Source organism: Haliotis rubra, unplaced genomic scaffold, assembly GCF_003918875.1.
Source record: "Haliotis rubra isolate DU_JTF1 unplaced genomic scaffold, ASM391887v1 Scf63, whole genome shotgun sequence".
Classification (NCBI taxonomy): domain Eukaryota; kingdom Metazoa; phylum Mollusca; class Gastropoda; order Lepetellida; family Haliotidae; genus Haliotis; species Haliotis rubra.
Window position 1 is genome coordinate 1,058,693 of NW_025767335.1, and position 132,537 is coordinate 1,191,229.

At 40.0% G+C, this 132,537-nt stretch overlaps 7 protein-coding genes across 8 annotated transcripts; 1 reads left to right on the plus strand and 6 right to left on the minus strand.

Annotated features, from left to right (window-relative positions):
- Window positions 1-3,688: 3,688 nt before the first annotated feature.
- On the minus strand, window positions 3,689-17,492 carry LOC124256471 (gamma-1-syntrophin-like). Of its 2 annotated transcripts, none has more exons than XM_046690460.1 (13): window positions 17,370-17,492; window positions 16,123-16,269; window positions 14,891-15,049; window positions 13,250-13,376; window positions 12,431-12,465; window positions 11,397-11,515; window positions 10,698-10,827; window positions 10,078-10,116; window positions 9,119-9,235; window positions 8,246-8,317; window positions 7,400-7,552; window positions 5,333-5,536; window positions 3,689-4,429 (listed from the first exon to the last, which is right to left on the minus strand). In XM_046690460.1, exons 1-13 carry the CDS (start codon window positions 17,376-17,378, stop codon window positions 4,328-4,330), a joined length of 1,413 nt encoding a protein of 470 aa, XP_046546416.1. In that variant the 5' UTR covers window positions 17,379-17,492; the 3' UTR covers window positions 3,689-4,327. The 2 variants fall into 2 exon arrangements, with proteins under 2 accessions (XP_046546416.1, XP_046546415.1); XM_046690459.1 differs by having other exon boundaries at window positions 13,241-13,376.
- Window positions 17,493-20,233: 2,741 nt separating this feature from the next.
- LOC124256470 (EF-hand domain-containing protein 1-like) lies at window positions 20,234-32,579 on the plus strand. Its single transcript, XM_046690458.1, has 11 exons — window positions 20,234-20,395; window positions 22,088-22,309; window positions 22,887-23,037; window positions 24,433-24,569; window positions 25,167-25,394; window positions 27,297-27,638; window positions 28,309-28,449; window positions 29,015-29,309; window positions 29,950-30,040; window positions 30,666-30,858; window positions 31,831-32,579. The coding sequence occupies exons 1-11, from the start codon at window positions 20,345-20,347 to the stop codon at window positions 31,906-31,908; spliced, it is 1,929 nt and encodes a 642-aa protein (XP_046546414.1). The 5' UTR covers window positions 20,234-20,344; the 3' UTR covers window positions 31,909-32,579.
- A 3,938-nt stretch (window positions 32,580-36,517) lies between these two features.
- On the minus strand, window positions 36,518-50,304 carry LOC124256564 (monocarboxylate transporter 2-like). The gene is made up of 4 exons (XM_046690550.1): window positions 49,956-50,304; window positions 47,042-47,235; window positions 46,061-46,204; window positions 36,518-36,964 (listed from the first exon to the last, which is right to left on the minus strand). The coding sequence occupies exons 1-4, from the start codon at window positions 50,114-50,116 to the stop codon at window positions 36,795-36,797; spliced, it is 669 nt and encodes a 222-aa protein (XP_046546506.1). The 5' UTR covers window positions 50,117-50,304; the 3' UTR covers window positions 36,518-36,794.
- An 8,055-nt stretch (window positions 50,305-58,359) lies between these two features.
- LOC124256486 (monocarboxylate transporter 6-like) lies at window positions 58,360-67,950 on the minus strand. The gene is made up of 5 exons (XM_046690474.1): window positions 67,838-67,950; window positions 65,101-65,294; window positions 62,363-62,506; window positions 61,221-61,982; window positions 58,360-58,529 (listed from the first exon to the last, which is right to left on the minus strand). Exons 1-5 carry the CDS (start codon window positions 67,948-67,950, stop codon window positions 58,360-58,362), a joined length of 1,383 nt encoding a protein of 460 aa, XP_046546430.1.
- Window positions 67,951-104,740: 36,790 nt separating this feature from the next.
- Window positions 104,741-106,205, minus strand: LOC124256487. The gene is made up of 2 exons (XM_046690475.1): window positions 105,647-106,205; window positions 104,741-105,162 (listed from the first exon to the last, which is right to left on the minus strand). The coding sequence occupies exons 1-2, from the start codon at window positions 106,203-106,205 to the stop codon at window positions 104,993-104,995; spliced, it is 729 nt and encodes a 242-aa protein (XP_046546431.1). The 3' UTR covers window positions 104,741-104,992.
- A 2,077-nt stretch (window positions 106,206-108,282) lies between these two features.
- LOC124256494 lies at window positions 108,283-109,195 on the minus strand. The gene is made up of 2 exons (XM_046690482.1): window positions 108,966-109,195; window positions 108,283-108,561 (listed from the first exon to the last, which is right to left on the minus strand). Exons 1-2 carry the CDS (start codon window positions 109,193-109,195, stop codon window positions 108,327-108,329), a joined length of 465 nt encoding a protein of 154 aa, XP_046546438.1. The 3' UTR covers window positions 108,283-108,326.
- Window positions 109,196-115,606: 6,411 nt separating this feature from the next.
- Window positions 115,607-116,693, minus strand: LOC124256481. Its single transcript, XM_046690468.1, has 2 exons — window positions 116,487-116,693; window positions 115,607-115,998 (listed from the first exon to the last, which is right to left on the minus strand). Exons 1-2 carry the CDS (start codon window positions 116,647-116,649, stop codon window positions 115,829-115,831), a joined length of 333 nt encoding a protein of 110 aa, XP_046546424.1. The 5' UTR covers window positions 116,650-116,693; the 3' UTR covers window positions 115,607-115,828.
- Between the last annotated feature and the right edge of the window lie 15,844 nt (window positions 116,694-132,537).

The following is a 132,537-nucleotide window of genomic DNA, read 5'->3' on the forward strand; positions in this document are numbered from 1 at the left end:
GTTTCCGACACAACATCAGTGTTATGACTGCTACTACATCTTGTTTGGATGTATCTCAGCAGCCTTGTAGTAATATCATGGCTGATGACATCAAGAACACAGAGGACTTTGTACCTGCATGTATTTAGAACCTGCCTATTTGGCTGTGTAAGTGAAGACTTAACCAACTCACTACCCCAAGCCTAATCTTACAGAAGACACACATAAAAGCAATTTTGGGATCAATGAAGTGTTTCAATGTACTGGGGCATTTGAGTTTATGTAATCTGAGATAACAAGGTCCAGCTGTAGATGATAAAAACACAAAACAGGAACAGTATAATATAACCAAATATTTGGGTACATCTGTCATAAAATAATAAATACTTGTGTGTGAAGGTGGAAATACAAGTGAATCAAGTACTATTTTCATCAACATACATGCCTTTATGTGAAAAATTCTGAAATACTTATGAAAATAGAGGTTAAAAGTCACATGAAAAAATAAATGAGAAACATTCCATCAAATAAAATACAGAAACAAAATATCAAATTGTTACATTTCAGTATATGAAGACCTGAAGCAGTCTCCTGCAGTGGACATACATGCTGGCTGTACAAATACTGGACATCACTAAAGGGTTCAAGTGCCAAAACACTCTTCCTCTCAAAATATTCATGCCTTCAAATTGATGTGAATAGTTTGTGAAAAATGTTGCACCAGTTTAAGAAATATACAGCTATAATGTTAAGCACAAATGGAGAGCCATTGTTTTCTAAATTAGGGCAAAAAGCTTTAAAAGTGAGTTGAATTTACATCTGTATTGGATATTATCAATGTGATCATTTTAAATTAGTTGGCTATATGTCTAAAGCCATACACTACCTCTCACTACAGGTACATAATATATTAGGGACTTTTTATAAGTACACAAGTAACTACAAGCATATTGACAAGTCTTTGGTATAATATCAAATCAGTGATTGCACCATTGTTCTCATCACAGCTTACTGGGTCGCTACTTCGATTAGATACTTCATAACTACAGTCCAAGGTGTACAAACCAACAACAAAATATGAAAACACAACAAAAAAACCAAAACAAAATACAGCAACATTTTGCAAAATTGTTAGTTTAAAAACAGGCAGGTAGGAAAACACTGGTCTCTTCACAGCCAACTAATTCCTTGTCCTGAACTAAAAAATTCTTCATGTTGAAAACAACCCTTCCCCTCACATGTACATCGTTACTTCATCCTTTTCTTCAATACTAAGGTAATACCCCATCACGCCGAACTCTGTATCTTAGTCAGGGAACTCCTCACAGAGATTTTCAATATCAACTTGGCCCTTCATTGTCACATACTCTGGTTCATGCAACACACTGACAAATAACATCAGCTCAAACCATGAATGACTAGAACCATTATAGAAACTGATAAACAAATATACTGTTATTGCACTGCGACTCACCCAGTACATATAAAATTTCCCAGAAATTACATTCCTGGACATTTAAGTACATATAACAGAGAACAGCTCTTCACAGAGATTCATCTTTCATGAGAAAGCAACTGCCTAGTTTAGTGAACATTTCAATTGTTTCATTTCGTCCATGAGACCACTAAATAACACATACCTTAAATTACACAAAAAATACAGAAAATCTGTAACAAAAATTTCCTACAATTATGTTTAATGATAAAAACAAGTTTGTAATCACACTTCAATGATGGTGTGACCTACGAGTTCATATTTAGCAGTACCAATTAGGAATTTGAAAGTTCACCTGTTTTGGAGAAGAAGTTTAAAGTTACAGACGACAACTAGGTGGAAGATGGGCAATGATTAATGTCATAAACTCTGGGATTTTTTGAGCTGATGAGCTACAAATTAACCCCCAATCAATTCTTCCCAACATAACCCATCCACAGGATTTATTTTATTGCTCAGAGTCTATTTTCATTATTTTATAAGACAGGCCTTCTGGTGCAAAGCTATCTTGCTGGTTCAACATACAGGCAAATTGGTCAGATCAAGGAGAGGTTTTGAAGGGTGACGATGATGAAAATGTCAAAATAATTCAGACCTTGCAGTGCAAGCTAAAGGTATTGTTTGGAGGAAATAAATAGAAATATGTAGTTTGACTGACTGAGTTATTTTTAGCAGCTTGCATGTATGAAATGTCCATGTGCCCACGAAACTTCCGCTGAGGAGCCAACACTAACCATTAGTACAAGTTTGAAGGTAACATAAGCAGTAACACCATGGCACAATGTCTCCAGATCTAACTAATGAAGTACATGTACATCCAAACAGATCGTAAGGAAGCAAGCAGAAACTCATACCCTGGAAGTTCATTCTACTCCAAGTGTCAATCATTAACTGAAGACTAAAACTTCAAATAGCATCATATCAAGATTGTCATGACTGCAAAACATTGCTAACAATAAGTACGCACACATAAAAAAATATTCCCTTCATTTAAACCTGATACTTTTGTCTTAAACAACTAAACACTATATGGAAATGCATGGAAATTAATTCTTGGGGAAATTGCAAGTTTCTTATATAATCTCTGAATATTTACAATGTTGTATAAATTCTGAAAGAAAACTGGCAGTTTGTACTAGACTAATTATATATCTAACTACTTCAACACTAATGAGCACAACCATTGCCATGGGGAATATCACATTGTCAATAAAAATACACACTAATTGCAGCATTATGCTTTACGGTCATCAAAATTAATTTTCAAATGACTAGGTAACCTAGCTATTCTCTTCTTTCAAACGAACAATTTGCTCAACCATGTTGCCATAGTTAAGCCCCAGCTCCATCCCACCACATGCCACCTTTGCAACCCTCCCGTATTCATCAGAGTATTGAGAACAAGGAATGAGGTATCACTGTGAGGAGCTTGAGTTTAGGCAAGGAAAGACAACTGTTCTGAAACAATCAAGAAATTCATAAACAAATAATATTAAAAAACCTGACTTTTTTCCCTCTAAAAAGAATTTTTGAATAATTTTCAGTAGCTTTTATTTTTTAACTTTTTCACCGACTTAGATAGCCATGTTTTGCATGAGAATCTAGATAATTTCTGTCACAAACTTTGAGTCATTATCTGCAGTTTGCGCCAAAACCAGTCCAGTGAGTATGAGGCATATTCTAAACTGAAGCCTTATTACAGAGCTATACAGATCAAGTGGAGCTGTCTTGACCACTATTTCCACTTGACTAACCTTACTGACAAGATCAGACATCTTGAAAACATTGCAATATATATTTTTAAGTTGATCATAACTGAAACTGGTATCGTGGTATTTGTAAGTTAGTACACTGTGGTAATGTTAACTGAAATTCCGCACACATTTATGCAAAAGTAGTTGTTAGAAACTGACAAGAACAACAATAGCAACACAGACTCTTCAAATGAAGGCTATGTTCAAAACGAACTTCAATCTCTGGTAAACTGGGAAATGTTGGGCTGGGGCTGTTGCATATACATAGGTGGCACACTTTGTTTCTGGCCTAGTAGTGAGTGAGTGAGTTAAGTTTTACGCCACACTCAGCAATATTCCAGCTATATGGCGGCGGTCTGTAAATAATTGAGTCTGGACCAGACAATCCAGTGATCAACAGCATGAGCATCGGTCTGCACAGTTGGGAACCGATGACATGTGTCAACCAAGTCAGCGAGCCTGACCACCCGATCCCGTTAGTCACCTCTTACGACAAGCATAGTCGCCTTTTGTGGCAAGCATGGGTTGCTGAAGACCTATTCTACCCAGGATCTTCACGGGTCTCAGGTTTAGTAACTACAGGGAAATCTACTCTCAAACATCTGTAGAGTGATTCAGATTACTGAATGATTGTGACAATCCATCTTAAAACAGGCACAGAGCCAGATTAAATAACACCGCTACAAGTGTTGAAAGCATTGAACAGTGAAATTTGTGTCCTTATTCGCTGTTAAATGACTTACCATACATTATAAGTGTGGTCTGTAAAACAAGTCAGACAAACCAGTGGTCGATATAATGAACACCGTTCATGTCATCGAGACACACTGTCATGTTATCAACAGTAACTCAGTCAGACCACTTGCTTCAATATTGTCACTGCTATGGACAAACAACAGATGGGCTCCTTAACTACAGGCATCTTTCTGAATACCGTACCAAAATATATGCTATGAGATTCTTCCAATCCATTCAAATACTGTAACTAAAGTCAACAACGCTGAAGCGAAGTAGCTGTGCTGAAACATCACTAAGCTGCAACATTACAAAACTTGTTTATATGACCACATATTAGATGATAAATGGTTGCTGGGCGGGTCTAGTAGTTGCTAAGGAAGTTGGGATCAACAGATGACAGCTTCGCAGACAGGAATGCATGGACACAGAACATCAGTGTATGCAGACTTGTGCACTCGATCTCCTGCAAGGAAGAAAGATACAAAATGGTCATTAAGGAGATGAACAGCTGGTTCGTCAACCATTGGCTACCCACCACAACATTAATGATAGATTTATTTGTACTTTATTCAAATATTACAATCACTGAAATAAACTTCAGTATACCTGACAACTTCTTTGACTGGCATTATTTAGAAACTGGAGAGCAATATACAGGCAAACTTTATGGATGAACAACTTCTTTATTCAAGTGATGCAACGTTTCGATACAGATTCTTGTATCTTTGTCAAGCAAGTATACCTATACATAGTATACCTGACGTTCAAAGTCAAAACCCTGAATAAACAACTGTGAGTTGCACTAAGACAAAGGAGTGACTGTTAATGCTGAGCTATTCCAGCTGAATCAGAGTAAATTATCTGCAGGGATCAGAACGAAGTTTTGAGAAAACTCTGAAAACTAGCCGGGGGTTTAGCATCTATCGGATTTAGACCATTCACAAAAATTACCCTTGGCCTTATGAAATTCCCGGAATTCTGCGGATCCGCAGAAAATTCTCATCCCTGTATCTGGACCAGACAAACAAGTGGTTGACAGCATGAACCACTATCAACACCATCTGGTAACACTGACTGGAATTAATCAACTGATGACCCAATCCAATTTAGTCACCTGTGAGCACAAGCAATAGAATGCTGGAGACATTCTAGTCTGGGTCCCTTGAGTGAGTGCATATTTCACTGTAGATCTCAGATGTATCCACTGTGGTGAAACCAAGTGAGTATCGGTATAGTGGTGACAAACCTAGAAACACTGCGGTTCCTGCTGTGGCCAAGGGACATAACTCTGCATCTGTCTTGAGTTGAGAAATAATATTTTGTACATACTCTGCTTTGAAACATCAGACAAAGAAGGAGTGCTTACCCTAGATTCTACACTCCTACTCATGTCATTCTGGAAGAGCAGTTTGAGTTTGGTCTTGCCGTCATCTGACGAGCCCTTCAGCTGGGAGAAGCGGTAGGTCCAGACGTACGTCTTGGTCTCATGGTCCACCAATGAGAAGCCATGTTCCAGATCCAGAGTGAGGCCGGACAAACGACCTCGCCATGAGCAGCCAAATGTTATATTCTGAAAACAATTCCACAAAGATCAAATTCACTGCAATATAAAGTATCTGTACTGCAATAGAATGGGCCAGCACCAACAGTAGAGCAGCATCACTGTCACAGACATTATCATTATGCGTAGATCCAGAAATTTGAAAGAAAGAAAAAAGTTGTTTAAAACTTGGATGTTAAGCCCGTAAAGATATCATCATGTTTCTTATTGCAATGCCATCAGCTTGTCACATAACTTCATAATTGATACTGTCAAACAAAACATATTTAAGTGAAAATATAAATCTCTGCAACTTACTAACACATAATGATAACATGTGGAATAACAAGTATTCTGAGACCACAGTATTCTATGAGGCCATTCAGCTGGTTGAATCCTGTACACGTGTTACAGACATGTCATTCATGCAGCTCAGAGCAACTAGCACCCAGGAAGATCAAGGTATATAAAGGAAGTCATTGAGAGATAGCCTAAGGCTGGAAGATCTTAATTAATTTATCATCCCAAACTGTGTTCCACAGGAGATATCGCTTGTGTGAGATCAAACGATATCTCCTAGGAGATATCGTTTTGACAGTAGATTTTGTACAATGCCCTGACAATGCTATGACGTCATGTACTTGATGACGTCACAATGCTATGACATCGCTGCACTGCAAGTCTAATGGCAGTACCATGTTCAGAGATGTACATTTTTCATTGAAAATTAATGAAGAGTGATTTTGGATGATAAATAGAATCTCACCCTCGTGTCTTCTGATATCAAATATATCAACACTTGTTGATAAAAGTAAAAATATCCTCGTAAAACCTCGGATATTTGTAACTTTATAAACTCGTGTTGATATAATTGATATCAGAAGACACGAGGGTGAGATTCTCTATATCTACCCTAAACAGGAACACCTAAATACAAACACAGCCAGATATAAAAAGGATGTCATCAAGTGATACCAACATTTTGGAAATAACAGCTGGAAGGTAAAACAATCAACTAAAATTCTTCCTTCATACATGTAACAATCACTACTGTGCAAGCCGTGTTAGAGAGATGGAAACATAAGGCCCCCAAAAATATATGTCCGTTTCCTATTACATGCTTTTTAAAAATAGGGTAGGTGGGTTGTTTTATCTTTTTTTTTTCACTTTTTTTATATATTATTTAGTGGCACCAGGTGGGCACCTGATGTCTTCAAGAGCACCATATCATGTAATGACAATGTCTTATGATGAAACATTGAATGGGGCGGTGGGGTAGCCTAGTGGTAAAAGCGTTGGCTCGTCACGCCGAAGACCCGGGTTCGATTCCCCACATGGGCACAATGTGTTAAGCCCATTTCTGGTGTCCCCCGCCGTGATATTGCTGGAATATTGCTAAAAGCGGTGTAAAACTAAACTCAGTCAGTGAAACATTGAAAGATTTCTACATCAAATCATTACTCATGTTATTTATTTGCAGATTTGGTCAGTGAGGACCCATTATGAAAATTCAATTCAATCCACTTTAGCCCTACGCACACTGAAAAACATGACAATATCATACTCGATTTGGATTTTAATGATGAGTTGAATTGCACTCCAGTCATGATACTGAAATAGATTTAGGGTCGGGGGGGATTAGGATAGGGTCGGCCGGGTTACGAAACGGGACATTGGGGGTGGGGTGGGGTGTGGGGTGGGGGCTTAGAAACTGACATCTTGGTTGTTTCTTCCTAAATACCTCACACAATTCCTTTTGGGTTAACAGCGAAAACGTAATAATGATAACGTAAGCCTCCTTTTGGAGCTGTGCAACATCTCATGGCTACCTTTCATTGGAAAATATCTAGGACAGGTATCTTGGTAATTTATGTCAATTAGCTTCCAACTGACCTTGATCCTATGGACGGCGAGACTGTTGGTCTTGTACCATGCTCTCTCAATATGTAACAGGTCTGATCGCGACTCAACACTCAACACGACAGACTCGCCACTTCCTGTCTGAACAGAACAGCAGTGCTGGCGGTCGTCTGGAAGCTCCTCATCCTGGTGACAAATATGTGAGATACGTCCCTAATATCTTATTACCTTGTAGATCACATAACTGATATATTTCTGATGAGACTACAATATTACAGGAAAAGATATTTGTATTATGAAACTGCATGAAACACTGACCTCAAGGATCTCAAGATAGTCAATTCACAGTTGCTCATAAAGCAGTTTTAAAGATTCAAATCACTGTTTACAAAATTTCAATGGGTCAATACAAAGTCTTCTGAAAATCTCCGACATGAATAGCAGTTGTTAGTCAAATATATAACTTATAAGATAATTTCTTGGGAAGACAGTTTCAGACTTTTCTGAAAATTACTTGATTCCAAAAGGCCAGGGATCATGAAATGATTTCGTAACTATCTAGAAGCTGAGTTTGTGAATACAAACTGGGACCTTAATATATAAAGAATATTTTGTATATGACAATGAATGCATATGCCTTGGTGCACAAACTAGGATTTACCCTTTCACATGATGAATGTCATTAAGTGATCAATGATTCATAAACACATTATTGTCTGCTTCAAACATAATAATGTCAAATCCTTAGATATTCTGACATTTGAATTGAGTGAATGAGTGATTGTATATTCAATAAAGCTGCATCAGAAAGTTTTCAGTTTTCGAGGAAACACAATTTATGAACATTTAGTCTTAGCTTGACACACTTCTTCAGCTCACCTTCAACATCTTGAACATACATTCATACACCTTGTACTTCATATCACAGCGAGTCCAGTCACGAGCATGCATCTGAAACAACATCAACCAACAATGGCCTTCATCCTCTAAATGACGACTTACACCTGTATGTGATTATGGTTGCATGATTTAGCACAACATATGGCCACAGATGGTAAATAGCAATTGCAGTTATCTAAACTGGGCATGTACAATGCTACAATCATGTGAAACCTTACTGCGATACCTGACCGTCTTTACACAGTTCCTACAAATAGCATGGTGTGAGGGGTCACATTCTGCACTTTCCTACTGGCAATCTTACATCTACTGGTTTATTTTCTTTCTTTCTTTTATTATAGGATATTTATATAGCGCACATATCCATGCAACCATTGCTTGCTCAAGGCACTGGTATTTGTTTCCCTCGATCACTGGATGTCAATCTCAACGTCACATTGTGTTATCAATCACAACTCCCTGGGGAGTATACAACTCTTGCTGCCACTAGGCGCACCGAGTTTATTGTGGCTCTCTCATCCTCACGAGGTACCCAATTCACAGCTGGTAGGTTAGAGCTAAAGAGTAAGGACAGCTATAGCTCTAGCATCACTTTGAGGAACACTGTTCAAAGTGAGGAGCACCTTAGCACTAACGTGATCGTAACATCCCATAACATATGCTTCAATCGTTGTAGCATTAGAGTTGCCTTGGACAGCAGCATCCAAGACCCATAATTTAAAATATGGGGACAAAAGCAAGGGATGCCAGAGATGTGTTCAGTCCCTGGTCCTCGCGGTTGTTTTGACAAAGAAAGGAACACTGTAACACACACGCATATAGTGTTGCTTGTAACTTATGTAAGATACTCACAGGTGGAACATCAAAGAGAAAGACCTCGGGTCCCTTGAGAGCCATGAACTTGGCCTTCCATGGCTGGTTGTGGACAGCGGCTGACATCCGCTGCTGGCTCCAGCACATGTGTGCTATCTGTAACACAGCAGGAACAGCATCATGGTACTGGGGAGCATACTGCATAATATCACTTTCACAAAGTATAGCTTTCACAAAGGGAGTGAGTTGAACGCATCATCATTTTGGATAGTATATACATTGTATGTCAAATTGTTTCAGGATGAAGTGATACTTTTAAAACACAAAGGCTACTTGAAGCTGATTTATTCATGCTGGACTGTCTAATACAAGGACCACTTATCACGAGGGCATTTTAGAGACCTGGGTGATACAGGTATTCAGTGCAACAATTGGAATCAGACACCTGTCTATGAGCAGAAGTCATAGCGAGTGTATTAGTCACATGCTTGAGATCCTTGTGCTAGTGCTTAGCGCTATGGTGATCATAACCAGCATACTTCAACAGACTCACCACTGTTGTAGTGCAATTACTGAGGTGAGGTGAGGTGAGATGAGGTGAAATGGGTTTAACGTCAAGAATATTTGAGAATATTTCGGCTCATATGGCGTGCATGCACCGTGTGTATGTGTAGGTAGCGGCTGCTCGTACTAGCCCAGACTTAAGCTGGTTTAATAGTGCTAGCTCACTGAGATACCATGCCGCAGTGAAGCATGAATACCCCACTCAGACACAGTATACTGACTCCGAGCCGACCAGTCCTTGTTGTACCCATTAATGCCGAACGCCAGACAGGGACCAACAAGTACCATATTTTAACGTCTTTTGGTATGACGCGGTCGGGGATCAAACCAGCGACCTTCCGCTCTCTGGGCGGACGCTCTAACCACTACACCACGGATGCGGTCGTAGTGCAATTATTACTTTGTGAAACAGGACCCATAGCTTCTGTACTTACATGGTCCTCGGCTAGCAACATCTTGTTGGTCATCTGAACCTACAAACAGAAAACAGGAGCATCTCAGTGCCCTGAAAACTTCACACAAAACACATCACACATAACCTTTACTTGTCAAATAACCTACTGATGACAGAGAGTGACATGACAAAATTTGTAAACTTATGAGAGATAATGTGACTTGGTCAGATCATGAAGTGAGAATAACATGTTATTCATCAATAGTCTCACAAAAATAGAGAAGTTGTTATCCGTAAAGTTTGTCAATATTGCACTTCTCAACTTCTAAAATGCCACTCAAAGAAGTGAGCGAATGAGTTTAATATTACACTGCACTCAGCAATATTCCAGCTATATGGCGGCGGTCTGTAAATAATCGAGTCTGGACCAGATAATCCAGTTATCAACAACATGAGCATCAATCTACACAACTGGGATATGATGACATGTGTCAACCAAGTCAGCGAGCCTGACCACCCAATCCTGTCAGTCGCCTCTTATGACAAGCATGGATTACTGAAGATCAATTCTAACCCAGATCTTCACGGGTTACTCAAAGAAGTCAACATAGTGTTCCTCACCAACTTTCTCTGTGTAACCTGTGAGTGGATGTTACCTACCATCTGTGTGAGGAGATTGTCGATGATGGATGTGATGGACTGGATCCATTCAGCCAACATGCGGTTGTCCTCACAGTGCAACACACCTGAGCTGGAGCCGTCACAGCCAAACACTTCAAAACTGTTCATTCTGCCCAAAATTAAACATCATCAATAAACAGCAACGGATCCCAATCCCCACATTACTGAGCAAATTCAAAGAGGTATACATGTTTATGACAGAGCAAAATATCCCTTAGATGTTCTCAGAAGCAATGACATACTTGTGAAGTAATACTATCAACATCTGCCCAAGTTTACATGGATACATAGGTTTTCAGTTTCGACAGCAAAAACAGTCACTTGGTACGAACAGTCCAAGGACAGTTTCAACCAATATAAACATTTCTCTCAACCAGTACACACTGAAATAGTGAGTGACTGAGTTGAGTTTTACACCGCTTTTACTAATATTCCAGCAATATCACGGTGGGGGACACCAGAAATGGGCTTCACACATTGTGCCCATGTGGGGAATCAAACCGAGTCTTCAGCGAGACGAGCGAACACTTTAACCACTAGGTTACCCCACCGCCCTCACACTGTAATAACAACAGCATGATGACAGTGATACTTTCTAGGTTGTCATAAAACATCACAGCCACATTGCTTTCACAAGCTGAATTCTGACCCTGAAGTTTTTGGGTATGGCGAGTATACCTGAGTTTGTCTGTGCCTGGCAGGAACCTGGTCAGTCTGCCGTAAAGTAGCGGTATTGAGGTGACCGTCGTCCACTGTCGCTCCAGCCTCGGCAGTCCAGGAATCAGCGGACCAGACAGCTGATGTGCAAAATGATAAATGCTCGTCAAATCAACAGATACATATATCCTCAACCTAGTAACATTCTGCTTGGTCAAAACTGCTTGCATATAGAAAGTATTCACCCATGTTTCTACAAATGATGGCTACAAATGAAAAAAACAAACGCTTAGATGATGGTGATGAATTTCATCAGAATCTTTAAGTTCACAGTGTTTCAAAGACTGTTCTTAATCTGGTAATGCATTGTTTACAATTTGTAATGTTTGGGTCAAATCGAAATTTCAAAGTTATACTATTTCTCTGCAGTTATGTAACTTCAGCTAATAACAGTCTAATAACAACTGAGTCGGTTCAGAACCACGAGTGCTAGCCCGCCGATCCTGAACGCCTGTGCCCGTTCGAGTGCCCGTTCGAGCGCCCGTCGCCAAGCGCACGAACCATTCTCACAGCTGCCTTGCCACTGAACTAAAATGGCAACCATGTTTAATGTCATTCAACACCACTCGCCCCTTTCCATAACCTCCAACAAGAAGACAAGAAGCTATTCGGCTTGTCCCGGAATAACACGAATGGTCGCATGAGTAATGAAACTAAGAGCTCAGCGTCCATTCAGGGCTGATCACGAAGCTCACGGGAGGCAATAGCGTGGGTGCTGCGGGTTCTGAACACACCTCTGTTCTACAGAAAATGTGCTTACAGACAAGTTTAGCTTATGTTTTCAAAAACCTTGGAAAAGGAGACTGATAAAGTCATACAATTCATCACAGTCTGAAAACATATCCAAAATACCCCTCAGGCTAATACAGATCTGTGATGTCATTTACTTCCTTTCATACATTTTAAAAGATTAACTTTATTCCTTATGGGATATGTAACACATGACTTCAATCATTTCAAAAAACATTTAAGGAAATTCCAGAATTTCAACTTACTGGAGGATCATCCTTTTGGGAGCGCACTTGGTTACCTAGGAGATAAATGAAACAGTAAGTATACAGCACAAAATATCCACAGTTCTTAAACTCTGTTAAGTTACTGAGTGTGGTGGGGTAACCTTGTGGTCTAAGCTTTCTTCCATCATGTCGAAGGACTGGGTTTGATTCCCCATATGGGTACAATGTGTGAAGCCCATTTCTGGTTTCCCCTGCAGCATAAAACTAAACTCACTCTCTTACTGTTACTGAAGATGTGAAAAACTACCGCCAAACTCTAAACCAGCATGGAAGATCTATGAGGAATGAAAAATCCAACGTGTAAACATGCTAGATTAGTATGGTATATTAAATAGATTATCTTCTGGGATACTTTTGAAAATGTTACTAAAACAACCTTTACCTAAAAATAGAAAAGACTGACTGACTTTTAGTTTGACGCCAATATTCCAAATATAGACAAAATGGGCTTAACATATGTGCCCGTGTGTAATCGAACCGGGTCTTCGGCTTTTTCCACTAGGCTACCCCACCGATGAAAAGAAATATGTCAGTATTTTTCAGATGAGTGACCACAGCTGGTGACCTGTAATAACAAGGCAAGGACCTTAAGAAATAGGTTTTACACATTGTAAGTAGGGGACAGAACCTGGTTCTAACTTGAGACAGATGAAAGACAAAAAAATCCCAGATGATGTAGCTAGGGTACCAATTTTATATTGGCTGCCTTGTTTAAGTCCATTAATTCAGGCAGGTAAATTACTAATCAGTAAATGATTTACGAGAAGGGTTAGTAGACACGCAACTTACAGGAATTACCTTTGTTGAGAAAGTGTGACGCAGGGCGGAAGTGTTTCACTGCGAGCTTCACGATGTTTCCTTCCGTGTCCTTCATCGCCTTTACAACCTGGTCATGGGTGAAGTCCTCCACATTATTGCCGTTAACCTGGAACAACAACAAAATAATGTAATGCTGCCATCAAAATAATAGGGCGAGAGAGATGGGCATATTGGTATTTATGGCAGCACAGTTCAGGAATAAGACAAATCTTCCTTCGAAACTTGACATGGGAAATAGTGTTCCATTGAATTATTACTCTTCTACTGAAACTAGGCAAGGAAAGATTTCTCATCCACTGAAACTAGGCAAGGAAAGACAACTCTTCCAATGAAACTAGACAAGGATAGACTACTCTTCCACTGAAACCAGGCAAGGATAGATTACTCTTCCACTGACACTAGGCAAGGAGAAACTACTCTTCCACCAAAACTAGGCAAGGAAAGATTACTCTTCCACTGACACTAGGCAAGGAAAGATTACTCTTCCACTGACACTAGGCAAGGAGAAACTACTCTTCCACCAAAACTAGGCAAGGAAAGATTACTCTTCCACTGACACTAGGCAAGGAGAGACTACTCTTCCACCAAAACTAGGCAAGGAAAGATTACTCTTCCACTGACACTAGGCAAGGAGAGACTACTCTTCCACCAAAACTAGGCAAGGAAAGATTACTCTTCCACTGACACTAGACAAGGAGAGACTACTCTTCCACCAAAACTAGGCAAGGAAAGAGATTACTCTTTCCAAAATCTGAAACTAGACAAGGATAGACTACTCTTCCACTGAAACTAGGCAAGGAAAGATTACTCTTCCATTGAAACTAGACAAGGAGAGACTACTCTTCCAACAAAACTAGGCAAGGAAAGATTACTCTTCCATTGAAACTAGACAAGGAGAGACTACTCTTCCACCAAAACTAGGCAAGGAAAGATTACTCTTCCACTGACACTAGGCAAGGAAAGATTACTCTTCCACTGACACTAGGCAAGGAAAGACTCTTCCACCAAAACTAGGCAAGGAAATTAACGCTTCCAATGAAACTAGACAAGGATAGACTACTCTTCCACTGAAACTAGGCAAGGAAAGATTACTCTTCCATTGAAACTAGACAAGGAGAGACTACTCTTCCACCAAAACTAGGCAAGGAAAGATTACTCTTCCACTGACACTAGGCAAGGAGAGACTACTCTTCCACCAAAACTAGGCAAGGAAAGACAATGCTTCCAACGAAACTAGACAAGGATAGACTACTCTTCCACTGAAACCAGGCAAGGAAAGATTACTCTTCCACTGACACTAGGCAAGGAAAGATTACTCTTCCACTGACACTAGGCAAGGAGAGACTACTCTTCCACCAAAACTAGGCAAGGAAAGATTACTCTTCCATTGAAACTAGACAAGGAAAGACTACTCTTCCACCGAAACAAGGCAAAGAAAGAGCGTAGTCTGTTGTTTAACGTGACACAGCTATATGACAGCATGAGCATTGATCTAAGTATTTGAGATACGGCCTGTATGTAGGAGTACATTTACCTGCACATAAGGGTATGTTTACCTGAATGTAGGCTATGTTCATCGTAACTGCATAGACAGTTACCTGTATCTAAATACATATTTACCTGCAGGATAGCATCTCCCACTATGAGCTCCCCAGACCTGTCTGCCGCCTGGCCGATGATGATCCTAGAGATGAGGACTGGGAGATTGTGCTCTGCCCCTCCCTTCACGCACAGACCCAAACCACTGGCTCCCTCACGGTTGATTGACACCTCACGGATCTGTAACAGCATATGTTTAGTTGCAGAGATAGATTTAGCCACTTGTCTATTTGTCCGCAACCAAAATTAACTGTGGAATTGTATGGATATGACCCATGCAGCTAACTATATAACGCCTGGCAAGCTAAAAGTAAGTACCATTTTCTGCATTTGTTATGTCTTTACACTAGGAGTAGGAAGTGGATCCAACCAGTACTTTCTGCCCCTATTTTTCTTGACCTTTGTAGCTCTGGGCCTGCATTTGTTAAACATTTCAGTTTTGCATTATACACTAGGAGTAAGGAAAATGAGTAATTGTGATATTGCTGAAATATTGCTAAAAGCGGCATAAAACTAAACTCACTCAGAGGCCCAGATAAGCTGCGTATCCGGGTAAAATACGCATAGAAACTTTCCAATTACGCATTGAAAAATAATTGTTGCGTACCAATTACGCATTTAAACTGTTAGATACGCAAAGAGTTTAAAACAAATGCGTATGGAATATACTTATAAAAATCGCTTGCGTAATGAAAAAGACATCGATTGCTATCAAGTTGTACTGTGAGTATAGGACAAGTGTTGTACTGTCAGTATAGGATGACTGTTTTTTTATAAAATCATTTCCCTTATATTTAAGTTGGTTTTGATTAGGTATGACATAAGGCAGGACATACCTGCTTAGTAAACTTACTCAATGACACTTACTTAGGTGTGCAAAATGACTGAAATACGTACATATTTGAAAGCAGTGGGTAACGGTAAATGAAATACCCACTCAACATTCATAATACCCACTCCAAAAATATACAGTGGGTACAGTACCCACATTAGCTAAATCTTATCTGGAGCTCTGTCACTCACTCTTGTTGCAGCAAAATAGAGGTATTGAGAACTGGTTCAGAATAACAGCCCTAAAATGCTACTGACCATCATTGTAAGTTTGCTTTTCTTCGGTACAATTGAGTAAGCTCAGGCTCATGGACTAGCATGAATCTGGAAGGCTGATGAATATTAAAATTTCTGCGTGAGCTAAAGAGTGATTAAATATGTGTGAACTTTATTGTTATTTCTTATCAACAGACTGCACTAACCATATTGAGGAACACCTCATCTTCCTCCTCCAGTGGTGCCATCACCCATTCCTCTTTCTGTATGACCAGAGTTTCTGTCATCAACTGTAATCTGATTGGTTGAGCCTTGCCTCGCCCATCATGTAATGTTACAATTCCACACTTAACCTATAAAGGAAGCAGTTTGAAGTTGAAGTGCATAACATCATAATCCATAATCATAGTTGAAACACAACAAAATTCACTAAAGTAATGACCTATATAATGCTAAGAAATGTGATCAATATTCAAGACCACCCACCAGTATTTAAAAATGTTCATGTATTTATTTGGCACCTGATTTAACAACATCTGATGAATTCTAGGATTTTCAAGATATTTTGTCAAATTCTAAGGACTTGTGGTAGCAGATTTATATCTAATGCTTTTGTCTGGCTATGAGGCTTTGAACACTAGCATAGTTTTATCACAAGGCATCAACTAGATGGTTGATGAAATCCTAAAGTGGTGCACGCTTTAATTATGTACAATGTGACCACTCTCAGCATCACTGCGCATATTCAATGACAGACATAATAGAAGAGCTTATGCACAACATCATGACCCCAGTGACCCTGTTTCTAGGATGATGGTACAGATGATTGTTTTGCTCCACAAAATAGGGTACTGTGACATGTTTGTAACTGAATTCTCCAGAAATCTGACATAACATTTGGTGAATATTCTTAACATTGATAAGTTAAAATTAAAGAAAAAATGGTAATATTCATGCTGCACTGGTGTAACATGGACGCTAGTTCAGCCAGCTATACATATGTATACCTTGGTAGGAACACGACGTTTAGCTGGCTGAACTACATGGACGCCAGAAGGCACAATGTTAAATGATGTATACATATGTCCCATGGCTGTGTCAAGTGAAGGACATACCAAATTACATGGCATATTACATGACAAACCACAGCCACTTTTGAATGTGTTTGTTTTAAATATCACTCCTATCAAGACTGTGAATAGTGTGAAAGGTGAATAGACAACTGCAGATCTCTCCCTGATTCCATCATACATTACATCTCCATACATTTGGCAGTAGGTTTTTGACAGCCGGACAACACAGCAATATCCTGAAAGTCATAGACTGTTAGAGGAAATGCACTATTTATGAACTGTCAAACTCGACTCGTGGCCGATAGATCTGTCACGCAGACGGTAATGTGCAGGAATATATGTCTATATTTCGGTGCTTAGGCTTAAAATAACTGCAGTACCTCTGTCATTTTTTCTGTATTCAGTCTACCATAATTATGCGGCCCCAACGACTCAAATTACGCTCTACAAGTGTCATTTTCAAGCACAGCATTCCATCACATTACTTTCCGAAGAGACAAATTTGTCGAAGACTACTTTCCTAACAAATAACATTATGGATCACACAGCACAAGCAGCCTCTGACAACAGGAAAAACATTCCTAGTACAAATGTTAACACACAATTTGTTACATTAATCAGATATTTTGGCGTTATCTAAATGTAGGATGAGGAATATAGGTCATAGCTCGTCCCGACATTATCTGATGCTGTCGTTTGAGGCAATTTAGAGAGTACATTATAACCAGGGTATTATAAAGGCAGGAAATCCGTTCTGGCAAAAACATGGCATTATATCCAGGGTGGTATTATAACCAGGGTACACTGTAATTGTTAAATTATCAATGATCCTTCCTATAACAGGTAGACACTACATTGTGCCATGGGTAAATAAAGTACATCTGCTGTCTCATAATATCAGACATAAATGTGGTGGAAAACGGACACCCAGTATGTCGAGGTATATACCCAATGTGTTGATAAAGATACGAACATCAGTCTCAACATGCAAGATCACGCGTCACTAGGTATCGGGTGTGTCTATGTTGTGTTTTAAACCCCAATAATCAGTGAAACCACATATTTTAACTGTAACAGTCTTCACTAACACCAGTTATGAGGAAGGTTGGCTGACAGTGGCGTTTGATTTGTTTCCTTGGATTTCTTGGACGAAGGCTGATAGTCATTGTCACATGGCAGTCGTGAAAAATATATACTACCCGTCAAAGGTTTAGACTCACTTATACACTCACTATATCTTATGTATATCTATATGGCTACATCGAAGAAGAATTTCTCCACTAACTTGGGGGAACCAAGTGCAAACCTCATGCAGATGAATTTCACGAGGATCACGAGGATCAAGCATCAAATTGCTGACAAGCAGGTGCAAATATCGTGCATGTGAACAGCTGCTTGTTGGTTTAAAGTTTAAGAATTCGCCAATTTTCACCGACTTTCACCATTTACTGAACTCATGACAATAATCTTTTCAACGCTACGAATTTGTTTTACAATACGTCAGTTCGTGTGTAAACAGTACCTTTAAACAGTATGGAATATTTTGCAAAATCTAGTTTAGAACAGTAAGTAGCCACTTGTAGCCACTTACTTCAGTCAACTGTTCTAAACTTTTGATGGGTAGTATAGGGACATTGATGAATGACATAATTGCAAAGCTCATTAAGACATATTGTCAATAAATGCACAACAGAATAGAAATTGGGCTTAACGATTAACACTTTAATCTGAGGATTACCGCGTGGTAATTAATGTTATTTGAATGATTCTATACATACATGGCTACAGCATATAGTTTAGACTTTTAAATATGTTGCCTCAAGCAATGTTTGTTATAAATTCTGAGTCGCCAGTTTGTCAGTTTTCTCGACATGAAATTCATGTAAACCTTCACACACGAATACGTCTTCCATCGTCAAACCCGCATCCTTTAATTTTTAATGTTTGAATGCCTCCATTAATTCTATACCCTAGTATTTATGTACTAAGTTTTCGTACCCCATTGCGGGCAAACAGCGAACGTTTTCCTGTCATGTTTTTGATAACCACAATTTTAGTAATTTTGGGGGTTAAATTCATTATTGTGCATTTTACTTAAAGTCTGAGAAATATAAAGCTCTTGCTGGTTTGAGTGGCATTTTAGAAGTTGTGGGGTACAATATTGAACAAACGTTATGGATAACAACTTCTTTATCTCGTGAGTGCGACGTTTCGATACAGATTCTTGTACCGTTGTCAAGAACCCTTGACAACTGTACAAGAATCTGTATCGAAACGTCGCACTCACGAAATAAAGAAGTTGTTATCCATAGCGTTTGTTCAATATTGTAATAGTTGTCTATTCTCTTCTCCCTCTATACATACAGCGCACACATAATAACAAGGGTTACAAAATATTTCCCCAAATGAGGAGTGGTATATTTTTTATACGTTTGATAGCAGTATCTTAATTAATCCAAATCTCTTCTCACGCCTACTTGACCAATTCCAGTTAAATAATACAGTACGGCTAATTGGGTTGTGCTAACTATTAGACATTCAACGTTTTTGAACGTCATTGAAAGTTTTTGAAAGGCATTTAGAAGTTGGACGAACATGAGAACATTACACGTTTTATGGATAACAATTTTTAAAATTCATTTTACAGCTACAGAGCTACTTCTTGCTCCTTCATTCATTGAGACCATTTAGATTAATTCAGAGGTTTTTGTTTTGGCATGACATGTGAAATACAATTTTTCAGTACTCACATTAATGTGCTGGAAGTTATATTTATTCCATTGATCGAATTCAGGCAATTCTAATGTAAAACGAAATTTAATATCAACTTTAATGTTACAATTTTTTCATAAATGTTTTGTTTTAGAAATATTTGTGAATCAAGTGATAACTGACAACTGACTTCATTGTATCATTGAGTGTGTGATTCAGTTATTAAATGATGAAGAATGATCATCTTCCTCTAAAAACCTAGAAATAACCACGCATATGAACATTGATGTCATATGAAATTGATCTCCGTCGCAGAATTCTGGTTTTGTTTTCAGTACTTATTTACAGTAGAGGCCTGAGAGGATATATTATTTGATATAACATTTATAATGGCTGTTAATTAACCTGGATTCAGGCTTTTCACATGAGGGGGTTGTTAGGTGAAGAAAGGGTTGTAATCAAATAGTATTTCTGCTCTCCAGCGCGTAAGTCAGGAAAATCGTCATGCCAAATCACGTGAGATTGTAAACGAGACTCGGTACCTTAGCAACACCGGGCAACAAGGACGCAGGCCTAGAATATCAACAACCAAACACGCTCAGAACTTAGTGTGTGCCTCTGCCAGTTCGAAGGCAGTAATTTGATGATGGAAGGCTTACCATTTCTTCCCGGAAACTCCTTTAATGACCCAACTGTAAGTAACACTTTTAGTGCACCTTTACAACCACGATTGTTTAATTTATTCTGGCGGCCTCTCGTCTGGGCCTTGTTGCTATTGATAAGAAATGATAAACTTGGTCAGAATTACCCTGACACATGTTGTTCTGAATTTCACAGGTAGAATGAACTATTACTATTTGGATATCGGATTTTGAAATCGACAGCAGTTTCTTGTTTCTGTCTTGTATTTGGTTCGCTCCATTTTACCAGGCCAGTGGTATCTCCAGTTCGAGGTTAGGCGTGTAGGCCAACGTTATGCCTGCTTTAGCGTTTCCACCATTTTTCCATCTATTATTCATACACTGTCTGCACCTGTTCTACACCTCGGGACAATAAAGACCACACCTATACACCAATGTATATATTTATTTAGTCCATTATAGACATAGAGACTAACAGATTTCGCCCATTAGTCAATATAATGCCAACACACAGCAAAAGACATTATCCAAAATGGCAAATTTCTCCTGGCCTGTACGATACCATAACTTTTGGTCAGTTTGGCATGAAGTATAGGCCTAGTGCCAATTATTTCCTAGTCAATTATCATGCATGTTTCCAAGATATTTATACAGGTAATGATGAGTTTCCATGACTCTTTTGTTTCCTATTCATGTCATAATTTGCTGTTAAATAGCAAGGAGTCATACATACAAAATTTCCTTCTTGCACAAGGGTGAGTAAACTGTAAAAAATTCCTCTGTGCCCAAACTTATTTTTCATCTTGCCTTGCTAAATGATGACAATGTGACAAAATAGTTTTGCTGTCATGTGTCAGCCAATGGAACTTGCATTTATGATTACACAAGACTATTGAAACTCTCATTCCTGGTGGGTTTTTTTCATGTTTTGTCCTTCTTTCCTTATGTCTTTTTTTCTAGGACTATATTTCCAGTTGTTTGTGTTTGCATATTAAAAGGCTGGTCCTCATGTCCGTTAAAACTGGAAATGAACTGTTCAGAGATAAGCCATTTTGATCAGTCAGTAGATTAACAGTCAGTCATCAAATTCTAACCAAAAAGTTATTCTGGACATGGAAAAACATGTATTCTGATATCCTCACTTAATAAATTAACCGATGGAATTCCATTCCAACTGGAAATTTTACACAGCGCATTGACTGGTCTCCTGTCACTGTCGCATATGCTCTCAGCACAACAGCTTGATATTGAAGTGAAATATTAGGGCAGGGAGCCAATATAATCCTGCAGGGAATTTGTTTAAAGGGAGGTAATTGAAATAATTTTCAAAGCACCTGATGTATCAATGTTGCAAAGTTAACACTGTTGGTTTTTGTACTTCATCGAGATCAACTAAATTATCTATTTAATAAGGTACTTTTCATTACTTGTATTACTTGTTTTGTTTTTTTTAAAATTAGGTGGGGGTACGTAAGGAACTCTTACCAGCTGTTCCCAAAAGATCTCTCTTGTACATCTCTGTCATGAAACAAATAGTCAATCAATTGGAAAATGAAAAAAAAAAAACATATAATTGCCATTACAAAAGCATAGGAGTCAGTAAAATACAAGGGAATCTATACTGATGTTCAACAACATGTAATGTCCAACAGAGCATTCTTGCTGCAATGTAATAATCAATACCTTTATTTACATTGTTTTTAACAACTGAGGATATATTACCAGATAACTATTTTCTTTCACAGAGGGGCAAGTATCACAGACCACACTCACTGGGATACAAGAATGGCTACGCCATCCAGAAGCGTCCAGAAGTTGGGATTGGTGGTGAGACTATTTTGCACAATCAGCTGAATGAGGCAGAGCTGGATGAACTGGCCAACTTCAACCCCACTCTCACCTATGGTCAAGCAAAGCAAGCACCTCCAGAAGATTTTGTGCCCGGACATGTGGCTTGGGATAAAAAGGTGACTTACTATTCTAGACATGGTTAAAATGAAGACCTGCTAGCTGCTTCCTGAAATACAGTGTAGTTACACTGTAAACCTAATGCCAGCAGAGCTTAGCACTTTATGGAATGGTCAAACATAATATTATATATTCATCATGTTCATCCTTTTCTTCCAAAACCCAGCATAGTGGACATGGAGTGTACAGAATAGTCAAGAAAACGCAAGACAGCATCCTAACTGATTTATCCCCAGCTCCTTTCAGCATGTTCCATCTAGTGGTTTATGAAAAATGCTGTATATTTGTTGTAGAAAACAGCTAGTCCCTGTAGGTTTTCACTTTTCTCTGATGAACATGTGACTGCATCTATCCCTGTCCTGTAATAACCTGATTCAAATCATGAAAATGTCACAATACCATTTATCTCTAGCAAAATCACTGTTTGAATATTCATTTTGAAACATTTTGCCACAATTAAGTATTTATTGATGGTGTTTGTTTTCTGAATATTATTTATTTAATTTTTTTCATAATAAATAATTTCTGAATATATATATTTACTTGAATAGTTCTAAACCTGGGATGACTTTACAGGTGTTGCGGTTCAATGGCTACTTCAAGCAGACAGTGAATGAATCGCCTGATGAGTTCTACCGTGTCCGTCCTGTGGATATCTACTACTATCTGGAGGATGACAGTATCGCAGTGGTCGAGCCTCATGTGGAGAACAGTGGGATGCCACAAGGTCACTATAACTGGTTTTCATAATGTCGGGAAAGATTTCCGCCTGTAACCCCCGTTTTATTTTATCATTCTTTACCTAAGAACAAATGTTTTTTATTAAAAAACCCTTAACACTAACCCTTACCCTAAATCTAAACCACATCATAACCCTAAGACCCTAAACCTAACCCTAAAACCTCGAAATAATCCCAATAAATAGAATACATTTCAAGCGGGGGTTACGGGCGGAACTCTTACCAATAGAATACATTCAGAGCTCAACAGTAATACCCTTTATCATATATCCATAAATATACCTGAAACTGAGCATGATGCTACTGAAGACGTTATTAATTCATTCACCCATATTTTCATTCATCCATTTATGCTTACCCTCCTTCATTTCATCCATACTTATATCCATTCATTCGTCACCTGCATGTGGCGTGACCTTACCTCTTATTTCACAAATGAGCTGTACTACCATTATTGCAATGAATATTGGGTTTGATTCAATGCTTATATAAGTTATAATGAATATAAGGTAGTTACGTGGTAATTTAATTCAATAAAATTAACGAATCCACAGTACCATTATTTGTATCTGATACATGTTCTTAACAAGCTACTTTAAATCAAAATTGCATGTGCAATTATTGGATATAATATTCAGTCCAATAGTAAAACATACCTTGGAATATGATCCAATGCTCCAAAATAGCCAAAAAGAATTTCCTTCAGTACCCAAAACACAAATGTTTGCTTTCCAAACACTGAATGTGGAGTGACCACAGACCTTCTGAGGTGTCCAGTACAAAACCCAAGCTGGCCAAAGAGACAAAGGGACTTGAATAATGAAAGGGCTTAGGCTATTGTGTGAGACAGTGCATGAAGTAAGCATGCTTTGTAAGTGGGTTGTGACATGTAATGTTTTGGGCAGGCTGAGCAATATAATAAAATAGGATAGCTAACATTGTGAAAAGAAGACCTAGCAGTTTTTTAACTTGAATTATACTTTTTATATGTACCATACAATAAATATACAAAATCTGTTCATGCTACATGTGTGAGGCATAAAAGATATTTTGGAGGTCAGACTTGTTGGCTTGATGATGTGTATCCTAAAGGTGCCGGTCCATGTTCATAATATTAATCATTAGAATATCTGGAATTTGATAATTACAGGTCACATCACAGGCACACTTCTGAGTGCAGCATGAAAGTGAAAAACAAATAAGCAAAACAATAACTGTTTCTGATGATACAGGTTTCACATGTTTCTTTACAGAATTTTTTTATTGATGTTCCATAATGCTGTACCTTGTGCGCACTGATCCATTGAAAGGGTAATGATGTGTGCCTTATGCATGGAATACAGTGCAATATAAGTGGATTCTTATTATTGTTTATTTTACAGGGAAGCTGATCAAGCGCCAGCGTCTCCCGAAGAATGACCAGGGGGATCACTGGCACTGGAAGGATATCAACATGGGCCAGAACATCACCTTCTATGGCAAGGTGTTCCATGTTGTCACTTGCGATGGCTTCACAAAGGTTAGTAACAAAATAGGGAAATGTGGACAGGTACATCCTTGTATAAAATAGTTTTCCTTTGCATTATGTCTAGTATAAAGATATATTTTTAAAATCATCAATAATAATTTGTTATTAAGATGATGATAGAGAAAAAGTAACAGTAACTAATGCTTACAGTTTTGACCACTGCCCATCAGTTATAAAACTAGCTCTTCCAATGTTTTCGGCACTTGCTGAAAATATTAAGTAGATGATTTAAAGAGTTGGGGACAGCTCTGTCATAATTAACCACGGTGTGTTTTAGAGATATTTTAGAGTGTATTTAAGGTAACTTTTCAATAGGTTTTCATTAGTATTTACAGGTCTTACAGCTTCAGCTGTATACTGAATTACAGATATTGTACATAAACCCCGATAATCTAGATGGTAGTGTTAGCCTTTAACTGTTGGCATTAACTGTCTGGATTAACAACTGTGGTACCAAGTGGTGTCCCTTTGTACAATTTGAGCATACTCAGCATTTGTTGCTTGGAAGATGGTTTCTGAATTAATGAGGTTTCAATTTCAATGCAGTTGAGGAGAGAAAATAATCCTCGCCTTTCTGTTATCCTTTAGAACTTCCTGGAGAGTGAAGGTATGATAGTGAATGAGTCCTCTCAGATGCCAACCGATCCCTACATTGAAAGAAGGAAGCACGCAGCGGCACTGCGCACCTACCAGGCCCCGAGCTCGTTCGACAAGACCCGACAGTTCCTGGAACTTGACAGAAAGGTCCTGAGGTTCTACTGTGCCTGGGATGACAGGGACAGTATGTTTGGAGAGATGAGGCCATTCCTTTTACACGTGAGTTGCAGGGATCAGTGTTCAGTTGTGTATAGTGCACACTTTTAAATAAAGGAGCAGTGGATGGATGCGCATAATACATAGATAATACTAAACGATGTCCCCTGTAATACCATATTTATGAAATGAGTGAATGGTTTGGTATCTAATGAGCGAAAGCAAGTTAGATACCAATATCATTCACGAGTTTCATGGGACATAGTTTAGTATTTTATTTATTACTCACCCAACATTAGCAAAATAATATCGAAAGCAAAGTACTTCTTTCCTAAGAATTCAACGAGAGGTGATGACTCTCAGCTTTCCGAGAGTCAAGCAAGGTCTTATACTATTGTGACAGAGGTATTAGCATTGTGACGTCATAACTGTAAACCAGTTTTACGTCATACGTACAGCACCAGGTGATGTTTTTACACAATGTGTAATAACATTGTAAAATTATTAAACAGTGATATCTTCAACGGCTGAGTAATAAACACATTTAAGTTTTGATGTCTATTCCTGATGCAAAGGCATTACTGGGAGAATGCAATACTGGAAATAACATGTCAACAAATTTGTACTGATGCTATTTAATATTTTCATAAACAAGAATTACTTGTGTAAATGTGTTTTGGGGACAGATCATTTGATACTGGGATGGGTTTTTTTTAAAAACAGTTGTAAATGAATAAGCTTCTGTTTTTAAAAATACAAAATTACCATAATCAAAGGATTTGATATTGGTCTGAAAAATGTGGTTTGGCTCCTTTTAGAGAATAACTCTACAGAAAAAATAATCTGTCTCCAACAAAAGTCCCTGTTGGAATATACAGTTGTCATTAGCTTATGATATAGACAGTTGAAAGTCAGGGTACTTGGGGTTCTGAACCCATCATGATTTAACTTATTGAATAATGCCCAAATTATGAATGGACCATAGTCCTCAGAAAAGTGAACATGTCAAGAACAGTTTCATAATAATCCATGGCTTAAAACACTAATGTTGTTGGACTGACTGACTGAGTTTAGTTTTACGCCGCTTTTAGCAATATTCCAGCAATATCACGGCGGGGGACACCAGAAATGGGCTTAACACATTGTGCCCATGTGGGGAATCGAACCCGGGTCTTCGGCTAATGTTGTTGGAAGGTACAATTTGAGATTTGAGATATCAGTGGTCTAAATGTAGCATTTCTCTATGCAGTTGCAATCCACAATTGTGCCAAGATTTACTATCTTAGATTTGCAGGGATAGTGAGCGAGTTAATATTCATAGTGACATTGACATAATTCAGTCATAGTCACTAATTTACAAGTAATACGTCAATAGTACATTTTTAACTATAAAACCTGTTGAACTCGGCAGGGATAGAAGTGAACCCAAAGTCTACGAACCAGAAGTCATAACATAACAATACCTACAAATCTGTTTCAAATTCTTCTAGCCCATTCATATTAACAAAACAGGCTAGAACCAATTGTTAAAGAATTATGAATCTGAGATTCACTCTGGTTTGGATCATCCGTTTGTCAGAATTGTTTACATGGATTTCATCAGTAGTAAATTCCATTGACCTGACCTTCTATCACACATTCACCTGATCTGCTGTAATATAAACCCATCTCTCCCACTCACTGATAACACCCGTGAAGATCCGGGTTAGAATTGGTCTTCAGCAATCCATGCATGTCGTAAAAGGTGACTAACAGGATCGGGTGGTCAGGCTCGCTGACTTGGTTGACACATGTCCTCGTATTCCGATTTCACAGATTGATGTTCATGCTGTTGATCACTGGATTGTGTGGTCCAGACTCAATTATTTACACACTGCTGGCATATAGCTGGAATATTGCTGAGTGCGGTGTTACAAAACAAACTAACTAACCAACCACTCTGACAACCTTCTCTTTGTGTTTCAGTACTACTTGGTTGATGACACTCTGGAAGTACGGGAAATGCACTCCCCCAATGATGGCCGTGATCCATTCCCAGTTCTGATTGGCCGTCACAAGGTCCCCAAGGACCGCTACTCTGCTCCCTCGTCTTTCCCAGCAGTTGTCATGGAGCTGTCAGACCATGAGGTCAAGAACTATTTCACACCAAAGGACTTTACAATTGGAAAAACCGTATCAATCTATGGACGTCGCTTCATTTTGTATGACTGTGACAACTTCACAAAAGCTTTCTATTATCACAATTTTGGACTAACAGATTTCAACACGGTTGATGTCAAGGGCCTGACAAAGAATCTTCCTAAAATGGTGAGTAATTTAAAAAAACCATGAACATACAATGTACATACCTGGAACTCAAAATCCTTGAACTTGCTGGATAATCAGCTTTGTAAGACTCTGGAAGAAAAGGGCCTTAGGTAACATGGCCTACAAACATGACAGGCAATCAACATTTTTTCTGAGGATCATCTGTGAAGCCCATTTCTGGTGTCTCCTGACGTGATATTGCTGGAATATTGCTAAAGGCAGCAAAAAACTCAAATCACTCACTCACTCTGAGGAGTAAAATGTGTCCAGACAAACATGCACTTCAGTTATTTACCCAAACCAAAGTATTTGTAAGAACCCAACACTCTAGTGGACAAGAAACCTTCAACAGACTTTTTGCAACTTTTTAATCAGTCCAGTTTCAAAAGGCAAAGTTCACTATACTGATCTGAAATATTGAGGTTGTTGTCAGCAACTTCGATTCACTCCCAGACGTATTGTTACCATCATTCATAGGGCTGCCATCATTCATAGGGCTGTAATCGTGTAAGGATTCGGTCACACTGGTGGCAGTTTAACACCAAGATATCATGGTTTTAGATGTTCAGTTTTGAAGAGCTAATGAAATATTGTGGCATTTTATTTGTTGTGTCATTGTCAGAGAACTATGAAGGCATTTGTTGAGCCCCTGATATTTCTTCCATTCCAGGAGATTCCACCATACAACAATTTTGGGTCAATGGAGGACTCCCTCCAGTCCTGCCTGTCACTGGTGCCTCAGCCACCCAAGAAAGACTTCATCAAGATGCTGGAAAATGATCACAAAGTCCTCAGATTTGAAGCCATCATGGTAAGCAGGCTATGAACAGTGCTATCCCCGATGTCTTATGCTGTATATGAAAACATTAAGGAAGAAGCAACTAGTATACATCCAAATCTGCTCTAGAAGAGGAAAATCAAAATCTAATACATTTCAAAGAAGAGTATGAAAGTTCACCCAAAAATGATTGCTTTCAGTTTCTATTAGGACAGCACTATTTACAGATAGGGTATATAAAGTTTCAACTTGTTTGATTCTAACTCCAATTATTTTTGTTCAAAATGAAGGGAGACCCCGTTTAAATATTCTTGTGATTATTCTAATATCTAGAAAGTGATATTAGAATGTTATCACAAGACACTTTTGTTGAGTGAGAGCTGACTGGTAATCATTTGTAGACAATCTCTAAAATGATTATTGTGGAGGTTTCTTATAAAATTAGAATGTAATGTCAGACCTTCCCAAAATGGTTAAAACCTGTATATACTTGTTTATAGAGTAAGGTCAGAAGTGAATTTCAAAATGCTGTACACTAACACTGTACCTTGGGTATTCTTGAGCTACACTCAACTTTGTTCTTTTTTCATGACTACAGGATTCCGTCAGGCCAGAGGACACAGGTCGCCGGTTCATCTTGGCTTACCGTCTTGCTGATGACATGATGACCATCTATGAATCTCCTGTCAGAAACTCCGGCATCATTGGTGGCAAGTTCTTGGAACGGACACGCGTTGCCAAGCCTGGAACTACTCCTGAGAAACCCGAATTCTATGGGCCTCAGGATTTCCACATTGGAGCAGTTGTTGAAGTCTTCAAACACAGGTTCATCATCGTCGGCGCCGATGCCTATGTGCTTCACTACATGCAGGAACACAGTGGCCAGTTTCCAGGTATGTCGCCATGGCATTATTTACGTCCTAGAAGTATTTCAGAGCTGACAAAGCCAAGTATACACATGGAAATAAGTATCGCAACACTACATATTGTTCATTGTATCGATATGTTACCACTTACTACAGCAAAGGAACTTATCCAAACTAACCCTCAAGGAATAATTAAACAGCAAATGTAGATGTAATAAAGAATGAAAAACTGTAGTTTATTCAGAGAAACAAACATTCTGTAGTGTGTTTCCAGTTACCCATGTTCACACATAGTACGTTAAACCCTTTCTTGGTCATACAATTCCCCACCTGCCCTCGTATGACGTTAAGCACGGTCATACAATTCCCATGAAATCACAAAAGTAGCAATCACAATGATTGTAGATGTTGAATTTAACGTTGAGGTATTGTGTTCCATTCTTGATGGAGGGCTTGTTCCAACACATCAAGATTTTATACTGGAGGATCTTTCTGGCATATTCTGAGACCCATAATGTTCCACACACCTCTTGACATAGGGAATCACCAATGGGACAAAGTAGATGTGTGGACACTGAGGGTTATATGCTTGTTACTGATTATAAGTTTCATGTTTTTTCAATGTAGGACAAATCCAGGATTTGATGCTGATGTTCAATATTTTCAGAGCAAACCATCCAGTCTCTGCGTGAGGCTCTGGGCAGATCACAGGCACAGAAAGAAGTTGTGAAGGGCGGACTCATGAAAGTAAAGAGAGCGTAAGTATTTATAACTTGTTTTCTATTTCTATGTGTCTTACCTGACTGGATAAATAGTGTTGGGAATTGGTTTTATTTCTCATAATTGATGATTGGTTCATTACAAACGATCAATCATCGAAAATAATTGGTTAGCGTTATTTATCAAAATTTCCTGTTTATGTTTGTTAATCCACAAAAAATAAAAAAGACATGTAGTTCTTTTTTTTTTTCAAAAGGATGACTAGTATGTTAGGAACATAAATTTCCTGGAGTCTTTAAGATAAATTCAATTATGACTTGGAACGAGCTTGCAGTGCTTATGAAATGTAACAAACAAAACCATCCTTGTGAAAAATATTGTTAATGCTAACAAGTGTTCCAAAATTGTTTGTGTTCGATTATGAGAAAACATGATCGATTGCTTGGTTGTTTAGTCATTGCGACCAATCTTCGATTAATTCAATTAATTGGACCACCACTACTGGATAAGATCTGTTCCTGATGATAAATGTAATTTGAACTGCTGATTATTATATGGTTAAGTGTTAAATACAAGAATGTTCATTTGTATGAATGACAATCTACATTTTATTTGCAAGATAAACTTAAGGAACATTGGTAAAACTGTTTTATCTCCTCACAGGGAAGGCGACCTTGAGAATCTTGTCCGACAGGTTCGTGCCCAGCTGAAGAAGATTGCCATCACTGACAAGAGCCGTGTGGATGAGATGTTCCTCAGATACGACTCAGACCGCACTGGCTACATCGACTGTAACAACATGCGAGATCTCTGTCGCAGACTCCAACTCCCTGTAGATGATGATGTCATTGAAGCAGTAAGTAGCAGCCATATTTACAATCCACAGATTCATGTCAATATTTATTTTCTGCCTCTAATCAGCTGGAAGTGTAGGTACTGGTACTATGGATATGTTGTTTATCGACTACAAAGGTAACAATCTCTTCATATGAAAATGAAATGAAAACTTGAGACTTATTTCTTGGTTTCCAAATTCTTTGTGATATTGGTTCTAAGAATTACACTTTCATGCTCTTGATACAAAGGATAGTTATGGCACTAAGACTGGAAAAAACACCTGAACAAGACGTTTGAATCTACTATCTGGTCCTTAGATGTAATCTGAATATTTTGCAATTCACCTATTTCATGAAACCACCATGTCCTGTCAGTTTATCAGGGATACTATTCAAAACAGCATTAAATCCAACCCACTCACTCATCCATACAGGTTACACCAATATTTTCCCATTGATTTCTACAGTATTGTTATATATTTTTAAAAAAATAATAATTAAGCTATCAACAGCTGTTACATGTACATGTGTGCATAGACTGGCCTTGAAGAAGCAATAAATAATATAAAATATGACCACCTCAGTATGCTCTTTTTCTGTGGACAGAAAGTTAAACAGACCAACCTTAGTTCCGCACAAAATGTCAACCGCTTGAAAATACCTGTGGTCACAATCAGTATAAATAATCCTGTCAAAAAAAGACTACACTAAATATTAAAAAATATGGTCAGTTTTAATTGCTGAGTGAATATACATTCAGAAAACACAAAAATTATACACAAAATCCCCAAATCACAGATGATTCTGTCTGCACCGAAGGCTATAAAAAGTCCTTTTTATAACTACAGATTCTGATTTGGTGGAGTATAACCAGTAGGCCATTAAAACCTGCCAGAGTAACATTAGATGTTGGTATTTGAACACCACTTCATGAACATCTCCACAGTTCATAGTTTTTACCTCTGTTATAAGAGATGTTTTCTTTGTTTCAGCTCGTCAGCCAGTGCTCTGTTGATGGTCAAGGGAGAATCAGTCTGGAAGATTTCCGCAGATTTGTTGAGAGCTCATAAATCACCATAGTCCTAGTGTATATTGTTTGAAATTGTAAATACCAGGTGAAGACTTCTACTGTACAGAAAATATTCTGAATATATCAACATTGAAATATGAACACTTGTCAGTATCTAATGTTTTTCCCCAAACATTTTCAGTTGAAGTAAAACTTAACTTGAATTTCATGGTAATGAACACAAAGACCCGAGGGTCATGTTTTAAGCATGACATTGAAAGCAAGAATGTTATTTTTTAACCATGACAATGAACACAAAAATGATGTCATGTTTTTGAGCAGTCATATTTTCCAAGCAACTGAAGTATCCAGTCTCTATCACAATTATCCTTCTTTCCTTGAATGTTTGTGTTTTGTCATCTTTGTACTGATTTTAAGACATTTTGCCCATTTTACATTAACTAGAAACCATTCATCACAGTTGGCACATGAACTCTAGAAGATAATTTCACATATATACAGAAGGTTGAGACTGCTGATACAAATGCCAGTTTTATTTTATACATTTTAGTTGTCAGCTCTGAAAGTCAAAGAAACTGTTGTATTGTTATTTTATCCTGACTTTTTACTTGTACACCTATGCATGGCCACATGTTTGCTTATTGTAACATACAACTACATTCTGTGATATAGCAATGTTGCTGGAATAAAACATTTATATACACATTCAAATTGTGTTTTGTTAATAAAATTCTGCCATCTATATCTGACATGTTTCTTGATCCAAAGATGCACTGGTTGCACAAGATTCAAATAAACTGTAGAGTTGCATCCCTTTGGGTGGCAGGATCTCCTGGGTATGGATGCCAGATCTGCTCCAGTTATTATCTTTTGTCTTTCAGCACAATGACATTTCATGGCTTCCACATGGTAAACAGCAACAGAGGCATATGTACATAAACTGCCTATGGATGTGATTCACATAATGCAAGAATAACCTTGAAGTTGTACTTTGTGAGAATATTATCTTAAAACATCAACAACCCATTGCTTCTCTTAATGTATTTACATATGCCTTGCATTGTAGGAAAATTATTAATATGCTCTATAATAATAATGCATTCAAATATGACTTCACTTTTGGGGTAAGTCAAGCAATAAATAGCCAACATGTGAAGTCAGTGATCCAACTGACTCAGCCACCAAGGCTTCACTGTTCAAGCCTTCAGTGACAATGGGTTTAGCCATGGGATTTGGAATGCTGCTAGTTTACTTTCAGAGGGGTACACAAAGTACCTGATCAAGACTACCAGTTGTCAAACTTCCATTATTTAAGAAAGCTGATCGTTCCTGCAGCAAATGTTTGGAGGACATCCTTAGGGTCTGGGTTGGGGTTACTAAACCCTGCCCCTGATTAATTCATAGCCTACTCACTTTTATAATGAATTCAGATATGGTATGTTTTAAAAATATATAATATATAACTCATTTGAGTGTCTGGAATGATTGGAAGTCTTATTTATGGAAGCCTGTGTGTCGGAATGAGTTGTCCTGAGTGCCTGAGCCTGACGGTGTGGGTTCTAGTGCCTAATGGGGCAGTGTAATTTGTAGATATTAACTTAAAGAACATTTCATATCAAATATAAGATTTGTTACCCTGAATAAAAATTAAATCGAACAGTACCTTTCTATCTGACCAAACAAGAGGCAAAACATTGGTCATCTCTTGGGTCCTTTAAGTGAATTTTGTGACAGGGACTGTCATTCGTAATCAATCCTGACATTGGCGCGTTGATGTCGTGTGGTGTGAGTGGATTCTGAAGTTTGAAGTGTCAATTGCACGGCTTCCACGGTCCATTTGTTCCCGGTGTGTTGTGTCACGCTTTGTAACTCGTGAATTCCGTGCAGCACACTAACTACAGTCAATCCGACTCGTGTTGGGCGAACTACAGACCCAGGGGCGGATACAGCTTTTTGAGAAAGGTGTGTGTTCAGGGGTGCACATTTCATTTTCACCCGAGTTTTAATGGTCATTTAACAAACTTTCAGCACAAAAGGGGCTGCGCACCCCTGCAAACACACACACCCGCCTATGAGGCCCGTGCACCCTCAAGACGTACTTTCCATAGACCCCCAGTGTATCCATGAAGTGACTTCAGGATATCTTTGTGAGAGGCACATCAAATTTCCGAGCACTTTTATCATCACTTGTGTATGGTTCCACAAGGCCGCCATGTAAGAGGAGTTCACGGAACTGTACATATGTTGATTAGATTGTTGCCATTCGACAAATCAGCAACGGAAAATTAAACAGAAATTATGTGATTATAGGTAAGATGATTCCTCATAAATGTGCAAACTTTGACTTGGATCTTACGAAAATTAAATTATATATGCTTCACTAAATTAGTATGCAAGTCTATGGAAATTACATCAAGTGTCCGAATACTTTTTGCCCAGCTTGAAGCTTGGACGAACTGTAGAGCTTGTGTGTTTCGTCGGGTTTGATTGATGTGGATTCGTAAATTTGACACGGAATTCACGCATTTGACTGCCTCAGTCTTTCTAGCAGTCCCTGAACCACATCATTTCCCCTTCTGCCCAGCCTTCCCTGCAAGGGTAAAGACCTAATAAAGCAAGTCTAGGTTTCCTCATAGTCTATCAGGTTCTGAATCTCTCTTGTCAATGGGGCTGCTTTTTAATTTAAAAGGAATTGTTTGTTTCTATCAAAATCATATATATTCAGAGACTAAGCGTCAGTCTAACTGCCTCATTGCGATACTGTGTTAGCAATTCAAACGTTTTATTTTCGTTTTGATTTTCGTTATAAAGTTCTTGAAAGGAATTTAGAAGTTGGACGGCTATGAATACTTGACACGGTTTTTTTTATAACAACCGAAAATGTTTGGGTTTTTTGTGTGTATTTTTTTACTGTATTTTTTAAGCTTCTGCTGGCAAGTTTATACATATTACTCTTTATAACTGTACTTTACGAAAAAATGTGAACTTTAGTATACTGGTCGTGAGAACGTGAGTTTCATTAAAGGAATGTGAGACTCATGGCCAAAACGTGAGAGTTTACATGTTTGCGGCTGGCACGTTACTGAAGATTTTATGTTCGCTTCATCTTATAGCAGATGCTATGATCATATGATCTACAATGTAATATTATTATGCACGCCTCAACTATATCATGACCGCACTCATGTACATAATGCCCACTTTTGAGTGCAGTAATGTTAACTTCAAATGTTCTCTCAAAATAACTCAATATTTGATATTTTATCAAAAGAGAGTCACGGGCTTGCGAATGTTGAGTAAACCTTTCTTGCATTATATCTCTTTTGTATCATGACATGTACATTTGCAATAGCGAAGTAGGTACAACGTTTGGATTTCATAGAGTATTTGAACGATATCACTTTTCTAGGACCGTTGACCCGTGAAGATCTGGATTAGAATTGGTCTTTTAGGACCGATGACCCGTGAAGATCCGCATTAGAATTTATCTTCCGCAACCTATGCTTGTAAGAGGCGACTAACGGGATCGGCTGGTCAGGCTCGCTGTCTTGGTTGACACGTCATCGAATCCCAGTTGTGTAGATAGATGCTCATGCTGTTGATCACTGGATTGTCTGGTCCAAACTCGATTATTTACAAACCGCCGCCATATAGGTCGAATATTGTTGAGTGCGGCGTTAAACAACAAACAAACAACTCTAGGGTAGTCTTAAGCGCTTATAAGGTCCCTGTACCACCACTCACAGGAATAAAAATGTAAATGTGCGATAAAATTACAAATATATTTCATTTTACCAAACACTAAAGGACATTCTGCACCGCAAAGATTAATCGAAACAAACGTTGGAACAATATGACACGAGCTTTCTTCGTACCTCCGTGACATGAAACATATCTTCGTACTTCCGTCCAAGGTGACGTCAGGTAAACGCAGAACGAAATTTGACCGCCCAGTGTGAACGAAAGTCACGTGGGTTCTTGAGTCAATTAGATGCCCTGTTTCTGAAACTATTCAGCTTTATTGGTTTTGCATCCGGATCTCGTCGATTATCATCGTTTTCGACATAATTTATTTTATACGTTTTGCTCTTTCGTACCAAGAACGTAAAAACGCCGACGCCGTTTGGAATAGACGCTGACCTGACTTCAGTGGTGTCATTGGAGTGAAACAATTTAAATAAATGAGATCGGTACGATTTAATCTTCGCATGTTGGTTGGTTTAGGGTAATGTTCCCGATGGTTGTTTGTGGGAGCGAATGAGGCGCTCATAAAATGACCCAAGGTGTTAGGTAGATAAGGTTTAGGCGACCTTGGGCCTTAAAAGGCCTATATGTGATACCCACGACAGTTGGTAAACAGCGTTATCTCCCTTACCTGTTTAAATGCATCCTATGTGTTTCAATATAATTTATTGATTGTTCCTCCTCTTTAAATTATGGTGTGGTTACAGTCTTCAAATTTAGTTCTGTACGAACTAATTGCTTGGTTAACCGTAGCGTTTCAACTTGGGAAATATCCACGTTGTGGACTCGTCAAACAACGACGTCGACAACGGCGAAAACGTCAAGTGTAGTGTAGGATGTAGACACCAGTGTTGGTGATAAATATGACGGAATTGAAATACAGTATGAATGTACAATATCCAAAACACAATCACGCTGACATTTATTCATTCAAGACACATTCAACGACGTGACGTCACAACAACACATTACCGGCTATCGATATTTTCTTGGCGACGGTACCCCCGAGGTAGTAGTTACAGTATTCATTCGTCACGGTGAAGACCGGATCCAAGTCCCCATAGACGTACACTATGTGAAGTCCCTTCATGTCTCCCGGCGTGATGTTGCCGGAATCGAGCTGAACCTTCAGTAAAATCACACTCGATCCCGACAACTGGACATAACGATACATTAAACATTTCATAGTTTGGTGTCAATAGTTTCCTCAGAAATAGTTTCCTCCATGTAACTGGTTTTCCGCCGCCGCATCCAGAGCTCCAGAGTGAAAAAGACAGCACCCATTACCACGGCCACTCCACTAGCGAGGTAAAACATCAGTAGGTAGTCCCCCGTCACGTCTCTGATGGCGCCTGTTGAGAGAGTTGTACACTAACAATTCCGAAAGCTGAACTCTTACAGCTGTATTGTGACGAACATGTGGATGTTCCCAGCCATGGTTACACTATAACACAGATACCGCCAGTGTACATATTTACAGCAATATCAGAACATTTAACTGTATCTTTGCACTAACGATAAAGGCGCGTGCCCCTTTTTTATATGTGAATAAAATTGTTCGGATTGCCAATTGTCTTGGACTTTATTAGGATTTCATGTAAGAACACAAAAAGCAAATCAATGGGACTTCAGGCGACTTCTGGTACTTATAACGGCAGTTCAGCTGGGTGTAGATATAGTTTGGACCCGGAAGTCCTTCGTGTGTGAATGATGGTTCACTTACCACTTACAGGCCCACTATCTATAGCAGAGAGAAATGATGGTTCACTTACCATGCACTTATAGGTCCACTATCTATAGCAGAGAAAAATGATGGTTCACTTACCACTTATACGCCCACTAGCCACAGCAGAGAGAAATGATGGTTCACTTACCATGCACTTATAGGCCCACTATCTATAGCAGAGAAAAATGATGGTTTACTTACCACTTATAGGTCCACTAGCTGTAGCAGAGAAAAATGATGATTCACTTACCATGCACTTATAGGCCCACTATCTATAGCAGAGAAAAATGATGGTTTACTTACCACTTACAGGCCCACTATCTATAGCAGAGAAAAATGATGGTTCACTTACCACTTATAGGCCCACTATCTATAGCAGAGAAAAATGATGGTTCTCTTACCATGCACTTATAGGCCCACTATCTATAGCAGAGAAAAATGATGATTCACTTACCACTTATAGGCCCACTATCTATAGCAGAGAAAAATGATGGTACACTTACCACTTATAGGCCCACTATCTATAGCAGAGAAAAATGATGGTTCACTTACCACTTATAGGCCCACTATCTATAGCAGAGAAAAATGATGGTTTACTTACCACTTATAGGCCCACTTTCTATAGCAGAGAAAAATGACGGTTCACTTACCACTTATAGGCCCACTATCTATAGCAGAGAAAAATGGCGGTTCACTTACCACTTATAGGCCCACAAGCTATAGCAGAGAAAAATGATGGTTCACTTACCACTTATAGGCCCACAAGCTATAGCAGAGAAAAATGATGGTTTACTTACCACTTATAGGCCCACTATCAATAGCAGAGAAAAATATGGTTTACTTACCACTTATAGGCCCACTAGCTATGTCCGAGAACCCGGACAGTCCGAACATGTAGGACAAGGCGGACGAATAGGTTCCTGGGGTGGTCATTTTAAGCAGGACAATTGGTATGGACACATCCACCATGGCCAGCAGTACGCCATGGCCTATTGCCAGCGTTATCATCACGCCATATGAAGTAAAGAAGACGAAGCAGAGACTCAAGGCCCCGCTTATAACCAGAGACGCTGAACAGGAGATGAGTGGCGGGATGTGGAACACGGTGTCCAGCATTCCGCCCAGTAAACTCCCAGCTACATGTGCTAACGTCATGGCGGACAGGAGGAAGGACGCAGCTTCCAGGTCGTAGCCCCTGGTTTTAGCAACGTCTACGATGAAGACGACGACACCGGTATAGAAGCACCATATCACTGGCTGACAGAGTAGGAATATCATGTATGGTACATTCTTGAATAAATGAAGATTGAGGGATTTGACGAAAGACTGGGGCTTGTGATCCTCCTCTAAAGTTTTCATTTTGTAGATAGGATTCGTTAAACAACGGACCAGAAATCCCAGGACACAAATGTTAAAGTTGACACCTGCCTGAAGGAGGAATGTCCCCCTCCATCCATACACGCCCAGCACAAGTCTGTTATACTGCGGGAATACGAAGGCGCCAAGCCCTGCCCCTGCCGTTATGAAGGACACTCCAAGGCCTTTTTTCTTCACAAGAACCCGTCCTGTTGCTATGTAGGAGGATAGATGCGCGAAACACATTCCAAAACCTGTAACGAGTGAACAATGAACCACATTAGCAAGGGCAACTGATGCCATTCTTCAGAACAAAATATAAAGCATTTCTACAATCTCAGCAAAATCAGACATCGGGTCTATTTACCGCTTGTGAGACATCTGATTAATCCCATTAAACCCGTGAAGATCCGGGCTAGAATTGGTCTTCAGCAACCCATCCTTGTCGTAAGAGGCGACTAACGGGATCGGGTGGTCAGGCTCGTTGACTGGGTTGACACATGTCATCGTATCCGAACTGCGTAGATCGATGTCCATGTTGTTGATCACGAGATTGTCTGGTCCAGACTCGATTATTTACAGACCGCCAATGTATAGCTGGAATATTGCTGAGAGCGGCGTAAAACTAAACTCACTCACTCACTTCCCATTAAAGGTCTCGTCAGGACGACCTTACGCCATCTTCCCGACGCAAGGGAGTTAACTGACAATAAAAATGCAGTTTCCACCCTTGCCCAACAAGTCTCGAATTTTGACTTTTGTGTTTTGCACAGTCAAAACAAAATCACGTAATCGAAATCCGCTTTTTAAACTACCCTAAGGATTTCGGTCCCTGAAGGGGATTAGTAGAACATGAGGCCGCCAGTCGGGCTGACGATATCGACAAATATGTTCTAAATATTTAAATGTAATAAAGAAGATGATCAAGTAAGTTGGTTGCGGTAAGACCCGTTTTATACCAACGTATATCTTGGCTGTCGATTAGATCGTCTTTACCGGGGGCAGCCATTTTGTTTGTAAGAAATGCCGGTAATACGAGAGGTAGAATCTGATTGGTCAGCAACAGGGACATAGAAAAAACCTTGTAAAAATAACTGTTCGAGTCACGAAATTCTTGCCCTGTTCACCAAACTGGACTTTTGTATGTGCATTTCGGGGAGATGATTTTTACGAATTTTGACCAACATTTCAGTCTAAGTAAACTTAGGCTTAGTCTGTCTCACAGTCCCTGAACCACATTCATTTCCCTACTGCCAAGCTCTCTTTGCAGTGCTAAAGCCCTAAATAAAGCAAGTCTAGATTTCCTCAGGTTCAGGATCTCTGGTCTCCCTAGGGCTCCTTTTCAATATAAATGGGCTTGTTTGTTACCATCAAAATTATATATATTCAGAGACTAAGCCTTAGTCTAGCTTAGGCTCAGTATTATTCGTTACACTGCTATACTGAGTCTAACAAAACCTAGTAGAAGGTCGCGTTAGCTAACCTTTGAGGGACCTATGACCGTCCAATCAAACGCGAGACGGCCGAACGGATTTAACCAATCAGACAACGACTCCTTGTTAGAGTTCGACGCCATTCGTCACCACTCGCCCCTTTCCGTTACCTCGCTATTCGGCTTGTCCCGGAATAACACGAGTTGGTCACGAATGGCGTTTTGTCATTCGTGACCAACTTCGTGTTATTCCGGGACAAGCCGAATAGCGAGGTTACGGAAAGGGGAGTGGTGACGAATGAACAAGTATCGAGTGGGGACGAGTCTTCTGAGGTTACGGAAAGGGCGAGTGGTGACGAATGACAAAACGCCCCATATCGCCACCACTTTGCCCCTTTCCGTAACTTTGCAAGAGGCGCAGCTTGTCGGTCGTAACTTACGCACTTGTGCAACGTCTACGATGAAAACGACGATTTAATTCGGTATAGAAGCACCATATCACTGGCTGATGAGCAGGAAATATCATGTACGGTACATTCTTGAATAAAATGAAGATTGAGGGATTCGACGAAAGACTGGGGCTTGTGGATCCTCCTCTCTAAAGTTTTCATTTTGTAGATAGGATTCGTTAAACAACGACCAGAAATCCCAGGACACACATGTTAAAGTTGACACCTGCCTGAAGGAGGAAATGCCCTCCATCCATACACGCCCAGCACAAGTCTGTTATACTGCGGGAATACGAAGGCGCCAAGCCCTGCCCCTGCCGTTATGAAGGACACTCCAAGGCCTTTTTTCTTCACAAGAACCCGTCCTGTTGCCGCGAAACACATTCCAAAAACCTGTAACGAGTGAACAATGAACCACATTAGCAAGGGCAACTGATGCCATTCTTCAGAACAAAATATATAAAGCATTTCTACAATCTCAGCAAAATCGGACATCGGGTCTATTTACCGGTATTGAGGACACTGATTAATCCCATTAAAACGAAGATCCGGGTAAGAACTATCTTCAGCAACCCATCCTTTCACTCGTAAGACGACTAACGGGATCGGGTGGTCAGGCTCGTTGACTGGTTGACATATGTCATCGTATCCGTACTGCGCAGATCGATGTCCATGTTGTTGATCACGATTGTCTGGTCCAGATTCGTTTATTTACAGTCCGCCACCATAGCTGGAATATTGCTGAAATCGGCGTAAATCTAAACTCACTCAGTCACTTCCCATTAAAGGTCACGTCAAGACGACCGTATTATCTTCACGACGCAAGGGAGTTAACTGAGAATAAAATGCATTTCCACCCTTGCCCAAGAAGTCTCGAATTTTTTACTTTGTGTTTTGCGATAGTCCAAAAAATAATCACGATCGAAATCTGACTTTCAAACTACCCTAAGGTCTTTGGTCCCTTGATGAGGGGATTAGTAGAACATGCAGGCCGCCAGCCGGGCCGATTGACGATATCGACAGATATTTTTAAATATTTAAACGTTTTAAAGAAGATGATCAAATCCGTTACTGCGGTAAGACCCGTTTTATACTAACGTATATCTTGTCCTGTCGGTTGTTAGTCTCTTTACAGGGGCCACCATTTTGTTTGAAAGAAACGCCGGTAAGTCAAGAGGTGAAATCTGATTGGCCAGCAACAGGGACATACAAAAACTTGTGAAAATAACTGTTCGAGCTTCACGAAATTTTGCCTTGTTCACCAAAGGAGGAAACTGGACTTTGTATATCCATTATCGTGGAAGATGAAGTTTACGGATTTTGACCGACATTTGAAATGACAAGACTTGGATGTTAGCCGGTCGGGACAAAGACGATGACGATGAGTCAGTAGTCCGTGAATCAGTACGCAGCAGTAGCCCGTGACCGTTGTTTTGTTTGAATGTTTGATAGTAATTTTGGAAATATATAATCTAATTTTGCAACCGTATATTGTTTTATATATTATGAGTGACAATATACGGTTACAAAAATCTAGATTTTTATTTTAAAAATTATCGATGTCCAAACAGTGATTCGAACCACTGTGGTTAGGTATCCCGTGCTAACCTGTTCCTGTATGGATGATTAGAAAATGCAATTGCCACTTTCTCTCCCGATCACCCTAAAGGGCAGATTGCCATGGCAACCAAGAACCTTTACCACGGTGATATGTGATGATCTTATTAAAAATATCACATGGCATTTCATCGTTAATTTTTATCAATTTACATTTAAATACACACGTCGTTATCGAAGGATTAACTTCTGTTGAGAAAAAATATCCCTGAAACTTAGGGGACGGTGGGTAGCCTGGTGGTTAAAGCGTTCGCTCGTCACGCTGAAGATCCGGGTTCGATTTCCCACATGGGTACAATGTGTGAAACCAATTATCTGGTATCCCCACCCGTGATATTGCTGGAATATTGCTTAAATCGGCGTAAAACTAAATTCATTTACTGACTCCCGAAACGTGTATTCCATTTCCGAAGTTATTGTTTGTTTTCATTGGTTGTACGGGTCTACGTGCCGCAATCGAGATAAGCCAATATTATCATACACTTGAATGTCGCAGTTGTATTGACATATCTACTAAAAAAGTATGTAATTATGCAAAACAATGTGTAAAGCCGACCGAAAGGCTTGCATTATGTCAGTCTTTCGATTTTAGAATAAGCGCGCGTGTCCACCATCAAGAGTCCGGTCACGTAATAGGCAAATTAGCCTGTGTTTGTGATGGTAGGTCATGACTATGCCGCATTGTATCTACTGTCTGGTCTATAGAATCTCTGCTTGGTCGGATGACAGGTCGGTCTGACCAATGGGTTGTCCCCAGATACACATTTAAAGGTATCGATCGAGTTTTAATATCTGACTGGTCAGTGAATTTATAGAACGAGAGGTGTTTAAATGCAGCTTAAAATCTTCCAAATGGGCTTTCTACAGAATTCAGTAATGACATATCTTTCTAGTAATTTTACTAAAATTTGAATTTCCATGTCTTCCAACAATTTCTTGTCATGATGAAATTTTGTTTTATTCCTCACGGGTGAGGTACAGCAGTTTGAAAGGGAGAAGTGTGAATTTCGTGTTAACCTCATTACGCCTTAAATAACATCAAGCTACCATGATCTATCAACATCGGTGATCGGAAAAAAAGTAACAGGAAAAAAAAGAAACGGAAATAAGTAACAGATTTTGCTAGGAAAAAGAGTAACAGGAAAAAAGAAACCTTTTTCAGTTTTTTGTTTTTTATGTATTAACAAAGTATAACAAAACAATTACAAGCACATTTTTTGCATCCATAAGCAATGTTCTCAGTTCTCAGTTCTTACTAAATGTTCTTATTGAGTCTAATGTTCTGGCCAACCCCAGGAATTCGGAGATGGACAGGCTGCCGGCTGCATAGTAGCCGCGTACAGGGTTTTGAGTCTAAGCTGGAGTGACTCCATATTCTTCTTCCTCCTTGTTTTGGGGGCATAACCCCAAGGGTTAAAATCAGGGACAACAATCTCAACATTCATATCAACATTCAACTCATTCAGCTTATCTACAATGGCCTGAAACAATATCTCAGAAAGTGCGACATCATCTAGAGCAAAACGTGACCACCAATCTATATCAAAGTCTAGCCTCCATTTACATTTAAAAGGTCACATGCAACGCAAAACACAACTTTGCAGATTCGATACCTTTCGGTATGGACTTACAGTAACAAATTATCAAAATGCAAATTCAACTTATAAAGTTGAAAAATAACGCGATGAAAACACCACGCGAAATCGGAGTTCAAACGATTCACTAATGTCACCCCGCTGGAATGAAAAGTGGTTTCAACAACTGTGCTGCACTGCGCCCATAGCGCATGCGCAGTGATTAGGTTCGCGCGGCTTTGAACGGGAAGGTGACTAGCAGAGCGTTGCGTGCAAGGATTATCGCTGTGGTCGAAGTTGGAGAACAAAAAGATGTTTTTGGAATTCGGAGATGGACAGGCTGCCGGCTGTATAGTGTGTACACAGGGTCTTGAGTCTAAGTGTGAAGCCCATTTCTGGTGTCCCCCGCCGTGATGTTGCTGGAATATTGCTAAAAGCGGCGTAAAACCAAACTCAGTCAGTCTCTTGAGTCTAAGCTGGAGTGACTACATATTCTTCTTCCTCCTTGTTTTGGGCATAACCCCAAGGGTTAAAATCAGTGACAACAATCTCAACATTCATATCAACATTCAACTCATTCAGCTTATCTACAATGGCCTGAAACAATATCTCATAGAAAGTGCGACATCATCTAGAGCAAAACGTGACCACCAATCTATATCAAAGTCTAGCCTCCATTTACATTTAAAGGTCACATGCAACGCAAAACACAACTTTGCAGATTCTGATACCTTTCGGTATGGACTTACAGTAACAAATTATCAAAAATGCAAATTCAACTTATAAAGTTAAAAAAAATCGCGATGAAAAACACCATGCGAAATCGGAGTTCAAACGATTCACTAATTTCACCCCAGCACTGGGTTGAAAGTGGTTTCAACAGCTGTGCTGCGCTGCGCCCATAGCGCATGCGCAGTGATTAAGTTCACGCGGCTTGAACCGGGAAGGTTACTCGTAAAAACACAGCAAGTGATGCGTGCAAGGATCATCGCTTTGGTCGAAGTTGGAGAACAAAAGATGTTTCTTGTGAGTACAAACATCTTTGGTCTGCAGTAATATGGATATACTGGTCCCGTACTTTTTCTTATATGTTTTCACATCTTGCTTTTTAGGGTTGGCAGATTTGTAATAAAACCAAGGCTTTTCCATGTTAAGAAACTTACGGTCACCTAGCATTAGAAATAGCATAATTTCTTTGTTAAAAATTGCTCAGCTTGAAAACTGAAATGTTTTAATACATGTCTATGGAAACCCAAAAATATGTTGATTGTGATAAGCAGTCTCTGTCAGACAAAACTCAGTGTCTGTTTTATTGACACCTATGTGTCTGCCTGCCTGTCTGCTAATGACAATATGCAATACACAACTTCAATCATTGACCACATGCAATTCGAACTTGAAACGTATCAGGCTATACACCATAAACAAAATACATTGATTTATGGCTCGTGCACCTGAGTTCTGACGGGCAGGTGTGATACTTGTACACATGACATGTTATTATGTCTGTGGGTTGCAAACAAACTGTCCATATTTCTAGGATAACTAGATCGGACGGAAACCGGTGCAAACTCAGATTGTCAGTTTCAAGTCCTGCTTTGTACTTGAACGAACGACAGTTTCCAGCCACGTAGTAGTTCACCATCTCAGTATTTGTTGATTGGATCGAACGCAAATGCAGAAAAAATGAGCATGTATTTACAAAACCCAACATCTCTATATACACACACACACACGATGAGCCCTCAGCGTATCGGCAAATGAACCAGCCAATGAAAGCCTTCGTTACACTTGAGTGCACACCCACCCGCTCTGACTGGGTTCGGTCTCCGGGTGCTTCGTTTCAAGAACCAAATATTGCACTTTTGATTTGCGATTGTACGCTTATAATTTTGTTTATTTGTTGTTTCATAATAAGCAATGTATATTATATGTCATGAATAAGTGATAATTGTGTTTTAGTTATGTTTGTTTTTTTGGTTGCATGTGACCTTTAAGTACTTAAATGAGTCACCGCCGCAAGGACAAGCCTGGAAATTAGTCTTTGATATGGAGTAGTGGATACTTACGAACTCAGATCAAACTTGGCAAGTAGTTTCCTGATGACTAGTTAACATGTAATTGCACAATTTACATTTCATAATATTATTTGATTCATAGCTATGGATAAATTCGTAGATTAAGAACAAGTTACGCGAAGGTGATTTCCTTTTACTGAACAACTGTTTTTGATCTAGATATTCGTCTAAAGCCGTATTTTCGTGAAAAGGATTATTAAATGCATTAAATCCTACCTGTTATAAATCCAACAGTGACGATGAGGACATCCACGTTAGGGGCAAAGGTAGCTCCCACACATCCAACCATGGACAGGAAGCCTCCCAATATCATGGAGTTGCCAGGGGTCAGCTTGTGCACTATCGGTCCGCATATTAACGCTGTAGAAAATGTGGAACTCATTAACAACTAGCCCAAGTACCATATTTTTAACAGACTTAAAACACCGACTCCATAGAACAATATTATAAAAGAAACTATTCAGGAGGAACTGAATTCAATAATTAATCAATTTAGTCACGAGGTAACATTGGCGTTGTTTACGTCATGGTAGAAAACCTTCGATCACGATTATGTAAAGGTTATTCATCCATAATGTGACCGATGATTAGTCGTACAATTGCTGAAGATTAAATTATACAACCCCATACAGTCCCAGTTATTTGCGAAGAGAACTATATAGCCTTTACCTACTATATCTTACGTGACATTTCACTACAATCCAGAATGCTCTTTCTGCGAAGATGTCAAAGAACGTCATACAAAAAGTGAGAATTTATTATGAGGAACAGACGTGTCGGAGTATATTCTTACTCCTTTATCATTCACCCGAAGATGGAGATATAATATTCCCCGAAACGTCATGTTCCTCAAAATAATGAAGTTGGCCTTTATGTGTCTCATTCTAAAGCTGAGGTTCGACACAGCCCCATAGTGATGACTAAATAAGGAATAAACAGCTACTTCTTTCGAGACAAGCCAAGTTTGACACATCAAATGTCGACACAGGGTTGTTTAATTGTATCGTTTTGACAGATTAAAGGGAGCTGTTTGAACATGTATATACAGTTCACGACTACCACCAGGATGTGCTGTATCACGTGACAGTCGTATACAAACAGGTTCCTGTATGGATTCCTGTATGGATTCCTGTATGGATTCATGCAGGTCGAGGTCCAACTAGACTTCTGTATGTTAACTGAGGTTAAAGTACATACACCCTGAGAATATTACTCCAATACACAACGACTGCATCAGGGACGTCTGTGCGCGGGTGGTGTTGAAGACGTCGAGGATTTGGACAAACACGACTCCCAGGCCGAGGGAAAAGCCGATACACAGGAAGTTGACGCACATACAGGACGCAAGTACTATGACCTTGGCACGTGACGTCAGTTCCGGTACAGGAGAACTGTGATTACAAAATGGACGTATAAATATCATCAAGTTGTCTCTTTCAAATTCCTAGCCATGGAGATTTACATCGCATATAGTTAATCCTTGTGTCATCAATGCACTGTAAAAATCATTGCATAACTTTGGTTCTTAATTTTGTACTCTGTTCTATTCCTTTACATCTTCAATACTTTGCGGATTTGAATACCCCTGTCTACATTAGGTCGGGTTGCAGTTAAGTCGTCATGTAGTGAACAACGAATAGGCCACGGTATGGTGGCATTGAAAGAGTAAAACACATGCGGAATAGCTATACATACTTCTTAATTGTCAGTCATTAAGGGGCAGATCCAGAGCTTCAAGAAAAGAGGCGTGGTGGAATCAACTTGGTCATATGTAAGTCAGGGACGGGAGAGAGGAAATAAAGTCCATCCAAAACCAACGAACAAATAACAAACACAATATGTTAACAATATGTCTGTCACTTTAACAACTGAATCGACTTGCTACATAGGTAGGTCATCGTTAGCTGGCTGAAAACCGATGTTTCTGAGACATCGTGGAACGTAGAATATACTGAACTTGGAAACATGGATGATGTTTTTATGACAGGTGGGTTAGAGAGTGAGTGAGTGAGTATGGCGTGGGACGCTAGAATTGGACATCACACATTGTACTCATGTGGGGAATAGAACCTGGGTCTTTGACGTGACGAGCGAACGCTTGAACCACTCGGCTATACGTACAAATACGAATGTGGATTATGTATTGTGTCCTGTTGACGGTTGGTAATCACGGAGGATGCTGGGATTAGAGAGACCCTCTATATTCCATCCCCACTCCAATCCTATAATTATTTGATCGTACTTTTCCACTATGCACATGCGTCCATACAAATTCGTGAAGATCCGGGTTAGAATTGGCCTTCAGCAAACCCATGCATGGCGTAACACATCGTACCCCAATTTCGTAGATCGATGCTCATGATGTTGATCACTGGATTTTCTGGTCCAGAGTATTGACCGCCGCCATATAGCTGGAATATTGTTGACTGTGGCGCTAAACCACAGACAAACAAAAATTTCCAACCTTATATCAACATTTGATCTGATCCAATCCAAACCTGTTGGCCTGACTGGAACATGTAGAATCAAGTCTCGAGGTTTGTAACCAATATGATCTATGCGCCAGTATACCATAATAAGCCTGTACTGTGTATCATTGTGTATCGATGATTCAAGTGACCTTGTTCCAGTTCCAGGAAACCAGCAAGTATTCCTGCTAATGAGCTCGTAGATTACATCGCACAAACAGTAATGCTGGCATGGTGCTCAATACACTGCCTCTATATCGGAGAATGGTACAGGGTTCGCGCACAGTTCATGTTCAGTGTGGGGCTTTCTTGACTTCCGTTATTCTGGCTTTATTTCACTGGCTTATGGGAATAAGACATACGTACAACACAACAATATATTCAGGGTGATGGAGGATATGGGAGTTTACACACATACCATGATCAAGGACACTGACGGTGATCGTCGTTTGTTTTGTTTGTTTGTTTGTTTGTTTGTTTGATCAATATTCCAGCCACATGACGCCAGCTATAATCGAGTCTGAACCAAACAGTCTGTCATCAATACATCACAGCGATAGGGGGCGGTGGAGTAGAAGAGGTTAAAGCGTTGGCTCGTCTCGTCGAAGACCCGGGTTCGATTCCCCACATGGCTTCAATGTGTGAAGCCCGTTTACGGTGTCCCCTGCCGTGATATTGCTTGGATATTGCTAAAAGCGGCGTGAAACCATACTCACTCACAACGATAGGCGACACGATCAGTGGACTACTAGGTCCAGCAAACCGCCATCGGTTGTTGCGGAGTGGTTGAACAGTATTTCAGTTATATCACGGCGTGTCAGCTTAATGTGGAGGGAGAGCCCGTAGTTATGCAGGTGTCAGACACTTTTGTGAATTCCACGAGCACGTGGATTGGTGCCGACAAACCAAGAAACATAATCTTGGCGAACCAGGAATCTGACCAATGATCCTAGATTGTGGCACGTCCAAGGCGAATTAGAGCGTCTTAGAGGCCCAAGGTCGCCCTAACACCTTACCTACCTACCTACCTACCTACCTACCTACCTATACCCACCTACCTAGAGCGCATTACACGACAGGACCACCTATGTCCTTAATCTAATCACGATCTCGCTATTAAAAGATAGCCTAGTGGTTAAAGTGTCCACACCACAACTTTCTTGGCGTGTAAAGCTGTTACCATTTCTCTGACTTAAGGGGCGGTGGGGTAGAATAGTGGTTACAGCGTTCACCCGTCACGCCGAAGACCCGGGTTCGATTCCCCACATGGGTACAATGCCACATAGTGTAAAACCCATTTCTGGTGTCCTTCGTCGTGATATTGCTGGAATATTGCTAAAAGCGGAGTAAAACCATACTCACTCACTATTAAAAGATCTGAGGTCATCAACGTAATAGCACAATTCATGAGATCTAAATGCTTCAAAGCGCTAAGCCTTTTCATAAGTATAGTTTCATCTATTGAAAGCAGTCGTACGTGGATCTAGACTTCAACCAATTCTGATGTTCCATGATGTTCAGATCTTAACATATTGAAGTTACGACCAGGTGACAGTGGAAGCGTCATTGTGAACCTGAACGACTGTTAGTGACGGCTTTAAACCCGACTGTCTAATGTCACACAAATGTTACAACCAACGTACCTCGTCTCTCCGGAAAGTTGTCCATTGTTCACGTGTGAGGGGAGTTGGTCTACGGTCTTATCGCCACACGCATGTCCATTTCGACCCATCTCTTTTTCCGACTGCCTTGTGCTCAATCCGTTCTGAGTGATGTTGTTCGGGGACACTTTCTTTCCAGTCATTTCTTCAGTAACTCTGTTTGACTCCTGCTCTTTAACTGATGATTCTGTTGTACTTTAAAAACACATATGATATATTACAGCCATTAGGGAGCTTTCTTCAAATAAATAACACAACATATGAGAACTTCGTAAACTACATTTATAACGAGGAACAAGATTATAAAAAATGGCGGATGTCACGAACTGTTTCCCCGTCGCACTTGCTGTTTAGCTTTGTCGAAATGTGTTTAACGAACTAAAATTAGTACTCTCCTTGAGGACGTTGAAACCGTAGTTTTCCCGAGTACTAAATATAGGTTTTACCAAGAAATATGTGTTTCCGTCCTTTTTGGTAAATCACTGAACAGTTCTTCTTCTTCTTTAATCTCAGTTGATTTATTTGACAGATTGAAGTATTATTCTGGTGTTACAATGCGATCACAGATTACTGAATGTAGATGTTAAACCTTTCCTTGCTACCTTTACTAAGGGGGCGGTGGGGTAGCCTAGTGGTTAAAGCGTTGACTCGTCACGCCGAAGACCCGGGTTCCATTCCTCATCTGGGTACAATGTGTGAAGCCCATTTCTGGTGTCCCCCCTTCCGTGACATTGCTGGAGTATTGCTAAACGCGGCGTAAAACCATACTCACTCACTCTCCTTTATTACGATGTGTTTTACTTGTATTATCTTATTGTATACATTGTCGAAGAAAACATCCGCATGTATGTAACGGTACCGGTCGGTTACTTAATTCACTTTCTGGAACCAACCCGTGAAGATAAGGGTAAAAATTGTCCTTCAGCAAGCCAAGCATCTAGACTCACGCTTAGTCTTTGAATATATATAATTTTGATAGTAACAAAAAAACCATATATAATGAAAAGGAGCCCCAGGGAGACCAGAGATTCAAAATCTGAGGAAAACTAGACTTGCTTTCTTTAGGGCTTTAGCATTGCAGAGAGGGCTTGGCAGTAGGGAAAATAATGTGGTTCAGGGACTGTGAGACAGACTACCCATGCATCGTAAGAAACGATTAACGGGATCAGGTGGTCAATCTAAGTGACTCGGTTATGCATGCCATCGTATTCCAGTTTCGTTGATCGACGCTCATGATGTCGACCAGACCCGATGAATTACAGACCGCCCCAGTGTAGAAGGATTATTGCTGAGTGTGGCTTTGGACATCAACAACAAAAAACAACAGGACAGGGACCATTTTTCACGCATGACAGGAAGTCCGGCTGTCAAAATTGGACATCCTCTCAAACCGGACACAGTCACACGCTCCGGCTGATACCACGAATTGTAAAACATGCTTGTGATGCATTTCTCTGCTGGCGTTTGGCTCAGCCTTGACTTGACATCATTTATCTCATACTAACGGATATGCCTGTCCCATTTGTTGGTTGGTGAAACGACATGATTACATATTTTTACATTACTTGTAAAATGCTGAAGTTGAATATATTTCTTTTGTTGTGGTATACGGCCTCTGAAAGCGTTTAAGATTTAATTTATCTCGAAAGTTTTGATAACATTCTCGTAGATTACTACCGACAAAAAAATAGTGAACTGATGATATAACAGTGAATATGTAATTGCTCTAAATGTCCATAAAATCAACTTCGGGCGTGAAGCTCAATAACGTGGTTGGGCGACACAGACACGACACCTTGATGGCATACTGTTGGTTAACTTCCGGATGGTTGCCCGTGGTATTGCCCGCCATTCCGCCTGAAGAGCTACCCCAAGCTGGGCCAGGTTGACGGGTGCGGGGTCCCCTGGCGTACACCCTCCGGCCGAGAACGTCCCACAGATGCTCAATTGGTGACATGTCTGGGGACTTAGAGGGCCAGTCCAATGTCTGAATGCCCTCTCGTTGGAGAAAGCGGTGACGACTTGGGCACGATATGGTCTGGCATTATCATCTTGGAATTATCACCCCACACGATGGCACTACCGCCCTCATACCGATCATGGTTCAGAAATTGCCTCTCTGGCATACCGCTCACCGCTACGGCGCCAACGAAGTTTTCTGCCATTTGTGAATCGGAGGCAAAACCTTGACTGGTGTAACGCTAATGGCGCAAAGCCCGTCCTTGTTGCTGCCTACTGTGCCTAGCCCACATCTTATGGTGAGCTGTGTGAAGGTGAGACCCTTCACAGGCCGCCTTGCTTTAAGACGGGCTTGATGGAGTCGGTTCCTAACGGTTGATACTGACATTCGTCGTATAGTTATTGTACGGAATTCCCTATTGATAACAGGTGCTGATTTGAACCCATTGCGTAGGGTCATTAATGTAATGAGACGATCCTGTCTAGGTGTCGTTGATTTTGGTCAACCACGCCCAGGTCTCATTGCAACCCCACCCGTTTGACGGTACTTGTCCCACAGGCGTGAAATTACACTTTTGGATTTACCCAACATTCGGGCAACTTGGCACAGTAGTGTTCCCCCTCTATCATACCCACAATTCTCCATTTAGTCTGTTCATTGACATATTAGTGACTGCGAGTTCTCCAATAGATGGACACAGTTTAGCTTATGTGTGCACGTGCATTACGTGTTGTTGGAATTTCATTGTGATTGGATGTTGCGTTCAGCTGCAACGCCACGGCATTGCACACGTCCACTTCAACGTCACCTGCATTCAGATTTTTAGTTCCCTTATTTTTGTCGGTAGTATATAACCTGAGTTTCCTTAATATTGCATATTAGTTGAATATTATTCTTTATGGAGGACTCAACATCGATGACAGAGTTAATGACTTGAGATGAGAATATATTTTTCGATTATTTCATGATTTAATTTTATTCATCCTGGTTTCTGAAAATATTGAACAATCAGGTATTATGTAAGGCTTTATCGAAACAATGGGTATTTGGTTTCTCAGAGCAATAGGGAGTATGTAATGTCAATTAAATTCCTGTGAAAGGTGCAGATAAATATTTTCAGTGTGCACTATCCCCCGTCAAGGAGGTATCCAAAACATTATTATGTTCCCATATAAGTAATTTGGATCAAGATATCCCGTGACTTGTAGAATGAGAATATTTATAAGTACAGAAATACAAAGCATTTATACATTGATGATGTGGCTGGAAGCGAAATTATTGTTTTCATAAATTGAGGAAAAGTCGAAAATATTGACAAATTGTGTTATAATGGGGTACACCTAGAAACGGTCTCCGTTCATATATATTCAGGTGCGTTGTTTACTCCAAAATTTAATGAAGGAAAATAGGTCAGTAAGTAAACAAGCAGCATAGGGGTTCTTGGGCATTTCAGAAGTAATTTATTAAAGTTAATATCAAACACAAGTTCTGAATATTTGATGTTATGATCAGAATAATTTTAGTTACGCTTTGTGGTGAATAAATGATTAAAATGGTAAAAGTGGTAACCAGATTAACAATATGATATATATGTATTTATGCGAGTATTACTTGGTTGTTACAAAATATAGGTGACGAGAATATTCATTTGTTTTTCTTTACATAAAGATTAAGCGGAATGGCTCAACAAAATTAAACGAAAGGGCCCAATAGAATTTATCTTTATTATTTTGACAGCGATGGAAAATGAGTGGTTGCCGATAATATGTTATATTGGTCTGATCCGTTAATCTACTATTTTTTAATGAGTCTAATAATCTTTTTCGAAATATCATTTTCTTCGATTACATACCGATATGCCAGTCATGCGAATGTGATAAAACGCGATTTTTGTTGGGTAATATATACTTGGGCTTGTTTTGTCACTTTACAAATATAAGCTGGAACTACTTTATACTGATCAGTGATTTCTAACTGGTGTTTCAAATTAATTAAAATACATTTATTTATAAAATGCTTTAAAACAGATGCGGTTGTGACTTACCCGGATCGTGGACTGAGATTTGCCTGTAGAGTTTCCCAAGCATTAAATATATCCAGCCATTTATCTTAACCTTTTAGCGGATACACGCTCACATACGTGCCACTCACATGCAATGCTGATTTGGTGACCATATTGAATGTCACAGATAATGTCAACATGCACGTGACCCGCCATACTCGTGTGACCTAATTAATAATGTCAGTACACTTTGTAGAAAGGAAGGAAACACTGTGGATCCATGGCTATTGATTGTTTAGTTGTTTATGACTCTTTGTTGATTAAAATACAATAAAAACTGAATTGTTTAAAAGTAAGTCTATAAATTGTCTAAATTGTTAATTACGTTACACGGACCTGTATGTGTTCCAGGTTAGAAAACTTGCCAGCAAATTATGCTTGAGTTGAGTTGAGGTGAGTTGAGGTGAGGTGAGGTGAGTTGAGTTGAGTTGAGTTGAGTTGAGTTGAGTTGAGTTGAGTTGAGGTGAGGTGAGGTGAGGTGAGGTGAGGTGAGGTGAGACTGGGTTTTACGTCGTGCTTGACAATATTTCGCTCATCTGACGACGTGCATGCTTGTGTATGTGTATGTGTATGTGTATGTGCGGCTAAATGTACTAGCCAAGACTGAAGCTGGTTTTATAGTGCTAGCCCACTGAGATACCATGACGCAGTGAAGCATGAATACCCCACTCAGACACATTATACTGACTCCGAGCCAACCAGTCCTTGTTGTACCCATTAATGCCGAGCGCCAGGCAGGGACCAACAAGTACCATATTTTAACGTCTTTTGGTATGACGCGGTCGGGGATCGAACTCGCGACCTTCCGCTCTCCGGGCGGACGTTCTAACCACTACACCACGGAGGCGGTCACTTATGCTTAAGAGGCAAAATAAGGGATTGGGCGTGACGCTGGGTGACTTGGCTGTTGACTGTCATGGTTTGTTTGTTTGTTGTTTAAAGCCGCGCTCAGCAATTTTCCAGCTATTTGGTGGCGATCTGTAAATAGTTGAGTGTGGACCAGACAATGATCAATATCATGAGCATCGATCTACGCAAATAGGAAAGGACATGTGTCAATCAAGTCAGCGAACCTGACCACCCGACCCCCATAGTCGCGTCTAGCAATGGTTTTTGATGACCAATTCCAACCCAGTTCGCATGTCATGGTACTCCGTGGAACATTGTTCATAATATCAATCACTGGATTGTCTGACATTCCGTCTACACGAAAATGATTTATCTTTTTACAAATATATACCACTTTGGTGAAACTCGTGCCCACGAGTAGGGTTCTGAGAAACCTAGAAACGAAAGCAGGGCTAACCTGGATTCGAACCCAAGATCATCGGTTTCTGGCATCCTGCACAGCAGGGGCGATGGGGTAGCCTAGTGGTTAAAGGCCTTAACTCGTCATGTCGAGGATCCGGGTTCGATTCCTCACATGGGCACAATGTGTGAAGCCCATTTCTGATGTCCCCAGCGTTATATTGCTGGAATATTGCTAAAAGCGGCGTAAAACTAACCTCACTCACTCCTGCACAGCAAATTGCGACGCCGTAAACAAATGGGCCACACAGAGTAAAAGTAGTGTGAGTCGTGCAAATGTCTGGCCAATCGGCTGACAGTCGATGGATGACAACCAACGTCGATCTCTTGCAATAGAACTCAATGAAATAACAGCATTCCGCATACCAATGACCTGCATTCTTTGAGCAGTTATCAGTTGAGGAGGCCCCATATGTACTTGTCAACAAAGAAATCAATCGATTCTCCAAGTTATCAAGCTGTAAGAACATACTACTGAAAGTTGAGATTTACTTACGGGTACCCATTAGGGCTGGCTATCGATATAGACCATTGAGATCGATGATCTTTAACTAAATATCGATTAACTATAAATATCGGAGAAGCAACTTCAAGAAAAATGCCCTAAAATGTCCGAAAGAATTGGATATATTTCACACCACTGGTGAGCGGTTACAAGTTTATGCAGGGTGGTTACTAACAAAACAGCGTCCTGAACATACTTTAGAAGCGACCGCCTCCGTGGTGTAGTAGTTAGAGCGTCCGCCCGGAGAGCGGAAGGTCGCGGGTTCGATCCCCGACCGCTTCATACCAAAAGACGTTAAAATATGGTACTTGTTGGTCCCTGCCTGGCGCTCGGCATTAATGGGTACAACAAGGACTGGTTGGCTCGGAGTCAGTATACTGTGTCTGAGTGGGGTATTCATGCTTCACTGCGTCATGGTATCTCAGTGGGCTAGCACTATAAAAACCAGCTTAAGTCTGGGCTAGTACAATCAGCCGCACCTACATATACACACGCATGCACGTCGTCATATGAGCGAAATATTCTCAAGCACGATGTTTAACCCAATTTCACCTCGCCTCACCTACTTATGGTGATACTCGCCCATGATTAAAAACTTTGAGTTGTTTGTGACCAAATTAACACGTTATTCTTACCGATGACACTATTTTCATATCGATTATCTTCGATAATTTATTCTATCGACGATATTTCCGATTATCGATCATTTTAGCCAGCCCTGGTACACATACTGCACGTTTTGCCCGCGCTTGCTTATGTACAGTCAATGTATGGAGCGCCCGATAGGTCAAAATAATTAATACAAATATAATCATGATATGAATATATATGGCCTAGGTTAAAAATCATTGGTGTTGCGATACTATTTTCAATGAGTATACATTGAGGACAATAACAGTGAGTATATACATGTTATCTGTGGGAGATTTAGCAGATAACATGGGGTGGGTGTAGATCCGGATAAACTGTTCTGAGTGATTGAATGTGTTAGCCTCTAGTTACATGGTGACGGCAGGTCAGTTCAAGTGTTTTACTCCCAACAGTGTAGCCGTTTCGTAATTTGTCGTAGAAGAAAACAAAATGCATATTTTTACACTTTAGAATATCTAAGTCAAGATAAATAGCCAATTATGCTACAGTTATATACTTTCAGGTGCAGTGTTGGGCGAGTGTGTGAATATTGCCCAACGCAGCATCAACTACTTTTTGACCCGTGAAGATCCGGGTTAAAATAGGTCTTCAGCAACCCATGCTTGCCACAAAAGGCGACTATGCTTGTCGTAAAATGCGACTAACGGGATCGGGTGGTCAGGCTCGCTGACTTGGTTGACACATGTCATCGGTTCCCAATTACGCAGATCGATGCTTATGCTGTTGATCACTGGATTGTCTGGTCCAGACTCGATTATGTACAGACTGCCGCCATATAGCTGGAATATTGCTGAGTGCGGCGTAAAACTTAACTCACTCACTCAGTCACTCAACTACTTTGTCACTATCCGCTGCGAGCAGAGGTTTTTTAAATACATTCATTTTCAAAGTATAATTCATTCCTAAAAGACGGCCATACTGGATTGTGTGGACGGGCCCACACCTAACAATTATTGGTAATACCATTACCCACAATGTTGCCAAGTTGCAGGGGTTTATCACAAAGTGACGAATTGCCCCCATATCGGTTTAGAAGCGGCTAGGCAGTAATATTTTAAGAAAGAAAACAAAGAAAACCTGAACAGAATCGTCTGTGAAATCAGTTTAGTGTTATGTTGTAATGTCATGAACAATAGGTACGTCATACTGTATTGTTAGAAATAAGGCAGCAATGTGACGTCCTGCGACCCTCGCGCTGTGCGAATCTGACAATTTTATAATACTTGTAATAATATAATACTTATTTGTAAAATATGTGTCTCGGGAAATATCTGGAATATTTGGAAGTTCTAAAGGTGTGACTGAGAAAATATCTCGTCTTCAACGCTAAATATGCGATAAGTCATTTACAATAGTTTGTCCATGTCAGTCGCCATGGACTATGTTTCCATGATAGCACCATGTCCAGATTCCTATGAGCTCTAAGACGTGGCAAACTGAACTCAGTTCTTCAAACACACAGACGGTTTCGTCCTTCCTGCCAAAGGTGGAGTAAATCAATGTAAACTGAATGTACATTACGCCACAGCTTTCATATATAACCTTAGTCTAGTGGTTAAAGCGTTGGCTCGTCACGCCGAAGACCCAGGTTCGATTCCCCACATGGGTACAATGTGTTAAGTCCATTTCTGGTGTCCCTCGCCGTGATATTGCTGGAATATTGCTAAAAGCGGCGTAAAATTAAACTCAGTCAGTCAGTTCATATATTACCTCAGGCAAATATTTGTCACAGTTATGTTGTTGATGCTGAACTGAAGTCCTATCTTTGAGTAACATGCATTTGCTATTTCTGTGCTAATACCGCATCAACCCCCAAACAAAATAAACCCGATCATCCCATGTGGCTAGCACCAGAGTGTAATCCTCTGTAAATGGTTAAAAGGAATGTATGTATTTAAGTTCATAAGTAAGAATCAACAGTTTCTATGGAAATTGTAGTTTCAGCCGGCGCCATCCTTTTTCTCCGCATCCATATTTCCAGACAAATGCAGACAAGCGCCATCAGCATCGCAAATCCTCCAGCCAGGTAAAACATCAGCAGGTAGTTCCCTGTCACGTCCCTGATGGCGCCTGTAAGTAGATTGAACAAAGTTTTCAAGGTATTTTGTTACGGTTAATAATTTGCCGTGACAAAAGGTTTAGTCCCCTTTGAACCAGCAAAATAGAACACAGACAAGTCTAAAATATTCAATAATATGTTGAACAAACAATGAGCAAGCTACAATGAATGACAATACAGGTTTCTAGTACAATGCAATTCTGTCACAAATGTAAAATATTGGGTCACAAATATAAAATATTTAACTCACCAGAGTCTTGACATTTACAGTGACTGACTGACTGAGTTTGGTTTTACACCACTTTTAGCAATATTCCAGCAACATCACGGCGGGGAACACCAGAAATGGGCTTCACACATTGTACCCTTGTGGGGATTCGAACCCGGGTCTTCGGCGTGACGAGCCAACGCTTTAACCACTGGGCTACCCCACCGCCCCGACATTAACAATGAGAGCAGATATACTGATTGAAGGCTGTTTACAATGACAGCAGTTGACAAGACAAGCACGGTCAGTCAATCAGTGTTTAAATCCAGTCATTTGAAAAGTCCCGTGTCGCGGTACTCAACAACCAGCCTTTTATAGCTCTTACACAGTTCTCGAGCATTCTAGCAAAGCTAGGCTCCATCATTATTCTCTCAGAACGTTACGGGATTTTCTCAAATACATGATATGATGAAAGCCGGAAGTCAAAACAAAAGATTGCCAAGGGCAGGTAATTCTGAAGCGCTATCTCAAAAGGCGTACCGCTAAAAATACTATACTATTGCCATTGAACATATATGATGCGAGATGCGAGCCAAAACCCACACTTAAAAAATTAAACATTGTGACCCATAATAACTATCTCTTAATCAATGTGATATTACAAATTACAAAAAAACACACTCTCATAACATACTTGAGACTGGAACCCGTTCAGCAAAGTGATGTTAACGCTGAGGTGATCCTATCTCTAATGCTTGACATAGACTTACGATTACCGCTCTGAATTACTATCACCGCTCTGAGATCGCTTTGTGGAACTTGGAACTGGTTATTTACCTGTGAGGTGAGGTGAGGTGAGGTGAGGTGAGGTGAGGTGAGGTGAGGTGAGGTGAGGTGAGGTGAGGTGAGGTGAGGTGAGGTGAGGTGAGGTGAGATTAAAGTAAAGTCGGGTTTCTCTCTCTCAGAAGCGGCGTCACCTTAATACTACCTGTTATTACATCGATGACGAGCATAACGTTAGGGGTTTAATAGGCGGATTGGGCCAAAGTCGATGAATATACATACACGTTCAGATCGTACATAGAGAATACTACACGAGATCTCATTGCATACGAATTATACGAAATGAGTATCTTTCCTATGCTATCTGACCAAGCGAAAGCGAGGTTAGAAACCATAGGAAGGTCTCGAGTTTCGTAAAATTCGTATGTAATGAGTGTGGTATTCCATTTATTATCCACGTCTTACCTGCATAAAATTGACAAAATAGAATATTTTATTGTTTTTATGCTTTCAAACCGAAACCGGTTTCATAAAGAGGTTGTGGAAGAATTTTGTCATCCAGTCACATCGTTAGAGAGGTCATCGGTTATCCAATCAAATCGTTAGAACCTCAAGTGAACATCGTTACGGCACAGGTCAACGCGATACGACACTTGTGTGACGTACGAGATTAGTATGCAACTACCCATACGTTGACCACGTGGGTAATAAAAATCTGTACACTCTGCCAAAGACACATATGACGAAGAGATTCACTAGCTGAAAACACATATTGTCGCGACATTACATCTACTTTCTTAACGGCATCGAATTCTTGTGTGGCAACCCCAAACACACTCTCCTACCCAGAGTTCCATGCGACCAGCATAGTACCTCTGCCGCAGGCCAGAGAGATGTGACGAAAGGCCGTTCCATATATTGTATATATATCTTTCGTAGCACTTTTATTTTTGACGAGTCAACACATTAAATAAACATATTCGATAGAATGTTTTAGTTTCACTGTGAAAATATCCTCAAACGTCTCACACTATTTTCATTTGCGTAGCGATTCTTTGTTTACATAGGTTGTGCGGTTCCACGTGCTGTCATCGAAACCCTACGGAGAGCAAACGATGTAGCCACTTTTAAATATAAAAAAATGTGTTGTCATCAACCTTACTGTCGCAGTTGTAGACGCGTATCTATATAACAATGTAAAACATTATGCAGAGCGCACCGAAAAACTTGTATTAGGCCAGTCTCTTTTGATTTACAAATATGCGCGTTTATTTACAAACAAGAGAAAAGTCCGGTCAAGAGATATGCAAATTTGCCTGTGGCAGTGATGTTATGCTAAGTCATCACTGCGCCGGAGTGTGCCCCAAACCAAAACAAGATGAGCTGTGACGTAAAATGTTACCATTATGACGTCATGATAAGGTCGACCAACCCGAGGCGACTTTCCTATCTGATACCTATCCGATAACTGTGGGGGTAGCCTAGTGGTTAAAGGGTTAAAAGGTTGGCTCGTCACGCTGAAAATCCGGGTTGGATTCCCCACATTGATACATTGTGTGAAGCCCAATTCTGGTGTCCCCCGTCGTGATATTGCTGAGATATAGCTAGAAGTGGCGTTAAACCATACCCAGTCACTCCGATAACAGAGTATATTACAAGTAATGATAACTTGTCTTAAACGCCTTCCAAAGCTATTTCAGCATTAACTTACCACTGGCAGGTCCACTTGATATGTCGGCGAAACCAGTGATTCCGAACAGATAGGATAATGCAGCGGAATAGGATGCTGGATCAGTCATTTGCTCCACAATGATGGGAGCAGATACTTCCACAACCGCCAGTAGAAATCCATGGCCAACCGCCAGCGTCATCATCACCGCGTATGAACTGAAGTACACAAAGGTAATGCTAAGCAGCCCGCATATAACCAGGGCCATGGAACACGAGATGAGCCCGGGTATTTTAAACACTGTATGCAGCATCCCGCCCACCAGATTCCCGGGTACGTAGGCCACAGTGAGGGCAGAGAGGAGGAAGGATGCAGCTTCCAGGTCGTAGCCCCTGGTTTCAGCAACGTCCACGATGAAGACGATTTCCCCAGTGTAAAAACACCAGATTGGGAGCTGAAGAAGCAGGACGATCACGAACGGTCCATTCTTAAACAGATGAAGATGCAGCTCCTGAACCAAAGATTTTTTCTTCGGATCTTTTTCAGACTTGGTTTTGTATATAGGTTTAGTAAGGCAACGGAGTATCAGTCCCGAAATGCACAAATGGAAGTTCAGGCCTGCTAAGAGGAGGAAGGTGCTCCTCCATCCGTATTCGTCGAGAGCCAGTCTGTTGAGTTGAGGGTACACGAACGCTCCAAGGTTAGAAGTGGCGGTGATGAGGGACACACCCATCCCCTTCCTCACTGTCAGGACTCGACCCACTGCTACGAAGGACGAGAGATAGGAGAAGCAGTGCCCGATGCCTGTACAACAGAAGTAAATCGAGATAATCAGTTTATTTAGAAACGGTATAAGTCTAGTAATGAACGAGTCTTCGTTCTATGCTGCAATTGTATTAAATTCTTTGTCAGTATTTAGTGAAGTCCCTTCCATATACGTACGGGGGCGATGGAGAGCCTAATGGTTAAAGCGTCACACTGAAGGACCAGGATCCTTGGGCAAAGTGTGAGAAGCCCATTTCTGGTAGCTTTACGCCGCTTTCAACAATATTCCAGCAATATCACTGGATATGAGAAATGGACTTCACACATCGCACCCATGTGGTAAATCTAACCGGGTAATCGGCGTGACGAGCGAACGCTTTACCCACCAGACTGCCCAACCGCCCCCCTGTAAGCGTTACCTGTTATAACTCCTACTGTGACGATGAGAACATTCACGCCCGGGGCAAACGTAGCTCCAACGCATCCAGCCATGGATAATATACCACCCAATACCACAGAGTTTCCTGGGCCAATCTTAGCGACTATTGGTCCGCATACTAGAGCTGTAATGAATAAAACAAATACTTCTTTTTGTTATTGAGAATCAAAAGTTGTAAAAGTCAGAGAAGCTTATAAATCACCATTATCACATACACATAATGTATTGTATTGTTACTATTATGCAAGGAGAAAAATTGCAATATTTTGAGAACTAGCTAGGTTACATAAGTCACAAAACTGATAAAAACAAAAGTATAATATAATAATGATAACCAATAAAAGGGTTTCAGAACTATTGATATTTTGTTTTATCTTTAATGAAATAAAAAGTTTAACAGGAACATCTGACATTTGCCTCAGTCGTTGAACGTTATATAACCATAGATTTTGTTAAATGATGGGCCAGAACGCCCTCTTGTCCATCACGTCATTTACCATGACAAGTCAAACGGATTAATATCGCGTACATCAGCATCTGTTCTCAAGCCAATCCCAGATTCGATGAGGCATACTCCTGATCAAACGTCCAATTTCAACTTGGTTCATTCCATCCCATTCTTCTTGCAGGGCTCAAACTTGTTGAGAGTGGTCGGTGATTCTTGAAGGGGCGTATCGCCATCCAAGGATATTCCAGACATGTTCGATGGGTGACAAGTCTGGTCTCAGTGCTGGCCATTGCAAGGTGGTTATGTTCTCCAGTTGTAGAGTGAGTGAGTTTAGTTTTACGCCGCACTCAGCAATATACCAGTTATATGGCGGCGTTCTGTACATCATCGAGTCTGGACCAGACAATCCAGTGATCAACAGCATGAGCATTGATCTGCGCAATTGGGAACCGATGACATGTGTCAACTAAATCAGCGAGCCTGACCACCCGATCCCGTTAGTCGCCGCTTACGACAAGCATGGGTTACTGAAGATCAATTCTAACCCAGATCTTCACGGGTACCAGTTGTTGATACTCAATAGTAATACGAACCCTATGTGTTCTTGCGCTGTCATCGTGAAACACATCACGACGTCCATGATGGCGCGCAAATAGCACCACGTGTGCCTCCAGGATGCTGTACTGTAGTACTGCCCAGTGACACGTCCGTGAAAAACATGTAAAGGTGTTCTGACAGTCACAGCCATACCATTACTGAGCTCGCCTCAAGAAAATCATTATAATTATCTCAAGGCCTGATAACGCCCATCCCATCTACGCCACACTCTGTTGCGCCTGTCAGGGAAGTCCAAAGTAAATCTTGATTTGTCCCGAAACATAACGTCTGCCCATCGACGGCTGGTCAGGTGCTGTTGATCTTGACACCAACGGCGTCATGCAGTAATGTGACAGTCCGTCAGTCGTGGGACAACCCGAGGACGTTGGGCATGTAGGTTCCATAGATCTGTGTAGATCATTACGAATCGTCTGGTTAATCACTTAACACCATTAGGTTTGTGAATAGCACCAGGGACCATATATTAGATTATAATATGGTCTCTGATGGCACTTTGACCATGGTTTCGTAACATAATCGTTCTGATGAAACGACCTTATGCACCAGTTGTCTCCCTTGGTCTACCAGATCGACGTCTGTCATCAACGTTGTTTGGCTGACAATATCTGACGATATCTGGTAATTACTGACTGTGAAACGTTGAGAGCTCGTGTCACAACGCCCTGTCTTGTTCCAGCTTCCAACGTTCAAAATGCACGTCGCCGTTCCGACGTGAGAAACGCCTGGCGTTCCTGACTTGAGATCCAAAACGTTTAATTGAGTTTAAACCAATATCAGGACAACTTTCAGTCCAGTTTTTATCACTGAAGTGTACAGCAGCACACTGACACGTTTCAATGTAGTTTCAAATTGCAATGTTTGCACGAAATTCACAACACGTTGTCAATGAAATAATCATATTCTAAATCTATATCCTATTATCCAACCTGGTTTCCAAATATCCCCCCAAAATGGAATATCCCCAAAGTATTTTTTGTTAAAGTAAATAATGCGAGTCTATTGCTATACAGAATAACATCATGTCTGTTACCCATTTACACATTTAAAGCTGTTTGCCAAAGCTCGACAAATATCTTTCCTTGTGTACTAAATGTGACATATCTCCTTGGGATATGAGAAAATACAGACATGGAAAAATAAAGCAAAACAGAAAAACAAAAAGTTACAAACCTAATAATTGGTTTACTGATTATAGCAACGGTTAATATACGATTAATATGCTATCATGCAAACATTTCAAAATTACAGTTTGAAAGGTATTTTTATCATAAGGTATTATTATCATATATTATATTTTATTGATTAGGATTGTTAAGGTACATGAGCGTAGGATATTGACTAGTGAACTTATATACTTCCTTTCAAACGTTTAGACTCACTAGTGTTAATATAGCCACTTACTTCAGGCAACTGTTCTAAACTACATTTTGCAAAATATTCCATACTGTTTAAAGGTACTGTTTACACATGAACTGATGTACTGTAAAACGTAACGTTGAAAAGATAATTGTCATGAGTTCAATAAATGATAAAAATCAGTGAAAATTGGCGAATTCTTAACAAACCTGTACACCAAAAGTTAGTGGAGTATTGCTTTGATTAATTTTGGAAAACGTAATGAATAGAAACCAATCGGCCAAACAAACGCATACCTCCTGTAAATATAAGGCCGAAACACAAGGACTGCATCAGTGAAGTCTGTGTACGGCTGGCGTCGAAGACATCGAGGATTTCGACAAACACGACTCCAAGACCGACGGCAAAACCGACACTGAGGAATGTGTTGCACATACAGAATGCCAGTACTATTACCTTGGCCAATGACGTCAGTTCCGGTGTCTCAGTCCTGGGAAAGGAAACGGATGATGATCAAGCTTAATTACATCCGACACACAAAGCGTTAGAAGTACTGTTTTAGATATTGAGATATGCTTTTATAATGGGCCACATGTAGAATATACCGGAATGTAATATAACTGGAGTGAGTGAGTGAATGAGTGATCGAGTTTCTTTTTACGCCGCTGTTTAGCAATATTCCAGCAATATCACGGCGGAGGACACCAGAAATGGGCTTCCCACATTGTACCCATGTGGGGAATCGAACGCAAGTCTTCGGCGTGACGAGCGAACGCTTTAACCACTAGGCTACCCCACCACTCCCGCGCTAACTGGAACTTGATTGGGAAATTATATTTAAGCTTAATCAACAACATTTATAAGTTACATATAATAATCACCGCAGACTAGGGCTAGCGAAAAAGGTCGATAATCGGAAATATCGTCGACAGGAAAACGTATTAAAGATTATCGATATCAAAATAGTGTCATCTATAATATCGTACATCAACTTTTGTGATAGAATAAAGTTTTAATCTACTCACACAATACGCAAAGTTCGGTTTAATCAAGGGCTGCTTCTAAAGTAGGTTCTGGGCACTGTTTTGTTATATTCCGTTTGACTCAAAATCGGACCGATGAATTGCAATTTTTATTCTGGTTTCCAAAACTATGACACAGTTCATCAGAGTGGGTCTGTCGATTTCATGTGACTGTGCAAAGTTTGATTGTGTTGCATTTATTAGATTTTGTGTTAGTGAGCAATTCATCGGTCTAAAATGGAGTCAAACGGACTATAGATGTAAACCAGGGCTTAGTTTATCGATTTTCTGACCCGCAGTGGGGGCCTGTGGGGTCATACTAGTTTCAAAATGTTCCAGAACTTACTGAAAAGATGAATGTTTTACTATTTCTACGATTAGACATGACATCCTAATGAAAAAAATGACTTTTTCAAGAGCGATGAATATATTTTACGTAATTTGCATATGTAAACAGCCGATGCCGGGCGTGGTGTTTCTACTTTCCCGATGTTTTCGCGTGCCGTGATAATAGAGAGCCCGGGGTAATAGAGAGTCCCAGTATAGTACTCAATGAAACACTGATCATAGTCAAAACATCAGACCAACTCTGTGATTTTTTTGCAGAATTTATATGGTAAAAAGAAAAAGGTGTTTAACAAACTATCATTAAAATTTTGACAGAGTTCACTATTTGTTACGAGGGAGGGGTGCAAAGAGAGGAATAGCCAGGTGTGCGAGAAAGGATGGAGACAGCACAGCACAGGTAAATGATTCAATAACTTTGTCGGCACCCATGCACGTGCTCCGCGTACACTTGGCTGTTCCTCTCTTTGCAGTCCTCCCTCGTAACAAATAGTGAACTTTGTCAAAGTTTTATGATCAGTGTTTCATTGAGTATTATATGTTTAGTAATTTTCGAGTTAGATTGCAATTCATCGGTCCGCTTTTGAGTCAAACGGACTATTGTAACCCATGCATAGACATGTCAGCACTCACCAGTGGTGTGAAATATATACACAACACGCCAGTAGATACGTTACCCTCCCCTTCTTTTATGAATTACTTACAACTTATCAAAGATTCGTTAGAAGGCATTAGTTTACAAGGAAGCTTAATAACACAGCTTTGTGCAAATCACGATAACAAATTCTCAAATGCATTCATGTTTAGGTGAAAAGCATCTTTTTCAGAAGAGTTAAATTGTCATATTTTCGACCATGCCGAAATATACCAATAACAGTGATATATATGTCCAAAAGAAAGGTTGAAATAAGATTTGTGTTTGAGACAATGATAAACCATTTATAGTCACCATTTTCAACTATTAAAACAAGAAACAACTGTTGTAGAGTGTGTAAAATTGTAAAATAATCAGTCCTATGATTTCAGTCTTTTAAAACATTTTCTGCTGATTTGCATTAGTGAAGACAAGTAAAACGTGTCTTTGATCTTGTGAAAAAGTGTTTAGGAACATCTAAACTTATCTTTGTTAACATTTTTGCTTGCAAAGTAACATTTTTCCATTTTTTGTTTATACAAGTACGAAAAAGATGCCACGATTAACAGCTGAAAAGAGAGAAAGAGCCATTGGGATGGTGTAGATGGGGTCGACATGCAACGCTGTTGCCAACGCCCTCGGATGCCACCGTATCACGGTTATAAGGCTTATTCAGGGCTTCAGAGAGACTGGGGTCACCGTAGACAGAGCAAAAAGTAGACATCCACGCATCACAACGCCAGCTGAACATAGGTACTTCCGTCATTAGGGAAGGAGCGTAACGTTTCTGTTGGCGTTTAGTGGACACTTCTTTCAGACATCTTTTGCTCAAAGTTACTGCTCCGATATTTATCGACAATCGATCGACATTTAGTTAACGATTATCGATCGATATTTAGTTAACGATTATCGATCTCAAATACCTATAACGATAGCCAGCCCTATCGCATACACAATCATAATCCAGTTTTTTAAAAACTTTTAAGAACCGTCTCAAAGTATATATAAGTAACCGTTTGACACATTTCTTACCTTGATGCTCTGTCATGGTCGGATGTTAGAGCAAGCTCCACGTTTTGGGGGGATGCTGCTGCGGCAATTTGATTGGAATCTTTGTCAGATTCAGATGCTTCCTCTTGTACCATTTCCATTTCTGTAAGTAAACAGTTACCTAGCATACAATGGTAGTGTGGCTTACACGGGTAGAAAATAGTTGGCGAAACTGCATTATGAGTGATTCGAGTTTCGAAGGGAGGTAACTCTAAATACAGATGGGGTAGGCTGATAAGTATATATGTATAAGTGTATTTTGCTTTACGACTGTGAGACGTGAGTGAATTGTTGCTCACTTACTAACTGGTTGTTAGAGGGTGACGAATGTTGGCCCACATTTTACTCGAACTACTCAATCACAGGGTATCATCTAATGTTGGACATATGTGAGACAGGAAAGGTTGGCCATTCATTGTCCTAGTTTGTAGAAATACACCGGTTTCTACATACGATAATATTATCATGAACCGAACTGTATGTATATCACTTATTTTTTTTATCTCTACAGAGTGTTTTGTTAGTGGGTCCATATTTTTAAAATGAGTAAAACTACAATTTTTAGCATTATAAAAAAATGTGTTGACTGCAGTTAAGCAAAATTCCTCTTTACAGATTTTTCGGGTGGGCTAACTTCTAATAAAAACTGAGTAAATATACTTTTCTTACTTTTCAAAAATTACAGGCCAATTTAAGTAATGATGGGAACCTTCACTGATGATAATGATAATCACTATAATTGAGTTTGATTATAATGATAGGAACTATATCTATCATATTTCCCATTAGAGCTGACATAACTCTTCACGCACGCATAATTAACACAACATTCCCGAATCCCTTCCATGCCCCAAGCCGCCCATAATTACAGATAATAGTGTCTCCAATAGGACTCTCCAAACTAGATTCGCAATTAACGCATACCCTTTATCTATGACATTAAAGGTCGAAATCTCAACCACTGACATCATAGATATATCCTGTGAACAGTTCCACAACAGGAATACACTCATGGATATTTAATTATATGTTTCATTGTTACATTGAGAGGATCTCCCCACTGGCGTAAGTTGTGTCATATGATGTAATTGTAACCTGATGGATATTGATGTCAAACAAAAAGCAGATAATTTTAGTCAGGTATTATTTATTCTAGTACTATACAATTGTTATATATATGTAATTTATAGGTACTTTACATGGATTATACATATACATATACATATATATATATATATATATAGAATTTTACATTGGTTATATATATTTATATATATATTAGCACTTTACATTGATCATATTGTTTAGTACTTTACATGGATTATATATATTATATATATTAGTACTTTACATGGATCATTTATATTTTTTGTGTTAGTACTTTACATGGATCATATATATTATATATATAAGTACTTTACATGGATTATATATATTAGTACTTTACATGGATTATATATATTAGTACTTTACATGGATTATATATATTTTTTGTGTTAGTACTTTACATGGATTATATATATCATATATATTAGTACTTTACATGGATTATATATATTATATTTATTAGTACTTTACATGGATTATATATATTTTATATATATTAGTACTTTACATGGATTATATATATTATATATATTAGTACTTTACATGGATTATATATATTATATATATTAGTACTTTACATGGATTATATATATTAGTACTTTACATGGATTATATATAATCCATGTAAAAGCACTTGTAGATATATTATTTAATATATATTATCTGCTTCTTTGTTGACATTTTGGACATGTGACTGAATATTTTTATGAAAATATCATGTTCACAGGCAACATATACAAAATGCCTATTTTGCATTCACTTCGTTTTAAACATCATCGTCATGTTTTAAAGTGTACTGCAGCGAAGACCTCAAAGAATAACACTCCCTGCTTATTGAGACTCGAGTCAGCTACAATCAAACAAAGATCTCAAAGAATACAAATGCCTGCTTATTGAGAGTCGAGTCAGCTACAATCAAAAAAAGATCTCAAAGAATACAAATGCCTGCTTATTGAGACTCGAGTCAGCTACAATCAAACAAAGATCTCAAAGAATACAAATGCCTGCTTATTGAGACTCGAGTCAGCTACAATCAAACGAAGATCTCAAAGAATACAAATGCCTGCTTATTGAGACTCGAGTCAACTACAATCAAACAAAGATCTCAAAGAATACAAATGCCTGCTTATTGAGACTCGAGTCAGCTACAATCAAACAAAGATCTCAAAGAATACAAATGCCTGCTTATTGAGACTCGAGTCAGCTACAATCAAACGAAGATCTCAAAGAATACAAATGCCTGCTTATTGAGACTCGAGACAGCTACAATCAAACAAAGATCTCAAAGAATACAAATGCCTGCTTATTGAAACTCGAGTCAGCTACAATCAAACAAAGATCTCAAGGAATACAAATGCCTGCTTATTGAGACTCGAGTCAACTACAATCAAACGAAGATCTCAAAGAATACAAATGCCTGCTTATTGAGACTCGAGACAGCTACAATCAAACAAAGATCTCAAAGAATATATATGCCTGCTTATTGAGAGTCGAGTCAGCTACAATCAAACGAAGATCTCAAAGAATACAAATGCCTGCTTATTGAGACTCGAGTCAGCTACAATCAAACGAAGATCTCAAAGAATACAAATGCCTGCTTATTGAGACTCGAGTCAGCTACAATCAAACAAAGGCCTCAAAGAATAAAAATGCCTGCTTATTGAGACTCGAGTCCGATACAATCACACGAAGAACTCAAAGAATAAAATTGCCTGCTTATTGAGACCCAAGTCCACTACAGTCAAACGAAGGCCTCAAACAATGATAATGCATGCTTATTGAGAAATTAGCAGAAATACTCACTGGCTGTTACAGAGATGGCATCAGTGTGAGGGTAATCCCGAGTAACAGCAAGAAGCCAGAGAGGGAACGCTTGGTCCCCACAGCTGGTTCAGAGTTGAGTAAACAGTGTTGACATGCACATTAGGTTGATTGTCTCACAGTTGGATGTATGCCAATAAATCAACACCATAACCGAACACCCCTATATCAAAGTGGTATCAACCTGTTTCGTCTAATTTTTAAAACAGGTAAACAGTAGCAATTAGACGACCCAGGCATAGTCAGGGTTGAGTGACTGCTTGTTAGACGAATTAGGCATGTGGACCAGTCCATTTCAAACTTAACAGGGGTGTTACCACAAAATAAGAACAAAGACAACATAAATATATTTCATCGTACATTTTTCACCTCAGTTGTAGACTGTTCCCTCTTGATGAGCTGAATGAAATCAAATATATTCGGGTGGCATGGGGTGAGGGAGTTGATCTTGTTTTGCCAACCTTCAATGTTGTTGTTTGTTCTGTGGCCATCATTAGCAAAGTGGTTCCAAGTCAGTTACACGAGAATACACGAGAAGATACACGTGGCCCTGGATCTCTGCATGTAGGGCGTAGAGTTGTGCATGCAGGTTTGGGAGGAAAGACAACTGAACTATTGCATTCGCCATAATTAATCAAAGTACTGGTCAAGTCATGGTTTTTATACTGAACGTAGTCTGTTAGCTTTTCATGTTCGTCTATACTCCAACTAGAATCTCCATGCATTTAGTTAATAAAATTAACTTGCATTTCCTGATTAGAAGAATAACTTTCATTAATCTTATTACTAAGTGTTTGAAAATAAACTTACTGCTCGTAATCTCTTTATTGTCAGATCACTTGGACATATCTTAATTGATAAACCCCTTCAGTTAATCTAATCTCATTAGTAAGCATCTTGAGACCCCCAAGATCTCCAATAGCCACTCCCAAACATATTTTACGGGTCAGTGACCCATGGAGAAATCACTCATGCGTGGTTAGACAATCCAGGTATAGTCAGACGAACCAGGTTGTAATCATCAAAGTGAACCCGAGCGCACAGTTGTGACCTTCGCCTACAATACTGGACGTCATACAACTGTGTGAATCTACCGATCAATTTCACTTATGTCGTCCCGGCATCATCGTACAGCATAACACACGATAAGAGAAGAGAAATTAATGGCTTTTCCTGCTAACATAAAACTTCAGCACCAAGAATAACCACTGTCTTTGTCAAAACAGATTCCATTGGATGTATAAGTGACAGTAGACGTGCACGTTATGACAATGTAGATTACCTAACATCAACGATCATGGTAATTGGTAGCTAAAGGTTGTTTCGATAAATATTAAATTTCTGTAATGGGTTGTAAGGGAGAAAGTGGTATAAATCTAACTGTAACCGATTGAATTGGTTACATGCTGTCTGGATATCCTACCGTCCCTAAACAATCAGTATTGATGACAGAACGGCATTGAGCAGTACATTAAAATCATGTTTAATAAGAGGATAAGCCTCTTCTTCTCTCTCTATGTAAACTCAGTGTAAACTCCATGAGAGACAGAGAGGGGTGGTGGGGGGTGAAAGAGGGAATAGTGGGCGCCATCAATACAATAACCATGTGTGTCTAGCAACATAGACACGTCACGTTAGTGGTTTAAACTATGTTTTAAGATTTGTGTTCAATCCCAGAGAGGTGTAGAACATTATGTAATTTATAGATTATCCTCTGCGGCGTCTCGGTAATCTGATTCTCATGTTCCACATCGTCATGGCAACGACCGTATCTCTTCGTCTGTCCTTTGTGGTTAATTACTACTTATTAACATCAGCACAGTTAGTCAACAGCTGCCACAAAGAGGTCAGATAGAGGTCAACCGACCCAGAAAACGACCTCCAAGACACTTACTGCAATGACTGTGTTTGTCTGGTACTTAGACTAACAACTAGTCTCTGAAATGAACATATTTTACTTAAAAAAGGTCATAGTAAAAAAAATATAATATAATGAAAAGGAGCCCTGAGACTTTCTTCATTTTCAGAAAGCTGAGGAAATCTAGACTTGCCACAGTTTCTAGACTTGTGTGGGCTTTCTTGGATATATTTACGTCAGGGTCTGTACGACAGACTATCTGGTACTGAAAGCACCTGTTTGTACAGCCGCGAGGAGGATACGCCAGCTAAATGGACTTAGCTTGTTGTCGAGGAGGAATTAACTTTCCTCTGTTTTTGGTTATTAATTGAAAATGTCCGTTATAAACAACTAAATGGTATTTCTTCGTCTTAAATCTGAATTAATTCCCAGTCGACATTCACGTTAACATCAGAGGTACAATGATGCTGACAATTGTCGGTTGTTGACCTTTTTGTTTATGAATTGTTTTGATGTAACCATTACAGATAGATTCCACAGGTTACGTTAACCGCCATATTCTGAGTGTGGCGTTAAACAGCAAACAAACAAACAAACAAACAAACATTGTGCGTTAAAGATGACGTCACAGAAGGTTTCTTAAGTCCACCCCGTGTTTTGGTTGCACAAACCTCACCTGCGCAAGGTAGATCTGTACTACAATTGTGATAGCAATGAGTAGTACATCTAAAAATATTCAACTTTAAAATATTTAAATGATTTAAAACATATTATTGAAATATTCGGATCCTCGGATTCTTACCTCAAGAGCCACATGGTACTTTGATGTTGATTCAGAGAAAATCCCAAATCCGCAGCTCATTTCATGTGTCTCCAGCGGTGATATTGCTGGAATATTCCTAAAAGCTGCGTGAAAGTGTACTCACTCACTCACTCACTCACTAGATTTAGATTTGCTTTATTTGGAACTTTTGCATAACAGAACAGAAGAGAAAATAATATGGTTCAGGGGTTGTGAGGCAGGCAATACTCCAACAATGCCTGTATAATGTGTGTTAAGAACCAATCTAGTTGGTCTCCGGTATCTTTGTTCATTTGTTTCAGTCTTTCACTCACTCACTCACCAACTCACACTCGCCCTATCTACACTTATATACCAGTGGTCTGACTGGCTGAATTTAGTTTAACGCCGCTTTTTTGTAATATTCCAGCAATATCATGGCGGGGGACACTAAAAATGGGATTCACACAATGTACCAATGTGGGGAATCGAACCCGGGTTTTCAGCGTGACGAGCGAACGCTTTAACCACTAGGCTAAAGCCCCTACACCAGTGGGACGGATCTATCCTATGATGATAGTGATAAATATTTGCTAATCTTTCAGCGACCCGATAATCACTGGCCAGCCGTTCCCGAGACATGGCTGTTATATCATCAGTTTAGTCCCAGGTCACACCGACCTGCACCAGGTTATAGCGACCTGCGCGAAGTCACACTGACCTACACCAAGTCATATCCACATGCACCGGGTCAAATCGAACCACCCCACCGCCCCATCAATATTACAGCCATGCGTCAGTGGTATATACCGGTGAAAAATGCACTGAATATCCTTCCTTTATTGTTTAGAAATATAAGCGTTTCTCTGATATAGTTAGAAACTAAAATACATGGACTAAAATATTCATCAAGTTTTTATCACCTGCAGTATATTTTAATCAAATCTAACAGTAGACGTGAATGTGTCACACTGAGCACTGACCGCTGCATATCAGGCTGTAGTGACGTAAGATGGACACATTAATCAAACTGATTAATTCTCTTGTCCAGCTGCATAGCCCTACAAATTATAGTTACGTAATCATTCAACATCCTCACATTTACTTATCGTGCGTCACGATCTTCATCAAGACAATGACCGATTCATTGACTAAATATTCACTCGTCAAAACTTATATTTTAGGGTGATTACTAACCCTATAAATGTCGAGATCAGTAGGTCAGTCTTTTACTTATTGTAGTAGTAATGCTATATTTCATGTATGCCCCGTTATCACCATTCTATACTGCAGTACTGCTGTTCTATGTTCTATGGGTTGTAGGGGTGACTATTGAAGGGAAACTATTGCGATAGCGATAGTCTATTGCGACCAACTATTGCAATACTATTGCAATAGTGTTTTTCTCCTTGAACTGTCTCATTTGCAGTCATTTCCCAAATGAATGTATAGTTCATGACATAAATACAAGTTGAAGTAGTTTTGATAACTGACGAGAAAGTTGAAACCCAGATCAAGTAAACAGTTTAAAAATAACATAAACTCATTGAAACTGCAAAGTCTGAACCCAAACATCCTGTATTTTGCGCTGCGTATTTATCAACGGAAGTCAATTACTAAACTATCGATAGTCACACAAACTATAGATGCATCGATAGGTTTTCGTTTCTACTATCGATTAATTGCTATCGGAGGCTCAACAATTGCAATCCATCGATAGTTCGATGTATCGTTACAGCCCTATTGGGTTGACAGGCAGAATAACACGTGCATCTAACTGCGGTTCGATCTATATACTAAGCTACGGAGGGCAGAGAACACCGTATAGGTTCCTACAGCCACGGTTCGCAATCACCAGTACTTATTAGATCAAAATTGTAATAAATTGTAATAAATCCTATGCCAATAAAAAGTGGGAAAGAGTCTTTGGAACACAGTATGATAACACAATGTTAAGAAACTTATATATGATCACAAGTCGATGTACAGAAAGTAGTAATTTGAAATGGTTACAGAAACAAAATCGGTCTAAAAGACACTCACATATGTACATTCTGTTCAAAAGAATTAGAAACAATTGTCCAATTATTCTGTAACTGTTGTCATGTTAAAAAGGCAACAATGACTTTATATCAGAAAACATCTTACTTGGATTTAAACGGAAAAATAATTACTCTTTAAATGCAGTATGTCTTGTTGCGAAACAAGTAATATATACACAGACGATAAAAGAACAACTTCCAAATTTCAAGTATGTAGTAAGGGAGATATCAAGATACTATGAAACTACAAAATATACTGCTTACTTGGCATGCAACAACAGCGAGTTCTTTACCTTCTGGGCATCTCTATACAGAGCTGCAGATGACGTTTTGGGCCATTGAGTTATGTACTCGCTTGTCTTCACCTTAATTGGGTATCCTAATTTTTGAATTGAGTTACTAAATAAATTGTACTCACCTCACTCAAACTCAGTTGGGTACTTTGCCATTTTCTATCAATTTTGAAACTATAATAAAGTTTAATGTTAGTGTTTGTTATTTTTATTGATCTGTAATATGAGAAACGATAAGAGAGACTGCAAATTTGCAAAGTACCTGAAATAGAACCTCTCAATATACCTCAGTTATTTTATCTATCCACCGACATTTTTGCGTGTACGCATGTAAAATCACATTTATTGAGTATTTAGGAAAGTTCAAGCGTACCTGTACGCAAAAGACTTAATAGGAATTGAGTTTTCACATAAATGTTTGCGTAATTTACGCAGATACGCAGCTTATTTGTACCTCAGTCTACATATTCTGTTTGACTGAAAATATTATGTCAGGTAAACATATTGCACATCAATCGCTATTATCACTATTGGATATACATAGATAAGGTATTCTGTATATATGTGTGTATATATGTGTGTGTGTGTATTGATGTGAAATGTATTCTATATATATTACTGTGGAAATAAAGATAAAAAAGTACTTATCAGTTGATCAGAAATACACGCACAATACACATCAGAGGTCACTTTCATTCTTTAGTGTCATGGCGGGTTCGTGGTGGAGACTTCAGCACTTTCATTCTTTAGTCGATACACATCATACACATCAGAGGTCACTTTCATTCTTTAGTGTCATGGCGGGTTCGTGGTGGAGATTTCAGCGGTCGATACACATCAGAGGTCACTTTCATTCTTTAGTGTCATGGCGGGTTCGTGGTGACACTTCAGCGGTAATACTGAGCTGACACTAATACTCTTACGGTGTGATCCCCTTGTAACAATTTAGGCTGTGTCACGGTGACACCTAATGACTTACGAATATATACCCCGGTACAACAATAAAGGCACCCCACTACTGAATACCATTGGGGCGGTGGGGTAGCCGGTTACAGCCAGGGAAAGCCACATTTAAGAAACACAGAGTTGAAAATGGTGTGGCTCAACTGGCAATAGGCATGGTTGACTGATCCTGTGAATGTGGCTCTCCCGTCTGCGCTAATGTTATGTGAAGTCTGGAAATCCAGTTGAATTGTTCGAGGTGAAATGTCCAGATCACGCAAACTAGCTGCCTAACGTTGGTATACTCAAACCCCTTTTACGAATTATTCATGATTATTTCTTTGAAGCATTTTAGCTTATGGGAGGGTCAATTCAAGGTTTTGTCCTTTTCTGATAACTGTTTGAGATAAGAGCTATGGTTGCCTCGGTTATTATGTTTACATTCATGCTAAAAAAACAACAATAAAAACAAATTTAGAAGAATGACCATGTATGGCACAAATATACTTATAAACAGCCACCTATGTGACGCCTAACTCTTTCTATTTCATAGCTGTTTTTAAGCAAAATTCTTGTCCAAACATCTTTGCTGATACAATATACCAATCATACAAACCAAAGTAGTTTACATGAAGACATAAAGCAAATACAAATAAAGTTTTTTTAAGAGCAAAAGCTGAAATTGCCCTTTTCCATTGACTGACCCATTAGCATGTATGATTTTATCTGAGAACATATGTTATCATATGTTAACTTAAAACTTCAACGGGAATAAAGAAGCCGCCCATCACATGTTAGCTAAACAAACAAAGAAAATGTCACTAAAAGAATATTATAATCCATTGTGATTAGACTTATTTGAAACAACGGTGATTCCCTTACTTAATGTGGCTTTTGTGGAGATTCGCGGAACCGAGGTTTGAATTTGAAATGTGGCTTTAGCGGCAATTGGTATTTTTCAAAATGTGGTAGCCTAGTGGTTATAGCGTTCGCTCGTCACGTCGTCGATTCCCCACATGGGTACAGTGTGTGAAACCCATTTCTGGTGTGTCACCCATTGCTGGAGTATTGCTGAAAGCCGCGTAAACTAAACTAAACTCAATCACTGAATACCTTTGAAGTATTTACGTTTGCCCCACACTATATAGTGGTTACGTTCTAATACGTAATAATTAATTAATAACCATCAATTAAATAAATGTAATAAAATCCATTCTGTATTCAAAAGAAATCACCGCAGCGTTGATTGTAGAAATGAGAGTATCACACGACCATGCATTTGTGAATCACTATAAAAGAGTGATAAAAGCAGGTTTCCGCAAAAGCCTAATTGTATCTGGCCACACTTCTCACCTGTGGGAAAGGTCACAAAATCATGCAAAGGCAAATCAATTCTTATATGTCATGTTTAGTGAAGGTATTATACTGAGTATATGTACATAAAGTGGAAAACAGGTGCTCCAATAATGTAACATTCTGCGATTCTTTGAGCAGTGACGAGCACCGTGGATGTCATGGTATTGGGTTCGAAATTGGGTTCACTGTGATCATCATTCTTGATTTGGCATGTTCCAAAGTTCGTTATTGTTAACCCACAAACCGTTTTAGCTTTCTTCCCACATTTGTCACATAATTGAAATATTTAAAATAAATCATTGACGCACTCGGTGTGTAAAGGTGCATTGAATCCTGATTAGTGAAGACCGCAGAATAAAACGTATGCACGACATAAACAGTTGAATTGACTTTGGAAAAGATCATGAACATTTTCTGGTTCGTCCGTGTATAAAGAAAAAGAAAACACCGATGCGGAAACCTTTGTAAGAATGAACTTCAACGAACCGAAAACAATACAAACTTACCGCGTTTGATTGAAATTTAACAAGTGCATATGTTCTCAACAAGTCAATGGGTACAATGTGTGAAGCTCATTTCTGGTTTTCCGCGCTGTGATATTGCTGGAATATTGCTAAAAGCGGCGTAAAACTAAACTCACACACACAACGACTCAGTGACTGAGTGAGAAGGATACAGTGTTTGACAAATCTTCATAGTCATTAGCCAGTCAACTCTTGCTAAGCCTCTTTCACCTTCCATCTATCCTTGGATAGCGCTGGAAACCATGTGACTACTCACTACGCAAGCTATGTTCACATTGTGAAATACCAATAAATGCGATTCTAGTCACATAAGGTGTAGATAAAAACTTCGTCACACATGCGTTTTACCAGGTACGGATTGTTACTTATGAATTCTCAATTTGCAAACCTCTAACACAAAGAAGTTTCAGATCATAGTTTGAATGTATTAGAAGCAAGAATGTACTTTCACAAGAACAATATTTTGTCATGTATTTCGAGCAAAAATATACATTTTCGTCAATGGGAACAATTGTTTCGCCCATCAGCGAGATTTCTTAATAACACTCTAAGTTGGTCGAATTAAGTCAAAATGATTTAAACTTTGTGTCATCATACTTATGAAATCACTTTCATTCATTTACAACCTTTCAAACATTTATTTTGAGCACAAGTGAAAGCATTTTTTACATTTTTTTTCATCCATATATTCATGATAACTGCATATTGAATTGTGTCAAATCCTTTGTCAGAAACTGGCCACAGTGCGGAGGCTTTCTGAACTGTTGGGTTTCCAGAATTATATTGTGACGTGTTTTTCTTTCTAAAACTACATTTCCGCATTTAGAACACACAAATAAAGTGAGATGTAATCATCTTTGCAAACACGACTGAGTGAAGGGGTGAATTTAACGTAAAGTGGTAGTAATTTATTAAGCGGTCTACTAATAATCCAAGAAGCCGCACCTTACAAACGGTGCTGATAGCACTGTTGGTAAGTCCACCATTCATACAAGTTTGGGGGCGGTGGGGTAGCCTAGTGGTTAAAGCGCTGGCTCTTCACGCCGAAGACCCGGGTTCGAATCCTCACATGGGCACATTGTGTGAAGCCCATTTCTGGTGTCCCCCGCCATGATATTGCTAAAAGCGGCGTAAAACCATACTCACTCACTCACTCATACAAGTGCGATAACATATCCACGAGACTTTTGGGGACGAATCAAACTCTCCAGGCCTGATTCTTGTTTTCTATCATTACATAAACAAGTCATACTAATACAATCCTAACATAAGTTGAACAATGTTCAACGGTAAATCTCATTATCTACACTTGCCCTGCTTGTAATCGTACACATTGCACACGTTCCACGACCAACTTGTAGAGACCAGGGTTAGAATTGGTATTCAGCAATTCATGCTTGACGTAAGAGGCGACAAAGGGGATGGGGTGGTCGACACATGACTTGATTGACACATGTCATCGTATACCAATTGCGTAGATTGATGCTCATGGTGTTGATCACTTGATTGTGTGGTCCAGACTCGATTATATACAGACCACCGCCATATAACTGGAATATTGCTGAGTGTGGCGTAAAAGAACAAACAGACAGAACATGTTTGTCCAAGCTCTGCAGTAACTCCGCACGTGCAAGTGGAGTGGCAATGGTAGTAACAGCTGTGACTCAAGATCCTGCAGTGATTTTTAGTTGATTTTCCAGTCCTATACCTAATTCAGACAGAGGGTCTGTATATTATTGCAACATCTTAAGTATACGTTATGGTCATAGAATTATATCCATTTTAGTATTTCATAGCACAGGGGAAACTATTTACATCAACACCGGTTTTACAGATCTATACCTTGGGATCATAAGCCGATCTTTAACGAACATGACATGAACTTGAGGGTGAGGCGGTAGAGACACACACAAGGTAGGGTTGTGACTAATTTGACAGCAGAACACAACAGTATTACTCTATATAGCCAATACTGAGTATATAACTTGAGGTATCGAGTCTGGAATTGTGTCTATTAGTTTCGTTTGGTTTTGGGACGTCCGTCGACCAACACATGCATCTCAAAAGGTTAAAACGAATCAGCGCATTTCATAAAATAATAATTATTGGCTTTATCATTTTTTTCACGTACAAAAAGTGACAGAATCAATGTTTACGACAAAACCTTTCAACTGAAACAGTCACACGAAATTCAATACGAAATTAAAAGAATTTCCGCTGTAGGTTCTTTAACACGAGCAGCACGGTCAGCCATGAAATATTTACAGGAATTTGTAAATATGTATTATGCAATTTATGCCTTTGAGTTTGGATGACAAGGACGACATGTTGTATAATGTGACAGTCACAATTTAGTGTTCACAGTTTCTTGCGAAACATGTGCATCCTTCAACGAAGACCTTCCTCGTCGCACCCAGAGTTCCAGAAGCAGGAAGATGACCCCCATAAACAGCGCTACACTACCAGCCAGATAAAACATCACGATGTAGTCTCCCGTTATGTCTCTGATGGCGCCTGAGAAAGAACAATTACAAGTTAAAAACATCATGTGTGCATATAAATTCATTTGGTTGTCAGGGTTAGTGTGTGTGGAGCGTGCGTGCGTGCGTGCGTGCGTTTCTGCGTGCGAAAACGGATTAGGGAGGAAAGGGTGAAATCAACTTTCTCCTCTGTAGTAGATTCTAATCTCTTTATTAATTCACTATTAATGTACAAACGGGATCGGGTGGTCAGGCTCGCTGAATCATTGACTTAGTTGATACATGTCATCGTATCCCAGTTGGTAGATTGAACAAAGCCAGGTATTTTGTTACGGTTAATAATTCCGTCGCGACAAAGGTTTAGTTCCCTTTGAACCAGCAAAATAGAACACAGACAAGTCTAAAATATTCAATAATATATTGAACAATCAATGAGCAAGCTGGAATAAATGACAATACAGATTTCTAGTACAATGCAATTCAGTCACAAATATAAAATAAATATTGTGGGTCACAAAATGTATAAAATATTTAAACTCACCAGAGTCTGACATTTACAGTGACTGACTGACGAGTTTGGTCTTTACACCACTTTTAGTAATATTCCAGCAACATCACGCGAACAACCGTGATATGGGCTTCATTGTCATTGTACCCTCGTGATTCGAACTCCGGGGTTCCTTCTGCTTGACGAGCCAACGCTTTAAAATCAGCCTATGGGCTACTCCCTGGCAACGCCCCGACATTAACAATGAGAGCAGATATACCGATTGAAGGTCGTTTAACGACAGCAGTTGACAAGACAAGCACGGTCAGTCAATCAGTGTATAAATCCAGTCGTTTGAAAAAGCCCTGCATCGCGGCAATCAACAAACCAGCCTCTGGTATATTCTTACAGTTCTCGAGCATTCAAAGCCAAAAGTCTGACCAGTCAGCCTTCCAGAACGTTACGATTTCAAACAAGCAATGACATGATGAAAGCCGGAAAGCCAAAACAACAAAAAGATTGCCTGGCGTGGGCAGGTAATTCCTGAAGCGCTATCTTAAAAAGGAGTACCGCTAAAACACCATGATCTATAATAACTTTCACTTTAATCAACGCGATATTACAAAATTACATAAAAACACTCTCAACAGGCAATTTGACTGGAACCCGTTCCACAAAGTAATAACGCTGAGGTGATCCCATTCTCAATGCTTGACATAGACTTATTGATTACCGTTTGATTACCATATCACCGCTCTGAGATCGCTTGGTGGGAACTTGGAACTGTAGTTAATTTACCTGCAGGTGAGGTGGAGGTGAGGTGAGGTGAGGTGAGGTGAGGTGAGATGAAATTAAAGTCGGGTTTCTCTCTGCGGTGCGTCACCTAATACTTCACCTGTTATTTATGATCATCTACCAGGCGCATGACGTTAGGGGTTTAATAGGCGGATTGGGGCCAAAGTCGATGAATATACATACACGTTGATCGTACATGAGAATACTACGACGATATCGTGATATTGCATACGAATTATAATGAATGAGTATCTTTCCTGCTTTATCTGACTGAGCGAAAGCGAGGTTAGAAACCATAGGAAGGTCTCTCGAGTTTCGTAAAATTCGTATGCGTAATGAGGTGGTATTCCATTTATTACCTGGTTGCCCACTCTGTGCATAAAAATTTAATGCCAGAATATTTGCTGTATTTATGCTTTCAAACCGAAACCGGTTTCATAAAGAGGTTGGTGGAAGAATCTTGTCATCCAGTCACATCGTTAGAGAGGTCATCGTTGCATTCCAATCGTTCCCCAAAAGCCAAACTGCCGAACATCGTTACGGCATTATAATAACGCGATACGACACTTGTGTACGATTAGTAGCGTAACTACCCATACGTTGACCACGTGGATAATAAGAATTTGTAATTTCTGCCAAAGACACATGTAATGAGATTCACTATTAGCTTTGCCAAAACATATTGTCGCGACATTGCATCCTGCCTTTCAACGCATCGAATTCTTGTGTGGTAACTCCAAAACCACTCTCCTACCCAGAGTTCCATGCGACCAGCATAGTACCCTCTTCTGCCGCAGGCCAGAGAGCACACCCGCGCCGAAGCGACACCCGGCAACACCGCCATTTTGCATATCACAGACCGGACTTTTCTTGTTTGTAATCAAACGCGCATATTCATAATAAAGAAGACACTGGACCACGAATGGTTTTCGGCGCTCTCTTCATAACGCTTTTACATTGTTACATATATATTCTTCCACAGCAGCGACAGTTAGGTCTATGACAAGCACATATTTAGATATCAGGACTGGCTCTTCGTTTATCACGGTTTTGCTCCGTCGGCTTCTGATGACAGCATCGCGGAGCCAAACAACCTATGTAAACAGTTGATCGCTACGCAAATCGAAATAGTGTTACATGCTTTTGATATTCTCAGTGAAACGAAAACAATTCTATTAAAGATGTCAGCTAGATGCGTATCCGCATGTTGTCATTGTTTGACATTGCAAGGATGCGACGAATCCTCAAGAATTTTTCCGCCTGTGGAGAGGTGCCGCTGCTGGTTTCGGAACTCTGGTGCAGGAGCAAAATAGAGATGTGACGAAAGGTCGTTCCATATTGCCAAATTTCGTGCAGTTTTATTTTTGGATTGTCAACACAAACATATTCGATAGAACGCAGCCAGCCTCACGTAAGACCCTCAAACGTCTCGCACACTATTTTGATTTGCGTAGCATCTCTGCTTAAGCATTAGGTTGTGTTAATCACGTGCCGTCATCGAAACCCTGTTTGGTATGTAAACGATGTAGCCACTTTTAAATATAAAAATGTGTGGTCATCAACCTTACTTCGTCGCAGTTGTAGACGCGTATCTATATAACAATGTCAGCCAGCAGCAGCGCAAATCGAAAAACTTGTATTAGCTGGGGCCCTTTGATTTGGCTGCAAAATGTAAGCGTTTATTTCAAAACGGAGAAAAGTCCTACCGCCAGATATACCTGTCTTCCTGCAAAGTAGCAGATGTTATGCTGTCATCACTGCGCCGGAGTGCGCCCAAACCAAAAACAAGATGAGCTGTGACGTAAAATGTTACCATTATGACGTCATGATGAAGGTCGACCAAACCCGAGGCGATTCTTCTATCTGATACCTATCCGATAACCGTCGGGGTAGCCTTTAGCGGTTAAACGGGTTAAGTTGCCGCTCTGTGCTTTTCGCTGAAAATCCGGGTTGATTCCCACATTGATTAAGACCAGTAAAAAGCCCAATTCTGCGCTCCCTGTCGCATATTGTTGAGATATAGCTAGAAGCGAAAAGGCAAGTCCATAACCCAAAGCCTACCTCGATAACAGTGCCGATATTACAAGTAATGATAACTTTATCTTTAAACGCCTTCCAAAGCTATTTCAGCATTAACTTTACCACTGGCAGGTCCATCGATATGCTCGTAGGCGAAACCAGTGATTCCGGAACAGATATCGATAATGCAGCGGGAATAGGAGCGTTGATCAGTCATTTGCTCCACAATGATGGGGAGCAGTTATACTTCCACAACCGCCAGTAGAAATCCATGGCCAACCGCCAGCGTCATCATCACCGCGTATGAACTGTAAGCAATACGCGAGTAATGCTAAGGTCTGCATTACAACCAGGGTCAGCTTGGAACACGGAGATACGAGCCCCGGCATTTTCAAACACCGTCGCGTCCCATCTCAGTCCCGCGCGGGTACGTAGGCCACAGTGAGAGAGGAAAGATGCAGCTTCCAGGTCGCGCCCCTGTTTCAGCAACGTCCACGATGAAGACGATTTCCAGTGTAAAACACCAGATTGGGGAGTTGAAGAAGCAGGACGATCAATACGAACGGTCCATTCTTAAACAGATGAAGATGCAGCTCCCGGAACCAAAGATTTTTCTTCGATCTTTTTCAGATGGTTTTGTATAGCAGGTTTAGTAAGGCAATGCAGTTGGTCAGGATCCGGCAAACAAATGGAAGCCCAGCCCTGGTTAGTGAGTGCGAACGTGCTCCTCCATCCGTATTCGTCGAGAGCCAGTCTGTTGAGTTGAGTATTGGCTAATGAACGCTCCAGTTAGAAGTGGCGGTGATGAGGGACACACCTATCCCCTTCACGTCGGCAATTCGACCCGCTCCGCCGCATGAAAGCACGCAGAGATAGGATAGCTCAGGCCAACAGAAGTAAATCGAGATAATCAGTTTATTTAGAAACGGTATAAGTCTAGTAATGAACGAGTTCGTTCTATGTCAAATTGTATTAAATTCTTTGTCAGTATTTAAAGTAGTCCTCCATACGCAAAAGCGATGGAGAACAATGGTCAGAAAAGCAGTCACACTGAAGGACCAGATCCTTGGGCAAAGTGAGGAGAAGCCCATTTCGTAGCTCTTCACGCCGCTTTCAACAAATACCCAGCAATATCACTGATATGAGAAATGGACTTCACTAATATCGCACCCATGTGGTAAATTCACCGGGCAATTCCATGCGACGAGCGGTAACTTTTCTTACCCACCAGACTGCTCCAACCGCCCCCTGCTACCCGTTATAACTCCTACTGTGACGATGTTTTATAAATGATCTTGTCGCCCAAAAGTAAACGTAGCTCCAAACGCATCCATTACGGATAATATACCAATCAATACCAGCCACAGAGTTTCCTGGGCCAATCTAAGCACTATTGGTCCCAGTAAAATAGAGCTGTAATGAATAAAAACAAATATTTTTTGCTAGCTGAGGTTCAAAAAGTCAGTAAAGTCAGTAGCAGTTTATAAATCACCATTATCACATACACATAATGTATTGTTTCGTATTACTATGGCAAAAGTGAGTAAAAATGCAATATTTTGTATAAACCGCCAGGGTTACATAAGTCATTAAACGACAAACAAAGTATAATATAATAATGATAACCAAATAAAAGGGTTTCAGAACTATTGATATTTGTTTTATCTTTAATGAAATAAAAAGTTTAACAGGAACATCTGACATTTGGCCTCAGTCGCGAACGTTATATAACCATATAGATTTTGTTAAAATTTCCATGCCTCAGAACGCCCTCTGGTCCATCACGTCATTTACCATGACAAGTCAAACGGATTAATATCGCGCACACGTTACCCCGCACCGCTTCCAATCCCAGATTCTGGACGAGGCATACCGATCAAAACGTCCAATTTCAACTTTGGTTCATTCCATCCCATTCTCTTTGCAGGGCTCAAACTTATTGAGAGTGGTTTGCGGATTCTGAAGGGGCGTATCGCCATCCGAAGGGGATATTCCAGGACTATACCGATGGGTGACAAGTCTGGTCTCAGTGCTGGCTATTGCAAGGTTTTGCGTTCTCCAGTTGTAGAGGAGTTGAGTTTTAGTTTGCCCAAGCAATATACTGTTATAGGCGGCGTTCTACATCATCAGCCCGGAACGGACGTATCCAGTGATCGCAGCATGAGCATTGATCTGCGTAATTGTAAACCGATGACATGCCGTAATCGAATCAGCGAGCCTCTACCCACCAGATCCCGTTAGTCGCCGCTACGACAAGTTACGGGTTAGTCGAAGATCTGTTCTAACCCAGATCTTCACGGTACCAGTTAAAGCAGATACCAGCAATATTAAACCCCAGTGTTTTGCGCTGTCATCGCGAAACACATCACGACGTCCATCATGACAAGTAATAGTAACTACGTGTACTTCCAGGATGTTTAAACCGTAGGCAAATGTGCCCAGTGACACGTCCGTGAAAACAAGCGTAAAGGTGTTCTGACAGTCAATAGCCATACCATTACTGGGAGCTCGCCCCTTGGCGAAAAATCATTATAATTATCTCTGCGTCTGATAACGCTCCATCCCATCTACGCCATTGGCTCTGTTGCGCCTGTCAGTAAAGTCCAGCAAAACTTCGATTTAAACCTGGAAAACATAACGCTCTGCCCATCGACGGCTTTGTCAGTGCGTTGCTGATCTTGACACCAACGGCGTCATGCAGTAATGTGATCAGCCCGTCAGTGCCCGACAACCTGACGTTGGGCATGGTTCCATAGATCTGTGTAGATCATTACGAATCGTCGGTTAACTTATCACTTGCACCTACCACCAGGCTTCGTGAATAGCACCAGGACCATATATTAGATTATAATAGTCTCTGATGCGCACTTTGACCATGGTTGCAACATGACCGTTCTGATGAAACGACCTTATGCAATCTGAAGTTGTCTCCTTTGGTCTACCAGATCGACGTCTGTCATCACAACGTTGTTTATTGACAATATCTGACGATATCTGGTAATTACTGACTGTGAAACGTTGAGAGCTCGTGTCACAACGCCCCAATCTTGTTCCAGCTCAACGTTCAAAATGCACGTCGCCACCTGACGTGAGAAACGCCTGGCGTTCCTGACTGAGAGATCCAAAACGTTTAATTGAGTTTAAACCAATATCAGGACAACTCCTTCAACCAGTTTTATCACTGAAGTGTACAGCGTTAACACCCTGACACGTTTCAATGTAGTTTCAAATTGCAATGTTTGCACGAAATTCACAACAAAATGCCACTTAAAATGCAACCATACCCTAAATCTATATCCTATTAGTCCAACCTGCCTGCATATCCTTCGTACCGGAATAATATCCCCAAAGTATTTGTTAAAGTAAATAATGCGAGTCTGCCATACAGAATAACATCATGTCTGAAATACCCATTTACACATTTAAAAGCTGCTTGCCAAAGCTCAACAAATATCTTTCCTTGTGTACTAAAATGCATGCCATATCTCCCTTCGGGATGCGGAGAAAATACAGACATGGAAAATAAAAGCAAAACAGAAAACAAAAAGTTACAAACCTAATAATTGGTTTACTGATTATAGCAACGGTTAATATAATGATTAATATGTTATCATGCAAACATTTCAAAATTACAGTTTGAAAGGTATTTTTATCATAAGGTATTATTATCATATATTTGGTATTTTATTGATTAGGATTGTTAAGGTACATGAGCGTAGGATATTGACTAGTGAACTATATACTTCCTTTCAAACGTTTAGACTCACTAGTGTTAACAAGTAGCCACTGTTTCCGCGGCAACTCGTTCCAAACTACATTTTGCAAAATATTCCATACTGTTTAAAGGTACTGTTTATTACGAACTGATGTAATTGTAAACGTAACGTTGAAAGATAATTGTCATGAGTTCAATAAATGATAAAAATCAGTGAAAATTGGCGAATTCTTACCAACAACCTGCAATAATCAAAAGTTAGTGGAGTATTGCTTTGATTAATTTTGGAAAACGTAATGGCCAGAAAACCAATCGGCCAAACAAACGCATACCTCCTGTAAATATAAGGCCGAAACACAAGACCGCATCAGTGAAGTTCGTGTACGGCTGGCGTCGAAGACATCGAGGATTTCTGGACAAACACGACTCCAAGACCGACGGCAAAACCGACACTGTACCGAGGAATGTGTCGCCATACAAATTATTACCTGCCAAATGACGTCAGTTCCGGTGTTCAGTCCCGGGGTGGAAAGCGAAACGGATGCCATTATCGCCTAACTACATCCCATTACAAAGCGTTAGGAAGTAATTGTTTTAGATATTGAGATATGCTTTATAATGGGCCACATGTAGAATATACCGGAATGTAATATAACTGAGTGAGTGAGTGAATGAGGATCGAGTTTCTTTTACGCCGCTGTTTAGCACACTCCAGCAATATCACGGCGCGGAGGACACCAGAAATGGCTTCCCACATTGTACCCATGTGGGGAATCGAACGCAAGTCTTCGGCGACGAGCGAACGCTTTAACCACTAGGCTACCCCACCCGCTAACTGGAACTTGATTGGGAAATTATATTTAAGCTTAATCAACAACATTTATAAGTTACATATAATAATCACCGCAGACTAGGCTAGAAAAAGGTCGATAACGGTGTCACGTCGAGCAGAAAACGCGCAATAAAGATTATCGGATATCAAAAATAGTGTCATCTATAATATCGTACATCAACTTTAAAAGATGAACAAAGCTTCTACCTTTACTCACAATACGCAAAAAGTTCGCCGACCATGGCCGTTTCTAAAGTAGGTTCTGGCATTGTTTATATTTCAAAGTTTTGACCAAAATCGACCGGATGAATTGCACTATTCTGCCTAGAAACGCGATTACAGTTCATCAGAGTATTCAGTCGATTTCATGTGACTGTGCGTCAGATTGTGTTAAAATTTATCAGTATTCCTTGTGTTATGAGCAACTATCGGTCTAAAATGGAGTCAAACGACTATAGATGTAAACCAGGCCATTTATCGATTTTCGACCCGCAGTAAAGCCCGGGGTCATACTAAGCCAAAAATACCAGTTCGTGAAACTACCGAAAAGATGAATGCCGTCAACATCGGCTGACAATAATGAAAAAAAATGACTTTTTCAAACAGTGATGAATATATTTTACGTAATCTATGCAATACGATGCCGGGCGTGGTGTTTCTACTTTTCCCGATGTTTCGCGTGCCGTGATAATAGAGAGCCTGGGTAATAGGGAGAGTTCCAGCACCAATGAAACACTGATCATAGTCAAAACATCTCCAAAATTCCAAATTCCCAGGATTTTTTGCAGAATTTATAGTATGGTAAAAAGAAAAGGTGTGTTTAACAAACTATCATTAAAATTTTAATAGAGTTCACTATTTGTTGCTTGCGAGGCGCAAAGAGAGGAATAGCCAGGTGTGCGGTGAAAGGAGGAGACAGCCACAGCACAGGTAAATGATTCAATAACTTTGTCGGCACCTATTTCTATCGTGCTCCGCGTACACTTTATTGTTCCTTCCTTTGCAGTCCTCCCTCGTAACAAATAGTGAACTTTGTCAAAGTTTTTATGACGTTGCTTCATTGAGCGTTATATGTTTAGTAATTTTCGAGTTAGATTGCAATTCATCGGTCCGCTTTCGAAATGTCTAATCATTGTAACCCATGCATAGACATGTCAGCACTCTCACCAGTGGTGTGAAATATATACACAACACGCCAGTAGTATTACCGTTACCCCCTCTTTATATGAATTACTTAATAACTTATCAAAGATCTCGTTAGAAGGCATTAGTTTACAAGAAAGCTTAATAACACAGCTTTGTGCAAATCACGATAACAAATTCTCAAAATGCATTCATGTTTAGGTGAAAGCATCTTTTTCAGAAGAGTTAAATTGTCATATTTTCGACCATGCCGAAATATACCAATAACAAAGTGATGATATATATGTCCAAAAAAGAAAGGTTGAAATAAGATTTGTGTTTATATAATGATAAACCATTTTATAGTCACCCATTTTCAACTATTAAAACAAGAAACAAACTGTTGCGTAGAGCTGCGCAAAAACGGTACAACCAGTCCTATGATTTCAGTCTTTAAAAACATTTTCGCTGATTTGCATTAGTGAAGACAAGCAAAACGTGTCTTGATCTTGGTGGTGCCGCCTAGGAACATCTAAACTTCGTCTCGTGTTAACATTTTCGCGTTAAAGCCAACAGCTTTCCCATTTTGGTTTACGCTACGAAGCGCTGGATGCCGAATTTTACCAAGCCAGTTATCATTGGGATGGTGTAGATGGGGTCGACATAGAATGTTGCTGCCAACGCCCTCGGATGCCACCGTATCACGGTTATGGGCATTATTCAGCTCGAGAGACCGGGTCACCTCGCAAGCACGTATTGCAGCGCGATATCCACGTACGCCCGCCAGCTGAACATAGGTACTCTCCGTCATTAGGAAGGAGCGTAACGTTTGCAGCGTTTAGTGGATGTTTACCTTCTTTCAGAATACCTTTACCAAAGCGCCAAGCCCCGATATTTTATCTACGCAAAATTTATCTAATAGCTGTTAAATTTATCAGTCGATCGATATTTAGTTAACGATTGTCGATCTCACCCATAACGATAGCTTCCAGCCCCTATCGCATACACAATCATAACCGCTTTTTAAAAACTTTAAGAACCGGGTCTCAAAGTATATATAAGTAAATCGTTTCGACACATTTCTGCCCGATGCTCTGTCATGGTCGCATGTTAGAGCAAGCTCCACGTTTTAAAGATGCTGCGGCAATTTGATTGAAATCTTTGTCAGATTCAGAGCGGGTGCCTTCTGGTACCATTTCATTTCGGCAACAGCCGTACCAGCATAATGGTAGTGTGGCTTACACGGGTAGAAAATAGTTGGCGAAGTCCGCATTATGAGCATTCTGAGTTTCCGAAGGGAGGTAACTCTAAATACAGATGGGGTAGGCTGATAAGTATATATGTATAAGTGTATTTGCTTTTACGATCAGCAGAATGAAGGAATTGTTGCTCACTTACTAACTGGTTGTTAGAGGGTGACGAATGTTGGCCCACATTTTACTCGAACTACTCAATCACAGGTATCATCTAATGTTGGACATATGGAGACAGGAAAGGTTGGCCATTCATTGTCCTATAGTTTGTAGACAAATACACTGGTTTTCTAAGCATACGATAATATTATCATGAACCGAACTGTATGTATATCACTTATTTTTTTTAGTCTCCTACAGAGAAAGTTACTTTAAAATGAGAAAACTACAATTTTTAGCAATATAAAAATGTATGGACTGCAGTTGCTAAAAATTCCTTTTACAGATTTTCGGGTGGCTTTAACTTCTAATAAAACTGAGTAAATATACTTTTCTTTACTTTTCAAACATAGCCACTAAAGTACTGATGGGAACTTCACTGATGATAATGATAATCACTATAATTGAGAAGCTGATTAGTAATGATAGGAACTATATCTATCATATTTCCCATTAGAGCTGACATAACTCTTCACGCACGCATATATCAATAATGAACATTCTGAATCCCTTCCATGCCCCAAGCCGCCCATAATTGAGATAAGTCAGTACCAATAAAGACTCTCCAAACTGTATTCGTAATTAAATTTTTACTACCCTTTATCTATGACATTAAAGGTCGAAATCTCGAACTAATTATTATCATATCTCCAGAACAGTTCCAATAACAGGAATAAATACACTCTATGGATATTTAATTATATGTTTCATTGTTACATTGAGAGGATCTCCCACTATGTAAGTTGTGTCATATGATGTAATTACAACCTGATGGATAATATTGATGTCGCAAACAAAAGCAGATAATTTTTAGTCAGGTGCATATTTATTCAAAGTACTGTAAACAAGTTTAGTATATATGTATGTAATTTATGTACTTTGCTATTGATTATATTGATATACATATACATATATATATATATATACATGTATAGAATTTTAAAGATTGAAGTCGCATATTTCAGCAAAAGTATTAGCACTTTACATTGATCATATTGTTTAGTACTCTTTATACATGAGTATATATTATATATTAGTACCTTACATGATCATTTTATATTTCTTAGTACTCCTTTAAAGCATGGATCATTTTATTTATTTTATGCATATTATGTTTCACCACATGGATTATACATATTAAAGTAATTTTACATGGATTATACATATTAGTAATTTTACAGGATTATATATATTTTGTGTTAGTACTTTTACATGGATTATATATATCACATATTAGTACTTTACACGGATTATATATTATATTTATTAGTACTTTACATGGATCATATATTTCCTTATATATATTAGCATTTCCTTTACATTGATTATATATATTATATATATTAGTACTTACACATGGGATTATATATATTATAGTTTTTGATTATATATATTAGCATTTTACATGGATTATATAATCCATGTAAAGCACTTGTAGATATATTATTTAATATATATTATCTGCTTTTTGTTGACATTTTGGGACATGACTGAATATTTTTATGAAAATATCATGTTCATTAGGCAACATATACAAAATGCCTTATTTTGTATCTACATACTTCGTTTTAAACATCATCGTCATGTTTTAAAGTGTACTGCAGCGAAGACTCAAAGAATACACTCCCTTGCTTATTGAGACTCGAGTCAGCTGAATCAAACAAAGATCTCAAGAATACAAAATGCCTGCTTATTGAGAGTCGAGTCAGCTACAATCAAAAAGATCTCAAAGAATACAATGCCTTGCTTTGGTTGAGACTCGAGTCAGCTACAATCAAACAAAGATCTCAAGAATACAAATGCTCGGTTATTGAGACTCGAGTCAGCTACAATCAAACGAAGATCTCAAAGAATACAAATGCCTGCTTATTGAGACTCGAGTCAACTATAATCAAACAAAGATCTCAAAGAATACAAATGCTCAGTTTATTGAGACTCGGAGTCAGCTACAATCAAAACAAAGATCTCAAAGAATACAAATGCCTGCTTATTGAGACTCGAGTCAGCTACAATCAAACGAAGATCTCAAAGAATACAAATGTTTTCCGTTTATTGGAGACTGAGACAGCTACAATCAAAACAAAGATCTCAAAGAATAACAGCAAATGCCTGCTTATTGAAACTCGGAGTCAGCTACAATCAAACAAAGATTCATGAATACAAATGCTCGCTTATTCGAGACTCGAGTCAACTACAATCAAACGAAGATCTCAAAGAATACAAATGCCTCGTTTATTGAGACTCGAGAGACAGCTACAACCAAACAAAGATCTCAAAGAAGATATATGCTCTGCTTATTGAGGAGTCAGAGTCAGCTACAATCAAACGAAGATCCAAAAGAATACAAATGCCTGCTTATTGAGACTCGAGTCACAATCAAACGAAGATCTCAAAGAATACAAATGCCTGAAAGTATTGAGACTCGAGTCAGCTACAATCAAACAAAAGGTCTCAAAGAATGGGGTAAAAATGCCTGCTTATTGAGACTGAGTCCGATAATCACACGAAGAACTCAAAGAATAAATTGTTCTCGCTTTATTGAGACCCAAGTCCACTAAGAGTCAAACGAAGGCCTCAAACAATGATAATGCATGTGCTTTATTGAGAATTAGTGAAATGATCACTGGCTGTTACAGAGATGGCATCAGTGCGTGGAGGGTAATCCCGAGTAACAGCAAGAAGCCAGAGAGGGAACGTTTGGTCCCATTGAAGCTACCATAGAGTTGAGTAAAGCAGCCGAATAGCTTAACACAAGTTGATTTCCATGCCCATTGTTGGATGTATGCCAATAAATCAACACTATAACCGAACACCCTATATCAGTATCAACTCGCCAGTCTGGTTTTTAAACAAAACAAAGTAGCAACAGACGACCCAGGCATAGTCAGGGTTGAGGACTGTTTATTGTGGACGAATTAGGCATGACCAGTCCATCAAACTTAACAGGGTGTTACCACAAAATGTTAGAACAAAGACAATGCTGGAATATATTTCATCGTACATTTTCAAATTCCCAGCTGTAGACTGTTCCCTCTGATGAGCTGGAATGAAATCAAATATATTCGGGTGGCAAAGGGCGAGGGAGTTGATCTTGTTTTGCCAACCTCAGTCGTTACTTGTTCTGTGGCCATCAATAGCAAAGTGGTTCCAAGTCAGTTACACGAGAATACACGAGAAGATACACGTGGCCCTGGATCTCTGCAGTCGTAGGGCGTAGTAGTCAGCATGCACTGGGAGGAAAGAATAACCGAAACCACGCACCGCCGGTCGAATCAGCACCGCTTCCAAGCCCATGTTTTTGAAAGTACTCGAACGTAGTCTGTTAGCTTTTCATGTTCGTCTATAATTCAACTAGAATTTCCATGCACTTAGTTTGGTCATGTTTTAAATCTGCATTCTTCTATCGAAGAATAACTTTCATTAATCTTATTACTAAGCGTTTGAAAATAAACTTACTGCTCGTAATTCCTTTATTGTCAGATCACTTGGACATATCTTAATTGATAAACCCCTTCAGTTAATCTAATCTCATTAGTAAGCATCTTGAGACCATCTCCAATAGCCACTCCCAAACATATTTTCGCGGGTCAAGACCCAAGCGGAGAAATCACTCATGCGGTTAGACAATCCAGGTATAGCCGTGACGAACCAGGTTGTAACCCCATCAAAGTGAATTCCGAGCGCACAGTTGTGACCTTTCGCTCATAATACTGGACGTCATATTAACTGTGTGAATCTACCGGATTCCGGTTCGCCTATGTCGCGTTCCGGCATCATCGCACAGCATAACACATCGATAAGAGAAGAGAAATTAATGGCTTTTCCTGCTAACATAAACTTCTTCAGCGTACCGTATATCACCACTGCTCCTTGTTCTAAACAAGATTCCATTGGATGTATATGATAGACGTGCACGTTATGACAATGAAAGAGGGAATAGTGGGCGTCATTAATACAATAACCATGTGTCTAGCAACATGGACACGTCACGTTAGTGGTTTAAACTATGTTTTAAGATTTTTGTTCAATCCTGCAGAGGTGTAAAACATTATGTAATTTATAGATTATCCTCTGCGGCGTCTCGGTAATCTGATTCTCATGTTCCACATCGTCATGGCAACGACCTTATCTCTTCGTCGTCTGCCCTTTGTGGTTAATTACCACTTGTACTACTTGTTAACATCAGCATAGTTAGTCAACAGATGCCACAAAGAGGTCAGACGGAGGTCAACCGACCCAGAAAACGACCTCCAAGACACTTACCTGCAATGACTGTGTTAGTCTGGTACTTAGACTAGCAACTAGTCTCTGAAATGAACATATTTTACACAAGAGAAAAGAGTCCTTAGTAAAAAAAAAAATAATATAATGAAAAGGAGCCCTGAGACTTTTATTCATTTTCAGAAGCTGAGGAAATCTAGACTTTGACTTTTCCAGACTTGCGTGGGCTTTCTTGGATATATTTGCTTCAGGGTCTGTACGACAGACTATCTGGTACTGAAAGCACCTGTTTGTACAGCCGCAAGAGGAGGATACGCCAGCTACATGGACTTAGCTTGTTGTCGAGGAGGAATTAACTTTCCTCTTTTTTGGTTATTAATTGAAAATGTCCGTTATAAACAACTAAATGGTATTTCTTCGTCTTAAAATCAGATTAATGCCCAGTCGACATTCACGTTGACATCAGAGGTACAATGATGCTGACAATTGTCGGTTGTCGACCATTTTGTTTATGAATTGTTTTGATGTAACCATTACAGATAGATTCTACAGGTCATTATACGTTACCCGCCATATTGTGAGTGTGGCGTTAAACAGCAAACAAACAAACAAACAAACAAACATTGTACGTTAAAGATGACGTCACTGAAGGTTTCTTAAGTCCACCCCGTGTTTTGGTTACACAAGCCTTACCTGCGCAAGGTAGATCTGTACTACAATTGCCATAGCAATGAGTAGTACATCTAAATATATTAAACTTTTAAAATATTTAAAATGATTTAAAAATATTATTGAAATATTCGGATCCTGGGATTCTTACCTCAAGAGCCACATGGTACTTTGATGTTGATTCAGAGAAAATCCCAAATCCGCAGCTCATTTCATGTGTCTCCAGCGGTGATATTGCTGGAATATTCCTAAAAGCGGCGTGAAAGTGTACTTACTCACTCACTCACTCACTCGATTTAGATTGGCTTTATTTGGAAGTTTTGCATAACAGAAAGAAGAGAAAATATATGGTTCAGGGTTGTGAGGCAGGCAATACTCAAACAATGCTTGTATATTAATGTGTAATGTTAAGAACCAATCTAGTTGGTCTCCGGTATCTTTGTTCATTTGTTTCAGTCTTTCACTCACTCACTCACCCACTCACACTCGCCCTGTCTACACGTATATACCAGTGGTCTGACTGGCTGAATTTAGTTTAACGCCGCTTTTGTGGTAATATTCCAGCAATATCATGGCGGGGACACAAGAAATGGGATTCACACATTGTTCCCATTTGGGGAATCGAACCTGGGTCTTCGGTGTGACGATCAACATCCTATTCCGCTGCATTATCCTTTCTGTTTCAGGAATCACTGGTTTCGCCGACATATCAAGTGGACCTGACAGTGGTAAAGTTAATTCTGAAATAGCTTTGGGAAGGCGTTTAAGACAAGTTATCATTACTTGTAATATACTCTGTTATCGGAGTGACTGGGTATGGTTTAACGCCACTTCTAGCTATCTCAGCAATATCACGACGGGGACACCAGGGTGGAGCTTCACACAATGTACCAATGTGGGGAATCAAACCCGGGTTTTCAGCGTGACGAGCAAACGCTTTAACCACTAGGCTAAAGCCCTATACCAGTGGGACGGATCTATCCTATGATGATAGTGATAAATATTTGCTAATCTTTCAGCGACCCGATAATCACTGGCCAGCCGTTCCCGAGACATGGCTGTTATATCATCAGTTTAGTCCCAGGTCACACCGACCTGCACCAGGTATATAGCGACCTGCGCGAAGTCACACTGACCTACACCAAGTCATATCCACATGCACCGGGTCAAATCGAACCCACCCCACCGCCCCATCAATATTACAGCCTTGCGTCAGTGGTATATACCGGTGAAAAATGCACTGAATATCCTTCCTTTATTGTTTAGAAATATAAGCGTTTCTCTGATATAGTTAGAAACTAAAATACATGGACTAAAATATTCATCAAGTTTTCATCACCTGCAGTATATTTTAATCAAATCTAACAGTAGACGTGAATGTGTCACTGAGCACTGACTGCTGCATATCAGGCTGTAGTGACGTAAGGTGGACACATTAATCAAACTGATTAATTCTCTTGTCCAGCTGCATAGCCTCGTACAAATTATAGTTACGTAATCATTCAACATCCTCACATTTACTTATCGTGCGTCACGATCTTCATCAAGACAATGACCGATTCATTGACTAAATATTCACTCAACGTCAAACTTATATTTTAGGGTGATTACTAACCCTATAAATGTCGAGATCAGTAGGTCAGTCTTTTACTTATTGTAGTAGTAATGCTATATTTCATGTATGCCCCGTTATCACCATTCTATGCCGCAGTACTGCTGTTCTATGTTCTATGGGTTGTAGGGTGACTATTGAAGGAAACTATTGCGATAGCGATGATAGTCTATTGCGACCAACTATTGCAATACTATTGCAATAGTGTTTTTCTCCTTGAACTGTCTCTCATTTGCAGTCATTTCCCAAATGAATGTATAGTTCATGACATAAATACAAGTTGAAGTAGTTTTGATAACTGACGAGAAAGTTGAAACCCAGATCAAGTAAAGAGTTTAAAAATAACATAAACTCATTGAAACTGCAAAGTCTGAACCCAAACATCCTGTATTTTGCGCTGCGTATTTATCAACGGAAGTCAATTACTAAACTATCGATAGTCACACAAAACTATAGATGCATCGATAGGTTTTCGTTTCTACTATCGATTAATTGCTATCGGAGGCTCAATAATTTGCAATCCATCGATAGTTCGATGTATCGTTACAGCCCTATTGGGTTGACAGGCAGAATAACACGTGCATCTAACTGCGGTTCGATCTATATACTAAGCTACGGAGGGCAGAGAACACCGTATAGGTTCCTACAGCCACGGTTCGCAATCACCAGTACTTATTAGATCAAAATTGTAATAAATTGTAATAAATCCTATGCCAATAAAAAGTGGGAAAGAGTCTTTGGAACACAGTATGATAACACAATGTTAAGAAACTTATATATGATCACAAGTCGATGTACAGAAAGTAGTAATTTGAAATGGTTACAGAAACAAAATCGGTCTAAAAGACACTCACATATGTACATTCTGTTCAAAAGAATTAGAAACAATTGTCCAATTATTCTGTAACTGTTGTCATGTTAAAAAGGCAACAATGACTTTATATCAGAAAACATCTTACTTGGATTTAAACGGAAAAATAATTACTCTTTAAATGCAGTATGTCTTGTTGCGAAACAAGTAATATATACACAGACGATAAAAAAGAACAACTTCCAAATTTCAAGTATGTAGTAAGGGAGATATCAAGATACTATGAAACTACAAAAATATACTGCTTACTTGGCATGCAACAACAGCGAGTTCTTTCCTTCTGGGCATCTCTATACAGAGCTGCAGATGACGTTTTGGGCCATTGAGTTATGTACTCGCTTGTCTTCACCTTAATTGGGTATCCTAATTTTTTGTAATTGAGTTACTAAATAAATTGTACTCACCTCACTCAAACTCAGTTGGGTACTTTGCCATTTTCTATCAATTTTGAAACTATAATAAAGTTTAATGTTAGTGTTTGTTATTTTATTGATCTGTAATATGAGAAACGATAAGAGAGACTGCAAATTTGCAAAGTACCTGAAATAGAACCTCTCTCAATATACCTCAGTTATTTTATCTATCCACCGACATTTTTGCGTGGTACGCATGTAAAATCACATTTATTGAGTATTTAGAAAGTTCAAGCGTACCTGTACGCAAAAGACTTAATAGGAATTGAGTTTTCACATAAATGTTTGCGTAATTTACGCAGATACGCAGCTTATTTGTACCTCAGTCTACATATTCTGTTTGACTGAAAATATTATGTCAGGTAAACATATTGCACATCAATCGCTATTATCACTATTGGATATACATAGATAAGGTATTCTGTATATATGTGTGTATATATGTGTGTGTGTGTATTGATGTGAAATGTATTCTATATATATTACTGTGGAAATAAAGATAAAAAAGTACTTATCAGTTGATCAGAAATACACGCACAATACACATCAGAGGTCACTTTCATTCTTTAGTGTCATGGCGGGTTCGTGGTGGAGACTTCAGCGGTCGATACACATCAGAGGTCACTTTCATTCTTTAGTGTCATGGCGGGTTCGTAGTGGAGACTTCAGCGGTCGATACACATCAGAGGTCACTTTCATTCTTTAGTGTCATGGCGGGTTCGTGGTGAGACTTCAGCGGTCGATACACATCAGAGGTCACTTTCATTCTTTAGTGTCATGGCGGGTTCGTGGTGGAGACTTCAGCGGTCGATACACTGAGCTGGTGACACTAATACTCTTACGGTGTGATCCCCTTGTAACAATTTAGGCTGTGTCACGGTGACACCTAACGACTTACGAATATATACCCCGGTACAACAATAAAGGCACCCCACTACTGAATACCATTGGGGCGGTGGGGTAGCCGGTTACAGCCAGGGAAAGCCACATTTAAGAAACACAGAGTTGAAAATGGTGTGGCTCAACTGGCAATAGGCATGGTTGACTGATCCTGTGAATGTGGCTCTCCCGTCTGCGCTAATGTTATGTGAAGTCTGGAAATCCAGTTGAATTGTTCGAGGTGAAATGTCCAGATCACGCAAACTAGCTGCCTAACGTTGGTATACTCAAACCCCTTTTACGAATTATTCATGATTATTTCTTTGAAGCATTTTAGCTTATGGGAGGGTCAATTCAAGGTTTTGTCCTTTTCTGATAACTGTTTGAGATAAGAGCTATGGTTGCCTCGGTTATTATGTTTACATTCATGCTAAAAAAACAACAACAAAAACAAATTTAGAAGAATGACCATGTATGGCACAAATATACTTATAAACAGCCACCTATGTGACGCCTAACTCTTTCTATTTCATAGCTGTTTTTAAGCAAAATTCTTGTCCAAACATCTCTGCTGATACAATATACCAATCATACAAACCAAGTAGTTTACATGAAGACATAAAGCAAATACAAATAAAGTTTTTTTAAGAGCAAAAGCTGAAATTGCCCTTTTCCATTGACTGACCCATTAGCATGTATGATTTTATCTGAGAACATATGTTATCATATGTTAACTTAAAACTTCAACGGGAATAAAGAAGCCGCCCATCACATGTTAGCTAAACAAACAAAGGAAATGTCACTAAAAGAATATTATAATATATTACTTAATGTGGCTTTTGCGGAGATTCGCGGAACCGAGGTTTGAATTTGAAATGTGGCTTTAGCGGCAATTGGTATTTTTCAAAATGTGTGGTAGCCTAGTGGTTATAGCGTTCGCTCGTCACGTCGTCGATTCCCCACATGGGTACAGTGTGTGAAACCCATTTCTGGTGTGTCACCCATTGCTGGAGTATTGCTGAAAGCCGCGTAAACTAAACTAAACTCAATCACTGAATACCTTTGAAGTATTTACGTTTGCCCCACACTATATAGTGGTTACGTTCTAATACGTAATAATTAATTAATAACCATCAATTAAATAAATGTAATAAAATCCATTCTGTATTCAAAAGAAATCACCGCAGCGTTGATTGTAGAAATGAGAGTATCACACGACCATGCATTTGTGAATCACTATAAAAGAGTGATAAAAGCAGGTTTCCGCAAAAGCCTAATTGTATCTGGCCACACTTCTCACCTGTGGGAAAGGTCACAAAATCATGCAAAGGCAAATCAATTCTTATATGTCATGTTTAGTGAAGGTATTATACTGAGTATATGTACATAAAGTGGAAAACAGGTGCTCCAATAATGTAACATTCTGCGATTCTTTGAGCAGTGACGAGCACCGTGGATGTCATGGTATTGGGTTCGAAATTGGGTTCACTGTGATCATCATTCTTGATTTGGCATGTTCTAAAGTTCGTTATTGTTAACCCACAAACCGTTGTAGCTTTCTTCCAGCAATTGTCATATAATTGAAATATTTAAAATAAATCATTGACGCACTCGATCTGAAAAGGTGCATTGAATCCTGATTAGTGAAGACCGCAGAATAAAACGTATGCACGACATAAACAGTTGAATTGACTTTGGAAAAGACCATGAACATTTTCTGGTTCGTCCGTGTATAAAGAAAAATAAAACATCGATGCGGAAACCTTTGTAAGAATGAACTTCAACGAACCGAAAACAATACAAACTTACCGCGTTTGATTGAAATTTAACAAGTGCATATGTTCTCAACAAGTCAATGGGTACAATGTGTGAAGCTCATTTCTGGTTTTCCGCGCTGTGATATTGCTGGAATATTGCTAAAAGCGGCGTAAAACTTAAACTCACACACACAACGACTCAGTGACTGAGTGAGAAGGATACAGTGTTTGACAAATCTTCATAGTCATTAGCCAGTCAACTCTTGCTAAGCCTCTTTCACCTTCCATCTATCCTTGGATAGCGCTGGAAACCATGTGACTACTCACTACGCAAGCTATGCGTTCACATTGTGAAATACCAATAAATGCGATTCTAGTCACATAAGGTGTAGATAAAATTTTCGTCACACATGCGTTTTACCAGGTAATGGATTGTTACTTTTTGAATTCTCAATTTGCAAACCTCTAACACAAAGAAGTTTCAGATCATAGTTTGAATGTATTAGAAGCAAGAATGTACTTTCACAAGAACAATATTTTGTCATGTATTTCGAGCAAAAATATACATTTTCGTCAATGGGAACAATTGTTTCGCCCACCAGCGAGATTTCTTAATAACACTATAAGTTGGTCGAATTCAGTCAAAATGATTTAAACTTTGTGTCATCATACTTATGAAATCACTTTCATTCATTTACAACCTTTCAAACATTTATTTTGAGCACAAGTGAAAGCATTTTTACATTTTTTCATCCATATATTCATGATAACTGCATATTGAATTGTGTCAAATCCTTTGTCAGAAACTGGCCACAGTGCGGAGGCTTTCTGAACTGTTGGGTTTCCAGAATTATATTGTGACGTGTTTTTCTTTCTAAAACTACATTTCCGCATTTAGAACACACAAATAAAGTGAGATGTAATCATCTTTGCATACACGACTGAGTGAAGGGGTGACTTTAACGTAACGTGGTAGTAATTTATTAAGCGGTCTACTAATAATCCAAGAAGCCGCACCTTACAAACGGTGCTGATAGCACTGTTGGTAAGTCCACCATTCATACAAGTGCGAGGGGCGGTGGGGTAGCCTAGTGGTTAAAGCGTTGGCTCGTCACGCCGAAGACCCGGGTTCGAATCCTCACATGGGCACATTGTGTGAAGCCCATTTCTGGTGTCCCCTTGCCGTGATATTGCTGGAATATTGCTAAAAGCGGCGTAAAGCCATACTCACTCACTCACTCATACAAGTGCGATAACATATCCACGAGACTGTTGTGGACGAATCAAACTCTCCAGGCCTGATTCTTGTTTTCTATCATTACATAAACAAGTCATACTAATACAATCCTAACATTGAACAATGTTCAACGGTAAATCTCATTATCTACTCTTGCCCTGCTTGTAATCGTACACATTGCACACGTTCCACTACCAACTTGTAGAGACCAGGGTTAGAATTGGTATTCAGCAATTCATGCTTGACGTAAGAGGCGACAAAGGGGATGGGGTGGTCGACACATGACTTGATTGACACATGTCATCGTATACCAATTGCGTAGATTGATGCTCATGGTGTTGATCACTTGATTGTGTGGTCCAGACTTGATGATTTACAGACCACCGCCATATAACTGGAATATTGCTGAGTGTGGTGTAAAAGAACAAACAGACAGAACAAGCTCTGCAGTAACTCCGCACGTGCAAGTGGAGTGGCAATGGTAGTAACAGCTGTGACTCAAGATCCTGCAGTGATTTTTAGTTGATCATCCAGTCCTATACCTAATTCAGACAGAGGGTCTGTATTATTGTAAACTTGCAAAACATGAAAACTGCATATATTATTCAAATGACCAGTCCTTCAGAACATATATACAATTAAAAATCATTAAGCCGAACTCTAGTGTGTCGAACTTACGGTTGACTCCGAGTAAAAGTTTGGTACCTGCGTATTCCTTGTGGTTGTGTCCCAAATCGGATAACTGGGAAATGTTACGATTAACAGTGTGCGAAATAGCCACTGGCCTGCTAGCCCGTGGCTAGTATTTCTCTATAGTCACTGTCCCGACTGTTTTTTTACTTTTTTGTAATCTTTTGCTTAGTTTCTTCATTCAAATTAATGCAACATATTAAGTATACGTTATGGTCATAGTATTATATCCATTTTAGTATTTCATAGCACAGGGGAAACTATGTACATCAACACCGGTTATACTGATCTATTACTTGGGATCATAAGCCGATCTTTAACGAACATGACATGAACTTGAGGGTGAGGAGGTAGAGACACACACAAGGTAGGGTTGTGATTAATTTGACAGCAGAACACAACAGTATTACTCTATATAGCCAATACTGAGTATATAACTTGAGGTATCGAGTCTGGAATTGATCCTGCCGTCTCGTAAAAACAGTCAAAAGAATGTTACCTTCGTGTTAAAATATACAAAGTCAACAGATTCAGTAATCCTACGAAATATTTGCTGAGCGTCATGGAAACTAGACTGGCCTGCTAGCCCGTGGCTAGTATTTCTCTATAGTCACTGTCCCAACTGGCTAGTGAATTTTCATGAATTCAGACATGTGTTTTCTTATTTGTTTTTGTTGGTATTTTTCCTTTTTGTAATTTTTTGCTTAATTTCTTCATTCAAATTTCGGGCTAATGAATTACTTTGTGGGCTAGTAACTTTCAGGTATAGTTAGCCCGACTGGATAGGAAAATTTGGAAACTATTTCGCACACTGAGTTACGAACACCGCCTTCCCCAATGAAAACCCCTCAGTGTGTGCGAAATGGTGTCTATTAGTTTCGTTTGGTTTTGGGACGTCCGTCGACCAACACACATGCATCTCAAAGGGTAAAACGAATCAGCGCATTTCATAAAATAATAATTATTGGCTTTATCATTTTTTTCATGTACAAAAGTGACAGAATCAATGTTTACGACAAAACCTTTCAACTGAAACAGTCACACGAAATTCAATACGAAATTAAAAGAATTTCCGCTGTAGGTTCTTTAACACGAGCAGCACGGTCAGCCATGAAATATTTACAGGAATTTGTAAATATGTATTATGCAATTTATGCCTTTGAGTTTGGATGACAAGGACGACATGTTGTATAATGTGACAGTCACAATTTAGTGTTCACAGTTTCTTGCGAAACATGTGCATCCTTCAACGAAGACCTTCCTCGTCGCACCCAGAGTTCCAGAAGCAGGAAGATGACCCCCATAAACAGCGCTACACTACCAGCCAGATAAAACATCACGATGTAGTCTCCCGTTATGTCTCTGATGGCGCCTGAGAAAGAACAATTACAAGTTAAAAACATCATGTGTGCATATAAATTCATTTGGTTGTCACGGTTAGTGTGTTTGGAGCGTGCGTGCGTGCGTGCCTGCGTTTCTGCGTGCGAAAACGGATTGGGGAGGAAAGGGTGAAATCAACTTTCTCCTCTGTAGTAGATTCTAATCGCTTTATTAATTCACTATTAATGTACAAACGGGATCGGGTGGTCAGGCTCGCTGAATCATTGACTTAGTTGATACATGTCATCGTATCCCAGTTGCGTAGATTGATGCTCATGGTGTTGATCACTGGTCCAGACTCGATTATTTACAGACCGCCGCCATATATCAAGAATATTGCTGAGTGCGGCGATAAAAACAAACAAAATCCAATTGTGGGTCATCTTTAAATTCTTTTGAATAACAAAAACCTATTTTTGTGAATATTTTCCAAGGATCAGATCAATTACAAAAATATACATTCTCTCGAAACCTACCATTCACGGGTCCGCTGCATATATCGGCCACGCCGGAAATGCCAAAGAAGAAAGACAAAGCCGAGGAATACATAGCGTGACCACACAGTTGATGCACGATAATAGGAATGCACACATCCACCAGAGATACTAGAATCCCATGGCCCACTGTCAGCGCAACCATCACACCATAATCATAAAAGTAGGCTAATCCAAAACTGAGCAATCCACACACAGAAAGGGCTGCAGCGGAAGACAACATAGCAGGTATGTTCAGCACGGAGTCCAAAAGTCCCCCGAGCAAGCTTCCAACAACGCCTGAGACGGTGAAGGCGGAAAGTAGTAATGAGGCAGCCTCTAGAGAGTAACCTCTATTTTCAGCAATGTCAACGATGAAAACGGGCAGTCCGGTATAAAATGTCCATATCGGTAATTGACAAAATACAAATATTGTGTACGGTATGTTCTTGAATACGCGGATATCAAACGGCTTGGGTTTGGGCTTGGGGTCTTCTTTCGATGTTTTGGTCAGGAATAAAGGCTTCGTCAAACAACGGATCGTGGATCCCAGGACACACATGTTAAAGTTGATCCCCCCCCCAGGAGGAGAAACACCCCCCTCCACCCGTAAGCATCCAGTAGGAGTCTGTTTAACTGTGGGGATATGAAGGCGCCAAGTCCTGCCCCGGCCGTGATGAGGGATACTCCCATGCTCTTGTGTTTCGTCATGACTATGTTCACCACCATATAGGACGAGAAATAGGCTAAACATAGTCCAAATCCTGTAATAAACACAACACACGGTAGCAAGGACTGTTGACAAAAGTCACACTGATAAATACGTTATATATATATATCAAAAGTTAATATATCTTCGACTGTATCTTAGTTAAGATGAAATCATTTTCATTGTGACATATATATAAACTCAAATGTACTATGCGTCAAAAATTAGATATCAATTTTGCAAAAATTATTAATGAATTCGGGGCTGGAGTGTCAACAGCCAAAAAGAAATTGACCACCAATGTAATTAAAGCCAGATATATTTTCTATATGATTCAACTCTGAGTGAAGATCTGAGGAATTAGCTCATCAGCCCATTTGACCATAAGAGTGAGTGAGTGTTGTTTTACGCCTCTTTTTGCAATATTGCAGCAATATCACGACGGGGGACACCAGAAATGAGCTTCACACATAGTACCCATGTGGGGAATCGAACCCGGGTCTTCAGCGTGACGAGTGGACGCTTAAACCCCTTGGTATAAGAGAAACATTCAGACCATGCATTGTTTTTCTGTCGCTTGAAAAAGAAAATCCCGACTAGTTCTCTGATTTAAAGGCGGCGACTTTAATTTATTTTGAATATTTAATACGCATCGTCTCTGAAAGGCATTTACATAAAAAAATGGCTACCACATAACGATGGTTGTCTTGTTTTCTGTGTGTGTTTTCAATTAAACAAAGAGGTTTCCGAATGGAGTTGTTAACAAATTATGAAGAATCGTTTTAGAAGCTGACATGTGATTGACTGAAGAACATACGGATCCAGTGTTAGTTTGCGCAGTCAACACTTCGTGTGCGCTTTGGGGAAAATATTGCTAAAAGCGGCGTAAAACCCAACTCACTCACTCACTCTTTGGGGGGAAAACGAGAAAAGCTGACGTTCAATGTGTATTGAAACTGGTACCTGTTATAAATCCGACAGTGACGATGAGCACCTCCACATTTGGGGCAAAGCTAGCCCCTACACATCCACTCATTGAGAGTATTGCTCCTATTATGATAGAGGTTGCCGGCCCCAACTTCTGGACTATCGGTCCGCAGATTATTGCTGGAGAAAACAGAGCAACTCAGAGTGTGTCGGGAACATATGAATAGAAAGATGAAAATATACCAACATTTTATACAAAATATATTTTCCACCACTAACTAATATGAAGAAATATACAACAATATGTACGTGCAGTATACTACAGTTATACCGAACACGTTTATAACGAAATACGATACAACGAACATTTGTTTCGGTCTCGAATACTTAATGTATTTTAGTTGAAATGCGTATAACGAAGTATGGTTATAATGAACAGAAATTAGTGGCCCCTTTGAGTTCGTTATGACCATAGATGAACTGTAAATAGTAAGTTTCAGAAATACATTTGGGAGTTAAGGATGCCAAATTTACTAATACGTATCCCAGAATCCTTCAGAAACCACAGGGGCGGTGGGGTAGTGGTCCCGGGGTAGTATCAAGGTTAAAGAGTCCACTCGTCACGCCTAAGACCTGGGTTCGATTCCCCACATGGATACAATATGTGAAACCCATTTCTGGTGTCCCCGTGATATTGATGGAATTTGCTAAAAGCGGCGTAAAACAATACTCACTTACTCAGAAACCACATGAAAGCATCTCGCATTGCGCACACTTTCACTCGGGCATTTCCGTAACCTAAATAATGCCCACGACAGCAATAGGGTCATTCGTCACCACTCGCCTCTTGTCCCGGAATAACACGAGTTGGTCACGAATGCAATGGGGTGGGGATACTGCATGGAGTCACTGTAAACCCATACTGATCAAAGCCCGGACAAAATCTATAAAGGTAACAATAACCGCCACATTGTGTTATGTAATTAAGTTTATTAATCCCCACATCAATATGGCTTCCTCCCAAAGGTGGCAGAGATATAAATGAGGTTACGAAATATTCAAGACAGAGAGTGTATTAGGGATCATACCCCCTGTATACATTAAGCCAATGCACAACGACTGCATCAGTGACGTCTGTGCACGGGTGGCGCTGAAGACGTCGAGGATTTGGACAAACACGACTCCCAGACCGAGGGCAAAACCGATAGACAGGAAGTTGATGCATATGCAGGAAACTAGCACTATCAGCTTGGCAGATGACGTCAGTTCCGGTGTCTGAGCACTACCATAAGAAAAGAAAATGGATATGAACTTAATTCCATTTTGATAAAAGTTTTCAACATCGACCGGAACCCATAAAACGTTGGTATGAGAACACGATAGGTTCCTTCAGGCGGTCACAAGGCATAGGTCATGTATTACGATATGTAGAGACTAACGAAGCATTTCATAGAATTCTTCACAGATTATTCATAGGATAATCAAAAACCTTTTGACCCGGTACAGTTACAAATCATTGTGCAATCTTTTTAGATTCCTTTATTTCATACAATCACATTGTTCATGTCACGTTTAACAAAACCAAATACTTTCATAAAATACATACAAATTGCTCAAAATATATGTCATTAGACATATAAAGATATAGCAAGCATCTACGAGACATAATCCAGGTATGTCTTTTACCTGGGTTTCTCTGTATGACCGGAAGACCCAGGTATCTCTCTTGAAGACGTCAATGCTCCTTGGTCGGGTTCCACACGAAGTTCTTGGTTGGTTGCAGCTTCGTGGAAACCCTGTAATGACCTTGTCTTCTTTACAGGAATCGTTTCCGACGTAGACGAGTTTGCCGTGCCAACCGTTGCATCGTCAGACTTTAATGTTGTCCAGATGGAGATGTTCTTCGACACAGCCATATCTGAAATCAAGATTTCGGGCTTGATCATTGACTCAACCATTTCTAACCTTCCTTAAATGGTAAAAGTTGTGCGCATTTGTTGAAATAACAAACGACAGTACTTGCATGAAGACATGTTTTATTGACATGTCCATTGTCACGTGTCACTAAATGCTAACAAATAGAATGTGTTCAATAATCAGTCAGATCACCCGTCAAAATGATAGTATCTGACCAATAGTGAACCGTCCAGTTCACGACGACAAATTCAAAATTCATCTAATAGTTCCATTATGTATAGCGCTTTATCACACATCAGTGCACGCTCAAAGCGCTTTAGCAAAGAGAGTCTAGAGTCGGTGAGAGTTGTTGAACAGATAGGTCTTCAGGTGAGCTATAAATGATGGAAGAGAGTCAGAGTTGTTTAAAGAGTCAGGAAGCTGATTCCACTTGACAGCTGCTGTCACACTGAAAGATTTGCCTCCGAATGTTTTCAGCTGAAATCGGGGAATGTCAAGGAGTTGCTTTGAACTGGACCAGAGACATTTAACTGGCTGGTAATGTATATCTCAACGCACACAAAATAGAAACAAAATACTGCCAAAATATTGGTAAAGCGGTTACAAAAAACTCCGACCCCACATCTCTGGGTTATGAACCCTGGGGGTTCTGTCAGGTGTGACAGACTCGCTGACTTGGTAGATGCATGTTATCGTATACCAAATGCGTTGATGATGTCAGTCACTAGATTGTCTGGTTCAGATTCGGTTATCAACAGACCGCCCTCATATAAGCTCGAAAATAGTTGAGTGCGGCAAGCAAGCACACAAAACATGCAAAATAAACTTCGATGGCATGTCGTTTTATTCATTATGAGAGGACACCCACCATCGTTGTTATTGCATGTTTTGTCATAAGTGTATAAAACAATCTCGCCAGTAGACAATACAAGCTGATATTACATCAAATATCAAATTCAGGCAGAAATCATCAAAACGTCAAAGCCTTTGGTAGAACTGTAAACGTCACTGTGAACGAAGGTTGTCGGTAAAACTATTCAAAGACACTTGCTCTTTCGTGATTATCCTCCCCGAGATGATCAGACTTGGGTGAGATGCTGTCCTGCATTCTATTCTGGGATCAACTTTGTAGTGATCTTGATGTTCGCGAATTTCGAATGTTATAAACAGATTTATAAATCTTCTTTCTAACATTAGAATATATTCAGTTGAGGCAATAACAATCGGTCAGTTGCTGCAGGTAGGAACAGACAGGCTGACTGTAATTGAAAAGTGAGTGAGTATGGTTTTACGCCGCTTTTAGCAAATTTCCAGCAATATCACGGCAGAAATGGGCTTCACACATTGTACCCATGTGGGGAATGGAACCCGGGTCTTCGGCGTCACGAGCCAACGCTTTAACCACTAGACTACCCCACCGCCTCTATAATTGAAAAGAATCTTACCGGAATACCTGTGCTGATGTTTCGTAAAGTGTATTAAGGATGTTGGAACTGGTTATAAATAGTCCAAATTAGATGTATTGCATCATGTGGCCAAATCTTATGACCGGTGGTTTACAACAAGCCAATCCACAGTGACAGTGAGTTTCGCAATCACGATCAAGGACGTGACTCATTTCTGTGTACAGTAGATTACCATAAAACGGTCGTTATAGTTAAAGATGCACTACTAAAGAAACATCTACTTATTGCGCTTGTAGTTGACATGTTGATGCGAATATTGCGAAATGGGGTCTTCAATGGTTCAGCAAGTGGGGACTTGTTTTAGTGTGATAGCCTAATGAAATACTATGTCACAGTTTAACATGGGTATCTCACTACGACACATTACACTGTCTCCTAGACGGCCAGTCACTACGACACATGACACTGTCTCCTAGACGGCCAGTCACTCAGACACATTACACTGTCTCCTAGACGGCCAGTCACCCAGACACATAACACTGTCTCCTAGACGACCAGTCACCCAGACACATAACACTGTCTCCTAGACGAGCCAGTCACTCAGACACATAACACTGTCTCCTAGACGGCCAGTCACCTCAGACATGACATAATGTCTGTCTCGGCTAACACTGCCCTAGTCACCAGTCACAGACATGACACTGTCTCCTAGACGGCCAGTCACTCAGACACATGACACTGTCTCCTAGACGGCCAGTCACTCAGACACATGACACTGTCTCCTAGACGGCCAGTCACTCAGACACATAACACTGTCTCCTAGACGACCAGTCACCAGACACATAACACTGTCTCCTAGACGGCCAGTCACCCAGACACATGACACTGTCTCCTAGACGACCAGTCACCCAGACACATGACACTGTCTCCTAGACGGCCAGTCACCCAGACACATAACACTGTCTCCTAGACGGCCAGTCACCCAGACACATGACACTGTCTCCTAGACGGCCAGTCACCCAGACACATGACACTGTCTCCTAGACGGCCAGTCACCCAGACACATGACACTGTCTCCTAGACGGCCAGTCACCCAGACACATGACACTGTCTCCTAGACGGCCAGTCACCCAGACACATGACACTGTCTCCTAGACGGCCAGTCACCCAGACACATGACACTGTCTCCTAGACGGCCAGTCACCCAGACACATGACACTGTCTCCTAGACGGCCAGTCACTCCAGACACATGACACTGTCTCCTAGACGGCCAGTCACCCAGACACATGACACTGTCTCCTAGACGGCCAGTCACTCAGACACATGACACTGTCTCCTAGACGGCCAGTCACCCAGACACATGACACTGTCTCCTAGACGGCCAGTCACCCAGACACATGACACTGTCTCCTAGACGGCCAGTCACCCAGACACATGACACTGTCTCCTAGACGACCAGTCACCCAGACGGTCTCCCTAGAGTCACTGTCTGTCCAGACACATGACACATGTCTCCCTAGACGGCCAGTCACCCAGACACATGACAATGTCTCCTAGACGGCCAGTCACCCAGACACATAACACTGTCTCCTAGACGGTCAGTCACCCAGACACATGACACTGTCTCCTAGACGGCCAGTCACCCAGACACATGACACTGTCTCCTAGACGGCCAGTCACCCAGACACATAACACTGTCTCCTAGACGACCAGTCACCCAGACACATGACACATGAGACACAGTCTCCTAGACACATAACACTGTCTCACCCAGACACATGACACTGTCTCCTAGACGGCCAGTCACCCAGACACATGACACTGTCTCCTAGACGACCAGTCACCCAGACACATGACACTGTCTCCTAGACGGCCAGTCACCCAGACACATGACACTGTCTCCTAGACGACCAGTCACCCAGACACATAACACTGTCTCCTAGACGGCGTCACCACATGACAGTCTCCTAGACGACCAGTCACCCAGACACATAACACTGTCTCCTAGACGACCATAACACTGTCTCCTAGACGACCAGTCACCCAGACACATAACACTGTCTCCTAGACGACCAGTCACCCAGACACATAACACTGTCTCCTAGACGACCAGTCACCCAGACACATGACACTGTCTCCTAGACGACCAGTCACTCAGACACATGACACTGTCTCCTAGACGACCAGTCACCCAGACACATAACACTGTCTCCTAGACGACCAGTCACCCAGACACATAACACTGTCTCCTAGACGACCAGTCACCCAGACACATGACACTGTCTCCTAGACGACCAGTCACTCAGACACATGACACTGTCTCCTAGACGACCAGTCACCCAGACACATGACACTGTCTCCTAGACGACCAGTCACCCAGACACATAACAATGTCTCCTAGACGAGTAGTCACCCAGACACATGACACTGTCTCCTAGACGACCTTTCACCCAGGCCCTTAACACTGTCTCTAACACATGACACTGTCACCTAGAGAGCTAGTCACTAAGACGCATGACACTGTCTCCAAGACGACCAGTCACCCAGACACTTAACACTGTCTCCTGGACAGCCAGTCACTCCGACATATGACATTGCCTCCTAGACGGCTGTCTCCTGTAGTCAATGTTAACAGTAGTCATTTCGTATGATTTTTATATCGACACTCCAATACGTCACTATGTCATAAAACCTTTACATTTCTTGTACGTGTGACGATGAAATAATACCAATTTTTTTAAAAAGCATTGTTTTTCTATACATTTCTTGTTAGAAAATGAAAAGGGACGTTTTTCCGGAGGACTTTTTACCGCAAATTTAGTACTTTTTGAGCGGTACTTTTTTTAACCGAGGACTTTTTTTTAACGAACACCTAACAAACCGTATCTGTTTAACAACACATGTGACCAAATTCTGTCCATATAAACCATGTGACTTGAATACCATTAAAAGATATTTCACAATGTCTATATGTGGGGCAACACGCGGTTCAAGCCATAATAAATTGTATGAAGAAACTGATTTCCTCCCTCTAGCTGAAAGAAATGCAACCAACTGAACAATTTGGTCTTAACAAAGGGTTGTGAACGAGAAAACATTGAGGCAATAGCGATATAGAACCACCAGAGAGGATCCTATCTGTGTCAAATGCCTTCGAAAAATCTATAAAGAGGCAGTAAAATCTACCCCTTTTGTTATATAACGGTACTTCTGGATAATTGACTGCACAGTAAACGTGGTCTATGGCGGAGTAATTTGCTCTGAATCAGATGAGCCAAATTGATTGTCATATACATGTATATATTTTGAATCTCTATGTTATAAACTAAAGCACATATTTTGCAGATAATTCAGGCAATGTTTTCTGGATCCTGCACAATGCCGTATATGTTCATTGCCCTTGAGAATAAGACAAATAATAACACTTGACAGGCACATCAAGTTTTACCCACCCCAGAAGTACCTTGTCATTCATTTCTGTGAGGGAGACCCTGTGATCCTTGGCACAGGCTCGAAAGACGACGAGTGAAGGGGTGACTTCAACGTAACGTGGTAGTTATTTATTAAGTGGTCTACTAATAATCCAAGAGGCCGCACCTTACAAACGGTGCTGATAGCACTGTTGGTAAGTCCACCATTCATACAAGTGCGAGGGGCGGTGGGGTAGCCTAGTGGTTAAAGCGTTGGCTCGTCACGCCGAAGACCCGGGTTCGAATCCCCGCATGGGCACATTGTGTTAAGCCCATTTCTGGTGTCCACCGCCGTGATATTGCTGGAATATTGCTAAAAGCGGAGTAAAACCATACTCACTCACTCACTCACTGCGATAACATATCCGCGAGACTGTTGGGGACGAATCAAACTCTCCAGGCCTGATTCTGGTTTTCTATCATTACATAAACAAGTCATACTAATACAATCCTAACATAAGTTGAACAATGTTCAACGGTAAATCTCATTATCTACTCTTGCCCTGCTTGTAATCGTACACATTGCACACGTTCCACTACCAACTTGTAGAGACCAGAGTTAGAATTTGTATTCAGCAATTCATGCTTGACGTAAGAGGCGACTAAGGGGGTGGGGTGGTCGACACATGACTTGATTGACACATGTCATCGTATCCCAATTGCGTAGATTGATGCTCATGGTGTTGATCACTTGATTGTGTGGTCCAGACTCGATTATTTACAGACCACCGCCATATAACTGGAATATTGTTGAGTGTGGTGTAAAAGAACAAACAGACAGAACATGTTTGTCCAAGCTCTGCCGTAACTCCACATGTGCAAGTGGCGTGGCAATGGGAGTAACAGCTGTGACTCAAGATCCTGCAGTGATTTTAAGTTGATCATCCAGTCCTATACCTAATTCAGACAGAGGGTCTGTATTATTGTAAACTTGCAAAACATGAAAACTGCATATATTATTCAAATGACCAGTCCTTCAGAACATATATACAATTAAAAATCATTAAGCCGAACTCTAGTGTGTCGAACTTACGGTTGTCTCCGAGTATAAGTTTGGTACCTGCGTATTCCTTGTGGTTGTGTCCCAAATCGGATAACTGGGAAATGTTACGATTAACAGTGTGCGAAATAGCCGTTGGCCTGCTAGCCCGTGGCTAGTATTTCTCTATACTCATTGTCCCGACTGGCTAGTGAATTTTCATGAATTCAGACATGTGTTTTCTTATTTGTTTTTGATGGTATTTTACCTTTTTGTAATCTTCTGCTTAGTTTCTTCATTCAAATTTCGGGCTAATGAATTACTTTGTGGGCTAGTAACTTTCAGGAATAGTTAGCCCGACTGGATAGGAAAATTTGGAAACTATTTTGCACACTGAGTTACGAACACCGCCTTCCCCAATGAAAACCCCTCAGTGTGTGCGAAATGGTGTCTATTAGTTTCGTTTGGTTTGGGGCGTCCGTCGACCAACACACATGCATCTCAAAGATAAAAACGAATCAGCGCATTTCATAAAATAATAATTATTGGCTTTATCATTTTTTTCATGTACAAAAGGTGACAGAATCAATGTTTACGACAAAACTGAAACAGTCACACGAAATTCAATACGAAATTAAAAGAATTTCTGCTGTAGGTGCTTTAACACGAGCAGCACGGTCAGCCATGAAATATTTACAGGAAATTGTAAATATGTATTATGCAATATATGCCTTTGAGTTTGGATGACAAGGACGACATGTTGTATAATGTGACAGTCACAATTTAGTGTCCACAGTTTCTTGCGAAACATGTGCATCCTTCAACGAAGACCTTCCTCGTCGCACCCAGAGTTCCAGAAGCAGGAAGATGACCCCCATAAACAGCGCTACACTACCAGCCACATAAAACATCACGATGTAGTCTCCCGTTATGTCTCTGATGGCGCCTGAGAAAGAACAATTACAAGTTAAAAACATCATGTGTTCATATAAATTCATTTGGTTGTCACGGTTAGTGTGTTTGGAGCGTGCGTGCGTGCCTGCGTTTCTGCGTGCGAAAACGGATTGTGGAGGAAAGGGTGAAATCAACTTTCTCCTCTGTAGTAGATTCTAATCACTCTATTAATTTATATTAATGTACAAACGGGATCGGGCGGTCAGGCTCGCTCAATCACTGAATTGGTTGATACATGTCATCGTATCCCAGTTGCGTAGATTGATGCTCATGGTGTTGATCACTGGTCCAGACTCGATTATTTACAGACTGCCGCCATATATCAAGAATATTGCTGAATGCGGCGTTAAAAACGAACAAACAACCAAAATCCAATTGTGGGTAATCTTTAAACTTCTTTTGAATACCAAAAACCTATTTTTGTGAATATTTTCCAAGGATCAGATCAATTACAAAAATATACATTTTCTCGAAACCTACCATTCACGGGTCCGCTGCATATATCGGCCACGCCGGAAATTCCAAAGAGGAAAGACAAAGCCGAGGAATACATAGCGTGACCACACAGTTCATGCACGATAATAGGACGGCACACATCCACCAGAGATGCTAGAATCCCTTGGCCCACTGTCAGCGCTACCATCACACCATAATCATAAAAGTGGGCTAATCCAAAACTGAGCAATCCACACACAGAAAGGGCTGCAGCGGCAGACAACATAGCAGGTACGTTCAGCACGGAGTCCAAAAGTCCCCCGAGCAAGCTTCCAAATACGACTGAGACGGTTAAGGCGGAAAGTAGTAACGAGGCAGCTTCTAGAGAGTAACCTCTATTTTCAGCAATGTCAACGATGAAAACGGGCACTCCGGTAAAAAATGTCCTTATCGGTAATTGACAAAATACAAATATTGTGTACGGTATGTTCTTGAATACGCTGATATCAAACGGCTTGGGTTTGGGCTTGGGGTCTTCTTTCGATGTTTTGGTCAGGAATAATGGCTTCGTCAAACAACGGATCGTGGATCCCAGGACACACATGTTAAAGTTGATCCCCCCCAGGAGGAGAAACACCCCCCTCCACCCGTAAGCATCCAGTAGGAGTCTGTTTAACTGTGGGGATATGAAGGCGCCAAGTCCTGCCCCGGCCGCGATGAGGGATACTCCCATGCTCTTGTGTTTCGTCATGACTATGCTCACCACCATATAGGACGAGAAATAGGCTAAACATAGTCCAAATCCTGTAATAAACACAACACACGGTAGCAAGGACTGTCGACAAAAGTCACACTGCTAAATACGTTATATATATATATATATATATATATATATATATATATATATATCAAAAGCTAAATATATCTTCGACTGTATCTTAGTTATGATGAAATCATTTTCATTGTGACATATATATAAACTCAAATGTACTATGCCTCAAAAATTAGATATCAATTTTGCAAAAATTATTAAGGAATTCGGGGCTGGAGTGTCAACAGAAAAGAAACCAAAACGAAATTGACCACCAGTGTAATTAAAGGCAGATATATTTTCCTATATGATTCAACTCTGAGTGAAGATCTGAGGAATTAGCTCATCAGCCCATTTGACCATAAGAGCGAGTGAGTGTGTGGGTGTTGTATTACGCCGCTTTTATCAATATTCCAGCAATATCACGGCGGGGGACACCACAAATGGGCTTCACACATAGTACTCATGTGGGGAATCGAACCCGGGTCTTCAGTGTGACAAGTGGACGCTTAAACCACTTGGTATAAGAGAAACATTCAGACCATGCATTGTTTTTTTGTCTCTTGAAAAAGAGAACCCCGACTAGTTCTCTAATTTAAAGGCGGCGACTTTAATTTATTTATTATATTTAATATGCATCGTCTCTGAAAGGCATTTACATAAAAAATGGCTACCACATAACGATGGTTGTCTTGTTTTCTGTGTGTGTTTTCATTTGTACAAAGAGGTTTCCGAATGGAGTTGTTAACAAATTATGAAGAATCGTTTTAGAAGCTGACATGTGATTGACTGAAGAACATACGGATCCGGTGTTAGTTTGCGCAGTCAACTCTTCGTGTGCGCTTTGGGGGAAATATTGCTAAAAGCGGCGTAAAACCCAACTCACTCACTCACTCTTTGGGGGAAAAACGAGAAAAGCTGACGTTCACTGTGTATTGAAACTGGTACCTGTTATAAATCCGACAGTGACGATGAGCACCTCCACATTTGGGGCAAAACTAGCCCCTACACATCCACTCATTGAGAGTATTGCTCCTATTATGACAGCGGTTGCCGCCCCCAACTTCTGGACTATCGGTCCGCAGATTATTGCTGGAGAAAACAGAACAACTCAGAGTGTGTCGGGAACATATGAATAGAAAGATGAAAATATACCAACATTTTATACAAAATATATTTTCCACCACTAACCAATATGAAGAAATATACAACAATATGTACGTGAAGTTTTCTTACGATACAGTAAACTACGGTTAAACCGAACACGTTTATAACGAAATACGATACAACGAACATATGTTTCGGTCTCGAATACTTAATGTATATTTTAGCTGAAATGCGTAAAACGAAGTTTGGTTATAATGAACAGAAATTAGTGGCCCCTTTGAGTTCGTTATGACCATAGATGTACTGTAAATAGTAAGTTTCAGAAATAAATTTGGGAGTTAAGGATGCCAAATTTACTAACACGTATCCCAGAATCCTTCAGAAACCACAGGGGCGGTGGGGTAGTGGTCCCGGGGTAGTATCAAGGTTAAAGCGTCCACTCGTCACGCTGAAGACATGGGTTCGATTCCCCACATGGGTACAATGTGTGAAACCCATTTGTGGTGTCCCCCGCCGTGATAGTGATGGAATATTGCTAAAAGCGGCGTAAAACAATACTCACTCACTCAGAAACCACATTAAAGCGTCTCGCATTGCGCACACTTTCACTCGGGCATTTCCGTATCCTAAATAATGCCCACGACAGCAATAGGGTCATTCGTCACCACTCGCCTCTTGTCCCGGAATAACACGAGTTGGTCACGAATGCAATGGGGTGGGGATAATTCATGGACTCACTGTAAACCCATACTGACCAAATCCCGGACACAATCTATACAGGTAACAATAACCGCCACATTGTGTTATGTAATGAAGTTTATTAATCCCGACATCAATATGGCTTCCTCCCAAAGGTGGCAGAGATATAAATGAGGTTACGAAACATTCAAGACAGAGAGTGTATTAGGGATCATACCCCCTGTATACATTAAACCAATACACAACGACTGCATCAGTGACGTCTGTGCACGGGTGGCGCTGAAGACATCGAGGATTTGGACAAGTACGACTCCCAGACCGAAGGCAAAACCGATACACAGGAAGTTGATGCATATGCAGGAAACTAGCACTATCAGCTTGGCAGATGACGTCAGTTCCGGTGTCTGAGCACTACCATAAGAAAAGAAAATGGATATGAACTTAATTGCATTTTGATAAAAGTTTTCAACATCGACCGGAACCCATAAAACGTTGGTATGAGAACACGGTAGGTTCCTTCAGGCGGTCACAAGGCATAGGTCATGTATTACGATGTGTAGAGACTAACGAAGCATTTCATAGAATTCTTCACAGATTATTCATAGGATAATCAAAAACCTTTTGACCCGGTACAGTTACAAATCATTATGTAATCTTTTTAGATTCCTTTATTTCATACAATCACATTGTTCACGTCACGTTTAACAAAACCAGTGCTTTCATAAAATACATACAAATTTCTCAAAATATATGTCATTAGACATATAAAGATATAGCAAGCATCTACGAGACATAATCCAGGTATGTCTTTTACCTGAGTTTCTCTGTATGACCGGAAGACCCAGGTATCTCTCTTGAAGACGTCAATGCTCCTTGGTCGGGTTCCACATGAAGTTCTTGGTTGGTTGCAGCTTCGTGGAAACCCTGTAATGACCTTGTCTTCTTTACAGGAATCGTTTCCGACGTAGACGAGTTTGCCGTGCCAACCGTTGCATCGTCAGACTTTAATGTTGTCCAGATAGAGATGTTCTTCGACACAGCCATATCTGAAATCACGATTTCGGGCTTGATCATTGATTCAACCATTTCTAACCTTCCTTAAATGGGAAAAGCTGTGCGCATTTGTTGAAATAACAAACGACAGTATTTGAATGAAGACATGTTTTATTGACATGTCCATTGTCACGTGTCACTAAATGCTAACAAATAGAATGTGTTCAATAATCAGTCAGATCACCCGTCAAAATGATAGTATCTGACCAATAGTGAACCGTCCTATTCACGACGACAAATTCAAAATTCATCTAATAGTTCCATTATGTATAGCGCTTTATCACACATCAATGCACGCTCAAAGCGCTTTAGCAAAGAGAGTCTAGAGTCGGTGAGAGTTGTTGAACAGATAGGTCTTCAGGTGAGCTTTAAATAATGGAAGAGAGTCAGAGTTGTTGAAAGAGTCAGGAAGCTGATTCCACTTGACAGCTGCTGTCACACTGAAAGATCTGCCTCCGAATGTTTTCAGCTGAAATCGGGGAATGTCAAGGAGTTGCTTTGAACTGGACCAGAGACATTTAACTGGCTGGTAACGTATATCTCAACGCACACAAAATAGAAACAAAATACTGCCAAAATATAGGTAAAGCGGTTACAAAAAACTCCGACCCCACATCTCTGGGTTATGAACCCTGGGGGCTCTGTCAGGTGTGACAGACTCACTGACTTGGTAGATGCATGTTATCGTATACCAAATGCCTTGATGATGTCAGTCACTAGATTGTCTGGTTCAGATTCGGTTATGAACAGACCTCCCTCATATAAGCTCGAAAATAGTTGAGTGCGGCAAGCAAGCACACAAAACATGCAAAATAAACTTCGATGGCATGTCGTTTTATTCATTATGAGAGGACACCCACCATCGTTGTTATTGCATGTTTTGTCATAAGTGTATAAAACAATCTCGTCAGTAGACAATACAAGCTGATATTACATCAAATATCAAATTCAGGCAGAAATCATCAAAACGTCAAAGCCTTTGGTAGAACTGTAAACGTCACTGTGAACGAAGGTTGTCGGTAAAACTATTCAAAGACACTTGCTCTTTCGTGATTATCCTCCCCGAGATGATCAGACTTGGGTGAGATGCTGTCCTGCATTCTATTCAACTTTGTAGTGATCTTGATGTTCGCGAATTTCGAATGTTATAAACAGATTTATAAATCTTCTTTCTTACATTAGAATATATTCAGTTGAGGTAATAACAATCGGTCAGTTGCTGCAGGTAGGAACAGACAGGCTGACTGTAATTGATAAGTGAGTGAGTATGGTTTTACGCCGCTTTTAGCAAATTTCCAGCAATATCAGGACAGAAATGGGCTTCACATATTGTACCCATGTGGGGAATGGAACCCGGGTCTTCCGCGTGACGAGCCAACGCTTTAACCACTGGGCTATCCCACCGCCACTATAATTGAAAAGAATCTTACCGGAATACCTGTGCTGATGTTTCGTAAAGTGTATTAACAATGTTGGAACTGGTTATAAATAGTCCAAATTAGATGTATTGCATCATGTGGGCAAATCTTATGACCGGTGGTTTACAACAAGCCAATCCACAGTGACAGTGAGTTTCGCAATCACGATCAGGGACGTGACTCATTTGTGTGTATAGTAGATTACCATAAAACGGTCGTTATAGTTAAAGATGCACTAATGAAACATCTACTTATTCCGCTTTTAGTTGACATGTTGATGCAAATATTGCGAAATGGGGTCTTCAGTGGTTCAGCAAGTGGGGACTTGTTTTAGTGTGATAGTCTAATGAAATACTATGTCACAGTTGAACATGGGTATCTCACTACAACACATTACACTGTCTCCTAGACGGCCAGTCACTCAGACACATGACACTGTCTCCTAGACAACCAGTCATCCAGATACTTAACACTGTCTCCTAGACGACCTTTCACCCAGACACATAACACTGTCTCCTAGACGACCAGTCACCTAGAAACATAACACTGTATCCTAGACGACCAGTCATCCAGACACCTTACACTGTCTCCTAGACGTCTAGTCACCCAGACACATAAATCTGTTTTCTAGACGACCAGTCACCCAGACACTTAACACTGTCTCCTAGACGACCTTTCACCCAGACACATAACGCTGTCTCCTAGACGACCAGTCACCCTGACACATGACACTGTCTCCTTAACGAGCAGTCACTCAGACACATGACACCATCGCCTAGACGACCTTTCACCCAGACACTTAACACTGTCTCTTAGACGACCAGTCACCCAGACACGTAACATTGTCTCCTAGACGAGTAGTCACCCAGACACATGACACTGTCTCCTGGACGACCTTTCACAAAGGCCCTTAACACTGTCTCTGACACATGACACTGTCACCTAGAGAGCTAGTCACTTTGACACATGACACTGTCACCTAGAGAGCTAGTCACTTAGACGCATGACACTGTCTCCTAGACAGCCAGTCACTCCGACATATGACACTGCCTCCTAGACGGCTGCCTCCTGTAGTCAATGTTAACAGTAGTCATTTCGTATAATTTTTATATCTACACTCCAATACGTCACTATGTCATAAAACATTTACATTCGTTGTACGTGTGACGATGAAATAATACCAATTTTATTTAGAAAAGCTTTGTTTTTCTATACATTTCTTGTTAGAAAATGAAAAGGGACGTTTTTCCGGAGGACTTTTTACCGCAAATTTAGTACTTTTTGAGCGGTACTTCTTTTAACCGAGGACCTTTTTTTAACGAACACCTAACAAACCGTATCTGTTTAACAACACATGTGACCAAATTCTGTCCATATAAACCATGTGACTTGAATACCATTAAAAGATATTTCACAATGTCTATATGTGGGGCAAGACGCGGTTCAAGCCATAATAAATTGTATGAAGAAAGTGATTTCCTACCATTAGCTGAAAGAAATGCAACCAACTGAACTATTTGGTCTTAACAAAGGGTTGTGAACGAGAAAACATTGAGGCAATAGCGATATAGAACCACCAGAGAGGATCCTATCTGTGTCAAATGCCTTCGAAAAATCTATAAAGAGGCAGTAAAATCTACCCCTTTTGTTATAGCGGTACTTCTGGATAATTGACTGCACAGTAAACGTGGTCTATGGCGGAGTAATTTGCTCTGAATCAGATGAGCCAAATTGATTGTCATATATATATATTTGAATCTCTATGTTATAAACTAAAGCACATATTTTGCAGATAATTCAGGCAATGTTTTCTGGTTCCTGCACAATGCCGTATTGTTCATTGCCCTTGAAAATAAGACAAATAAGAAAACTTGATAGGCACAGCAAGTTTTACCCACCCCAGAAGTACCTTGTCATTCATTTCTGTGAGGTAGACCCTGTGATCCTTGGCACAGGCTCGAAATACGAGGTCATAGCCTGAGAGCAAATCATGGAAAACGATAGTCTTTAATCTTTGCGCATTGGTAAATTTCTTCCTTACAGTCCCTACTGGGTAACCACTGACTGCTGGCTTGTTACGAGACATACAAAGATTTGGTTGGTTGGTTTGTTGTTTAACGTCGCACTCAGCAATATTCCAGCTGTATGGCGGCGGTCTGTAAATAATCGAGTCTGGACCAGACAATCCAGTGATCGACAGCATGACGATCGATCTTCGCCATTGGGATACGATGTCACGAGTCAACCCAGTCAGCGAGCCTGACCACCCGATCCCGTTAGTCGCCTCTTACGACAAGCATGGGTTGCTGAAGCCCAATTCTAACCCGGATCTTCAGGGGTCGACATACCAAGAACTTTAGAAGCTATTCCCCATTTTTCAATAACGAAAGAGGTTGTAGACAGGGTGACCCGATGTCCCCATACCTTTTTTATTAGTCGCAGGAATATTGGGGATAATGATCAGACATAATAAAGAATCAAAGGTATTGTTTTACAATACAAACTAATGAACAAAAGACAGGACGATATGCTGATGATACAGAATAGTTTCTAGATGGGTCCGAAAATAGTCTACATGCAGCAATGAATACTCGTTTTACAAAATGTCAGGACTAAGAATGAATAATCAAAACACAAAGGCTGTATGGCTAGGCTCTATGGCAGGGAGTAGGCTAACAGTGTGTAACAACCTCCAACTAGACTGGGAAAAACGTAATTTTGATGTTTTTGGAGTCACATTAAATGCAGAGCTGGAAGACCTATGTGTGATTAACACACGCAAAGCTAGATAATATTAAAAGAATATTAGGAAACTGGAGAAAACGCAATTTAACCTTAATTGGCAAAATAATAGTTATTAAATCTCTAGCATTATCAACACTAGTGCATATATTTACTGCTTTACCTAACCAACCAGAATCTTTCATCAAAGATCTTAATAAGATATTTTTTACTTCTATGTAATGGCAAAAAAGATAAAATTAAACGGGAAACTATCATGTGAGATTATGACGAAGAAGGGCTTAGAATGATAAATATCTCTTCTTTGTCACATCCTTAATATTATCATATCTCCAAAGATATATTAGAAACAATAAACATATACAAAGTTTTCCTGTAGATGATATATTTAAACTTGGAGCTAATATTAATACCTTTGTTTCACTGGAAAACCCTTTTTGGCCAAATGTACTGAAATCTTGGAATGCTTAACTTTATTATAGATCGTATAGCAGAACCATTATGGCTTAACCACCCATTTACTCATGCAAACTTCATCATTAAGTCATGGTTTTCAAAAGGACTTTGTACTATTAGAGATGTATGTGATTCCAAAGGTATATTGTCTTTCGCGAAACAAATATGACTTGAATGTCACAGTACTACACTACAATAAAATGTTATTAAATATTCCTCTCCATTGAAGAAAATCTATATCTAATATTCCAGAACCTTTAAGAAATATGTTAAAATATTCTAAAGGTTGTAGATATTTTTACGATACTACCATAAAGAAAAACAATCTACTTCAGGTCTGTACAAAATGGAAACCCCAATTTCCAGACAGTATGAACTGGAAATCTTTATTCACTAAATTTAGAAAATGTACTAATGATGTTGTATAGATCGAATTTCAATACAAATTATTCACAAGAAAATGTACACCAAACATGAGTTGCTTTATATGAAAATTGTTGATGATGATGTTTGTTCGTTCTGTACGGAAGAAAGAGAAGATATAGAAGATGTGTATTATTATTGTCAGCATACCAAAAACTTCTGGTCTCACTTTGAAGCTTTTTTGAAAGACAAAATACCAGGTTTTGTCCTGACTAAGTCCACAATTCTTGTTGGTTCCAAATACTCAGATTACCTTATAAATCATATCATTCTCCTAGCCAAGAAATACATACATAATATGAGCATAAAAAATAATATTCCTGTATTTTGGAGTGAGTGAGTTTGGTTTTACACCGCACCCAGCTATATTCCAGCTATATGGCGGCGGTCGGTAAATAATGGAATCTGGACCAGACAATCCAGTGATCAACATCATCAGCATCGATCTTCGCCACTGGGTACCTGTGACATGTGTCAACCAAGTCAGCGAGCCTGACCATCCGATCCCGTTAGTGTTTATTGTTGCCCGTCGCTTTAACCTCATCGCGGCTTGCGAATAATCAATTCTCTACCAGACAATCCGGTGAGCGACATTGTGAGCATCGTTCCACGCCAGTGGGGTATGAGGACACGCTACCACCCAGGTTACCGAGTCTGACCATCAATCTATTTAGTTTCCAGCACAGGTATCAGGAGACTATTCTAAGACTGTCCGTATAATTGTCTGTTTTCCTTCTTCCACCCGTCCTAAATTTTCATTCTGACGTGAAAAACCAAAACGTTTTGCTCATGTGCTAAAAACGAAACTCTTGCACTGACTCTAATAAAAAGTCAGCGTGATGTTTCTTCACATACATTTATTTAAAAAAAAAAACTCGGTCCACATAATACATTAATCTACAAACTGCAGTACAACACGGATATAACGATCTCGAGGGGACCAACGAAATCAATTCGTTACAGCCGTAGTTCCTCATTCGCGAAAAGTCCGTCATGTTGGATTTCGTTACCAAATATATACAAATATATAATTATAATTACAAATATATAATTATGCTATATTTGGGAATACATTTTCTCAGTAAAGTACAGATTCTAGTACCTTTGTTAGGTTTCGTCCCATCCGGGATTCGAACCCACACTGTCAGAGTCAGGCACCTAAGCACACAAAATCAGCCATCTACACTATCAGAGTAACAGTTATTCTTTACCAGTAAGAGGCACCTTCTGTAGCAAATATTGTACACACATATTCACATGAACCGACACAGCAATTGGTATTCGAACAATTACTGTTTTTCTATCACCGACAAGAGGTTAATGTTCCAGTCTTCTCTGTGTAAGAGTCTATTAAAGGTTGTAAAGGTTTATCAAAGCTAAACTATTCTTCAGCCAACAAAAGAATTGATTCGCTACTCAGTATACAGTTTACAGTCGTTATAAAGAGAAGCTATGTCGAGAGCTGGGGTCATACGGAGAAGTTTAACCGTCTTTGTTAGTGTTTAATCAACCGTTGCATGTTTGTGTGACGGATCAAATCCAACTTGCACTAACACTTCAGGTCGGATTATCGTTACAAACCGGTGTTCATGTAACTAATGCCCCCAAACACTGACTAAAGCTGTTTATATAATTTCGGTGTTTTCTTGTGTGATCTAGTTTCCGTATATATTAAAACATTTTAGTGATATTTAAGTATGAGATTATTGCAACATCTTAAGTATACGTTATGGTCATAGAATTATATCCATTTTAGTATTTCATAGCACAGGGGAAACTATTTACATCAACACCGGTTTTACAGATCTATACCTTGGGATCATAAGCCGATCTTTAACGAACATGACATGAACTTGAGGGTGAGGCGGTAGAGACACACACAAGGTAGGGTTGTGACTAATTTGACAGCAGAACACAACAGTATTACTCTATATAGCCAATACTGAGTATATAACTTGAGGTATCGAGTCTGGAATTGGCCGGAATGCACAGGAAAAGTGATGCCAGAGAATGTATAATTTCAGACCGGTCGTGTGAGTGAGTCAGTTTAGTTTTCTCCGCTTTTAGCAACATTCCATCAATATCACGGCGGGGGACACCAGAAATGGGCATCGCAAGGTCTCATATATACATATGATCAAATCGTGAAATAAGGAATCAGTAATTAAAGCTGTTATATGTATTCAAATACGTTTGTGAATAAGTGAGTGAGTTTAATTTTACTCCCCTAATAGCATAATCACAGCAGCACCAGAAATAGGCCTCACACATTGTACCCTAGACTAAGGCTTAGTCTCTAAATATATATAATTTTGATAGTAACAAACAAGCCCATTTATATTGAAAGGGAGCCCTAGGGAGACCAGACACTCCTCTGAGGAAATCTAGACTTGTTTTATTTAGGGCTTTAGCACTGCAGAGAGGGCTTGGCAGTAGGGAAATTAATGTGGTTGAGGGACTGTGAGACAGACTAATTGTACCCATGTTGGGAACGGAACCCGGGTCTTCGGCGTGACAAGCGAACGCTTTAACCACTGGGCTACCCATCAGCCCCAAATACATTTGTGAATGAGTGAGTTTAATTTTACACCCCTAATAGCATCATCCCCACAATATCACGGCTGGGGGACACCAGAAATAGGCCTCACACGTTGTAACATGTGGAGAATGGAAACCGGGTCTTCGGCGTGACGAGCGAACGCTTTAACCACTAGCTGTGTTGAAAAACAACTGGACGAGGGCATACGATATAAACGCATGACGACACGGTCAGATACGCGTATGTGTTTATTTCTTTTGAGAACTGCAACTATACGGTCAGATATAGTGGTTGATGTGAATGCGATATGAATGTTGTTTGTGACCAACCATCCAATCTCTACACTTCACACGTAGTGTTTATAGAGCATCTTCACGGACAGAGGAGGGTCGGTGGTCAGATCCCCGTGAGTCTATACCAAACTACATTTCAAGATGGTACTTTTTTGTTTCCATTCCTGCGCTGTGAATTAAGGGACAAAACACGGTCTGGTCAGTTCAGTGTCAACACACAATGACTGTGGGTTTTTCATCTTCCTAGTGAGTGAGTTTAGATTTACGCCGCTTTCAGCAATATTCCAGCAATATCAGCGGGGGACACCAGAAATGGGCTTCACACATTGTGCCCATGTGGCGAATCGAACCTGGGTCTTCGGCGTGACGAGCCAACGCTTTAACCACTAGGCTAGCCCACCGCCCCCTCATCTTCCTTGGTCGGGGTCATATCAAAAGTGGTTAAAAGATGTTAAGTGTTGTTATCGCGTCTGCGCTGGGCATTAGGGGATACAGCACGGACTGGTCAGTTTAAACCAATATACCGTGTATAAGTGGGGTTTTCATGAACAGTTCTGACATGCATGGTGCCTATGTTTGACGGGCACTGTTAAACAAGTGCAGGTATAAAAATAGCCACACAATCGTCAAAATATGTAGATGTACTCGTGAAGGTCAGGATTAGAACTGGTCTTCAGCAACCATTGCTGTCATAAGAAGCGACTAACGAAATTATGAAAAAGCAAGCAAGCAATCGATAACTTCAGACTTAACGACAAACAATATTACTCCGGTTGGGGCCACGAACCAAACCACCTTCTCTCAACTATAATAGATTGCGTGTTACTGATGGTGTGTTTGGTCAGCTTTAGGCCATACATACTCCCTATCTCAGAGACGATCAATGTCACTGTACAACATGTAAGAAGAAATTTAATACGGATCGATGTGGCGGACTGAAAACCTTTCTCCTAGAATGCGTCTTTGCATATGCACATGAAACTGCAAGTCTGCGTTATTGCATATGCACAAGGGAACGTGTCTGTGTGGTGGTGAAAATGAGACGAAAATAGATCAAGTGAGAAATAATTAGGGGTGAGTTTAGGACAACGCTGTCTTATTAAGAATTCCAGTAGATAGGTTGCGTGGCAGATGTGTGACCCAGTAAAACCCAGTCACACACATCGGATGTGTTTACCACGTTGGTGAAACACGGGCATGGTACTGAAGAACGAAGGACACCCGTGAAGATCCGGGTTAGAACTGATCTTCAGCAACCCATGCTTGTTGTTAGAGGCGTTTGACGGGATCGGGTGGTCAGATCGCTGTTCAGGATGTTGATCACTGGATTGTTTGGTCCAGATTCGATTTACTACAGAACGCCGCCATATAGCTGGAATATTGCTGAGTGCGGCATTAAACAGACACCCCCCCAAAAAAAACAAACAAACAAAACAAAACAACAAAACAACAAACAAACAAAAAGACCAAACAAAACAAAACAAGAAAAAAAAACCCCAAAACAACCAAACCCCCAAAAAGAATAAAACAAAACAAAACAAGGTGATCCAGCGTTTAAGCAACATTGTGGCTGTGCGTGCGTAGGTACGTGCGTGCATCCATTTAAGTGTATAAAACCACCGGTAGAGTTACAAAAGTTAATTCTGAGAAATCATTGTCCATTATGGTTGACACTCTTCACCTACACTTTGATAGTGGATTATACACATATGCCCTTCGTACAATAAAGATTTTAATATGATATGGAAATAGTTTTGTCGCTTTTATCCAGCGGTGTTACAGAATATAGGACACTGTTTAGTACAATCAAGGATTCAGATTGCGCATGTGTCGTATATGTATCACAGGGGAATCGTAGTTGGTGTTTCCGGTAGATATTTATGGATTCACTACAAACAAAATATACTAGGCACATAAAGAAACTGTGCATACAAAAATTTTAAATCTAAATTTATCAAACCTGTGTAGACACATAAGGATTTAAACTCAGAGATTAGTGACATGTATCCAACATGCATGCACGTGCCACGTTTCGTGACGTCACTGGGTTCGTCCTTGAGACCTGCAATAGGTGCCTTCCGGGAAAGAGAAACAGATCAAATGAATGCCACACTATACTGTCACTTTGGAAAGCTCAACCCCTGCCCTTGCGATCGTTCAAAAAATTAAACGGCTATTAAAACGCATAGCATGCCAAGGCTCACGTCTGCACAACGTCATGAGGCCATTGGGATGGTCCGTGGGGGAATGTCTCAACGACAAGTGGCTGCACATTTCCACTGTCACCGGAACACCGTTTCTGCACTGGTGAGACGCTACCAGAACACAAATGACGCCATCGATCGGCCACGTTCTGGACGTCCACGTGTAACAACGCCAAGACAGGACAGATGGATAAGGGTGACCCATCTTCGCCACAGGTTTCAGACTGCAGTGATGACTGCCCGAACCATACCAGGACTTCGCCGTATCCACCCCAACACAGTTCGACAACGTTTACGTCATCACGGGATCAGACCACGACGTCCCGCCATACGGCCTATCCTGACACAACGTCATCGACAAGCTCGCCCAATGTGGTGCCGAAATCATGTCCGCAGACCCTTGTTTTGGTGGAGAAATGTTGTTTTTACAGATGATTCCAGGTTTAACATTTCCCATAGTGATGGACGTCAACGTGCCTATAGACGCGTGGGAGAACGTTATGCACAGGCCTGTGTCTTGGAGAGGAATCGCTTTGGTGGTGGTTCCGTGATGATTTGGGGTGGAATAACAGCACGCCAAAGTACTCCTTTGGTGATTGTTCAGGGCAACTTAACTGGTGTGGGCTACAGAGATCAGATTCTTCGACCTGTGGCAATTCCTTTTCTGCAACGTCATGGCCCTGGGTTAATATTCCAACAGGACAATGCCCGCCCTCATACGGCAAGGGTTGCTATGGATTTCTTGCAACACCACAACGTTGACTTACTGCCTTGGCCTGCAAATTCACCGGATCTCTTCCCGATAGAGCATGTTTGGGACGAGATGGACTGACGTCTACGCCGTCTTCCTCACCCGCCAGATAACGTCCTTGACCTTGCAACAGAACTTGAGAGAATCTGGCGTGACATCCCACAAGCCTTCCTTGCACGTTTGATAGGCTCTATGCGTCGTCGATGCACTGCCGTTCTCAATGCCGATGGTGGACATACCCGTTATTGAGCTTGTGACATGGTCGTTTGACCCCCTGTCCCGCTTGTGGACTCGTGACGTCATTGTGATTGACTTTTCAATTGAAATTCTCCCGACTTGTTATGGTCTCATGATCCCTCCATTAAAGTTTATATGTACCTTTGACATTGTTATCGTACTTATCAACTGGGATACTATTTTGACAATGCACAGTTTCTTTATGTGGCTAGTATAGATTCAGGTCAATTCAGTTTAAACTATTTTATGTTCCGGTTCAAATGCATTCACTGACGTTGATCCTGACGTTACGTAACAACAGTCAAAAGAATGTTACCTTCGTGTTAAAATATGCAAAGTCAACAGATTCAGTAATCCTACGAAATATTTGCTGAGCGTCATGGAAACTAGACACAGCGATATGTATTACGTAATAATGTATTTCCTTTAACGGGATACAGGTTTTCCAAGATGGCCGTCAACAAGACTGACAAACCTGATCAAATATATATAACAACACTGTGCCATTAATGTTATTTATTGCGTGCCATAAAAGAAGATATACCTGCTCCAGAAAGTAATTTGCGACTCTATTACGCTATCATTCTTGAAAGCACACCGTTATTTAATATGTTGACGTTGATGTGTACTACAAAACAATGATAAAGACACCCGATTCTATCAAATTACTGTATATGTCAATCTGTTGTGGTATGGTAGAGTAACCATAACAGTGTACAGTGTGAATAGGAAACAGTAAGGTAGATATAGTTTTGTGGGGTATGTTTCAACTGAGATTTTGCCTATTTTGTTCCAGGTTTTACACCATGCCGTCTCATAACAGACACCCGGTGGCCGAGTCTATTGACTCAGCAATTCCTCTTATTTTGTCTTCCCACCTAGTCCCTCCCACAAGTTTCGTCTCCCCGAAGACTCTTCTCCCCCAGTCCCCATCCCTCCCTCTCCTTGGACCTTGGGGACATACGGAGAACACAGAGACGGGTGGCAGCGCTGATGAACATCACCAACCCTAAGGGGACTTGGCTCAGTGGTAAGTTGGATACAGTGATTGAGTATATTATGGCGCCACTTTGAACAGGTATGCCGCTGCTAGTCAGCAGCTTAATATTTGTTTGTTTGTTGTTTAGCGCTGCACCTTTAACCACTAGGCTTTTCCCCGCACCTTTAACCGCTAGGCTTCCCTCCGCACCTTTAACCGCTAGGCTTTCCCCCGCACCTTTAACCGCTAGGCTTTTCCCTCCGCACCTTTAACCGCTAGGCTTTTCCCACCTCACCTTAAACGTTAAAGTCACATCGGCAATATTTCAGCCATATAGGACTAAATCAGTTTATACATTGATAATATTTGGGTTTTTGTTCTTAA

What these genes read in the sequence shown, in the direction of transcription:
- LOC124256471 (XM_046690459.1), bottom strand. An exon ending in ATGAGGTGTTCCTCAATATG is followed by an intron (nt 15,050 to 16,122) that starts GTTAGTGCAGTC and finishes ATGCTGTTACAG; the next exon opens with ATCCGTGAGGTGTCAATCAA. An exon ending in GTATGTTCAAGATGTTGAAG is followed by an intron (nt 7,553 to 8,245) that starts GTGAGCTGAAGA and finishes ATTTGTCACCAG; the next exon opens with GATGAGGAGCTTCCAGACGA.
- LOC124256470 (XM_046690458.1), top strand. Translation starts at nt 20,345, where the DNA reads ATGATGGAAGGCTTACCATTTCTTCCCGGAAACTCCTTTAATGACCCA. An exon ending in ATGTGGCTTGGGATAAAAAG is followed by an intron (nt 22,310 to 22,886) that starts GTGACTTACTAT and finishes ATGACTTTACAG; the next exon opens with GTGTTGCGGTTCAATGGCTA. An exon ending in CTTGCGATGGCTTCACAAAG is followed by an intron (nt 24,570 to 25,166) that starts GTTAGTAACAAA and finishes GTTATCCTTTAG; the next exon opens with AACTTCCTGGAGAGTGAAGG.
- LOC124256564 (XM_046690550.1), bottom strand. Translation starts at nt 50,116, where the DNA reads ATGACTGGAAAGAAAGTGTCCCCGAACAACATCACTCAGAACGGATTG. An exon ending in CAACTTTCCGGAGAGACGAG is followed by an intron (nt 47,236 to 49,955) that starts GTACGTTGGTTG and finishes TTGTAATCACAG; the next exon opens with TTCTCCTGTACCGGAACTGA. An exon ending in TGGAGTAATATTCTCAGGGT is followed by an intron (nt 46,205 to 47,041) that starts GTATGTACTTTA and finishes CATTTTCTACAG; the next exon opens with CGTTAATATGCGGACCGATA.
- LOC124256486 (XM_046690474.1), bottom strand. Translation starts at nt 67,950, where the DNA reads ATGGTACAAGAGGAAGCATCTGAATCTGACAAAGATTCCAATCAAATT. An exon ending in GACCATGACAGAGCATCAAG is followed by an intron (nt 65,295 to 67,837) that starts GTAAGAAATGTG and finishes TTCCTTTCCCAG; the next exon opens with GACTGAGACACCGGAACTGA. An exon ending in CGGCCTTATATTTACAGGAG is followed by an intron (nt 62,507 to 65,100) that starts GTATGCGTTTGT and finishes TATTCATTACAG; the next exon opens with CTCTAGTATGCGGACCAATA.
- LOC124256487 (XM_046690475.1), bottom strand. Translation starts at nt 106,205, where the DNA reads ATGTGTGTCCTGGGATCCACGATCCGTTGTTTGACGAAGCCTTTATTC. An exon ending in ATGCAGCGGACCCGTGAATG is followed by an intron (nt 105,163 to 105,646) that starts GTAGGTTTCGAG and finishes GTTCTTTCTCAG; the next exon opens with GCGCCATCAGAGACATAACG.
- LOC124256494 (XM_046690482.1), bottom strand. Translation starts at nt 109,195, where the DNA reads ATGGCTGTGTCGAAGAACATCTCCATCTGGACAACATTAAAGTCTGAC. An exon ending in GGTCATACAGAGAAACCCAG is followed by an intron (nt 108,562 to 108,965) that starts GTAAAAGACATA and finishes TTCTTATGGTAG; the next exon opens with TGCTCAGACACCGGAACTGA.
- LOC124256481 (XM_046690468.1), bottom strand. Translation starts at nt 116,649, where the DNA reads ATGGTAGCGCTGACAGTGGGCCAAGGGATTCTAGCATCTCTGGTGGAT. An exon ending in ATGCAGCGGACCCGTGAATG is followed by an intron (nt 115,999 to 116,486) that starts GTAGGTTTCGAG and finishes GTTCTTTCTCAG; the next exon opens with GCGCCATCAGAGACATAACG.